The sequence below is a fragment of the Mustelus asterias genome, chromosome 3, assembly GCF_964213995.1.
Source record: "Mustelus asterias chromosome 3, sMusAst1.hap1.1, whole genome shotgun sequence".
In the NCBI taxonomy this organism is placed as follows: domain Eukaryota; kingdom Metazoa; phylum Chordata; class Chondrichthyes; order Carcharhiniformes; family Triakidae; genus Mustelus; species Mustelus asterias.
In genome coordinates this window covers 72,372,141-72,474,460 of record NC_135803.1, presented here as the reverse complement: position 1 = coordinate 72,474,460, position 102,320 = coordinate 72,372,141, and the positions used below count along the sequence as shown (strand labels likewise).

Here is a 102,320-nt window from a genome sequence, read left to right as displayed (position 1 = left end):
TTCATTGGCCAGATTGCCTGGTTTTCCTGGCTGCTTATAGCCTTTATGCCATATTTTAAACTTTCCACGCTCTATTCCCAGTTGAGCTGGTAATTGATCTAATTCCCTTTTAAGTAATTAAATAGCATTTGTATTTCGTGCAGCAACCCTTTCCTGATATTGTTGGAAGAGAGTTTAAATATCTTGCTCCATTCAAATTATATATAATTTTGTATTTGCACCCTGATCAACAACACAATAACAAGTTTCAATGGCAATTGCTCGATTATAGCCAATTGCAGAGATCTGCCGGCAAGTGAAGGCTCTAACTCAGCAAAGAAACGCAGAAACACCCAGGATTTTGCTGCACACAGATGCAGCACAGGGTATCGGCAAATTGCGAGTAGACGTGGAGGATCTTGGTGTGGATTATCTCACGATCGTAGGACACAAGGTAAAATACCCCTCTTGGCTTAGCTGTTTTTACTAGGCTGGTGAATTAGATTTGTGAACAAGAGCATTGGACCAGGAGTAGGCTTTTCCATCCCATGAGCTTATACTGCCACTCAGCCACTTCATGTATCTTAACTCTGTTTGCGCTGTAGACATGAGGAACTCTTGTTCCTCTGTCCCTTACACTGTTACTATCCTAGTCTATATTCGGCTAATTAAAGCTCCCCCCATGATGATTATTCCATAGTTCTTGCTTCTCTTTGTAATTTTCTTGTAACTCTGTTCCTCTACATCTTTCCCACTAGTTGGTGGCCTATAGTGAGCAATATAATCACACCTTCTTTGTTTCTTTGCTCTAGCCAAATAGATTCTTTCCTTGTCCCCTCTGGCCCAGCACTGCAACGTTCTCCTGAATCAATATCACCACCTCTCCTCCCTTCCTTATTTTTCTGGAACACCTTGTATCCAGGAATATTTATTACCCAGTCCTGCCCTTCTTTGTCCACACCTCCGTTATAGCCACAATCTCATATTTCTATGTGGCTATCTGATTTTGCAACTCAATCTTATTTCCTACACTCTGTGTATTCACATGAGGCAGCACGGTAGCACAGTGGTTAGCACTGCTGCTTCATAGCTCCAGGGACCTGGGTTCGATTCCTGGCTTGGGTCACTGTCTGTGTGGAGTTTGCACATTCTCCTCGTGTCTGTGTGGGTTTCCTCTGGGTGTTCCGGTTTCCTCCCACAGTCCAAAGATGTGCGGGTTAGGTTGATTGGCCGTGCTAAAATTGCCCCTTAGTTTCCTGAGATGCATAGGTTGGAGGGATTAGTGGGTAAATATGTAGGGATGTGGGGGTAGGGCCTGGGTGGAATTGTGGTTGGTACAGACTCGATGGGCCAAATGGCCTCTTTCTGCGCTGTAGGGTTTCTATGATTCTATGCGTGTAATGTAACCCCAATTTAGACTTCATTAATTTCCCTCTTATGCTGAAAACATCTAATGCCTTACTATTTTCTCTTGTAGTACTGTCTGCCTTTCCCAATATTCTTGGCAGTTTGAAATTCTTCTTGAGTATTATCTCCTGGTTCCCACACCAATGCCTAGTTACTTTAAACCCTCTCCAAAAACACTAGCAAATCACCCTGCATGGAAATTGGTTCCAGCTCTGTTTAGGTACAGCCTGTCCTGGTCATATCTCTGACAGAATTGATCCCAATTTCCCAAAAATTAAACGCCCTCCTTCCTACACCATCTGTCCAGCCATGCATTAATCTGCTCTATCTTCCTATTTCTATATTCACTTGGGGGCAGGACCAGGAATAATCTGGAGATTACTACTTTTGAGATTCTTCTTGCTTGTTTCTTACCTAGCTCCCAATTTTGACTGCAGGGCCACATGCCATGGATTGAGGCTGCAGTCATAGGTTGACCGTCACTTCCATCAGTATACTGGTCGGAGAGTAAGATGCACCCAAGGGACTCCAGCACTACCTGCCTATTTCTACGTCACTAATTGGTGATCACCCATTCTATCTCTCCCTGTGTATTTGCAGGGTGACCACATTCTATAAATGTGCCATCCACAAAGCTCTCAGCCTCACAGATGCATTGCAGTGATGTCAGCCGCTGCTCAAGGCATGAAACCCAGAGCTCAACCTGCTGCAGCTAATCACACTTTCATATGGTTATCCAAGACACAGGAAATGTCCTGGAGTTCCCTCATCGACTAGGATGTGCACTTCAGGGGTTGGAGCTAAATTACCATTCCTCTATCTATTAGGTAATAGAACTTGGGGGGGCGGGGGGGATTCACTAGCTACTCCCTTTCTCCTGTTGTCACTTAATTACAGGAAGGTTAATTGAAACGTTTTACTTAACCCTTTTATAAAAAAATAAATTTTAATTTCCCAGCTCCTCAGACAAACTTCCTAACTTTGGAGAAGGAGAAACAAAGCTACAATACTATCAGCCAGTCAACTTACAGCTTTCCTCTGGTGTTGCAATTCCATTTTCTTTTTATCACCAAGGCTCCTTAGGCAGCACCTTCCAAATTCATGATCACTATCATCTAGAAGGGCAGCAAACATAAGGGAACACCACCTGCAAGTTCCCCTCCAAGCCATTCAACTTTCCTAACTTGGAAATGTATTACTGTTTCTTCAATGCTAGGTCAAACTCCTGCAACTCCCTCCCTGACAGTACCGTGGGTGTACCTACCAAGTGGACTGCAGTGGTTTAACAAGACGGCTCATCACCATGTTCTCGAGGGCGATTAGGAATAGGCAGTAAATGCTGGCCTAGCCAGTGATAGTCACATCCTGTGAAAGTATTTTAAAAACTCCAGTGATCCCGGTCTGATTCACAACGATTCTGGTTCTCTTGATGTCCTTACCCAACAAAATTCTTATTAATCTTCATCTTGTAAACTTCATTTGTCCTCCAACTTACACAGCCTCTGGGAGAGAAAATTCAGATTTCCAATATCCTTTGTATGAAAACGTGATTCCTGGTTTCAATCCCAAATGGCCAAGCATTGATTTACAGATTAGCTCCATTGTTCTGGATTCCCCTACCAGATCAAATAATTCTCTCTAACATATACAATCCCTTTATAGATTTAAACATCTCCTTTAGAGCACCTTTCAACCTTTTTAAATTCAGGGAACACAAACCAAAAATTTTGTAACGTGTCCCGTACTGTCTCCAAGGCCAACATCATTCCTGAGGTTTGGTGTTCAATACAGAACACATTAGCCCAGATGAAGTCTGACCAAGACTGTTGATGCAACAGGGGTGCAGTGATACTGAGGGAAAGACAAAAAAAGTTCAGAGCGTGTATGTCAAGAGAGGGAAGACCGGAGTTCTAAATTCTCTGAAAAGAAATTCTGCAAGGCTGCTGGGGGATAGAGTTTGGGGAACTCGTATATTTGCTCTACTGTTGAAATAATAGTGTAGAGTACAGCTTTTGGTATCGCAGGGAGAAATACCAGCTGGGGGGAAAAAAGCATCAAGTGAATGTGCTGGAAGTAAACTTTTTGCATTTGGGCCAGCCCAAGGAAGAAGTCTTGATAAGATGGTGCTAATTCTTCGTTGGGTTTTTGTGTCTGTAACTGTAAGTGCTGGGATGAAAGGAATGGTGGGAATTTTACTTGTGTTTGTACTGAAATCTTTCCATCTTTTTGTCTGGTGTAAAGCAGTTCATTTTCCTTTTTCAATGAATGCTTATTCTTTATGTTAAAAGTTCATCAGGAAACTCCTGTGAACTTGTTCAGTAACTTGCCTCCACAGTTTTTAGAAAGTTAGGATCAGTCCAGTTCTGTTTCACCCTGGGATTGACTTGTCCAGTATTAACATCAGCTGGGGTGGTAACACTGTGCGAATGAAGTTTGCACCCTCCCTCACAATGAAGGCCAACATACCATTATCTTTTGTACCTGTCCAGTAACCTTTAGTAAATTGTGTACATGAGATTTCAACTCTCTTTGCTCTTACACAGCTCCAGGTCTCTCTATGAATACCCTAATATGTTGCTTCTCTGATGAATAAATTGAATCTACTCAGTAAATAGCCTACAAGCAATTCACACTATAATTTGTATACACAGATCCAGAACTTCAGTAATTCAATTATTCCTCAATAATCTTAGATATTTTGTTACAACTGATAGACCACTGGTTTGAGTACAATACACCAATGATGCAGAGCATGGTGGTGGTTAGACACTGGCTATGTGCAGCAGATGTTTATGATGGTGTAATCTTGCATTTAAAACACTGGTGCAATTTAGTCATTTCAAGTTTATTGAAATTTGGAAAGAACACAATATGTAATGACCATGAAAATGAAGAGCTAGTGCTACCTGATTTCAGAACCTTTGTTTTGGTTGGCATTAATTTGATTGTATTTCTGTCGCCCACACAGTTTTACGGCCCACGGATTGGAGCTCTGTATGCAAGAGGGCCAGGCACGAACACGCCTATATACCCAATGTTCTTTGGTGGAGGCCAAGAAAGTAAATACAGGCCAGGGTAGGTTAACTGGAAAATGCAGAGGAATTAGCTCTTTTAACCCTGGATTATCCTTGAATGATGGGTGCCACTGAGTTTAACATTGTATTTTTGATAAAATAAGATTTATAGCTTCAATCTCAAGCTTGTTGGGGGTTATGGAGTGAAAGCAAAGAATAAGATTGATCGTGTTCCATTGACCTGGCTATCCACCGCTATCTGCTTGAACGAGCTAAAGCTGCATTCAAAGTTCGTTCTATTTAATCAAAACTACTTCTGACTCCTGGTTGCTGTGAACTTCAAACTTCTCTTGTTTAATCATAAACCAGCAACGCAATCCTTTTCCAAACATTCTCATCCTTACACTGATCTCTTGGAGTTCTTTTCCTTTTCTGTGTCTGAAATTAAGGCCTTGCACATAGTTACCTCTACTCCTGTGACTATCATTCAACTGACCCACACCCTTAACTTCCAGCTCTTCAGCCAGTCTGGCCCTCGTGTCCTTGTCATCCCATTTTTCCCAGCAGCCCTGACCACTCATATCACTTCTCCAGCATCTGACCAAGTGCTCCTGGGTTATATACCGCCCCTTTTCCTCTCAACTGCCCTCTCCTACTCTTTATTCGGGAACCTCCAACCTGACTTCCATTTCACCTGCAACACCTGATCAACAGCTTCCATTTATATAGCTCCTTCAGCATAGTGGCCCAAGACACTCTGTGGAGGCAAGATTGAGCAATTGTTGGACCAGAAGGAGGTATTGGGAATGCTGACCTAAGATTTGGTCAAAGAGGGTTCTTTCCCCTACAGATATGCGGACACGCAATACTGCCTTGCCCCAGACAGTAGGCGGCTTGTTTCCTTGGCATGCATTGTGTGTAGCTGACTGTCCCAAAAGCCATCATAAACTTCCATCTCTATAGCATTCTTGCGTAAGAAGGAATTTCAAATGCTCCTTTCTCGATTTACTATCACCTGTTTTTGCCTTATGATTTTAAAAAGTTATTGCCTTCGCCCAGTTCCAGTTTTTTCCCCTTTTTAGTCTGTGTTGCTTGACACCTAGTGTTTTTTCTCTCTTCAACTTAAAGCAGCTGAAATGTTTTCCAATTTTTTTGCTGCTCCAGGAGAGACCATTTAATATCTCCTTTCTTCCACTGGTCGAATACGAGGAGGGGCCACAAGTATCTGAAACAGTAGCATTTTGTTATTGTGATGCAGTGTACCCATACTCTTTCCGAAAACTGACATATTTTACGACCATAATGTCACAGTAATGATGTCCGCCCTGCACTTACTCTGAGCTATGTAATTACTGTGACTCTGTCTGTATGGATGGCATGGCCCCAGTGATTGATTTGGTTCTAATTCTACCTTCACTTCTGGATGTAAAATATACGTTTGCCTTGGAGACAGTACAGCACAAATTTGTCGGAATGAGACAATGGCTAAAATAGGGTGGTGTGGATGTTAGCACTGCTGCCTCACAGCACCAGGTGCTCTGATTTCCTTCCACAGTCCAAAGATGTGCAGGTTACGTTGATTGTCCATGCTAAATTGCCCCTCTGGGATTAGCAGGCTAATTACATTGGGTAATGAATGCCCGTTCATTCCCGGGCCTGGGCATTCAGCCTTGGATCTTCAGGTAAGTGTTCTCCAAGGCGGCCTTCACGACACACGACAGCGCAGAGTCGCTGAGCAGAAACTGATAGCCAAGTTCCGCACACATGAGGACGGCCTAAACCGGGATGTTGGATTTATGTCACATTATCAGTAACCCCCACAGCTTGCCTCCTGATCTTGCAGAATCTTACTAGCTGTTCTGTCTGGAGACAATACACATCTCTTTAACCTGTGTTTAATGTTCCCTCCACCCACTTTATCTGTACCTTTAAGACCTGGCTGGCTGTAGAGATTTGCATTCTAATTAGTATTCTGTAACTTGATGTTGTGTCTCTGTGCACTGTTGGAGAACAGATTTTCACTCCATCTGACGAAGGGGCAGCGCTCCGAAAGCTTATGGTATTTGCTACCAAATAAACCTGTTGGACTTTAACCTGGTGTTGTGAGACTTCTTACTGTAAACATTAGAACCAGAGCTAGGCAATTCGTGGGTGAAGTCCAGACACATTTTTCATAAAAGGGTCATGGAATTCTGGAACTCCCCTTTTAAAAAGCTGAGACCAGGACTCAACTGAAAATTTCAAAACAGATTGATTTTGCTAGGCAAGGGTATCAATGTATATGGAACCAAGCAAGGTAAATGGAATTAAGGTACTAATCATTGTCTGCTTGAACTGGGCAACAGGTTTGAGGAGCTGAATGGACAGCTTATGTACCAAGAATCCAAAGGGACACATTTCAGTTTTTAACTGCGTGGGAAGAACATAATTTTTTTATTGCCAGACCAAAAACAGAATCAAATGCTCTGTTTGATACCTTGCGTGGTTTTCTTCTCTGGTTAAGCTAATTACATTGTCACATGAGGTCTAAATCGGACAGCTAATTCACTGTTGCCCATTTCTCACCCAACGATTTAACTGGAATAAGATCAGTCTGATCTCCGCTGGGTAGATTTTCATCGAAGTTAGGGTCTAATAGGGGTATTGGAACTGATTTAGAACTAACTGTACATGTTTTAGTGAATATATAAATTATAAATCCAATATTTAATCTCCCTGTTTGTACTGCCATCTCTTTACAGCACAGAAAACACACCGATGATCGCAGGACTTGGAAAGGTAAATAGCACTTGTTAAATCTCGTCCTGACTGTATGGTATGGATGATGTGGAGATGCCGGTGTTGGACTGGGGTAAGCACAGTAAGAAGTATCTCAACACCAGGTTAAAGTCCAACAGGTTTATTTGGTAGCACAAGCTTTCGGATTGTTGCTGCTCCTTCAAGGAGCAACACTCCAAAAGCTTGTGCTACCAAATAAACCTGCTGGACTTTAACCTGGTGTTGTGAGACTTCTTACATATGATATGGAACAGGCATCAATAGTGTTAGCTCAGCAAGATTTTTCTGAAACAGCCCCTCTGCAGCTCCCATTCTGCAGGCTAAATCTTGCTTATGTCGAGATGAGCTAATCCCTTGCAGTCATGGTAAAACTGGCAGCAATTATCTTTTATAGTTGTGTGTCTATATTCACCTCACCAATACTTCAGTGACACGGCAAGTTTCTCGCTCTCCTCTTCGAAATGCAATCATATATTTGAACCACTAACTGGGTTATAACAAAGAAAATTACAGCACCGGAACAGGCCCTTCGGCCCTCCAAGCCTGCGCCGACCATGCTGCCTGACTGAACTAAAAACCCCTACCCTTCTGGGGACCATATCCCTCTATTCCCATCCTATTCATGTATTTGTCCAGACACCCCTTAAAAGTCACTAGCGTATCTGCTTCCACTACCTCCGTGGCAGCGAGTTCCAGGCACCCACCACTCTCTGTGTAAAAAAAAAAAACTTGCCTCGTACGTCTCCTTTAACCTTACCCCTTGCACCACAAACTTATGCCCCCTAGACTCTTCCACACTGGGGAAAAAGCTTCTGACTATCCACTCTGTCCATGCCCTTCATAATCTTGTAGACTTCTATCAGGTCATCCCTCAACCTCCATCATTCCAGTGAGAACAAACCAAGTTTCTCCAACCTCTCCTCATAGCTAATGCCCTCCATAACAGGCAACATCCTAAAAAATCTTTTCTGTACCCTCTCCAAAGCCTTCACATCCTTCTGGTAGTGTGGCGACCAGAATTGAACACTATATTCCAAGTGCGGCCTAACTAAGGTTCAGTAAAGCTGCAACATGACTTGCCAATTTTTAAACTCAATGCCCCAGCCAATGAACAGAGCAATAAATCCAAGTATTGCTAGTCCTTTGGGAAGTATGGGTGAGCTGTGTGTGGTATTATGTTAAGTCCTGGTGATTTTACCAACAAGCAATGTAAAGGATTGAGAGAGGGTTAAAGAATTTTGCATCATGAGCACTGAAGAAACAAAATGAGTAATTCTAAGGTTTAGATTCATGAAAGGAATTGATTTGCTGCAGGGATATTTTGTGCAAAAACAGAATAGGGGGAGATAGTGATTACTAAAGGAGCTGTGAGTTAAATCAAACTTGCATTTACTTGTTTGTGAATGAACTGATGCCCATGGGCTGGGAATTGGAAACACAATTAAAGGGAATCAGGTCAACTTCTGAATCAACAGAGAAAAAAGGATACAAGTTTAGAATAAGAAAACAGATCATCATCTGACACGATCTGAGTGACAGTGAGTTGGATGGATTGAAGCACTTTCCTCAGTGAGTCATAGAATTATGCAACACAGAAGGGCACTATTCAGTCTATTGTGCTTTTGTCAACTTTTAAAAGTGCCATCGGATTAGCCCCACTTTCCTGTTCTTTCTCTGTAGCTCCATAATTTCTTCAATTATTTTTTCATTTCCCTTTTGAAAGTTAGTATTGAGTCTACTTCCACTACCCTTTCAGGCAGTGCCTTCCAGGTCCTAAACTTGTTGAATAATTATCTTATCCTTGCATCAGCTCGGGTTCTTATGCCAATCAGCTTAAAATGGTATCCTCTGCTTGCTTTTCCTTCTGCCACTGGAACTAGTTCCTCATTTATTCTCAAAACCCTTCAAGATTTTGAAGACTTACCCTCATCCAGCCCCTCCATTACTTCATCAAAGAATATTATCTTAAATATACCAAATTCTGAACATTAAGTATCCCTTCTCCTGCTGAATAAGTTGGTACTCTTCATTACATACTGAGTAAGTTCAAACTGTTTATATGGTGAATAATCCTTACTCTAACCAGCTGCTGTTTATATACAAAGTAAAATAACGGTTAATGGCTGATAGACTTCAAACACATTTTACTGACTTCTTCCTTCAGGCTGCTGAACTGGTGGTCAGGGAGCTGGAGGTATATGCCAAACACATGAAAGAAGTGAGGGATTACCTGGAAAAGAAGCTGTTGGTATGTGTGAATGTTTAGTAGTCATGAAATAATATTTTAGGGTACAATGTAGGAGTAATTTGAGACCGGGCATGTGGTATGCGTAGCGTGTTGTGAGGACCAGGTGACTTTGGACCAGTGGTTCCCAATAATGGTGGTTTTCTTCACCCGATCTTTGGATCTGTTATACTCCTAATTGATAAAAGGATTGATTACAATGATTAGTCAACAGCTCCATTATCACTTTATGCGACTACTAGGGCAGTGAAAGATGAACTAAACGACCCCTGGTCTCTTCTCATCTAGTGATTCCCATGTTTCTATGAAATGCAGACAACCCACAAAACATCCATGGTGATATTTTGCATGAGTTCTACTGCCATGAAGTGACTGCACAATAATTTAATGACTGCAATTGTAAAAAATTAGCTCAGGTATCCAGATATTTGTGTGTAGAGTACCACTCAATGCAGCACTAAACCATTATAGACCAGTAGGACCTGCTTTGAATCCTCTACTGAATGAACTGGTCACAGTTGAGGTGCTACAACTAGGTTAGGGAGGGGAATTGGGAGTAATATTACCCAAGGTGCCCTTCTTAATTGTTATACAATGATTGCAAATGGAAAATTGCACTTAGGTGGACTTCAGTAGAGGATAAAGCCAGGATATGATTGATTACGTAATCTGATGGCATTCACTGACTGGACTTGCAATCCACTTGGGTGTAATTCCAAGCGCTGCTATCACCCCTGGAATGTCAGCCCAGCTAGAATAGGTACCATTGGAAAAGAAGAGGTGAAAACATACAAAATGATCCGAGTAGGTGAAATTACCTTAATGTGTTAGGTTGCCCAATGTCATGCTCCAGAACCGCGTGTTAATGTTTAGAGGGATTTCTACACTCCCCGCTGCTTCGGAAAAGCAGCCAGTATAATTAAGGACCCCACGCACCCCGGACATTCTCTCCTCCACCTTCCGTCAGGAAAAAGATACAAAAGTCTGAGGGCATGTACTATCCGACTCAAGAACCGACTTACTTCCTGCTGCAATCAGACTTTTGAATGGACCTACCTCGCATTAAGTTGATCATTCTCTACATCCTAGCTATGACTGTAACTCTCTCCTTTCCTTCTCTATGAATGGCATGCTTTGTGCGCAAGGAACAATACTTTTCACTATATACCAATACATGTGACGCATCAAATCAAAAGGTACAGCAAGCAAGTCGGGCCATTTACTTTTATTATAAGATGACTGCAGTACAAGAACAAAGAAGCCTTGCTACAGTTGTACAGATTTTGGTAAGACCACACCTGGAGTCCTGTGTGCAGCTTTCATCTCCATGCTTAAGGAGGGATCTACCTGCATTGGAGGCGGTACAGAAAAAGTTCGCGAGCTTGGGATAAGAGGGTTGATTTGTGATTAGAAGCTGAGTAAATTTGAGTTTGGAAGAATGAGAGGTGATCTCATTGAAACATTCCAGATTCTGAAGGGGTTTGACAGTTAGACTTGGAGAGATAATTTCCCCTAACTGGGGAAATGTAGAACACGAGGCAAAGCCTGAGAGTAAGGAGGTCAAACATTTAAGATTGAGATGAGGAGAAATTTCTTCACTCAGAGGGTTGTGAATCTTTGGATTTGCCTATACCAGAGGGCTGTGGAAGCTTCATTGTTGAAAATGTTTAAGGATGAGATAGACAGATTTTGATCTCTCAGGGAATGAAATGGTATGGGGTGGACAGGAAAGTGCAGTATAGGTAGAAGATCAACTGTAATCATGTTGAATGGTAGAGGGGCCATATGATCTCCTATTTCTTACGTTTTCACATGGTAGCATTACTGTTGTTATAGCTGCTTCATAACTTTCAGAGCTGCCAGGATATGCATACCACAGTAGGATACAGGTTACAACAGGAAGAATTTAGTTCACTAGACCTGTACATTTGTGGGGTTTTTTGTAATTAATTTGTGGGACATGGGCATCGCCGGCTGGCCAGCGTTTATTGCCCATCCCTAGTCGCCCTTGAGAAGGTGGTGGTGAGCTGATTTCTTGAATCACCGCAGTCCACGTGCTGTGGGTTGACCCACAATGTGGTTAGGGAGGGAATTCTAGGATTTTGATCCAGCAACTGTGAAGGAACAACAATATATTTAAGTCAGGATGGTGAGTGGCTTGGAGGGGAACTTGCAGGTGGTGATGTTCCTATTTGTCCGCTGCCTTTGTCCTCCGAGATGGAAGTGGTCGTGGGTTTGGAAAGTGCTGTCCAAGGATCTTTGGTGAATTGCTGCAGTGCATCTTGTAGATAGTACACACTGCTGCTACTGAACATCCGTGCTAGAAGGAGCGAATGTTTCATCAGAGAAAGTTGACGCAGCATTATTACTGAATCTATTATTTATGTGGTTGCTGTGTATTATATGATTAATCAGTAAATTTTATACCCCCAAGAAACTAATTTGATTTTTTTCTATTCTTATTGCAGATTGCGTTTGGGCAGGACAGAGTCCATTTCAACAGCCACTTTGCGGGTTCAGATAGGTTGCCAAACACCTGCAACATGTCTATTCTAGGGCCTAACCTGCAAGGTACTGACAAAACTATTGTCTTACACTCATTGAATCAGGCATATAGTATTATTAATAAACACCCAAAAGTACAGGGTTAGGAATGTTTAAATCACCATTAAGAGTGTGCTACACCACAATAACTGTTTGATTGTGTGCAGGTTACAAGGTGCTGCAGCACTGTCGAAAGTTGCTGGCCAGTGTGGGATCTGCCTGCCATTCGGGCAAAAGCAATAGGTAAGAGGTCTCAAGATGACTCCTGTGATTCTGGAATAGGTTTCAGAATAATGTTCAGAGTCATTATGCTGACCCACTCTCCTAGCAGCCCGTGCTTTTAATTATCTGGGGTGAAATTGAACGTTTAAGAAGGAGAACAAAGAACAATACAGCACAGGAACAGGCCCTTCGGCCCTCCAAGCCCGCGCTGCTCCCTGGTCCAAACTAGACCATTCTTTTGTATCCCTCCATTCCCACTCCGTTCATATGGCTATCTAGATAAGTCTTAAACGTTCCCAGTGTGTCCGCCTCCACCACCTTGCCTGGCAGCGCATTCCAGGCCCCCACCACCCTCTGTGTAAAATACGTCCTTCTGATATCTGTGTTAAACCTCTCCGCCGACCTGGGAAAAAGCTTCCACCGTTCACCCTATCTATGCCTTTCATAATTTTATACACCTCTATTAGGTCACCCCTCATCCTCCGTCTTTCCAGTGAGAACAACCCCAGTTCACCCAATCGCTCCTCATAATTAAACCCTTCCATACCAGGCAACATCCTGGTAAACCTTCTCTGCACTCTCTCTAAAGCCTCCACGTCCTTCCGGTAGTGTGGCGACCAGAACTGGGCGCAGTATTCCAAATGCGGCCAAACCAACGTTCTATACAACTGCAACATCAGACCCCAACTTTTATATTCTATGCCCCATCCTATAAAGGCAAGCATGCCATATGCCTTATTCATTACCTTCTCCACCTGTGACATCACCTATCTCTACAGAGAGCAGGTCCCTCTGCGTATCTACACCCTTTATGGTTCTGCCATTTATCGTATAGCTCCCCTCTACGTTCTACCAAAATGCATCACTTCGCATTTATCAGGATTGAACTCCATCTGCCATTTCTTTGCCCAAATTTCCAGCCTATCTATATCCTTCTGTAGCCTCTGACAATGTTCCTCACTATCTGCAAATCCAGCCATTTTCGTGTCGTCTGCAAACTTACTGATCACCCCAGTTACACCTTCTTCCAGATCATTTATATAACGATACAATTGTGGGATTTTGTATATTTTCTAAATAGGAATGCTGCCAGTTAAAACTGCCAACAGACTAGAAAGATCAGTGGTTTCTGATTCCGTAATCTGTTTCATATTTTGCATTTTATGTACTGGCTGCTTGATTTGAAGTAAATATTAATGGTGAATAATTTAATAACTATGGCAATGTTGCTGTTTAGTTAGAGGCCGCTTTATACTATTTAGTACTATGACCCATTGGCATTTGAATTGTTAGCATACAGTGTCTGGATACAGCCGTGTAACTGAGCACTGCTGCCCATTGTCCCTTCTGTGAACAGAGCTTGAGCAGACCACTGAGCCGGAAGTCAAAAGGGCCCTGTACCAAGTTATTCTGGTGCACTGGCTGCAACCAGTGTTGTACAAAGAATAGATTTGAGTCTTTGAAAGTAGGCCAGGTCACTGCTGGTCAATTAATTATTTGAAATGAAAAAGAAACGTCCATTTAATAATCTTTATCCTCCCGTATTTGTCTGTATTCCCCACATCGCTCAGTGCAGTATCTGTGAAACATGTAAGTGACTTAAGTATCCTCAGAACACAGTACAGTGGTAGCAGAACCCAAGTAGCGAATGAAATACAGTACCAGAAACTGATGTTGAGCCACGTTCCAGAGAAGTGGTAAATTAGTGATGTGTGTAATATTTTTTTTTGATGGGGTAAGTTTGGTTCAGGCCGAAATGCTCAAATATTTTAAAGGTATCTGGATCTGCACCTGAAGTGCTGTAACCTGCAAGCTACAGAGTAGATGCTGGAAAGTGGGATTTAAAATGAGCGACTGGTTTGTTTTTTTTGCAGACACAATGGGCTGAATGGCCTCTTTCTGTACTGTAACTTTTCTAAGTGGGGCCAAAGTTGGTTCCTTTGGTGTTCCTAATTGCAGCAAATCTGGTCATACAAGAACTGAATGAAGGAACTTCAGGAAAGTCTGGAGATAGCAGAATGAATTTGCTCCAGAGAAATGGAAGATAGCTGTCAGACAAACAACGAATACCATGTTGGTGAAGCCTCTACAGAGAGCAGCTGGAATAATATTTGGTCAGGAATTGGGATTGGAGATTGCAGGGTTAAATACAGACAGAATTAAATTCTTCCAGCAGCTACCATGCTGCTTGGATACTTTTGGAAATCAAGCAGTCTAGGCTGAGTAATGAAGACATGAACATAGGTAGACATTATAGTTTTGACTTCAGTTTGGACAAGAATAGGCCAGACTGAGCAGAGGTGACAGGTTACCTTTGTAAGGTATTAGTAAACTGGTTGGCTTTTTTGGACAACCCAGCAGCAATTTTCCCTTGAATTGAGGTTCACAGAATTCAGTTCCACAACTTGTCAAAGCAGGAATTGAGTTTTATCTCTGGGCCCTAACAGTATAACTACTTGCCGCCATATCTGCAGTTTGTATTCAACTATGCAAGTGTTCCTGGCAGGAATTATTTGTATAAAACATCATGCTGGTATTCAATGAGTAGTGATGAATCCAAGCTCTGTGACAGGAGTAGAATTGATGGATTGAATGCAATTTATTTTCTCTCCTCATCTTGCGTCCTCCTATAACAATTAATCTTGCTTTTCCAGGCCCTCGCCTATTTTACTGAATAGTGGCATTCAACCTGATGTGGCAATAAATGCACTGCGCTTGAGTGTGGGACGTACAACATCAAAAGAGGATGTAGATGTCATTATTGAAGACCTGAAGCAAGCAGTTAATGAAATTGAAGGCTGTGCTTTGGTTGAGCAGTAGCACGGGACCAGGATCTGATTACTGCAGCAGAAACCCAGAGCTACAAAGTGAGAAAAATCAGGCCTTTCTCACCAAAAGATAGGGCTTGGAGTTTCCACTAAGGTGGGCTAGCTTTTTTTTTTCAAAGCAATTATACTAATACAAAAGATCGAGGAATTGCATTAAGCTTAAGGAAATTTCCACAATCTTTTTTACTGGTTTTAAAAAAACCAGGGCTATAAACCTGCCCTGTCCACAAAACTGGTCATCCCTCTGGATCAAGCTTTTAACCGTTGCAAGTTTATTTGAGGAGTGTGGTGCTAGTGTGCCTTTATGAAATGTTGGGGGTGATTCTCCTAACCTGCTGTGCTGCTCAGTGGGCCAGGAGACATCAGCGGGGACCGTTTCACGGGCTTCCTACTAGGCGTCACTGTTTCCGCAGCTCAGATTTCCAGAGTAATCAGCTCCGTGCTGGAAATCGGCGTGGAGCTGATTACCATATGGAAATCGGGATTTGCATTTAATTAGCGGGTCCGCCACTCTCCAATAGGATTGCTGGCAGAGGGAGGGAGGATGGTGGGGAGGGAGGGTGTTGGGACTAGTCATTGAGAGGGTGGGGAGAAGAGATTAGAACTGTCGGAGGGGGATCGGGAAATCTGTGTGGGGTGCGGTGCATTGGGGCTTGTCTGTGAAGCCAGTGATTGGTTGGGGGGGGGGGGGAGGTGGAGCGCTCTGCAAGGCCAGCAATGGGGAATGGGGGGGGGGGGGGTTGCAAGGTAGTGATCTGGAGGTCAACATGCGTTGATCTCCACACTGACAGTTTGGTGTATGTGCAGTGGCCTGCCCAGCGCTATGCTGGCAGCCTGTCAGGCAGGAATAGGCCCCACCCCATTCTTGGCCTGGGGCCTTCCATCCAGGAGACTCTGGATGTGCCTAGCCATCTGACTTCCCTCTTCTTGTGACCAAGACAGCCCCAGCCTCTCAAGCCAAAGGGGTGGTGCCATCACACAGCAGCATCCCAAAAGTAGGCCGGGGCTACCACAGATAATGTGGCCTGGAGATAGCAGACTGCCTCCACCTCTGTTGTGGATCCTGGGGATACACCAAGATGTAGCAGCAGGGATAGAAAGGTTAAGTTAGTGTAGTTGCACAGCTGGGGCACTGATATTAGGCAGTTGTAAATAATGAATATGTATGCAAGTCATCCTCCACTTCTGGCAATGTAATAAATCTCATTTTTTGCAACCTCTGTGGCTTTGTGCTTTCATAAAATCTCTCCATGAAGTTCCGCTGAGACAACTACATTCATCTTCCACTGAAAGGCTGAATGCTCACTCCAGAGCTCCTCCATCTCCTCTCTGCAACACTGCTAGCTCATTGATGACATTCCCAGTGACAGAACACAGTCATGTCAATGCTCCCCTGGCAATGAGGAGCTCCCCTACCCCATCCCCGGTGATGCACTTTCCCCTCTCCATCCTGTACAGCCAAGGTGCCCACCCCTCCCCTCCCTGGGTGCAAGCTCTGTAGGAAGCATAAACCCCGTAGTTGGCTTCTGCCCCCCTGGACCCAGTTCCTGTGGTGAACTACATGCTCACCTCAGAATTTCCCTTGGCAGTGAGCTTTCAACTTTTCTTAAAAACCTGTCCGGGAACGTGCCAACATGACATCACGTTGCCAGGGGTGGACTTTTCAATGATGATGGAGAGTTTGTTGTGGGGAGGCCTGTTCATGATATGCTGATTAATGCAAAATGGCAGGAAGCCCATTATGTCACTGTTTGGGGTTTTGGGGGGGGGGAGGTGCAGGGGCAATTGCTCTGGGAAATCTTGCCAGTGCAAATTGTGTTTTTTGGCTCTCGTAATTTGTGTTCCAAAAGCCCGGCCAATATCTTCTTTATTAGTTTAACATCCTTTGTTCAAATTTTGTCTGAATCTCCTTAGGACACTATTAACCATGAAAATTGGTGACCACATTTGAAGATTAGAAACCAGCCCCTACACCTGTGTTTAATGTAGGCAGCACTGTAACTGCCCATCTTTAGGATTAAACATTTAATGTCATCCACTGAACTGTAGGCTGGAAAGCTTTACACAGCAAAAATTCCTTGTTATTTTTAAATGCATGAACATTAGAGATCAGATAAAACTGCGAAGCGTGTTAGGATTGTTGATGTGATTTTTCATCACAATTGGAACATAGAACATAGAAAAGCTACAGCACAAACAGGCCCTTCGACCCACAAGTTGCGCCAAACATGTCCCTACCTACTAGGCTTACTTATAACCCTCTATCTTACTAACTTCCATGAACTTATCCAAAAGTCTCTTAAAAGACCCTATCGAATCCGCCTCCACCACCACTACCGGCAGCCGATTCCACGCACCCACCACCCTCTGAGTGGAAAAACATACCCCTAACATCTCCTCTGTACCTACTCCCCAGCACCCTAAACCTGTGACCTCTTGTGGCAACCAGTTCAGCCCTGGGTAAAAGCCTCTGAGAATCCACTCTATCAATACCTCTCAACATCTTATACACCTCTATCAGGTCACCCCTCATCCTTCGCCTCTCCAAGGAGAAAAGACCTAGCTCTCTCAACCTATCCTCATAAGGCATGCCACCTAATCCAGGCAACATCCTTGTAAATCTCCCCTTTCTATGGCTTCCACATTCTTTCTGTAATGAGGCGACCAGAACTGGGCACAGTACTCCAGGTGGGGTCTGACTAGGGTCCTATACAGCTGCAGCATTATCTCCCGATTTCTAAACTCAATTCCTCTATTGATGAAGGCCAGTATTCCATACGCCTTCTTAACCACAGTCTCCTCCTGCGACGCTGCTTTGAGTGTCCTATGAACCCGGACCCCAAGATCCTTCTGATCTTCCACACTGCCAAGTGTCTTACCCTTAATATTATATTCTTTCATCCTATTCGACCTGCCAAAATGAACCACCACGCACTTATCTGGGTTGAAGTCCATCTGCCACTTCTCCACCCAGTCTTGCATCTTATCTATGTCTCGTTGCAACTGCTGACATCCCTCTACACTATCCACAACCCCACCAACCTTTCTGTCATCAGCAAACTTGCCAACCCGTCCACTTCCTCATCCAGGTCATTTGTAAAAATCACAAAGAGCAAGGGTCCCTGAACAGATCCTTGAGGCACTCCACTGGTGACCGACCTCCATGCTGAAAAAGACCCATCTGCAACCACTCTTTGCCTTCTGTGGGTAAGCCAGTTCTGAATCCACAAAGCAATGTCTCCTTGTATCCCATGCCCCTTCACTTTCTCAATGAGCCTTGCATGGGGCACCTTATCAAACACTTTGCTAAAATCCATATAAACTACATCTACCCCTCGTCTATGTGTCTATTTGGTTCCAAGAGAAGTAGGATATATTTATTTTAAATTTATTTTTTAGGGGGAAGAATATAGATTTATTTTAAATTATAGATTAATTTGATTGGGTTGCTATTAAAATGTACAGTTAACAGTGATTATTGGACTTGCCTTTTGCGGAGAGGATTACTGATGTCTTTTTTTTTTCAGAATTATTAGCCACTTTTCCACTTAACTGTCCCACCTGTTAGCTGCTCACTGTAGGTCAAATGTGGTCATCTAGTCAAGCAACTTCTTGACTTGTCGCCTGGGCAGTACAGTGGCACAGTGGTTAGCACTGCTGCCTCACAGTGCCAGGGACCTGGGTTTGATTCCTGGCTTGGGTCACTGTCTGTGCACATTCTCTCCGTGGCTGCGTGGTTTTCCTCCAGTTTCCTCCCACAGTCCGAAAGACGTGCTGGTTAAGTTCATTGACCATGCTAAATTCTCCCTCAGTGTACCCGAACAGATCAGCGGGACGAAGTAGAAAGAGTCGAGAGCTTCAAATTTTTAGGTGTCCAGATCAACAACCTGTCCTGGTCCCCCCATGCCTGCACTACAGTTAAGAAAGCCCACCAACGCCTTTACTTTCTCAGAAGACTGAGGAAATTTGGCATGTCAGCTCCGACTCTCACCAATGTTTACAGATGCCCCATAGAAAGCATTCTTTCTGGTTGTATCACAGTTTGGTATGGCTTCTGCTCTGCCCAAGACCGCAAGGAACTACAAAAGGTCGTGAATGTAGCCCAATCCATCACCCAAACCAGCCTCCCATCCATTGACTCAGTCTACACTTCCCACTGCCTCGGCAAAGCAGCCAGTGTAATTAAGGACCCCATGCACCCTGGGCATTCTCTCTTCCACCTCCTTCCGTCGGGAAAAAGATACAAAAGTCTGAGGTCATGTACCAACCGACTCGAGAACAATTTCTTCCCTGCTGCTGTCAGACATTTGAATGGACTTACCTTGCATTAAGTTGATCTTTCTCTATACCCTAGCTATGACTGTAACACTACATTTTGCACTCTCTTGTTTCCTTCTTTATGAATGGTATGCTTTTTCTGTATAGCGTGCAAGAAACAATACTTGTTAATACATGTGACAAATCAAATCAGATGGCAAGGTGTGACGACTAGGGGATTTTCACAGTAACTTCACTGCAGTGTTAATGTAAACATACTTGTGACACTAATAAATAAACTGAACTGCAGACCAACATCACAGCTATCTTGTTTCAGCAGAATTATTGGTTTGGCACTCTTGACACCAAAGATAATCAGCCTGCTGCCCAATTCATACAAACATTCAGGATAGTGTAAACCAGCAGAAGTCTGCACCTGTTTGTTATTCTCAAAGGTGAGTTCTGAAGTATACGATTGGCCTAACTTGTCATGTGCAGAATCAGTATGATTATTATCCTAAGGTAACTTTGTAAGTTTGGAGGCTTCAAATCCTGCAGCTAACAGGGCTACACTACACAGGGGGCTAGAGAATAGCTGACAACTGAAGTAATCCCGTAGTCCAACAGATTATGGGATCGCAATCTGATATTTTCCAGGCCTCAGCAAGAACAGGAGCCAAAAAAACAAATTTTGTTCATGCAAAAGGCAGACTGTTGGTAACCATCATAACTCAAGGCCTTGGGAGTCAAACTGTGTTTGTACATAACATTTAATCAAAATTTGTGGGGAAAAAAGGGTTCAGTACATTTTTTTTTTAACCTCATGTTTTAATATAAAATAGAACGTGAGTCCTTGACGAGGTTCTTGGAAACATCCCAAAGTGCTGTAAATACATCGAAGTGAAGTCGCTCCTGTTGCGCGTATGTTGTAATGCTGCAGTAAGATAAATGATGATATAGGCTGTGAGAGAAGCGATGGCCAGGGCACTTGGTAAACTCCTATTTCCATACAAATTGTACCTTGGGATCTTTCACATACACTTTAACTGACTGTGTTTAATGTCATTTCAGAAGAGCGTGACATTTGGCACTGCAGCACTTGCTCACTACTGCCCTGAGGTATCAACCTAGCTTATAAATTTCAAATATTGGAGGATGGAAGGGGAAACAAGGGGGCAGTTTATAATACAATTGATTGTATAATTGATGTTGTGTCATTAGTTATTACCAACCCTCCAGGATTAGCCTGGAGTCTCCAAGAATTGAAGGTCAAACACCAGGTCACAGCTCTGTGCAACCCTGGGGAGAATTCCTGAGGATATCAAAAAATAATTGGGGATTTTTTGGTCATCTTCTTTGTACATTTCTTTTTACAGAATTAAAAAATACAGGGAAAAAGGCTGGCTGACAACCAAGCATCATCCAATTAGGTCTTTTTGCTTTCCAATTCTTGTAGGAAGACAGTGTGTCACAAGGATGGATGTGTTGGTCGGTTACTGACTGGAACATGAGGGAAAGTCATGTGATAAAACCTCCAGGATGCAGTTTGCAACCCTGTCATTCGTGCGGTGATTGTGAAGTTTTGCATACCAATTTTAAAAAATTCAAGAAATAATAGTATTGTAATTAGTGTTTATTCAGTAAATACCTGAAAATGGTTTATTTAATTTCACTTAGTAATATATTGAATTGATACAATGCAAAACAGTTAATACATTGAAGACTTCCATCTTCCCAATACCTCAATGTACCAGAGTCCCTATCATCAGGTTCCCCTTGTGTTTCAGTCACATACCCACAGTAACCTCATTGGTCTGTGTGGAAGGACAAGGATTTGGATGCACTTCCCTTCCTTAGTTAGTGTCACTGTGTAATAATCCATGACCCACACCCAGATTTGTTCTCATCCCCTCTTCCTCTGACACCCAAACCTACTAGGGGACTGTATTAAATCCGAGGTAAAGAAAAAAAAGTGAAGAAGTTCTTCAGTGTGCTTAAGTTCCCTAAGCCAAAAAGAGAATCAAGTTTAATGACTGATATTAACAGTAAGCAAATATAAGCCTCCCAAAACCTCTTGTCTTAAATTTGGAAAAGATTGAATTTAATGGTTCTCTTCACAATTAGCTGATAGAATCCTTTGGGAATCTACATGGTGATAGAAGCTGGGGGCTAAACCAAATGGCTAGCTTTTTGGGTTGTGTTTGGTACAGTTTTGTATGTTCTGTTTTATCATAGCAAATGCTAAAGTAACACAATGCGTGTCATTCAAAGATTAGTTTCATGTTCTGTCATCTGATTGTTAGATCTTGGAGCCATTCTATGCCTTCCAGCCTTCACTCAGTGCTTGCTCTTCTTGCAGTGCTTAAGGGCATCCTTCAAAGCTCCGAGCACAAGATCTGCATTGGCTTTTGTGCAGTTGATGCCCATCAATCCAATCCGCAAAACCTAAACACCAGGAAATAGATAGTCATAGATAGCTTAGAAATATTAGCATAAATCCATCAATCTCATTTTCCAGATGGAGATGCAAGGGTTGCAATTGGAGGGAGTGTAGCCTTTATGAAAGAATGCTCCATCTTCAACCTGTCATTGGACATCCTGAAGAGTATATTGGACATCTTCAGGAGTTAGGGGTTAATAGTTTAACTTTCTAGTATCTTGGAGCAATAGACTTCCCAAACAGAATGGTTTTGAAGAGTCTTGACAGGAAAGCATTGCTGGTCTTCCGCTTTGAGTCTGAATATTATCAAGAAATGTGTGTACAAACAATTAAGTGACAATAATGACATCAACCATGGCTGAGTGAAGTATAACTTTGGTGGCTAGTTTGTGAAATACTGATAGAGGGATCCGTTGACTACAGAAAGATAGTGATTATTAAAGCCTACTCATCAAATGATTTGAGAACAGTTAAGTTGGGAAATCTTGCTTGAATGAAGTAGCTTTCAAGCAAACTACAGCTGTTTACATGAATGGACTGTTTCAAGAGATTCAGGAATTAACCTCATGAGATCTTATCCGTGACGTGTACTGTTGATGTAGGCAAAATATGGTGTATGAAAGAACATAGTTTTCAACAGTTCTTTGGAGGTTTCAAGAAATAGAACTAGAAACCATAAGCCACTCTTTTTGTACAGTATAGATGAGCCACCTAAACTGGATATCAATGTACTCCTCCAAAATGTCTTGGGCTTAATTGAAACACATAATTGCGAACCATAAAAGGAAGGAGGACTAATTGTTGAATATTAACACCTTCATCACTAGAAACACACGAGAAAATAATTTGCCCTTTTATTAATCATGCACCGGCCCCACAACAGTTCAGTATGCTACTCATTCCTACAACTACTTGGCCTAAAAAATAAAGCTAAATTATCACTTTCTGTGGAAGCTTAACATATTTGAAGCATTTTTCTCCCCGCAGCGAGATTCTGGCAGTTGTCTGCTAATGTTGCATATAACTAATGGCTGGCTGGACTGACCTCCATGTAAGATCATTTCTCAACAGCTACGCAGCCAAGGTTAGGGACTTGCCATGTGAGAAATCCCAGGTGAAGGGAATCATATAAGCAGTATGTTGGCAATAGATAATTATCTTCAGTTTGGGCAGAATAAATGTAAGTGATTGCAGGTGTTTGGAAACAAATATAAAAGATCCACTAAAGGATAATATCCTTTGAAGATGTCTTCAGGTACTATGCCCTAAGTGTGTATTAGCAACCAAATTGATTGTTACATGGTTACATTCGGCAAAGTACTCCAATGGTTTCCTGTTGCCTGCCAGCAAGTGTAATGGAATTTATAGGCTGATAATCAACCTGTTTGACCACACTATAAACATACCTTCCATGGTCATGGAGTCCTGGAGTGGAACTTGAACCAAGAGCTTCTGGCTCAAAAGTAGGGACACTAATACTGTGCCACAAGACTCCTTCCCCTCTTAAGACTTTATATCAAAAACCATATCTTTCCCCAGAACCTTAGCTATGCTTTGTGCCTTCAGGTAATTAAGATCTGACTACCCTTTCATAATTTTCTTCAGCTGCATATGTAGACAATCCGTCCCTTCATAATGTACAGGTAAAATAATAACACTAACATTATTACACACCATCTTCCCTGTGGGTTCACCCCCCCAATCCCAATCCTACCTTTCCAATTGTGGGCCCCAGTCCCCCAGTGATTTCAATCTGATAGTTCTTCATGATGAAATCAACAATCTCTTTCCACTCATAACCATCTGGTACCGCAATTGTTGTAACTGTGGGGAGTCTTATGGCCTGAAGAGTGAAAGATAAAATATTTTAATATTTTTCCTCCTTGGTTGTACCATCCCATTTATCTAAATGCATGGTTTTCCTTCACGATTGGACCTTCAGGTCTAGAAGTTCATCTGTGCTGTAGGTGGGATTCAGTTTATCAGTATTGTTTTTCATCTCTATTCCCATAAATGATTCATAATCTTAGCATTTTGTCTTATATCAATGACTTGGATAAAGACTTGAAGTTGTATATTCAAGTTTATAAGTGACACAAAGTTAGTTGACACAGTAAGTTGTGTAGGTGGGAGCAAAGAAATTACAAAGGAACATGGGTTACGTGAGTGGACACTTGGGACAAGTATGTGATCATTCACTTTGAAATGAAAGTTAAATTGGAAACTTAATATTGAGAGACAAGGAACTGTGGAGGAACAAAGGTATTTGGGTCTCCAGGTACATACATTTCTAGAAGTTAGTATTCATGTAGAAAAACTAATCAAAAAGGTTAAATCACTGGAAAGGAAATGGTTGAAGTGATTGCACACTTGTATTTGAATGGAATAAGGGTGACACAGTGGTTAGCAATGCTGCTTCACTGCGCCAGGAACCTGGGATCAATTCCAGCCTCTGGCTGTGTGGAGTTTGCACACTCTCCCCATGTCTGTGTGGGTTTCCTCCGGGTGCTCCAGTTTCCTCCCACAGTCCAAAGATGTGTGGGTTAGGTTGGTTGACCATGCTAAATTGCCCCTTAATGTTAGGGGGACTAAATATGTGTGAGTTACAGGGATAGGGCCTGGGTGGGATTGTTGTCAGTGCAGGTTCAATGGGCCGAATGGCCCCCTTCTGCACTGTAGGGATTCTATTCTTTGATTCTATGATTCTAAGTACATGAGGAAGAAAGAAATATAAATATGTTAATCTGTCCAATCATCATTAGCCGTAGTCCTCAAGGGGCTGGAGATATCTCTCTGCTCACAGCAAGTCTGTGTGTCGCTGTCATCCCTCCTTCCATCCAGTTTTTAATCTTGTCCACCCATCCAGTTCTTCTCCAACCTAAGCTGTTCTTTTCTGTTATTTCCATATTGGTTGTCTCCAATTCTCACCCTGTCTTTTCTAGTGACGGTACTTTCTCTATTTCCACTTCTTCACTTTGGTCAAAAATCAAGTTAAATGCTGAGACTCTGACTTCCCTGCAGAGAATTTTATTGGTTCTTTGCACTGCCCATCAGATTCTAAGGACCTTTTGCTAGAATCACATTTCAAACGTTGCAATTCTCTTCTCATTAGCCTTGTTGAAGGTGCAGCTCTCGCACTCGTACTGCGTAGAGCTCCACACCAGGGATTTTGCAAGTTTCTTTTCAACTGCTCCCAATTCAAAAGTCTTATCAGAGTTTAAGTACTTCAACGAATGCTGTTTGTCCAGTGCTACTCAGACATTCCTTCTCTCTCACTCAATCACTCCTTGGGTATATTTAAGGCTGAGATAGATACTTTGATCCGTAGGGGAATCAAGGGTTATGGAGAAAGGGCAGGAGAGTGAATGTAAGGAATGTCGGATCAGCCAGGATCCTATTGAATGCTGGAGCAGGCTTGAGGGCCAAATAGCCTACTCCTGTTCCTGTTTCTTATGGTCTTATCCATCTCCCACCCCTTTACCCTTCTCTCTTCCATCTCACCGTTCCTTCCCTCTCCCACTAACACTGCCTTCCTTCTCCCACCCGACCACTGGACAACTGCATTATCTCTTGAGAATATTTACTCTCCTCAATTTATAGCATGTTCACACTGAAGCACCCGTGAATATTACCATGTACGCTCTGTAGTTTGAAATCCCACCAATACTGAGGGGACTAGTGCTTGCATGCTCAGTCCCTTAGTTTTCAGACTGCTGTGCCATTGCTTACCTTATCCTTTACAAAGAGTTTTAATCCCAGCTCCTGTATCCCTTTGTGTAGATACTCAGCATTCTCCTGGTGAAGCTTCCAGTTTTTCTCAAGGCCCTGTTTATAAATAGCAATAGTTACAAAACATCAAGTTGTAAAAACAAGAATAATTCCCCCACCATTTTTTTAGAACACTGTACCATCTACAGGCAAGACTCAGAAAAACACCCAGGATGTGGTGTAACAGGCAACAGTTGACAATCAAGCCTGGTGTTCTGTTAAAAATTAAGCAGGGATCCTGTGGCTGTTGAAGTCTGTAAGGTGAGCTTTGAATGAGGACAGTGGTAGTCGTTAAATAAATGCTGCCAGACCTGCTGAGATTTTCCAGCATTTTCTCTTTTGGTTTCAGATTCTAGTATCTGCAGTAATTTGCTTTTATATAGTAGCAGTCATGACTGGGATGTCCATGCAGTTCAACACTGACATTACGGTCAGCTACGAAGAATGACCAGCTGGACCAGGGAGTTTCTGATATTCGTGCCTGTATTCCAGAATAAGTCAACATTCTCGCAAAATGAGAGACTGTTACTGGATGATAGATATTGTTCTGAAGAAAAGGTGCAGTTAGTTAGATATTATACTGAGATTGAAGAGGTGGCGTTGGTGGCTGCTAGGATTGAACTCTGATACTGTCCTCAGACTGGAAAGCAGTGAGTTAGAAACTGTCCTGAGGGGGTGGGGGGCAGTGAGTTAGACTGACCTGAGGGGGTGGGGGGCAGTGAGTTAGAGACTGTCCTGAGGGGTGGCGTAGTGAGTTGAACACTGTCTGAGGGTGTGGGACAGTGAGTCAGAGACTGTCCTGAGGGGGTGGGGCAGTGAGTAAGAGTTTGTCCTGAGGGGGTGGGGCAGTGTGTTAGACACTGTCCTGAGGGGTGGCGTAGTGGGTTAAACACTGCCCTGAGGGGGGGTGGGGGACAGTGAGTTAGACACTGTCCTGAACTCGTGGGGCAGTGAGTTAGAGACTGTCCCAAGGAGGTGGGGGATAGTGAGTTAGAGACTGTCCTGAGGGGGTGGGGCAGTGAGTAGAGACTGTCCTGAGGGGGTGGGGCAGTGAGTTAGAGACTGTCCTGAGGGAGTGGTGATGTGGAGATGCCGGCGTTGGACTGGGGTAAACACAGTAAGAAGTTTAACAACACCAGGTTAAAGTCCAACAGATTTATTTGGTAGCAAAAGCCACACAAGCTTTCGGAACATTAAGCTCCTTCTTCAGGTGAGTGGGAATTCTGTTCACAAACAGGGCATATAAAGACACAAACTCAATTTACAGAATAATGGTTGGAATGCGAATACTTACAGCTAATCAAGTCTTAAAGGTACAAACAATGTGAGTGGAGAGAGCGTTAAGACAGGTTAAAGAGATGTGTATTGTCTCCAAACAGGACAGCCAGTGAGACTCTGCAGGCCCAGGCAAGTTGTGGGGGTTACAGATAGTGTGACATGAACCCAAGATCCCGGTTGAGGCTGTCCTCATGTGTGCGGAACTTGGCTATCAGTTTCTGCTCAGCGACTCTGCGCTGTCGTGTGTCGTGAAGGCCGCCTTGGAGAACGCTTACCCGAATATCAGAGGCCGAATGTCCGTGACTGCTGAAGTGCTCCCCCACAAGAAGAGAACAGTCTTGCCTGGTGATTGTCGAGCGGAGCAGTGAGTTAGACACTCTCCTGAGGGGCTGGGTGAGTGAGTTAAATTATGTCCTGAGGGGGGTAGGGGACAGTGAGTTAGACACTGTCCTATGGGGCTGGGTGAGTGAGTTAAATTATGTCCTGAGGGGGGGGGCGGGGATGCAATAAGTTGCTTTATGGATTATTATTATGAATCTAAGTTGTGCTGATTGGGTCTATCTATTGCTTTCACTGCATGAAACCTTTGGAAAAACTATCCATTGAATTAACATAATGTTCATAAACTAACCAATACTCACTTCTTCTGCAAGTATTGCAAGCGCCTCTCTCAATGCAAAAAGGCCAGTAATGGGGGTTGTGTGGTGGTATCTGTAAAAACAGCAATGTTATTCATATTCTTTTCAGCTGGGTTAATGATTCTCATTGGCCACTTGGGCCATGAAAACTGTTTTTTTCCATCAAAATCCCAATTGTTTTGCTAAGATTTCTACATCAGTTAAATTCTATCTGAAGGAAGATGAATAGATCCAAACTTTCACAGCACAGTAAGTGTTGGAAAAATGACTCTGTTACACACTCTCTGGACTGAGGAAATGTTTAGAATGGATTTCTCATACTTTAAGGTGTCTTTGAGCCATTGATCGTTGAAGAACAATTTTAAAATTAATTTGAAACGAATAGCATAAATATATACTAAGTTTGGATTGTTTGATGACATCACATTACAACTGTACTGTTCAAAAAACAAACCAGAGCCTAATCGAGGCCCCTAAGTGAGTGAGTGACACTCAGGCACTCCCTCCCTCTCGCTTGTTTCTTGGTCCCTGACCCCTTCCTTCCCACCACCCCCTACTTCCTCCAATCCCTCTCCCACCTCCTTCTAACCCTCCACCCAGCCTCTATTTCCCTTCCTCAGCCATCCCATCCTTCCTCCCAGCCACCAATCTGCTCCTTCCTTCACTCACCCACCACTTGTTTTCCCCAAGCCACACTCCCCTTCTGACTGCCCCTTATTCCTTAAAAACTGCTTTAAAAACATTCCTCAAAACTGCTCCTTCCCCACCCACCTAGGCATGGGTGGCATGGTGGCACAGTGGTTAGCACTGCTACCTCACAGTGCCAGGGACCCGGGTTCGATTCCCGACCTGAGTCACTGTCTGTGTGGAGTCTGCACATTCTCCCTGTGTCTGCATGGGTTTCCCCCGGGTGCTCCAGTTTCCTCCCACAGTCCGAAAGACGTGCTGGCTAGGGACATTGGCCATGCTAAATTCTCCCTCAGTATACCCGAACAGGTGCTGGAGTGTGGGGACTAGGGGATTTTCACAGTAACTTCATTGCAATGTTAATATAAACCTATTTGTGACACGAATAAAATAGACTATTAAAAACTATTCCTTGATTTCTAGAATATTTTCAGCAATGAATGAATGGAACTCTATCCTACTTTCTTGGGTTCCCGTCACAACCCCAGAGGTTTGAGAGCCAACTCATGTCAAGGTACAGCGAAGTTGGCTTCTTCTTTCGATTAAACATTTTCTGGCTGTAAAAAAAAAACACACACACCCCACATTTGAAAGTGGATTTTTAGAAACTGATGTAAAATATTTGTAATTATGTTCTATGAGTTTTATGAACATCTTGATGATTGGAATCACTTGCAGGCTGCTGGATATTCTTCCACCTTTACAGGTGCCAAGCCATTGAGATATTTTTGATACAGATAGGCTGAGGAAGAGAGATTGACTGATTCTAGGAGAAAGTGAAAAGATAAATGTTGCGTGGAAACAAACTGGAATGTGCATTCTTCCTGCTGTCTTTCTCAAACTCTGACTGAGGATTCAGTAAACTGTTGGATTCGTTGTTATTTATTGGGAATATTGATTTTTTTTAATGGGAGATTATTAAACTATGATGTGAACTCAACTATTTTACTGGAATACAAACAGGGACTCGAAACACCCAGAAAGAGCCTGCACAAAGTGATTGAATGGCGGAGCAGACTCGATGGGCTGAATGGCCTAATGTTGCTTCGATATCTTATGGGTAAGGATATGGCTGGGTATTCAGCAATAGCACTCTAAATTGTCACTGATCCCCCTGATTTCTGCCACTTTAAACCATCTGTTCAACCTTTAAGAAATAAACATGGCCTGAGGGAGGGATTTTCCAGCCTCCCTGCAGTATATTTTCCAGCAACAGAGGGGGCTCACCATTGTCGCTGGTGGGATCACCGTGGCTCACCTATACCACCGCAAGGGAACCCGCCTGGGGAGCGAAGTCGCCTGCGACAGAGCCAGAAGATCCCATTGGCGGGAAAGGCTGAAAAATTCTGCCCTGAGTTTAAAAAATATAAGATTGTGCAGGAGGGATGAAACAGAAACCCAAAGTGATGGAAATTGGATCATTTCACGGTTTATGTAACAACTTCTGGATCTCATTCAAATCTGTTTGGACAAAGTAAACCTTTCTGCCATGTGAATAAAGAAAGTACTTGTGTTTATATAGCACCTTTTAGAATGTCAGGAGGTCCCAACATGCTTTACAATACTTTGAAATGTAGTCACTGGTGTAATGTAGGAAACACAACACAATTTACAGATAGCAACAGTATGACCAGAAAATCTACTTCTTGCTGTTGGTTGAGGGATAACTGTCATTAGAACAGTGGGTAGGATTCTCATGCTCTTCTCCATGACAATGCATAGGATTTAACCCGAGAGAACAAAGAGGATCTCCATGGACATTTCATCAGAAAATTTGTACTTACAACACCACAGCACTCCTTCAGTACTGCACTAAAATGCCGGCCTGGATTATGTACTCCAGTCACTAGAGTAGGACTGGAACCCAGAATCTCTGACTCATGAGAAAGTTGCCAATTGAGCCACACCCAACATAGAATCACCTTTAACTGATCACCTGGAAAACCAAAACCAAAAACTCTATATCCCTGCACCAGATTGCATTTCCATTGTCAGCCTCTTTCAAACTTTGTGTCCGATTCAATCCCAAGTATAGCTTTAAGCCACCACATGCCGTTCATCATCAAGGTTATTTACTACTTTCTCTGCAACTTTATCCACCTCTCTTCTTACCTCCTGCACCACAACTCAGACCAAATTCCACACACTCATTACCTGTAGGCTCTACACCCCCGACTCCCTCCTCACTTCTGACTTACAAAAGTTGAAACTAGTCTAACATTTTGCACAAAGTACTGTTTATCCATCACCTTTGCTGACTTTCTTTGGCTCCCTATTCCTCAATTTAAAATCTCAATCCTCATTAATTCATCTCTTCAAGGCCTCACCCTGGCATATTCCTGCAGCTTTCCCCAGTCCCACCTTCCAGTTTGCACCTTTTGGTTCTTGGACTTCAATTTTAATGAGTACTTTGCATCAGTATTCACAAAGGAGAAGGATGTGGTGGATGATGAGTGAAGAAAGGAGGATGTTGAGATTCTAGGACATGTTGAGATAAAAAGGGAGGAGGTATTGGAGGTTTTGAAAAACATTAAGGTGGACAAGTCCCCAGGGCCAGATAGGGTCCATCCCAGAATACTGAGAGAGGCGAGGAAAGAAATTACTGAAGCCTTGGCCAAAATCCTTGTATCCTCTTTAGCAATGGGTGAGGTACTGGAGGATTGGAGAGTAGCTAACATTGTTCCTCTGTTCAAGAAGGGCAGAAGAGACAATCCAGGAAATTACAGGCGTGAGGGGGGGAAATTATTGGAGAAGGTTCTTATGGATAGGATGTATTCACATCTGGAAGAGAATAGGCTTATTAGTGATAGGCAGCATGGTTTTGTGAAGGGGAGGTATTGTCTCACAAACTTGGTTGAGTTCTTTGAGGAAGTGACAAGAAAGATTGACCAGGCAGAGCAGTTGTATACATGAACTTTAGTAAAGTCTTCAATAAGGTTCCTCATGGCAGGCTGATACAGAGGGTGAAGTCATATGGGATTCGAGGTGAACTGGTAGATGGATACAAAACTGGCTTGGGCATAGAAAGCAGAGAGTAGCAGTGGAAGGGTACTTTTCTAACTGGAGATCTTCCACGAGGATCAATGCTGGGGCCTCAGTTGTTTGTAATATATATAAATGATTTGGAGGAAAATGTAGATGGTCTGATTAGTAAATTTGCAGATGATACAAAAATTGGGGACTGGCGGATAGTGAGGAAGATTGTCAGAGGATACAGCAGATATAAATCATCTGGAGACCTGAGCCGAAAGATGACAGATGAAATTTAACCTGGACAAATGTGAGGAGACGCAATTTGGAAGGTCTACTGCAAAAGGAAAGTATACAGCAAATGGTAGAGCCCTTTGAAATATTAGCATACAGAGGGATTTAGGCATACAGATCCACAGTTCCCTGAAGGTGGCAACTCAGGTGGACAAGGTGGCCTTCATCGGTCGGGGTGTTGAGTAAAGGAATTGGAAAATCATGTTGCAGACACTGGGAGAACGTGCAAATTCCACACAGTCACTCAAGACCAAAATTGAACCCAGACGCTGGAGCTGTGGGGCAGCAGTACTAACCGTGCTGCCCTGTCCTTTTTTAAGACTTTGGTTAGGCTGCATTTGGAGTATTGTGTACAATTATGATCGCCACACTACAAGAAGGATGTTGATGCATTGGAAAGGGTGCAGAAGAGATTTACCAGACAGGATGTTGTCTGGTTTGGAGGATATTGACTATGAAGAAAGGTTGAACAAACTTGGATTGTTTCACTGAAGCATTGGAGGATGAGGGGGGACCTGATAGAGGTTTTTACAAGATTATGACAGGCTTGGATAGAGTGGATAGTCAGTCTTTTTCCCAGGGTCAAAGGGTCAATTACTCGGGGGCATAGGTTGAAAGTGAGAGAGGGAAATTTTAAAAGAGATTTAGGGGGCAAGTTTTTCCACACAGTGGGTGGTGAATGCCTGGAACACGCTGCTGGAGGTGGTGGTGGAAGTGGATCCTATAACAACGTTCAAGAGGCATCTGGATAGTTACATGAATAGGCAGGGAATAGAGGGATATCGACCACGTAGAGGCAAGAAAATATTAGATTAGAGAGGCATCTGTGGCAGCACAGACCTGGTGGGCTGAAGGGTCTGTTCTTTGCTCTTTGTTCTCTTTGTTTTCTTTTCCACCTTCATCTCTTCCACCACGAGTAACTTTCAGCAACCTTGGCCCATCTTTCTGGAACTTTGTCCCTCAGCCAATTGGTTACTCTTCCCACTCTGCCTTCAGTTAAAAGCCTTCTCAAATCTTTGCGGCCATCCATTCATCCAACCTCGCCTCTTTTAGTGCTCCATGTTCATTCATAAAATCCCTACAGTGTCGAAGGAGGCCAATTGCCCCATTGGGTCTGCATTGACTCTCTGACAAGAACATCCCATTGAGACCCCTATAACCCCACGTATTTACCCCGCTAATCTCCCTAAACTACACATCTTGAGACAATTTTTTCATGGCCAATCCACCTATCCTGTACATCTTTGGACTGTGGGAGGAAACCGGAGCACCCGGAGGAAACCCACCCAGACACTGGGGAACGTGCAAATTCTACACAGTCACCCAAGGCCAGAATTGAACCCGGACCCTGGAGCTGTGAGGCAGCAGCACTAACTGTGCTACCCTGTTCCTTTTTTAAGAAGTATTGTGGGACATTTGGTTAAGTGAAAGGTATTTCCTAAATACTGCTCTTGTAGTTTCAAACATGAAGATGTAAGGGAGGGAAATGAGAAGCCAATGGAACTGAACATGGGAGGAGTGCTTGCTTTATCCTGGAATAAACAGGGAAAGAGAGAAGAAAGTTAATTGTAGGAATCCCCAAGCATCATTTCTTGGCAGTGACTTGTGGTCTAGCAAGAGTCAGAAAGGGATGACAAATCTATAAATGACCTGCAGTTGTGTATGCAATATGTTCAATGGTCGTCCTGGTGGTAGCAAGACAGCTTCTTGTGTATATTTAGGATCACTAAAGTAGCAGAGTGGGTATGCGAAGGAACAAGCAATAGCATACCAGGCTTTGTCATTGAAGGAGAGCGGTGCTGTTCCAGGAGGGCAGTTGAGGACTTTCTGGCATCCCGAGTACAGAATGTCAATACCTAAATGGAGATAAAAGGCTGCATCAGTTTGGCACAGAGAACTAGATACTCAGCCATGCATTGAAATTGGCCTTTGATGCGTGAAATAACTCACGAGGCTAGAGATGCTCGAGGAAATAAAGGCTTTTATTAACTACTACAATAGAGCTACCATATATAATACACGATCCCAGACTGAGGGGTCCCAGACAGAGCAGTGACCTTTATACCTCTCCCCAGGAGGCGGAGCCCGACTGGGATGTACCATAATAACTATAATACAGGTAGAACAGCCCAACCCTAACCCCAACAGTAACATGTAGAACAACCCAACCCTAACCCCAACAGCAACATATATACAGACTCATAGTACTGGCCAGACCCTGGCTCAGTACTACCTGGTGGGAACCAACGATGGTTCACCACAGCCTTGGATGTTGCAAATAATTTATCTGGGGTTGGGGAGTGGGGAACATTGGATTTCATATACTTGAGTAAGTTTGCTGACCCAGTTATTGTTGGCATCATGCAGTGGTAGTTGCAAATGCACATAAAATGGTGGGTGTACAAGTGGACGTGTGGAACTTATATCTAATGAAAACATATCCAGTGGTGAAAATGAGACACTGCTTTTAAGTTCTTAAGCAAAAAGTGATGCTGTAATGCACAGTGGAAATCAAGTTTGTGGCCTTGTTTCCACCCAACATGCCCTTTGAGCACAGCTGACTTGGAAGCAGGGATTCCCCGTATAGGCCACTGACCTGACTTCCTTGAAACACTGGAGCACTTTTCGGCAATGTTCCGATTGCTGGTGACCCCGGCCACACTTGTGGTCATCAAATTCAAGAAACATTTCTGAGGCAGTGGAAGGAATATGGGGAAGGCAAACAATGTGACACCCAAGTTAAAACAAGGTGGGAGGTTGGTGGGGGGCGGGGCGGAGGTGGGGGAGGTGGAATGAGCTAAATTCTGCTCAACTCGGACTCCTGCCTGCTTGTCTGCCTGCAACCATCAATATAGGCCCTGCTCTAAATCGTGGGAATAAATAGTACTGTGGACACTTGTACGGAAACAACAAACGGTGTCCAACCCAAAAGCCAGCAGGAAAATCCGAGCAGCACTCACACCATAACACTCTGATGAGGTCTGAGAAAGAGTGCAAACATGTTTAAATATTTCTAAGAGAGGAAACAGCCACTTTTTTGAAAAGGTAATCAATTTCCTCTGGAATGGATTTATGCACAACAAGGTCCAATTTCTACACCAGACTCACAGAACAAGAATTAACGAATCAAGGGAGGCAGATGGGTTAGATGGCCTCTTCGTGTTAAAAATTTTAGGCATAATACATACCCTGCTTATCCATGTAGAGAGGGGCCCCTCCCAGAGAGGCAACAGAATCAACCAGCAGCAAACAGTTATGCCTAGAAACAAGTGGACCAATATTAGAGATGCATAGAAAGCACCATCAGATCAGTTAATCAATACATTATAGGAAAGGGGATAGGAAGTGGTGGAATTCCTGAAGATACTGAAAAATCAGAGAGGGTTGAATGATATTTTTATGTTGTGGCATTCTTCTATTCTCCATCTCTGAGCATGGTGAATTATTTACTGTAGCATCACTTAGCATTATTTTCCATACAAACTGAGCATGGTGTTGAGTGGTCATGATACTGGACTAACAGCTCAGAGATTGAGTTTAAATCCCACCATAATAAATTCAACCATTCCAGTTATTTATAGGCTGATATTGGGCATAGAAGCAACTGCATTCTTGTCCCAGATAGTTCACTAGGTCCCTACCCAGCCTGGTCTCCAAGTTACTTCAATTCCACAGCATGACCAGAATTTACATGGTGTGATGGGGGTCCCAATGATGGGCCCCGAAAGCTGTGGGCAACCTTTGAAGGATAGATGCTGCCACCCAAGAGCTGCCAGCCAATCAGACAATCAGAGGGCCTGCAGCTCAGCAGTGCCACTGGGAGTGGCGGGGACTCCGAGGACTGTATATGGAACAAGAGGATGCCATGGGACAAGACCATCCTCAGAGTCAGGTAAGTTGGGGTCTGAGTGGGTGGATCAATGAGGGCAGAGAGGTAAGATTGTTGCAACACTGTAAACCTAAGAAAAGTGGATAATAATAGGGCATAGAATTTCAGGAGTTAAAGCAAAAATGGTAAAGTTCAGAAGTGAAGATGAGGGTGAATTTTGCATTTACTTTCTAAAAGGGTAAACCTATGTAGGAAATGTCATTAAGAAGATCCCCTAAAACAGGTAATTCAGATAAGAAAAGATCAAAAGGAAAAAGCAGTACATCAGTGGCAGAGTTCATCCTGTACAGAGATCTGGTTCAAGATCACAGCCACACAGCAGGAAGCTGTGTTCACTCCCAAACCAGCAAGTGCCTGGAGAAACAGTGTTTGAACAGCCATTTTGTCTCTATTCTAAACCAGAAGCAATCCAACAAGAGATACAGGTACCGACTGTGGTAAATATTGCTGGATTTTGCTTAAAGTTTAAATAATTATGGGATGTTGTTTGGGGAGGTTTATCACTGACGTGAGGAACATATACAGATTTGGAACTGGGTCAATTTAAATGTATTGTGTATAGCTTTTAATGTAGTTAAGTGTATATTTATAGTTACCTTTCTTGTATGTTTTACTGTTTAATAAACATTTATTTGTTTGATTATTACAACAAGACTGGAACATTCTTCCTTGGTCTTCACATGTTTCCTTACGCTATACCAAATAGCAAAAAATACAGTTTGGAACCAGCATTCCAAGTGTCCCTTCTGGAATGTGGATTACCCTAGCTGGGTTCTGAACAAGAGGGATTAAGAGCAAATGTGTAGCTGGTGGTGGGTGACGCCAAGAACAGACCCTTGATCAACAGAAGCAATGGAGTGGAAGAAAGACAGCAAATCCTTTGGAGCCTCTGAATTAACAACAAATGAAAGATGAGCCATCAACCAAAGCATAAATTTGAGGGTAAATTAGATAACCTTGAACAATATAAAGGCAACAAATCCCAAAGCAATGCCAAACTTGCTCTTGAGGTATAAATGTCAGTGCTATGTTGAAAATCTATACGTTCTATAGGTAAGGCTGGAATATCCAAGGTGGGGAGCTAACAGCAGCTTTGATAACTTTAAATAGTGTTGGTGGATAATATTGAGGGGGAATCATTAGAAAGTAAAAGATATTGGGTGAAGAGAAGCAAATTTCTATTGAGATTGGAAAATAGAAAAGAAGTAGCAGATTCTGAAGAGAAGGCACAAGATGGGGTTAGGTTTTGAAGCACATGAATTAGGACCAGAGGTTTTATCGGAACTCAGGCGGTGAAGAATTGAAATGTCTTAGTAAGAATAAAAAGTCGGTGTCATAATACAAAAGATAATGAAATAATGGAGTGAGGATCTTTATCAACATTACTAAGGTAGAAGCTAATAAAGAGAAAGGCGATCTAACAGCTCTGGGTTTCGAGATAGAAGAGGAATGGAGATGAGGACTTGCATTGACATTGGGAGGAAGCTTTGGAGAGGGGGGTAAATGGAGCAGTTACTGCCGGGACAAGAAGACAACAAGTGGGATTTATTTTCAGAAAATGCCGGCAGTCTTGTAGCATTTTTAATCAATAGCAGGGAAACTGGGGGCAACAAAAATTGAAGATTGTAGAACTCCGGTGGCAGAGTTGAGCCAACATTGGGTAATTGCACATACTCACTTGTGACAGAGAGGTCCTATCCCGTCCATCTCCTGAACCACACCCGAAGAGGATTCCCCATGTGTGATGAAAAACAGAATAGGCTTGTGCTGCACCAGAGCCTGTGAAGCAAAGCAAATCCTTTATGTGGCATCTGCCATGGGAGGTTACATTAACCTCACATTAACCGTGAGGTAATAGGATCCTTCCTTCTCAGTCTCACTTCTACCCATTCATCGCTTATCCTGCTAACATCACAAATCATTTCTCTGTACTCTTAAGTAGTTACTATATTAATTTCCCTGTCATTGGAACTCGAGTCATTCCCTAACCATGTGAGCAATGGCAACAAAACATCAGTGATGTTTGGGGCTTAAGAGGGGAAAGATTCAGAGTGTTTTCCCAATATCAGATGTGAACTTTGAGCCACAAATCTTGTTACCACCCTGCAAGAGAATCTTAAAGGATAAAGTTTACAAATGGTTCCATGAGAACCCTGTCACCTCTCTGTTTCTATCATGTTCTACATATGATAGAGTGCTAAAAGCTCTCTACTTATGGATCAATGTTTGAGGGTGGCGGAATGGGTTACCTCAGCCCTGATGAGTGCGAAAGATCATCCAAGTTTCAGTACGAATTGAGCAGTGATGAGCTCAGTGTTATACAGTTGATTTCAGGTAAACTCAACTGCTGCGCTTGCCCATCATTTGAGCAGCCAATTCTCAGTTGCAAACCTTCATGTCAGCATTGTTGAATCTTTAGGAAAGGGGCTGATAGCTGACTAATCACATCAGAATACAAATATTTTGATGATCCAGAAATTTCAAGTTAAGGCCACAATGTAAGGTGAGGGAGCCAGTTCTTTCAGCCTGGGCGTGCTCATGTATTGACCAGTGGGTGGCACTGTAGCATCCCTCTCCAACCCCACTGAACCGGCTTTTCAGTCAGTCAGTAAACTGATGGAGATCCACTCAAGGTTGCAAACCTTAAAAGACGACATTCTCAATGATTTCGGAGACTCAACAATCAATCTGCACCACTGTGTCTGCACAACTGTCACTAAATTTCCACTTACACTTTCAAAGGAGGGAGAAGAGGCGCAAACTCAGACAAACACACACACAAGCACATGCATTCAGACAGAAACACACACAAATACACGTGTGTACTGCACACAGGCAGGCACACAGGTACAAACCTGCTCGATTTCTTGCAAGGTGAATTTTTCCCCGGGTGGTTTTACAAATCTCCTGACATCGCCGCCTTAAATGCAAAGTGAAAGGGTAAAGTGTCAGTGTAGCATATGTAGAGCCTTGTGCCAGAGTGATCTATGGTGACATAATGTTCTGGCTGCCGTCAAGCAAATAAAAATCACAAGATTTTGAAAGCTGAATGTCCTACTTATTTACCGTCTGATTTCAATTATACTTGCATGCACACGTCCACTTTGGCTATGCGCAGTACTAAACTGTGGGTTTGTTCAGTCAATAACATGGCCAACAAGGTTGTGATGAGTGGGATCTATGCATTGGCACAGTTACAATAATCGGTAATAAGAGCAGAAAGTGCTAGAAGCACTCAGCAGGCCAGGCAGCATCTACGGAGAGAAACAGAGGGCCGGATTCTCCAATCCTGCTGATGTCTACGGTGTATTGTGTGGCTTGTCCGTCCTGCTGCCAGGAAACCCACTGCGGAGGATCACCTTCGGCGGGACAGAAGATCCCGCCAGCGGGAAGGGCTGGAAAATCTGGCCCAGGTTGATAACCTTTCATCAAAGAAAGGTTGAAATGTAAGAGTTTTTAAGCCAGTGCTGGAAGAGGGAAAGGAGCAGGAAGAACAAGAGAGAATGTCTGTGTATTTATATAGCACCTTAGCAAAGCAAAGTGTACCAGAGTGCTTAACAGGCATGTTATCAAACCAAGTCTAACACCGAGTTTCATAAGAAGATATTAGGGCAGGTGATCAGGATCAAGGCCTTAAGGAGCAACTTAAGGCATCAGAGATGGAGAGAGGCAAGCTCGGTTTGCCAACTGTGGTGAAATATATTCCTGGAGGTTTCATCACATGACTTTCTCCCATGCTACAGCCATTCATTGGACGACACATCCATCCTTGTGATGCACTACCTTCCTATGGCAATTGGAAAGCAAAACAACTCATGGTGCTAGGATGATGCTTGCCTGTCAGTCAAACAGGCTTTATTGTCTCATTTTCATTATTTTTATACCTCATAAAGAGAAATGTTTAAAGAAAATTGTTTTTAAACTATTTTTTAACATTTCAATGATTTTTCTCTGGGGTTGCACACAGCAATGTGCTGGAGATTGATCTTCAATTCCTGGCAAAGTGGTCTAAATTCTAGAGCTTAGGGCCTAGCCAGTTGTCAACAAATTCATAATGCAAGATCTTCTAACCTGGAAGTACTTTTGAGGGATGTGTCAGAGCCTAAGGCCTGATTCTACCGGCACGGCCGCCCGAGGCTCATAAGATCGCACCCGAGGCCAAGGGAGAATGCCGTTCTGTGAGCCTCACCCGCCCCGATTTCGGGGCGGCCGTGCCAGTAAAATCAAGGCCTAAGAGTGACTTAGCAACGATTGCTAATCAGAGAGCAGGAAATCTGGGCTAAGCCAGCTTACTTCTAAGGTATGAACACCCAATGAAAAAAGTAGGCAAAAAGTGAGTGTTTAGATGCTGTCACCATTATGTTATTTCTGTTTCAGTGACTGTAATGTGAATAATTCCAAGTTTCAAATGAAGTCATCCCCGTTTGCCCCAGGACTGAAGCTGTAACCACCTCCTTGTTTCTCACACCCCTTGCCAGCAGCAGTCCCAGGCCACTCATCCACTCAGTCCACACCCCAATTTACAACCTCCTCATTTCTCTCCCATCCCTAGTCTTCTAACACTAGACTATCTGTGTCTGCTACCTCCCAGGCCACTTCCAGGACTCTCGCTGTTGTTCAATCCAACACTATAGAAATATTTTTACAAAATTTGAAAGTCTTTATGGACAGAATACCTCAGGCATTTTGTTTTGCCTACTTCCTCCTAACGCAAGCCCACCCTCTTGCTCTTGCGCCACGGTGGCATAGTGGCTAGCACTGCTCCTCACAGCACCTGGGACTCGGGTTCAATTCTGGCCTTGCTGACTGGCTGGGTGGAGTTTGTATGTTCTTCCCGTGTCTGCATGGGTTTCCTCTGGGTGCTCCAGTTTCCTCCCACAGTCCAAAGATGTGCAGGTTAGGTGGACTGGCCATGCTAAATTGCCCCTTAGTGTCTCAAGGTGGGTGATTAAAGGGAGTCACAGGGATAGGGCTGGGTAAGGTACTCCGTTGGAGAGTCAGTGCAGAATCGAAGGGCTGAAAGGCCTTCTTCTGCATTGTAGGGATTCTGTCTTCTACGTCACTCGGCTTGCCGCAACATTACACTGACGCCAAATCCATAAACATTCCCATCCTTGGCCTCAGTTTCTTTCTCACCTGTACAGATCACAGAAGCTGCCAAGCTGGGACTCCTTGTCGAATCTTACAGCGACATTGAGCCTAGCAGAAGTGGAGAGTCATCTCTTCACTGTAGAAATGTGCGATGTACAGAAAGGGAGAAACTATCAGCTAGTATGTGAGCTAAACAGAGAGGTAGGGAGACACGAGACAGAGATGATACTGAAGGAAAGACATTCTTACAGAAAGAGGAAGAGAGAAACACATGGGGTCGTAATCTCCAAGCTCCAGCGCAATGTAAATGGGGAGCTATCCCCAAAAATGTGCAAGAGGACCCACACACTCCCGCCACAGTTGTTCCCTGATAATGTTTGCACAGCAATCGTCCTAAGTGCAAACCCCCCCTGGGCAATTGCCCTGTACTGGAAACCATCCGGAAATGTGATTTAAATTCCAAACTTTGAATGGCTCCGACTGTGACACACCAATAGTTACCCAGAAAAGGTTAGAAGAATTAAAACCACTTCTAAATTCTGGGTAACTATTACACTGATCACCCCCTGACCACCAATCTGATTGGTTGGCAGCTCCAGAGGGCGGACTTCCACCAGTCCTGCTTGGCCCTCACATGTCCACCCCATAGCACTCTGTTGCACTGGTACAGCAATGGGAGTACTTATTTCTTAAAATAGGGAGAAAAGTTGAAATTCTGATGCCCACATTACACATCATTTAACAAAGAAGGAAGACATAAAACTCATACCAATCCTCTCAGCGATGTCCGCTGCTCTTTCACCCCACACACCATGAATTCCGATTAGTACCACTTCTCCTGGCTCCACCACATTAACTAAGGCTGCTTCCATAGCGGCGTGCCCTGAGCCACTGATTGCCAGAGTCAAGTTGTTCGTGGTTTGAAAGGCATACTGTATCCCAGCCTTTATCTCGTTCATAATCTGCACCAAAAGAAAATAGTGACACATTCAACAGGAGCTTCAGAAATAGTTCAGAAACCAGTTAAACTATACTTCAGAGCTGGTAGCACTGGAAATCCCGTGACCAGAGACGCACGATTGCTGTGGCGTCCAGCGGGAAGCCTGCTACATGGCCTACGCTTGAGTCTCCCGGCCCGCTGTGGGCTCGGAAAATTTCCCCCAATATATTTGCACTGGAGGCAATACAACAAAGGTTCACAAGATTGGTCCCTCAATAAGATGGTCGTCTATGATGAAATGCTGGGTAAATTGGGCCTATACTCTCAGGAGTTTGGAACATATTGAAACACAAAAGGTTCTGAAGGAGCTTGAGAGCATAGACATTAAGAGACTCGGGAATCTAAAACATAGGGCCATAGATTCAGGATTAAGACTGAGATGAGGACAAATTTCTTCACTCAAAGGGTTGTGAATCATTCAAATTCGCTATCCAAGAGGATTGTGTATGTTCTGTCGTTGACTATGTTTAAGGCAGGGTTAAAGAAACTTTTGATCTCTCAGGAAATCAAGGAATACCTGAGTTAAATCCCAAGATCAATCATGATCATACTAGATGGCACTGCAGGCTGGAGGGGGCTAAATGGTCTACTCCTGGTCTTACCTCATATGTTCTTGGGCTGAGGAGGAGGAAGGTCTTCTTGACCTGCCTGAGGGCTGGCACCTGTTTCTTCAGATGCTATTTCTATGTTTGGTGGGTCTATGCTTCTACCTCTGGGGTGCAGTGAATCAGTGTGCAGACGTTACTCTCTGAAGATCACAAACATCAAGCACCTTTGCTGGTCAGTAGTGTCTATTAGACATCAAACAGCATTCATCCCATGAATTTCTGTCCACCAAAACCTTGTGGACTGTGCATGCAATTTATTGGTGTGATCTCACCATAAGTCCAAAGGTGAACAGGCTAGGTTAATTGGCCATGTTAAATTGACCCTAGTGTCAGGGGATTAGCAGGGTAAATGCGTGCGGTTGTGGGAATAGGCCCTGGGTGGGATTGTGGTCGGTGCAGACTCAATGGGCTGAATGGCCTCCTTCTGCACTGTAGGGATTCTATAATTGTACGAAGACTAAACTGAGCCCTAATGCATGGGATAGGAACCAATGTTTAATGCATTTTGCACAGGGCCACACAGAAACTATAAACTCATTAAAAAAACAAACCTGCCAAGTTAAATTTGTTTCTGTAATCAAAGGAAAATACTTGAATTGTTACTCTGCAGTCTATTAATTATTCTCGCAGATGTTGCAACAGCAGAAATGTTCAGGCAATGAATACCCACAAAGATATTCCAACTTCAAAGTATTCTTATTCATGGGATAGTCATATTTGCTTTGCTGTTTGTTTTGTTGAACACAAGTTCTTATGACAAGGCAGCTTAAACTACTATGCAATCAGGTTGTGTGAAGTAGAAAGTAACACTCCCGAAACATCTCTGTACAAACTACTGTAGCGACCATTTCACTGCTGTACCAGTCTCACAGCCTTATTGTAATGTTGAATCTATATCGAACTTAGTCTTAAACGTGGTGATTGCATTGATGGTTTGGCTATAAACTAAACTGACTTTTTAAAAAGTTTATTTATTAGTGTCACAAGTAGGTTTACATTAACATTGCAATGAAGTTACTGTGAAAATCCCCGAGACAGTGAGTGGGGCAAAATTGACTGTGAAACCTGTGGAGTGGGAGCACTAAATTAATCTTTGCATTGTTTGGCAGTCTTTTTTTCCCCCAAAATATGCTTTATTCGTAAATCGGTGAGAACATTCCAATCAGTCCAAACTGACCATCACACAAAAAGCAATAATATTCAGGTTCTTTACATACAACAAGTAACATTCTGAGATGCTTCAATACAGTAAAGGAAACATTTCAGACATTTGACTTACAAATGTTGCAGTTATTTTAAAGGCTGTCTGCACAGAAAAACCCAACTCCGAGGTGCTTCAGTACAACTGAGACACCTGTAATATTCACTGTATATGTGGTTGAAAGGTCTTAGACGGGGTGTTGAACAAAGCAATACAGCCAAATTAGTGCACTGTTTTGACATGCCGTATAATTCTAAATGGAATCCAGTCACAAGGTCAATGTCTTGCACGTTATCGTCTACCTGAGAGCTTATGAGGCAAAAGGCATGGCCATGAACCTAAAATTTCCAAACAAGGTAACAAAGCTCCATGTAAGGTGTAGTGCTATTGTCACTAGACTAATAATCCAGAGATCCAGGATATTACTCTGGGGAGGGTGTTTGAATCCCACCACGGCAGGTGGTGAAATTTGAATTCAATAAATAAAATCTGGAATTAAAAGTCTAATGATGACCATGAAGCCACTGTCGATTGTTATGAAAACACATTTGGTTCACTAATGTTCTTTAGGGAAAGAAATCTGCTATCCTTACCCAGCCTGTGACTCTAGACCAACAACAATGTGGTTGACTCTTAGCTGCCTTCTGAAATGACCGAGCATTTTTTTATTAAATAGTAATATGCAACTGAAAGGTAGGTTACTCGGGTGTATGTCTGTTGGCTTATAAAGGCAGGATTTTCAACTGAGTGGTATTTCAACATCAACAAAGTAGCATCATGCAAAGTCAAAAGCTCATTCAAGATTGTGAAGAGCAAGTTTTGACAGATGTCAGGAACTATCTCTTTACACGAACAGTGATCACCAACAGAATGGATGGCGGGCAGTTGATACAATGTGGCAATGGCATTGGACTCATTCGAGAAATAGCCAAAATGTTGTGGGTATTCAGGATCAGTTCATAAGGGACTGAAGGAATGAAGGGTTTGTCATATAACGGGCGGTTGAGAAGTCTGGGTCTATACTCGATGGAGTTTAGAAGGATGTGGGGGGATCTAATTGAAACTAACAGAATACTGAGAGACCTAGATAGAGTGGACGTGGAGAGGATGTTTCCACTAGTGGGAGAGACTAGAACTCAAGGGCACAACCTCAGAGTGAACGCCCCTTTAAAACTTGAGATGAGGAGGAATTTCTTCAGCTAGTGCGTGGTGAATCTGTGGAACTCATTGCCACAAAGGGCTGTGGAGGCCAGGTCATTGAGTGTCTTTAAAACAGAGATAAATAGGTTTTTGATCAATAAGGGAATCAAGGATTATGGTGAGAAGTCAGAAGAATGGGGATGAGAAAAATATCAGCCATGATTGAATGGCAGAACAGATTCGATGGGCCGAATGGCCTAATACCTCGACTCAGCTGATGAGGGAGCAGTGTTCCGAAAACTCGTGCTACCAAATAAACCTGTTGGAGAGACTTCTTACTGTGTCTACCCCAGTCCAATGCCGGCATCTCCACATCGAAGAGAAAAGACAGATTTTCATGTCTGGGCAGGACCCTTCAACTGAACCACAGAAAAAATGTCTTCCTTCAGATGAAATAAGGGGACCAGCGGTGGAGGAGTGTGGGGAACGGGATGCTACCATTTTAACCTAATTCCCTGGGGAGGAAACCCACAGGATTGGGTAGAATGCTAGTTTTACACCCCATCTAAAATTCGTCTCCATTGATTCGAGTGAAGAGTAAAACGAGCAAAACACACAATCTGTAATTTTACTGACAGTGGTGGGAGGTGGAGATTATTAACAAAATTACCCCCTTCTCTCCACACCTTCTCCCCCACATACCCCCCCCCCCCACTCTCTCTTTCAACACCCCCTCACCTACCTTCGTTAAATGGCAAGAAGTAAATGTGTGATCCGCTGAAATGATGGCGAGGGAGAGATAGGTGAATGAGAATTGAAACAATTAAAGAGTAAAAAAATGGTCTTGGACACCTCAAAAGAGGGTTATTTGTTATTTCTCTGACTGCTACCTAAGCCATCAATGACAATGGATTAAAATATGGGCAGAGTATACAGCAGGCGACCCAACCATTGCTGCCTCTTTTGTACCTACTCCATAAGATAAATTCCTTTGAGGAACTGATAGACAATTTTAACATCTTTCAATGCCTTTTTTCAAAAAGGTTCCATTGAAAATCTCTCTGATCCTTTTCTGCACAAACTTTAGCTCAATGTATTTATATGTATTTTTTAAAATAACCCCAACTTGTTGGCCTTTGCAATTTCCTGCATGTTAACTCCCCACTTATCTTGCTATTTGCAAAGATTTACTTATCTTTAGCACTTTATCACATTCTCAGAAAGACCCTAAACTTTACATTGCTTTCAAGAGCAAATGCCCCTCAGAAAGAAAGGTGGAGAAGTAGAGAAAAATAGAAATAAAGGGGCTTACCTCAAACATTTCAGCATGCATGTGTCCAATCACCTGCCTGCCCCCTGCCTCTTGGACTCGGGAGGAGATATTAGAGGGGCCTGGTCCCAGCAGTAGTTTTTTGGGGATAACAAGAGGTTTCAGAAGCGCCTGGGGTGGAGGAACCGTCAGCTCGGCGTGAGCTGACATGCTGCGGCTAAAAGCCTTGCACTGGGAGCCCAACTGCACCAGGGAAGCAGAGCCTCGTTCGCCCTGAGCCAGGAGGTTACAGCTCGTCAGATGGGCTAGGAGAGATCTTCGAAGTACAACCCCTGACATTGCTAAAAATCTTCCACTGCCACACACTCAGCAATCACCCATACAATTGGGCCTTTGATGATTTCTGGAGGCTATTTTTTGTTTGCAATGGAAGGGAAAGGTCTACGGCCTCACGGACACTGATGAGCACACCCTGACCTTCCAGTTCCAACACACAGGAAAAGTTTTTAAAATGTTCAAATCTGCTCCACGAGCCCCACAACCTCTGCTCACTTGAACAGAAATCCAAGGAGGAAGTGGAGCTGGTCAGTTCTCCAAGAAAAAGAATCATCTGGGGTCCTTGTCAATAAATAACCGGAATTGAAAAAAACATTTGTATTAATGGTTAATTACTTGTCAACAAATCCAGTTATACATTGTTAACCAGTAAATTAGACCAGCCTCTTTGAGAGTCCCAATCTGTGATCCCACTCTGAAGATTACGGTTGCAATGTCAGAAATGGGTTAATTTGTCAAAGCCATTTGTATTTTTATGGAATAAATTCAAAGATATTTGGCATGTTTTTCTGCAAGTCAAGTGGTCAGGTGTTTGCTTGTCATGTCGGTCACCAACTGGCAGAAAGAGGCGGTGAGCTGGAGATTGAAACTGACTGGCTGCTGATTGCAGGGGGGGAGAAGGGTCAATGGACTGGAGCCTGGTTCAGTGCGGATAGCACAGCTCAGTAGTGCCCTAGCAAGTTAATGCTGAAGCCAGACAATGAATTGGGTGTATCTTTGGTTTCGCAACCTTGCAAGTGCTCATTCTGAAAGCCTGACTGGAGACACCATATCCGTTTGAAACAAAGGGGACAAGGTTTCTCCTTAAGCTATGTGATAAGAGCTTATCATCTGTTTCACAGTGCTGTCACATCACTTGTCTGTGTGATCATCACTCACCACACCAAATCAAGTCAGTCAAATATTAAAGGCTATTAAAAGGAAAAATGGGGTCCTGGGTTATATGTATCGGAGCACTGATTAGAAAATAATATTGAATATAAATGGTATCTTGCATTTCAGCTATAATTAACAGGGCCTACCTGCCCTTGGGACTGCAAAATGCAGCAAGCCGTTTGAAACTCCATTGACTTCAGCTGGAATGGAAGATCATGCTGGTAAAATTTCACCTAATTGGAGCAGACATGGGTAGGCAGTGGGATCCCCACCTGGCTTCCTCCCACCCGATTAAATGCCCTCCCCTGCCTCCAAACTTGCCTCAGGGGAGGGCGTTAAATTCCGCCCAATGTGAATATAAATATTTGTCTTTTTAAAAGTTACCCAGTTACTTCAGTGGTCCATGTTTGTGTCTAAGACTTCAGTCAGATAGTTAGAAAGCAGAGATAAATAACAATACTGATGAAATCTGTAATCACACACTGTACCAGTAAACACATTTTAGCTCAAGGTTGGGGACAGGATTGCAACAACACATGAGTGTGCTGCAGTAAGTACTTGGTATCTAATCTATAAGGCAATTGCCACACACTTTCAAAACAATCTAACATTGACTCCTTATTACACCACACGCATTAGATATCCACCCAAAAAGGTAGCATATGAATGTTCAAAATTATATCAACCTATTTCCATTTATCCAATCATGGCCAATCATCCGCAATGACCTCTCTTCTCGTTTCCACATCATTATCGCTGGAAATCACAGAATTATAGAATCCCTACAGTGCAGAAGGAGGCCATTTGGCCCATCGAGTCTGCACCAGCTCTCCAACAGAGGATCTTACTCAGGCCCTATCCCCATAACCTTGTATTTACTTCACTAATCCCCCTCACCTATGTAACTTTGGACACTAAGGGGTAATTTAGCATGTCCTGCCAGTGAGATTCTGCAAGTCCAGGAGGCACACGTGAGGACGGCCTAAACCGGGATGTTGGGTTTATGTCACACTATCAGTAACCCCCACAGCTTGCCCCCTGGATTTGCAGAATCTCACTGGCTGTCCTGTCTGGAGACAATACACATCTCTTTAACCTGTGCTTAATGCTCCCTCCACTCACATTGTCTGTGTCTTTAAGACCTGGTTGGTTGTAGAGATTCGCATTCTAATCAGTATTCTGTAACTTGATTTTGTGTCTCTGTGCCCTGTTTGAGAGCAGATGTCCACTCCATCTGACGAAGGAGCAGCGCTCCGAAAGCTAATGGCATTTGCTACCAAATAAACCTGTTGGACTTTAACCTGGTGTTGTTAAAACTCTTACTGTGTTTACCCCAGTCCAACGCCGGCATCTCCACATCATGACTCCCCGAATAAGCCAGAGTTGTATATAAGCTGCAGGAATGGACACACAGCCAGTCACACAACAAAGATGTCTGCGCGGAAATTTGCTCCCAATTTTCAGAGGCTGACCAGGAGCACCTGCTAGATGCCGTGGAGGAGAGGCGTCGTCGTCTGTTCCCTGGTCAGGGCCCCAACTCAAGGGGTGCATCTGCCACGACATTGTGGGAGGAGGTGGCAGAAGTGGTGAATGCCAGGAACCTGACACCAAGCTCTGGCAGGCAGTGCCGCAAAAAAATGTACAACCTTCTGCGAGCAGCAAGGTTGAGTGAGCATCCCTCTTGGAACCCCACACATGCTTGGCACAGAACTCCAACCCTGCTTAGACATCTGAGGGGAATGCAACAAGTGACCCTTCCCCCAGGAACAGAATCTAACTCCTTCCCCCTCACCTCTCAACGAGCACCCTTCAGTGGTAACCGCTTTCCCTCAAACTGTCAGCACAATGCCCGAGACACAGGCACGCATTGTGCACCATGCGCTGCAATATGTTCATGCTTGCTATCCACCTTATGTTCCCACAGGAAAAGAACATCTACAACGCACGGGAAACGACACAGACTGGTGGTGGTATGCCTGACCTGCGGCAGCTGAGTAGAATGGAGGAGCGTGCCATGGAGCTGGCAGGGGGTGGTGGGCCATCCCGAGTGGTCACCGACAGCCAGGTCGGCGTCCAGCATGCAAATAAGCAGAAGCGCACCCTCAACCTAGGTCCTCCGCTAAGTAAGTGCGATGCTGCATGGAATGTTTTGCCTCCCTCCCCCTAATGTGTGTTCTCTTTTAAAGCTTTGGACCTAGAGGAACCCAGCCCTTCGGGTGTTGCTGCCGCCCCTGCTGCTCTGGAGCAAACTGCCCATGACCCCCTGGATGACACCTCGGAGGGAGGCACTGAGGAATCCTCCGAGGCCAGCACCACTAAAGCGTCACCGGCATGTACCACACAACATATGAACACAGAGACTGTCACCATGATGGGTACTTTTGTTGAGGCTTCTGGGTCATGAACTGGTGAGCACATCACAGCCGCTGATGCACATTGGATGGAGGCGGGCACATCCGAGGGCTGGGACACACGGAGGTCTACCGGAGGCCAGGATTCAGCTGTCCCCAAGCCAACTGCTCGGCCTTTCGGTTTGTTCCTCCCATGGCTGGTGGAGATGCATCAGGAAATCCGGGGAATTGTGGAAGGGCTGTCAGCAACTATGCTGTGACTGCAAGGCTGTTTAGGGGAGTCAAACAGAATGCTGTTGCAGGAGGTGGTGCCGACACAGCGTGAGACCCAGGCCAACACTGCAAGGGTGGCGACCACAGTGGAAAGTCTGGCTCAGGGGTCTGTCCTCATGGCTGACAGGATCCAGGCCATCCTGGAGATACCACAGGCTACGGGCGAGTGTGTTTCCAGCATCCAAGAGGCACAGCGTTCGATGGCCATGGGTGTTGGGGGCATGTGGGAGACACTGCTGGCCGTGGCTGGGTCTCTCACTGGCAGCCTGGAGACACAGCAGGCTGTGGCTGTGAGCCTCGGTAACTTAGCCCAGGCTCAGAGGGCTACTGCTGAGGGGATCCAGAGCCTGACTCGCTCACAGAATGCTGTAGCGGAGGGGCTCCGGAACTTGGCCGAGTCTCAGAGGGCCAGGGCTGAGGGATCACAGATCATGGGGCAGACGCATCTAGGCCTCCAGGACTGGCAGAACCAGCTGACGCCGGAGCTTCTGGAGCTCCGTCCAGCTACCTGGCATCCCATGGAGTGTCCCCGGGGCCTCTGGGCACCCCAAGGGAGGAGGAAGGGCTTGAGCCCATGCCGAGGCCTTCCACCCAGGAGATACCGAATGTCCCGAGAACTTCCGATTCCCCCCTACCTCACACTGGAGCATCTCGGTCAGCAAGATGAACAGGGTGGCACTGAAACAGTGCCATCCACAAGTCAGCCAGGATCCTCCAGGTTCCGGCCGCCCAGGGCATGTCCGCCATGGGCATCACAGGCAACAGGGCGAGCATCACAGCTGGACAACTCCACCTCCGATGTGCATCCTGGGGTAGCACCAAGATGAAGCAGTAGACAGCACAAAGTTAGAAAGTTGTAGTTCACTCAGAGGGCATGGGTGAAGGTCAGCATTTGTCAGGGTTTGGTAATCATTTACATTAAGAACACAATAAATGGTTAATTGCACATCACGCTGTGACTAATGTGTCTCTGATTCTCTTCCCCCCACAGCTCAGTGTTCCCGACTCCCAAACAAAGAGGTGCTGTCTGTTGAGCCTTGCAGACTCAGCCACATGTTTCAGAGTGTCTGCCCTACCTTCACCAACATCCACCAGACCCTTGGTGTAAGTGTGACGTAAGTGCCCCCCCACCCCCTCCTCCCTCCCTCTCTTGGCCAAAAAATATGTGTCCCCAACCCTTACAGCTGTGTGGGCCAGGGTGGCAGCGTGCACTCTGAGTACAGGAAGGAGTCAGACTTGAGTTGCACCAGGGGCAGGATCCCAGTGAGCACAACAGCGAGTCGTCATCATCCTCCAGCCTTCAACCAAGACCCGCAACCATTGCCAGCCCAGGCACATTAATAGGATCGGATATTTCTGGGGGATATGGTGGTGGGATGACAGAAGCAAGGGAAGGGTGATGTGGTGGTTTGAGGTGCAGGTCGGTTTGGAGGGGGAATTGTGGCTGCACTTGCTCCTGGGGTGTGGTGGATGTGTGTTGGTTGCAGCCTCCTCACTGCACGGCACCAGCTAGGTGAAGTGGGCTGCAATCAAGGCATCCCTTGATGCCCTTCCCTGCCAGACACCTGCAATCGCCACCCGCCCTCTTTCCTCTGGCTCCTCATATGGTGGGGCGTCCACCTCACCCCCTCGCTGCTCCTCCTCCTCCTTCTCCTGCTGCAGCTGGTCTTCCCGCTGCTGGGCGATGTTGTGAAGAGCGCAGCACACAATTATGATGCGTGAAGCACGCACAGGGTCATACTGGAGGGCCCCCCCAGAGTGGTCCAAGCAGCGGAACTGCATCTTCAGCAGGCTGATACACCGCTCAACGACAGACCGGATGGTTGCATGGGCCTCGTTGTAGCGGGTCTCCGCCTCAGTCTGGGGCCTCCACACAGGCATCATCGGGCATGACCTTAGCGGGTAACCCTTGTCACCCAGTAGCCATCCCAGGAGCCTGGGCTGGTCTTCAAAGAGCCCAGGAATGACCAACTGCCAGATCACAAAGCTGTCATGGACACTCCCTGGGTGGCGTGAATTGACCTGCAAGATTTTCATTTGATGGTCGCAGACAATTTGGACGTTCAGGGAGTGTTCAAAAATTGCTGCGGCCCTGTATGGGGAGCCCACAAGGTGATGTGCGTGTCATCCACTGCAACCCGTACGTTCGGGATCCCAGCGATGGAAGCGAAGCCGAGAGCCCTGGCCTCTTGCTGTGCACGGCCCACATCGGAATTAATGAACTGCCCCGTCCGGGCATACAGGGCATCTGTGACCTGCCGCACACATCTGTGCACGGAGGCCTGGGAGATCCCAGCTAGGTTGCCACTGGGAACCTGGAATGATCCGGAGGCATAGAAATTGAGGGCTGCCGTCACCTTCACATCCACAGGGAGCAGGTGGCCGCCCCTCCCCTCAGGTGCCAGGTGTGTGAGCACTTCACAAATGTGTCGCACTGTGGTCTTGGAGGCAGCCGGCGACGGCACATCTCCTCCAAGAGGGCCTCGAAGGAATTGCGGGGCCTGTACCACCTTGCCCTCGGTACCCTCCGCCTTCTGTGCACCCTCTCGGGAGGCTGCCCATCCACCTCCTAGCCCTCAGCGGCAGCCCCCTACCCTGCTTCCTGAGGGACTGATGGTGGCTGCTCCTGCGGTGGTGTCTCCACGCCCGCCGCCTCCTCCTCCTCCTTCACCCCTGCTGCCACCAACATGGCCAGCTCTAGATCACGCAACCCGAGATCCATCTGCACAGTGGGGTTTGGAAAGAACATAGAATGACAGATTATTCTCATTGGCTCATTAGACCCAACACCACACCAATCCCTCACTTGGGCCAGAACCCCCACTTGTGGGAACTGGCAACCCCACACAATCCATGGTGCCATGCGTGGCCCGATTAGGGTTGTGTGAGATTCCCATCATGACAAATGCTGGCACAGATTATGCAGGTCGGTGAGCAGACGTGGGCAATGTGCACCCTTGAGCCATTGCTATGTGTGCAACTGTAGCATCTGTTACAGGCATGTGTTGCTGCTCCGTGTCACAGGGCAGGGACAGATTGCAAATCAGCACCAGATGTGTGTCCAGTGACAGCTGATTCCACGCAGCCCATGTCTGAACCTCTTCTCCCCAGCCTGGAGCAGCAGCTGCTTCATCTGGTTAGGCCTCAGTCAGTACATGGTACATTCCTCCCCCACCCCGGAACACCAACACTTAGTCGAGTCCCTGACCACACCCCACGGCAAGACAATGCCACTGCACAGTGCTGTGGAGGGGGCGGGTGAGCGGGAGCCCTCGAGGCTGCCTCCCACACTGTGCTACAGCACTGCCTAGTTGGGGGGGGCGGGGCAGGGAGCGGGGGGTGAGGGTGGAGGGGTGAGGGTGGGGGGGGGGGGGTGTGGGGGAAGTGGGACTCGCTGACGAAGCCTCACCCAGAGAACTGTGAGGAAATAGAAGCCTCCCATCCCCACCACCCCCACCCCCCCACCCCAGATATCACTGGATCAGCACCTGAAGGCAGCAGGAGGAAGGCCACCAGGCATCTCCAGGGCCTGCCTGCAACATCCCTCATGCTCTCCTAGCGGAACGTAGCTCCTCACGCCAGTTCAAGGCTGCCGCGCCTTGTTGAGACTTATAAATACCTACTCTGATTCGCACCAAAGTTACATCACGCCAAAGAGGTGGGAGAAGCAGACGAGGGTGGAGAGCCCGATAATGGCATGTAAAGGTATGTAAACTCATACAAATCAGCGGCCTGCCGGTTCTCTGCAAGTTTCCGACGGCGCCATTTTTCTCCGGTTAGGAGATGCGTGCAGGTCGTAAAATCTGGTGGGGAACCCGCAAAATGGCCGACACGCGCATCTCCCGGCCTGACCTGCTAGAAAAGTTGCCGGTCACGATGCAAGATCGCGGCCATAATTTCCAAGGGAGATCTTGTGGCACAGTAGATAACATTCTTGCCTCTGAGCCAGAAATTCTGGGTTCAAGTCCCACTTCAGACATGGTGGGTGGTATGGTGGTTAGCACTGCAGTCTTACAGTGCCTGGGTTCATTTCCCAGTTTGGGTCACTGTCTGTGCGGAATTGCATGTTCTCCCCATATCTGCATGGGTTTCCTCCGGGTGCTCCGGTTTCCTCCCACAGTCCGAAAGACATGCTGGTTAGGTGCATTGGCCATGCTAAATTCTCCCTCAGTGTACCTGGACAGGCGCCGGAGTGTGGTGACTAGGGGATTTTCACAGTAACTTCATTGCAGTGTTAATGTAAGCCTACTTATGATACTAATAAATGAAACAAGGAATGTGCTTTCATAATATGGCCAAAAACATTTATTATCAACCTGTAGATGCTTCCAATATGCCTATGGCAGCCGGTAAAAGCAGGCGTCTCCTGGTCAGCCATGTTTGATATAGAATGGCAACCCTCAATCTATAACTTCTGGTGATTGGCTACCAAGAAACTATCATTGGTTCTTCTATTTTTCATCCACTTGCTGATCTTCAACAACATCATCCAAAAATACCTTATCAGATTCCACTTCTACGCTTGATGGAACCTAGCTCTGTCTCACCACCACATCTTTCAAACCCTCCACTGTTCCTGATTTGTTACAATGCTTGTCTGATATCTGGTATAGGATAAGTCCTAGGAATTTCCTCCAACTAAATATTGGGAAGTTCAAAGCCATCATCTTCAGTATTTGCCACAAATTCTGTTGCCCAGCCACCCCAATGTCATGTTGTATTTGACCCTGATATGTCCGACCGCATAACTGTTCTAACAGCAAGACCACCTACTCTGCAACACTGCCCATCTCTGCCCCTGCCTCAGCTCATCTGCTGCTGAAACTCTCGTCCATGCCTTTCTTATCTGTAGACCTGACTATTCCAATGCTTTGCTGGCTGGCCACCCAAGTTAACCTTCCATAACTGTGAGCCCATCCAAACTTCTGCTGCTCGTATCATACCAAAACCACAATGGCACAGTGGTTAGCACTGCTGCCTCACAGCGCCAGGGACCCAGATTCAATTCTGGCCTTGGGTGATTGTTTGTTTGTCTGTCTGTTTGCATGTCCCCTCCCCTGTCAGCATGGATTTCCTCTGTGTGCTCCAGTTTCCTCTCGCAGTCCAAAGGTGTGCAAGTTAGGTTATTTGGCCAAGCTAAAAATGCCCCTTTGTGTCCCAGATGTGCGGGTTAAAGGATTAGTGGGGTAAATACGTGAGGTTACAGGGATAGGGCCTGAGTAGGAGTTGGTGCAGCCTCAATGGACCAAAAGATCTCCTGCCCTGCATGGATTCTATGGTCCTTCTTTTCTATGATTCCATGAGATATTGGGCGAGATTCACCGACCTCCCAGCCGCTTGTTTCCCAGTGGAGGAAGGCAGTGTGCTGTTCACTCGCGGCGGGATTCTCTGGTCCCACCACTGTCAATGGGATTTGTCATTGATGTCACTGCCACGAAACCCGTGGGTGGGGGTGCACTGCTGGCAGGACCGGAGAATCCCACTGGCGTGAACGGCTGGAGAATTTCAACCATTAAGTTGCAATCGCCCATCATCACTGTGCTCATTTCCATTGGCCCCGGTTCGGCAATGCCTCAGTTTTAAAACATCCATCCTTGTTTTCAAATCCTTCTGCGGCCTTGCCCTTTGCTATTTCTGAGACATTCGCCAGCCTTTCAACCCTCCAAGATCTCTGCACTCTTCCAGTTTAGTTACTTTGTGCATCCCCGATTTTAGTTGCTTTGTTAGCTCTATGCTTTACAACTTCCTCCTTAAAACCTTTCTGCCCCCTTCTCCATCTTTATGCAGCTTCTTAAAACCTAACTCATTGACAAAGCTTTTTGGTTATCTGCCCTAATATCTCATGTTGGTCAGTGTCAAACTTTGCTGAAACTGTTTCCAAAATCATTCCAGGCTGTGCAGTCCAGGCCACTCCCTGCAATAATAAATGTAATTTTCCTCTTAGACATTTTGCCAATTAACTGAAATCCTTGGTCTCTGATTACCAAGTCTCCTGCTAGTGGAAACAGTTTCTCCCTATCGATGAGGAACATAAGTATTAGGCCAGGAGTAGGCCATTCGGCCCCTCGAGCCTGCTCTGCCATTCAACTAGATCTCCGAGGAGATCTTCTACCCCAATGCCATTTTCCTGGACTATCCCTGTCTCCCTTGGTGTTTTTAATGTGTAGAAATCTATCAATTTCTGTCTTCAACACAATCAAAGACTGAGCCTCTTCGGCCCACGTGGGTGGAGAACTGCAAAGATTCATCATCCTCTGAGTGAAGTAATTCTTCCTCATCTCAGTCCCAAATTCTACGACTGTGTCTGTGGCTCTTGACCGCCCCCCCCCCCCCCCCCCCCCACCCCGGCCAGAAGAAACATCCTGTCTGCCTCTACCTTGTTAAGCCCTGTGAGAATTTTGTATGCTTCAATGGGATCACCTCTCTATTTCTCTAAACTCTACAGAATAAAGGCCCAATCTCCTCAATCTTTCCTCAGAGGGCAACCCTGCAACTCTATTCTATTAGAATCCCTCATAATTTTGAACATATCTATTAAATCTCCCCTTAACCTCTGCGGTAAGGATAAAAATCCTAAATTCTCTTGTTTCTCCACATAAAATTATTCTTCATCCCACATTTCATCCTTGTAAATCTGCTCTGCACCCTACCAAGGCTTTGCTGTCTTCTCTAAAGTTTGGTGTCCAGAAATGCTCAAAATATTCCATCTGGTGGCTAACCAGTGGCGTATAAAGATTTACCATAACCTGCTGCCTGTGTACTTTATGCCTCTTTTCCTAAAGCTTTTTCTAAAGCCTAACGCAATTAAAAAGTTCCAGTTCTCAGGCAATCACGTCCAGTAAAAAAAACCTCTGGCGGACTGGGTTTCATCTGGGATGGGTGGCATCAGGCTAAGGCTCAGTCTGTCAACTTAGCCCCTGCCCTACAATTTCAATCATTTAAATGTTTATCCAACCCTGATAATATGCTAACTCCTGTATTTCATGTTTTTGATCCATTTTTTGAATCCTAATTGTTGTTCGAGCTACACAGAAGACTGTTTACCAGCTATCTGGTTTATGCACTCGCAGTGCAAGCTGTGCAAACAAGGAAGATAAGAGTTCATGTGATGAGTAACTGGGATCTTACACACTGTACTACAATGCAGACTGAAATGTTTAAACATGAAGGGTCATTTGTTGACATAGCCCAAGCTACCAATCTCCCTATGTTAAAAATCTTAAGTTGCGGGGTAGCTTTAACCTCACTCCACCGAGGCAGCTAATGGATGTGCAAGGTGTTAAAATTAGGTTGACTGTACTTACCAACTCAATGCTGCTCCAGCCTAACACTATTTTAACTTTGCAGACTTTCCAGTCAGTTGCAGAGCCCACTATGTGCAGGTGGGAGTCTCGTGAATCTCATGTAAATCAGATGTCACAGAAGCTTTAGAATATGTTTCCCCAAATTGGTCGCCTGCGAACAATGCACTTGTATCTGTTTAGGTGCATAATTTCTTACCTGTGGAGTGAGAAATTCAGTTTAAAATAACCCAGCAGCAAAGGCTTTTTTTACTTAAAAAGGACAAGGTTAGTCTGTCTCCCTCTAGCTCTGGAAGTTACCTAAGAAAAGACAAAGGGTGGAATTTTCCATTCTGGAGATCAAACAGGAAAGCTGTGAGATTCCCACTGTGCAGTGGGCAGGTGAACACGCGCAATCTTCTGCTGTTCAATTAATTAATTATGCATCAGTGAGGAGCTTGGCCAATCTCATGGGGGGTGGGCAGGAAGTTGCCCGCCGTTACCTCGTGGGGTCAAAGGTCATGGCATCACATTAAAAGGTCACCCAGACAGGCGTTCACTCATTGCAGGCCAGGAGCTCTGCACTGGGCTGCACGGTGGCACAGTGGTTAACACTACTGCCTCTCAGTGCCAGGGAGCCGGGTTCAATTCTGGCCTCGGGTCACTGTCTGTGCAGAGTCTCCCGTGTCTGCGTGGGTTTCCTCCGGGTGCTCCGGTTTCCTCCACAGTCCAAAGATTTGCGGGTTAGGTTATTTGGCCATGCTAAATTGACCCTTATGTCAGGGGGATTAGCAGGGTAAATATGTGAGGTTACGGGAATAGGGCCTGGGTGGGATTGTGGTCGCTACAGGCTTGATGGGCCAAATGGCCTCCTTCTGCACTGTAGGGATTCTATGAGTACTCCTCTAGAGTCCTTGCAGCCATAGCTCATACTGGAAACGCTGGCAGATGTGAGCAAACACATCCCAGGACATACTATGGCACATCCGGCATTACTTTTCCCTCATTTCTGGATAAGAGCACCGCCGGTGATACACCTATGATTGAGCCAATGCTTGCTGTTGCAGTGGTCCATGTTCACCAGCATCTTCACCTTACAGAGGCCCCACTGCCTCATGCTGCTCAGCCCTTGCACCTCCTGGCCCTCTGCCAACCTGTGAAGGGCTTTCCTTCTTCTCATCTGAATATGAGCAATTACCAAAGCGGAGTTGTCTCCAGCCTTCTTCATCATGCCTCAGTGGGTGTGTGAACAAATTGAAATCATAAATTTAGTGAGCGAGTGCTTTATAGGTTTTGCTCTATCACAAAGCCAGCAGGCAAGTGCTAAGCCCTTCACCTGGCCTCTGTCTGGGCAAAGCATTCTCACCCCACCCCTTCCAGATAAGGACATTCTGGAGGACCAGAGATAAGTGCTCCTCCAGTTCTTATATGAATGCATATGGAGACATTGCTCTTTGACCAGGGTAATGAGAGCCATGCGCAATAAGCCTCACGTAGACACTTCTCTGTTTGTCTGCACCTATCGTTGAGACTTTATAGAGAGATCATTGTCTCGGCAGTATAAAAAGCTTAACTGCATGTCAGCCAAGAGCATTCACCTGGAGAAGGAGGTTTGGAGTCGTGAGTTAACTGCCCTCCATCAGTCGTGCGTCCTAGAAGTATTCAATCTCCCTCTCTCCTTCACTCCGCCTCTGACTGTAGCCAATGGCAAATGGCACAGAATGAACGGCAGCTCCACACCACACAGGGATCTCGATGTTGTGAGACCCGTGAGTCAGGGACAATCCTGCTGCAATGTGGGCTTCACCACAAAGGAGAACACAAATGGGTATCTTTGAATCCAGTTGCCTCCTAATTATTAAGGTGTCCCTTTAGTCGGTCATGGTAACTTTAACTTTAAAACTTGTGCTGACCTTGAACTTCAACCACCTGAAAAGACCCTCCTCTCACCTGGAGTGATCTCACTTACTGACCAATTGTGTGGTCAAGGTCAGTTTGGAATAATGATGGGCATCACCATTCAAATTCTCCACCACATTCTTTCCTCCCTTTGTCACCCACCAACTTGCCCCATCACCATAGACCCAATATCGTCATTCCTCACCCCTCTGTCACTCTTGAACACTCTCCAGTTAACCAGTACCCTCTTACGATCCACCTTCATATGTCCTCCCTCCCCTCAGAGCCGACAACACATGTTATCAGCCTTATGCCCACAGATTTTGTCCCCCACTTATGAGACCATCGCATACTAGCCACTCATCCTGTATCTGCCACTACTACATCCCCTCTCCCTCTGACTAATCCCTTCTTTCACCAGTACCCGGTGTTGCCCCCCCAACCCCCTGACTACCAATGGCCCCACCATCGACACTGCCAACACTGCCCTCTAAGATTCTCCATTCATCCCTTCCTTGGACATTCCCCCTTTCCTTCCCAATATTTTAGCATAGAGGTGTGAATTATATTATCTCTCCACTTTGAACTCACCTCTTCTACAGTTCTAACACCTATCTTTATACCCAATTGTTCACCCCCTAGTCACTTAGGTAAACACTTGTTTTCCCGGTGCTAAGCTAATTCACATATCAAAAACACCTTCAAACAGATGCATCTGTATCATTTCTCCTTTTATCCAATTCTTTACTTTATCTCAATTTTATTTTTCTTCAATTCTTGGATCTTTCTTTTACTCAAGTATCTTGGCAGTTCCCAAGAAAGAGAAAGCAACATCTATGGAACTCAAAGTCATAGAAGAGGTGAAGCTCGCCAGCTAAAAGCTACTTATGTACCGTCGTCAAATCAAATGTTCTAAATTCTCGCTAGCAGAGAAATTAAGTTGGAGGGAGAGCTTCATTCCAGTGAAATGTAATTCAAGATTAGCCCACACTTGACACAGGCCTGATATATTTTAAATTTGAGGTGTTGTGTTGTCTGAATTGAAGGTTTTGAGGTTATGCAGTTTTTGCTGCAGATGCGATGGCTTCCCCTGCTGAATTGCTGGGGGTTGCTTTAACAGTTGGACTTAGCATGTGGAATCAGGGACGGGAAGCAATCCTATATTCTGGTTTTGCAGGCATGGCACTTTCAAGCTGTCCAGTAATTTACGGCGCAAGCCCTGGCTGTTTCCAGATGTCTCTTTTTGGGCTGAATCTTCTTCAAGCTGGTTCTGTGAATCTGCCAGTTTCCTGCCCTTTTCAATGCTTTTTGCAGGCAAGCTATGATGGTTGCTGTTAACAAATGACCCGTACACAATGCCAAGTCATCTTTCCATATAAGGCGAGTGTTAGTCTTCTGAAGTTTCCTTACCCCTTGTCAGAATTCAAAAGATCAAGTTTTTGCATGCCTGAGAGTGGCTTATCAGTTAGTGTCTTTGTGTTTGGAGGAAAAGCAATCAAGACAAGGCGCTTCTGTTTACTCTTTTGGAACACTCATCTCTTTTTTTTTACCAAAAATATAATTCCTTCATAAGAAAACTGCAAAAGCATTACAAACATTCCAAAATGGCCGTCACACAAAAAGCAATGGCATTCAGATTCTTTACATGTATCAAGTAACACTCTGAGATGACTCAGTACAGTAAAGGAAATGTTTCAGACATTTTACAACAGTCTTACAAATGTTGCAAAGTTATTTTAAAGGTTGTCTACCTGGAACAAGTTTCACTCTGAGGTGCTTCAGTACAACTGAGATACATACAATATTTAGTGCATCCATTCAGTGAGTCATTTGGCCCAAGGAGGTTCTGTTCTCCTCAGTTCAATGTGGTTGAAAGGTCTTAAAGACAGCGACCTTCCCCATTGTACCTCTGCAGCAGCTGCCCCAAGCTTTGGTGCACATAGTCCTGGGCTTTGGAATGTGCCAGTCTGCGACACTCAGTCAGGGACAACTCCTTGTACTGGAAGAACAACAGGTTTCAGGCTCCCTTCTTTGAGTGCCTGAAGGGGTTCTAGCTGAATCCACAAAGAGAAAATCAAGTGACTCTCAGGACCATATTTTACCATTTTGATTCTAAGTGCTGGGCGGACTTGAAACTGGGAGTGTTTCAGATCCGACTTTTAGACCCGTTCTCAGGCACCCCCATATGCACTCTGCCTGAAAAAATATCAGTGATTCTGAATCACGCTGTAGAAGCCTGTGGTCGGGGCTTAACCCGCCCGAAATCCTGCAGCTCCGATCGGCGCCTCCAACTGCGCATGCGGAAAAAAAAAGATAGAATAACGCTCCCTGCCACATCCCTCCCGGGCTGAATAATGCCTCCCCCTTGCCCCCACAGACATTGCCCCACCCCCCACAACATTACTGACCCCGTTATCCCCCCAACCCCTCCGCCACCCAGACCAATCGCGGGCCACTCCCCCTTCCCCCACCGATCTCAGGCACAGAGTGGCAGCGGAATCCCCCCCCCCCCCCCACTGATCTCAGGCAGAGTGCAGCGAACCCCCCCTTCCCCACCCACCCCTGATCTGAGGCAGAGTGGCAGTGGACCTCCCTTCCCCCCACTGATCTCAGGCAGAGAGATCCATCCTCCCCCCTCCACCCTACAGATATCAGGCAGGGTGATCCCCTCACCCCCACCCCGGACCCCTCCCGCACAAGGCCCCCAGCTCCTCCGGACTCCAATGGCTGTGTGACACCTCCCTCTCTTTCCCCTGTCCCCAATCATTGAGGCACTCATCCACCGCCGCCACATGCCCCCCACTCCCTCCCCCACCGCCCCCCCCTCACCCCAGCAGCACACCTGCAAGTGTTCACTTGCCTTTCCCTCAATGCTAACAGGCAAACTACATGGAATTTGCTGGAATGTTCTGCCAAACTGTCTGCAGCTGATCCGCCCTAACGAGGGGCAGCTGCATAAAAAACTCAAGAATGGACAGGCAGGCAGGCATTCCTGCACAAAATGTGCGCACGACCAGCCCCCCGATTTACTGAGGGCGACCTGGGGAGGCTGCTGGATGCAGCAGATGCCAGGCGGGACACTCTCTTCCCCCCCACCCCCCAGGAGGACACACACCCAGGGGAGCTGATGGAAATGCAGCCTGGGAGAAAGCCACCACCCCGGTCAGTACCACGGCACTGGCCCCCGAACCGGGAAGCAGTGCCGGAAAAATGTCAATGACCTCATCCATGCAGCAAGGGTGAGTGCTGAACCCCATCTTGCATCTTCCCCCAAATCTCCCCCAGATCCTCCCATCCCCAGCATCCTGCAGTTTCCAATCCCTGACCCCCAAGCAGCTCCTTCCTATCCCCCCAAGAGCCCCACTGTGCTTGCTCTCTAAGGGCCATCATCTGCAGGAGTCATGCCACCATTTCTTTCATGGCTCCTTCTGTCTCCACAGGAAAAGACCGACCATAACATCCGCGAGAGGGCGAAGACAGGGGGTGGTGAGCCAGACCTCCCAGTCCTCGCCCCCTTTGAGGAGCAGGCGCTGGAGCTCTCAAGAGAAGGGGAGTTGCAGGCAGTCAGTGACAGCATGGTGGGGCTGCCGTCAAGATGTGAGCACCTGTCATTCCTCCACTCACTTTGATGCAACTTCTCGGGGCATGAGATTTGGGTGCGAAGGGCAAGGTTTAAAGGCGATGTATGAGGCATGTTTATTTGCACAGAGAGGTTTAGTGGGTGCCTAGAACTCGCTGCCGGGGGAGGTCGTGGATGCAGATACGTTAGTGACCTTTAAGGGCCATCTTTACAGCTATGTGAATGGGATGTGATTAGAGGCATATGGTCCACGGAAGGGTAGGGGGTTACAAATGAGATGGGCAGCCTGGTAGCTACAGGCGTGGAGGGCCGAAGGGCCTATTCCTGTGATGTAAGTTTCTTGGTGCTTTGTTCTATGTTCAAGATAGAAATGTGAATCACTTGTTTTGCATCCTGGATTCCTCTCCTTCCCTTGCACTTAATCTTGTGTCCTGTGTTGCAGGAACTCAGCCGGACGCCCCGGGGCCTTCTGGACTACAGGCCCGTACTGCAGCTCCCACCCATCCTGGTCAAGACAGCTCAGACGAGTCCTCGGTGGATATGGGTGAAGGGACCTCTGAGGGTGGCATCGTTTTGGCGTCAGCTTCCACGTCACAACTCACCATCCCAGATAGACATGTCGGTGGGTCCAGTTAGTGGTGAGGCTTCTGGGTCACTCTCTGATGAGCACGACACATCTGATAATGTACATGGGATGGAGGAGGGAATGTCCGAGGCCTCTGGCATAAGGGGGCCTGCCAGAGGCGAGGACTCAGCTGGCCCCAGGCTACGTGCTGGGCCTCTGAGATCACTTCTCTCTCAGCTGCTGGAGATGCAGCAACAGAGCCAGGGAATGCAGGAGGGGCTGACGGCCACACTGGACCAATTGCGAGGCTTTTGGGAGAAGTCCTAAAGCTTTCAGATGGACCAGCTATTGCCTGTTTTGCGTGCTTCCCAGGCCAACACTGCAAGGGTGGCGTCTGTAGTGGGAAGCCTGGGGCAGGAGTTCCTCACCATAAGTGGTAGGCTCCAAGCGATGGCCGAGTCACAGCGGGCCACAGCGGAGTCCCAGAGGGCCACGGCTAAGTCACAGTGGGCCGCAGCTGCGGGACTGAACAGGATTCTTGAGGTTCTGTGGCCCATGGTTGAGAGGCTTGAGAGCTTGCAGGAGACCCAGCAGGACAGTACTGACACACAGCGGGCTATGGCAGCAGCCCTTGAGAATGTGGCCCAGTTGCAGAGGGGCTGAGGGGTTGCAGGGCATGGCCCAGTCTTGGAGGGCCACACCTGAGGGGTTGCAAAGTGTGGCCCAGTCTCAGAGGGCACTTGTTGCAGCCATCGAGAGGTGGCCCCTGACTCAAGTGGCCATCGCAGAGGGCTCAACCACCATGGATAGGATGCAGGTGGTCCTCCAGGACTGGCAGTGCCAGGTGATGCCGGAGCTTCTTGCGCTCACTTCAGAAACATCGCTGTCCCATGGAGTGACTCAGGGGTCCACAAGAACCCCAAGGAAGGAGGAAAGGCTTGGGCCCATGCCGTGGCCTTTGAGCCAGGAGACTGTGGCTGTGGCTACACTTTCTGACTCCTCCTTCCTGACACCAGGACATCTCAGGGGCAGCAGAATGAAGAGAGTGTCAAGGAAACATCCCAGACACCTGGAAGCAGGCCAGGGCCCTCAAGGTCCAGGGCCTCCAGAGGAACACCCACCACGCGCATCACAGGCAATAGGACAAGGTAGGCAGCTGGCCTCCTCCACCTCCGATGTACATTCTGGGGAGTCACTGAGACGTAGTGGTAGGCCACGTAAGGTTAGGAAGTTGTAGTTGCACTGAGATGGCTGTGAAGGGCTGCACTAGTTGGAAAGATATTTAAGCACCTTAATATTTTCTGTTCACAAGTTTTTATGTTAGAACATCTTATTTAAACGCCTTTATTGCAATTAAATGTTTTTTCACCACCCACCTGTGATTGATTTGTCTCAAACAGCAATCCTCTTCCATTGATGATCGCCGGAGGGATGCTTCATGTTGATGTCAGTTGGGGAGGCCCCTCAATGCTGTGTCACTGAGAAAAGAAAGCCATTAGTTCCCCAGACCCCACAAGCGATTCTCTCCCGTCCCCCACTCCAACCGCCTCAGGGCCCTGTATGGGGGTTTCAGATCCCTTACCCAATACACAGACATGGGCCCAGGTGCCAGCGTGCATGCAGAGCTCAGGTAGGAGTCAGACTAGTTTGCACCAGGGCATCATCATAATGGTGCTTAGCGAGTCATCATCACTCTCCTGCCTGCCAAAAAACTCGCTAACACAGAGTACCCAGACCCATCACTCTGGTGTGACAATGTTGCAGGAGATAAAAGGAATTTTGTGGGGGAGAGGAGGGATGGAACCGACAGACACAAACCCCTAGCGACTAAACCGCCTGGTGATCAGGGCCTCCCTTGCCCCCCTCGCATGCCTCATTTGAGCTGCCAGCGCCTGGGTGGTGTTCCTCTTCTTCCTCCTCCTCCTCTTCCTGCTGGTCATCCTTCCCAGTGACGCCCGGCTGGTCAGCCTCCATGTCCTCCTCCTCCTCCTCCTCCTCCAATATGTCACCTTTCTGTAGAGCCAGATTGTGCAAGGCACAGCACATGACCACTATGCGGGAAGGGATCACAGGGCTGTATTGGAGGGCCCTGTCAGATCGATCCAGGCACCGGAATCACATTTTGAGAAGCCCAATGCACGTCTCCACTATCGCGCAGGTAGCTACATGGGCATCATTGCAGCGGGTCTCTGCCTCAGACACAGGCCTCCGCACAGGCGTCATCAGCCATGTCCATAGTGGATAACCCATATCACCCGCGAGCCACCCCCGCAGCCTGGGCTTCTCCTCAAATGCCTCCAGGATATCTGAGCTCCAGACAATGAAGGTGCCGTGCACACTCCCTGGGTGTCTTGTGCAGACATGCATCATGATCATATTATGGTCACACGCTAGTTGAACATTCAGGGAGTGGAACCCCTTCCTGTTGATGAATCTTCACGGATTCTGTAGGAGGTGCCTTGAGGGCGAAGTGGGTGCAGTCGATGGCCCCCTGAACGTTAGGCATCCCCCGTGTTGTAGGGGAATTAAAGCGATGGACACAAAATGGTTGCCTGGCACACAAAATGGTTACCTGGGAAGGGACATTAACTGACACTGGCTTTTAGCACAGACAGTTACTTAAAAGTTAAAACATGCAGGAACCGAAATGTTGCAGGAAGCTGGTTAGAGCTTGAGGCACTTTAAGATAAGGCCAGACCCAGAACAATGAGTCTGATAATAAGGTCAGCCACAAATGGGGACATAAATACATAAATGCAACAAAATCAGCCACTGAATGTATAGATCGAAACCCGTCATTGATAGAGGAAATGTATCCATTCTATGAACAATGATATGTTAACTGTCCATGTCTGTACCTGTCTGCTTGTAACGATGTGTTAACTATTAATGTCCGTATCTGTCTACTCAACCTGTAACGATGTGTTAACGGCTAATGTCCGTACTGCCTATTGTCTAAAAAGTATAAAAATGATCAACTACCATTGTGTAGTTGAGAAGGTAGCTGCCAAGTACTGCAGAGTACCAGTGCTTTCTCCCAAAGCTTCGTGTCCGAAATTGTATTGTTGAAACCTCTAAGTCTGACTCCGGTGGTAAATTTCCCACAACACCCCGCAATGGCTGCGAACCCTGCAGCCTGGGCTTCCTGATGGGCCTGGTCCAGGTTAAATTTAATGTACTGCCCAGCCCGAGCATACAGGGCTTCTGTGACCTGCTTGACACAAGTGTGCACAGCTGACTGGGAGATGCCACAGACATCTCCGCTTGGGGTCTGGAAGGAGTCAGTCGCATAAAAGTTCAGAGCAGCCACCGAGAGTGGGTGCCCGCCCCCCCCCCCCCCCCCCGCCTCCCACCACCTCCACCCTACCCGCCTCTAGATGCCAAGTCCTGCAACAGGGTGCACAGGTGTTGCACTGTCTCCTTTCAGGGGCGGAGGCGGAGACGTCGGTGGCACGCAGTGTCTGACACCTGTTCAAATGACACTCGTGCACAGAACTGCCGGGGTCTCTGCTCCTTCTCCTGCATGCCCCCTCCTCCTCTGGGTGAATGGCAGCCACCTCCTGTCTCTGGTTGTTGTCTCCCTCTACTATTGCAAGTGGTAAGGTCCGGGCCTCCTGTGCCCGCAATTCCTCCTCCAGCTCCTCCTCCTCAGCTCCAGCAGCAACCAAAAGAACAGCAAGATCAATGGGTTGCATTGCAAAAGCCATCTTGTCACTCTGAAAGGGGAGGGGGAGATGGAGGGGAACACGGGTGGAGGTTAAGGAATGCACATCAACAGTCACTATCCATACCCTCCAATTCCCCAGCCACATGCTCCCCACAATCACAGCCCCCCAAATTCCCCCAGCCACATGCTCCCCACAATCATAGCCCCCCATTCCCCCAGCCACATGCTCCCCACAATCATAGCCCCCCATTCCCCCAGCCACATGCTCCCCACAATCACAGCCCCCCAAATTCCCCCAGCCACATGCTCCCCACAATCACAGCCCCCCCATTCCCCCAGCCACATGCTCCCCACAATCACAGCTCCTTGAAAAGTTGAGAGGCTGCAGCAGTGCTTTTTGCAAAGACTTTGTGCACATCCTTCAGCTGTAAGTGAGCTGAGTGCACTAGGACCCAGCAGCATTGCAAGACCCGAGGTCAGTGCTGAGACCCGGGTCTGTGCTGCAAATTGGACATTGGAGACCCTGCTGAGCAATAGCCCCCCACCCCCCACACACTCACAGAGCCGCCACCAACCCGAGAAAGAAAATGGCCGCAACGAAAGGACACCCGTAAGCAGCAGAGAGCTGTTGGACGCTACACAGTTACCTCCTCACTAACCCTCACGGAAGGAGTGCCTGAATCGGACTTTTATTGAGCATGTCTCTTTTATGCCGATTCCGGATTGGCAAACGCGATGGTAAAGGGGGAAATGCCGGTGAAGTAGAGCGTGCAGCCTATTAATTCAATTTAAATGCATTCCAATACCCATTTCCGGTGCCGTCCCGACACGTCCATTTTCAGGCCTTGGTAAAGGGGGAACCGGCGCGGAGTGGGGTGCGGATCGCGCTACTCGCCTCACACCCGACTTTAGCAAGTTTACGCACCCGAAAACAGCTACAACTTGATGGTAAATTCGGGCCCTCAGAGTCCATTTTGGATGCAGTCTTTAAACTCAACCCAAGGTTTATATAAATGTGACCATCAAAACATTTTTTCTAAAAATGTGCAATATAACTGCGTAATGCAGATCTTATTATCTAATTAGGATCTGATTTTAACCATGGGAAATGGGAATACCAGGCTGCTGAGTGAACCCTGTGGGATTAATTGGTTCAGAGTCAACCCACAGTGGGATGTGAAGAGCTCAGAGGCTGCAGGCACACAGACCTTTGGCATTTATGTGTTACATAAGCAAGTTCCAAAGTCAAAGTAAACTGTGACTTTGGAACTTGCGTATTTGTGATATTTCAGTCCGTAATGTCTGAACTCTGGGGAAGTCTATCTGGGGGCAGGGACTGCCCCAAAGATGCGGTGGGGAACATCTCCCTTACCCCTACTCCCGGAGGTCCCCAGGTAGGAATTGCCTGGGAAGTTCTAAACTTTTGATGGGTGATTGTTCTGCACTGGGAACCATCTGATCAGGAAATCTAAATCACAAAGTTCATGTGGTTTCGTCTGGCTCAGTAATAGTTACCCAGAAAACTTCAGAAGAATTAAAATCACTTATAGCCTCTGCGTAACTATGGGTACTTCTGGGTAAATGACCCCAACTCCCCCATCTCTTCCCGGCCAGTGGGCTCCTCCTACTAACCACCACCACACATTCCCAGAGGGCCCCTTACCCTGCCAAACCCTCCCCCTTAAATTTTCCAGAGCCAAATAAAGGACAGGGCAGTGATCACTTTTACAACTGGTGGCACAGCATGGCATAGGCATCTGGCATGGCAGGTCTTCAAGCAATTTCTTAACCATTTCATTTTGGTCAGTTGCCTTGAATGAAGAGGTGAAACTTACAATAGGTAATGGAGTACTATTGCATCTTGCTGCATCATACTCAGTGGAGAAGGAAGAACAGCAACGACAATAATGGAGAGGCAGTGGCATAGTGGGTTTGGCACTGGACTAGTAATCCAGAGACCCAGAATAATGCTCTGGGGATCAGGTTTCAAATCCCACCACAGTAGATGGTGGAATTAAAAGTCTAGTGATGACCATGAAACCTTTGCCGATTGTCGTAAAAACCTATCTGGTTCGCTAATGTCCTTTAGGGAAGGAAATCTGCCAGCCTTAGCTGGTCTGGCCTACATGTGACTCCAGATCCACAGAGCAATTAGGGATGGGCAAAAAAGGCTGGGCCAGCCAGTGATGCCCACATCCCATGAAAGAATGAAAAATAGCCGAACTGGATCTGTCATCTGCAAACTTACTCATCATACCCCCTCCACATTCACATCAAGATCATCCATCAATATAAGATAGTCACCAAGAAATCCAAAGGGAATTCAGAAGAAACTTGGTTATTCAAATAATGGTGAGAATGTGGAACTCACCACCACAGGGAGTGGATGAAGTGAATAATATAGATGCAGTAAGGGGAAGCTGGACAAACATTTGAGGGAACAGAGAATAGAGTGTTCTGATGCTTAGATGCAGTGAGGAGGACTCAATTGGAGCATAAACAACAACATGAACTGGTTGGATCTAATGGCCTGATTCTATGCTGCATATACTAGAACCTGCCACTCTCATATCCCATTCATCTCTATATCAAAAGCTGATAAGGATACTGGCCTGCATTTACAGGACTATTCAATATAAAACAAACTTATAGTTCTGTTCCTCTACAAGATCACTGCTAGGGTTCATTTTGAATACCATGTCCAATGTTGTTATCTTCACATGTTGGCATCTGGTGAGGCAGTGGCAGAGCGGTATTGTCACTGGACTAGTAATCCAGAAACTCAAGATGATGCTCTGGGGACCTGGATTTGAATCACACCAAGGCAGATGGTGAAATTTGAATTCATAAAAATCTGGAATTAAAAGTCTAATGATGACCATGAAACCATTGGTAACTATTGTAAAAACCCACCTGGTTCACTAATGTCATTTAGGGAAGGAAATCTGCCATCCTTACCTGGTGTGGCCTACATGTAACTCCAGATCCACAGCAAAGCGGTTGATCCTTAAATACCCGGCCAGCGACGCCCACACTCCATGAACGAAAAAAGAAACTTGCTGGATGATATTTACTTTAAGCATGGGGAAAAAGTTTGGTCACAAAATTGATGCCTTGTTTAAGATATCCCGGCTACCCAGGTGGGCTTAAAAAACAATTTCTATTTAGATCTGCATAGACTGAAGACGTGATTGAAGCTTATGAAAAATGAAGTGACACACAAACAATTTATTTAAATTTAGATAGTTTGTGAAGTACCGGGGGTTATACTTAGAAATTATTCAAGGGTAGAAGTTAGATGTCAGGAAAGTTCTTCTTTTCCCATAGAAGAGTGGAGCTTTGGAACAAGTTACTGACTAATGGAATGAGTGTTGATTTGCTCAAAAATGAACTAGACCAGTCCCTGAGCAATGAAGGGATCAAGTGATATAAGTGCCAATATCATATGGTTCATGAACGTACAATCTTTTAGATTAGATTTGAAACCCTTTGGGGGTTGAAGGGGAATGCTATTTCTGTAATTGGTCAGGGGTTTTTATATGATTTTTTTCACTTTTCATTGGCGATTACAAGGCTCTGAGCAGGGAGGGAGCGTCTCATTTTAATGCGTAACACATTAGACAGTGTAGGACAGGCGTGGTAGAACAACTGGTTTCTTCCTGACCACAGATGTGTTTTGTAATCCAAGTAAATTTCTGATTAGATTAACAGCTTTCACCTTTAAATGAATTATTGTCAGATTGGGTAGCCTTTATAACGGTCCAATTCCTGGGACTGTGGGACAAAGTGTACTCCTAAATTAGTACTTGGGAGTACTAATTTTTGTTAGTATGATTTTTATTAACATTATATTTTCATGTTAGAAATGACTGTTGATGACATTAGCAAACTAATACTTAATGTGTTATGGAATGCTACTGTCAGTTTGTATAAGATGTCAACTTGCCTTGGTAGAACTTTGTTGAATCAGGTTACATTCATAGGGTGAAATTTTCCGGAGTGTCAGGGTTCTCGTCGCTACCACCATTTCAGGCAGTGAGTTCCAGATTCTCACCACCCTCCATGTGAAAAGGTTTTTCCTCAAATCCCCTCTACATCTCATGCCCCTAACCTTAAATCTGTGCCCCCTAGCTATTGACCCCTCTACTAAGGGGAAACGTTTCTTCCTATCTACCCAATCTACGTACCTCAAACTTTTGTAAACTTCAATCAAGTTCTCCCTCAGCTTTCGCTGTTTTAAGGAAAACAACCACAGCCTAATCAGCTGAAATGCTTCAGCCCAGGGAACATCCTGGTGAATCTCCTCTGCACCATTTCGAGTGCAATCACATTCTTCCTATAGTGAGGCGACCAGAATTGCACACCATACACTAGCTGAAGGCTAACTAGTATTTTATACAGCTCCATCATAACCTCCCTGCTTTTATATTCTATGTCTAGGCTAATAAAGGCAAGCATGCCTTATCTACCTGTTCAGTTGCCTTCAGGGATCTTTGGGCATATACCCCAAGGTCTCGCTGTACGTCCTAGTATCCTTCTGTTCATTGTGTATTCCCTTGCTTTGTTTGTCCTCCCGAAATGCATCATCTCACAGTTTTCAGAGTTAAATTCCATTTGCCACTGTTCTGCCCATCTGACCAGACCATCTATGTCATCCTGTAATCTAAGACTTTTCTCCTAACTGTTTACCATACCACCAATTTTTATGTCATCTGCAAACTTACTCATCAATCCCACCCACCCTCCCCACATTCACATCAAGATCATTCCTGTACACTACAATCAGCAAGCGACCCAGCGCTGATCCCTATAGTACACCACTGGACACAGGCTTCCAATAACAAACTCACCTTTTTTTTTGAGACTTGCAAATTTCCATTAACACATTCCATTCTCTGGTGGGGGTGGAGGGGGGGGAGGAGAGAGGTGGGTCAGATGGCTTTCTGGTGGGGGGGAGGGAGGCGGGTCAGGTGGCTCTCTGATGGGGTGAGGAGGGAGGCGGGTCAGATGGCTCTCTGGTGGGGGGGGGAGGAGGCGGGTCAGGTGGCTCTCTGGTGGGGGGGAGGAGGCGGGTCAGGTGGCTCTCTGGTGGGGGGGAGAGAGGTGGGTCAGATGGCTCTCTAGTGGGGGGGAGGGAGGTGGGTCAGGTGGCTCTCTGATGGGATGAGGAGGGAGGCGGGTCAGGCGGCTCTCTGATGGGGTGAGGAGGGAGGTGGGTCAGATGGCTCTCTGGTGTGGGGGAGAGAGGCGGGTCAGATGGCTCTCTGGTGGAGGGGGAGGGAGGCGGGTCAGGTTGCTCTCTGATGGGGTGAGGAGGGAGGCAGGTCAGATGGCTCTCTGGTGGGGGGGAGGGAGGCGGGTCAGGTGGCTCTCTGATGGGGTGAGGAGGGAGGCGGGTCAGATGGCTCTCTGGTGGGGGGGAGGGAGGCAGGTCAGGTGGCTCTCTGTTGGGGAGGCGGGAGGTGGGTCAGGTGGCTCTTGGATGGGGGGAGGAGGGAGGCAAGTCAGATGGCTCTGTGTTGGGGGCAGGGGGGGTCTGCTGCCATTCTGCGTGAGATTGGTGGGGGGAAGGGGGGTCCGCTGCCACTTTGCGTGCGATTGGTGGGGGGGGGGGAAGGGTGGCAGAGGGCCGCGATCAGTCTAGGTAGCAGGGGGGTGGGGGGATAAGGAGGAGAGTTATGTTATGGGGTGAGGCAATGTCTGTAGGGGCTGGGGGGAGGCATAATCGAGGCCAGGAGCGATGTGGCAGGGGAGTATTTTTCTATTTTGTTTACTGCGCATGTGCAGATGAAGGCGCCGATTGGAGCTGCCAGATTTTGGGTGTGATAAGCCCCGCCCACAGGCTTGTGCAGTGCAATTCAGAATTGCTGATTTCTTTTCAGGCAGTGTATGGGGGCGCCCGAAAACGGGTCTAAAAGTCGGATCTGAAACACTCCCAGTTTCAAGTCCGCCCAGCACTTGGAATCAAAATGGTAAAATAAGGCCCTGAGTCTCACTGGGGTCACATTGTATCATTCTGGGGACACACTGGATCACACAGGATCACCATGGGTGTCACACTGGATCACTCTGGGGTCACATTGGATCACTTTGGGGATCACACTAGGATCACTTTAGGGTCACAGTGAGATCACTTTTTTAAAAATCCAATTCAATCAAATCAAGTCCAATTCAGAGTCTCAACAAGTTGACACATTCCCCATCTAAGCTGACAAGACAGCGCTCTCACCTCCTGTCTTGGGCTTGATCTACATGATCCAAGCTGATTGGAGTAGGCATTGCACCTCCTCCAAGGCTTGATCTCATTTGCATCTTAGCCAAAAGGCCGAGTTGCTGCTTTTAAAAATTGCTTCATATGAAGCTAAAGTGTAACCTAATGACCTCAACCAAGCACAGCATGTCGATACTACACTTGATCTTAGCTAAAAGGATCACTTTGGGGTCACACTATGTCACTCAGGGTTGCACTGGGATCACTCTGGGGTCACATTAGATCACTTTAGGGTCACACTGGGATCGCTGAGGTCATGCTGGATCACTCAGGGGTCACAGTAGGATCACTCTGGGGTCACACTAGGATCACTCAGGGGTCACACTAGGATCACTCTGGGGTCACATTGCATCACTCTGGGGTCACACTAAGATCACTTTGGGGTCACACTAAGATCACTCTGGGGTCACATTAGATCACTTTAGGGTCACACTGGGATCGCTGAGGTCATGCTGGATCACTCAGGGGTCACACTTGGATCACTCAGGGGTCACACTAGGATCACTCGGGGTCACACTAAGATCACTCTGGGGTCACACTAAGATCACTTTGGGGTCACACTAAGATCACTTTGGGGTCACTTTGGATCACACTGGGATCACTGAGGTCACGCTGGATCACTCAGGCGTCACACTACGATCACTCTGGGGTCACATTGGATCACTCTGGGGTCACATTGGATCACTCTGGGGTCACATTGAATCACTCTGAGGTCACATTGGATCACTCTGGGGTCACATTGAATCACTCTGAGGTCACATTGGATCACTCTGGGGTCAGACCCCATTCCCGACGAAAAAGCGATGATGTGATGACGCCGGTACGTGCCGGTGATGTCAGCACGTTTAGCGCGCAGGGGGAGGGGGCAGAAACCCCGGAGCCGGGTGGAGGTGAGTGTCCGGGATGCTGTTTGCTGACCCGGGCAGTGAGTGGACTACTTTACACTGGGCCCAGGGTCAGCCGGTGAGGGTAACCCGGCTGCAGAGCGGAGTCCCGACTCTTTAAACCTGGTAGGCGGGGGGAGGATTCGGCAAACCGGGGGAGCGGGTTTGACTGCCTGTGATAGTGAAGGAGGAGCCCCCTGGGGGGGAGGAGAGGCTCGTCCCAGGACTGGAAAGGGGGCTGTGGGACCTGTGTTCAGGAGAGATGATATTTCAGGGGGATGTGTGGGAACCGTGAGGCTAGGCTAGGGTGGGGTTGATGTAGCTTGTGGAGGACTGGTTTCGTTTCTGACATCACCATCAGTGATCAGTAGAATTACATTGGATCTTCCCGATGAACCTCATCATAGAATCCCTACAGTGCACAGAGAGGCCATTTGGCCCATCGAGCCTGCACTGACAACAATCCCACCAGGCCCTATCCCTGTAACCCCATGTATTTACCCTGCTAATTCCCCTGAAACTAAGGGGTAATTTAGCATAGCCAATCAACCTAACCCACACACCTTTGGACTTTGGGAAGAAACTGGAGAAAACCCACACACACATGGGGAGAACATGCAAACTCCACACAGTTACCCAAGGCTGGAATCGAACCAGGGACCCTACTGCTGTGAGGCAGCAGTGCTAACCACTGTGCCATCGTGCTGCCAGTGGGTTCTGCAATTCCAGGCCAATAATTCAAAGGGTCACTTTCTCTCTATGAGTTAAGTATTCCAGTTTAGGGACCTTTAACATTTCCTTGTCTGCCCTTTCAGTTATGGACTTTTTTCCTTTATTTTTGTTAGGGTGGCACAGTGGTTACCACTGCTGTCTCACAGCGCTAGGGACCTGGGTTCAATTCCTGGCCTCAGGTCACGTCTGTGTGGAGTTTGCACATTCTCCCCGTGTTTGCGTGGGTTTCCTCCGGGTGCTTTGGTTTCCTCCTGCAGTCCAAAGATGTGCAGGTTAGGTGGATTAGCCATGCTAAATTGCCCCTTACTGTCAGGAGACTAGCTAGGGTAAATGCCTGGGGTTATGGGGATAGGGCTTGGATGGGATTGTTGTTGGTGCAGACTCGATGGGCCAATCCTGTAGGATTCTATGATTCTAGGAGCCCTGGCATTACAGTATAATTACCCACCAGGACAAATCAATGGACGTGGAAATATGAGTAAGTTTGTCAGCCTCTTGAATTTGTTGTACTGCTCAGTTTAGGTTATGGATGTTCTACCTCAGTTCCACTTGGCTGACCTTTGCATCAAACTCAGTTATGAAAATTTCAATTAATCCACTATCCGCAGTCGTTTGGAATAATGAGTTTCAGAACCTTTTGGATGAAACTGAGCTTCTTGATTTCACTCCTAAAATGGCCTAGCCCTAATTTTCAGATTCTGCTCCTCTTGTTCTGGCTGATATTTATTACAGTAAGAAGTTTAACAACACCAGGTTAAAGTCCAACAGGTTCATTTGGTAGCAAAAGCCACAAGCTTTCGGAGCGCTGCTCCTTTGTCAGGTGAGTGGGAATTCTGTTCACAAACAGGGCATATAAAGACACACACTCAATTTACAGAATAATGGTTGGAATGCGAATACTTACAGCTAATCAAGTCTTAAAGGTACAAACAATGTGAGTGGAGAGAGCACCAAGACAGGTCAAAGAGATGTGTATTGTCTCCAGACAGGACAGCCAGTGAAATTCTGCAAGTCCAGGCAAGCTGTGGGGATTACAGATAGTGTGACATGAACCCAATATCCCGGTTGAGGCCGTCCTCATGTGTGCAGAACTTGGCTATCAGTTTCTGCTCAGCGACACTGCGCCGACGTGCAGGCTGCCTTGGAGAACGCTTACCCGAATATCAGAGGCTGAATGCCCGTGACCGCTGAAGTGCTCCCTAACAGGAAGAGAACAGTCTTGCCTGGTGATTGTCAAGCGGTGTTCATTCATCCGTTGTCGCAGCGTCTGCATGGTTTCCCCAATGTACCATGCCTCGGGACATCCTTTCCATCCCCACATCCCCACTTCTTGCCTTCAAACAACCGCACAACCTCAAACAGACCATTGTCCGCAGCAAACTACCCAGCCTTCAGGAGAACAGTGACCACGACACCACACAACCCTGCCACAGCAACCTCTGCAAGACGTGCCGGATCATCGACACGGATGCCATCATCTCACGTGAGAACACCATCCACCAGGCCAACGTTGTCTACCTGATACGCTGCAGGAAAGGATGTCCCGAGGCATGGTACATTGGGGAAACCATGCAGACGCTGCGACAACGGATGAATGAACACCGCTTGACAATCACCAGGCAAGACTGTTCTCTTCCTGTTGGGGAGCACTTCAGCGGTCACGGGCATTCGGCCTCTGATATTCGGGTAAGCGTTCTCCAAGGCGGCCTTCACGACACACGACAGCACAGAGTCGCTGAGCAGAAACTGATAGCCAAGTTCCGCACACATGAGGACGGCCTCAACCGGGATATTGGGTTCATGTCACACTATCTGTAATCCCCACAGCTTGCCTGGACTTGCAGAATTTCACTGGCTGTCCTGTCTGGAGACAATACACATCTCTTTAACCTGTCTTGATGCTCTCTCCACTCACATTGTTTGTACCTTTAAGACTTGATTAGCTGTAAGTATTCGCATTCCAGCCATTATTCTGTAAATTGAGTTTGTGTCTTTGTATGCCCTGTTTGTGAACAGAATTCCCACTCACCTGACGAAGGAGCAGCACTCCGAAAGCTTGTGGCTTTTGCTACTAAATAAATCTGTTGGACTTTAACCTGGTGTTGTTAAACTTCTTACTGTGTTTACCCCAGTCCAACGCCGGCATCTCCACATCATATTTATTAACCATGCATGGGATTGTTATCCATATTATTGGAAGGTAGCCTTGGAAGTTGCAACTAGGAACATGAGAATGTCCAAATGATGTAAGACCAAGATCCATTTAGTTTGCCTTCTGCCATCTTAATAGTCATCCTATGCAACGATATCTAATCATATGAATTAGAAGCAGCAGTAGGCCACTTGGACCTTCAAGGCTGCCCCACTATTCAATAAGATCATGCCTGAATTGCCTGTAACCTCAACTCCACATTCCCACCTACCACTAGTAACCTTTCGCCCCCTTGCTGACCAAGAATCTATCTAGCTCTGCCTGAAAAATATTCAAAGAATCTCCTTCCACTGCCTGTTGAGGAAGAGGATTCCGAAGTATCATGATCCTCTTGAGAGGAAAAACTTTTCATTTGTCTTAATTAGGTTACCCTTTGTTTTTGGACAGTGACCCCTCATTCTAGATTCTCCCACTGGAGGAAACATCCTTTCCCATCCACCCCATCTTTTTCTCAGGATCATATATGAAATCAAGTTGCCTCTTGCTCTTCTGAGCTGAAGTGGACAGTAGCCTAGCCAATAAATCATGGCTGTCAATCTCAATCAATTAATCTATAAGAGACCCAAACATGATGCAGGGAAAACCCTCCAGAGGTGGAGAGCTTTAGGTCCATGTGACCTATTCTCCTCAAGCATGAGACACCTCATCAGCATAGAATTCAGGAGAAACCTCTTTAGCCAGAGAGTGAGTAGAATGTGGAATTTGCTAGCATAGAAAGTAGCTAAGGTAAATAACATGAATTCATTTAAGGGGAAACTCAATAAATACACGAGGAAGAAAGGGATGGAAGAATAGTTGATGGGGTAAGATGAGTGTCTGACTGAGGGATCTCCCCTGGAAGCCCATTAAGAAGTCAGGTTGTGTTTACCCCCATGAAGTTCCCCCACCTGCTGCTGGGTGAATACCAGCAGTGGTGGGATGTGGCCCTTTAGTGGGCATTAATTTCCTATTTAAGAGCCTCAATTGACTTAGTGGGAGGGTATCCACAGACCTTCCTGCGTTGGACTTAATTAGGGCACAGGTGGAAGGCAGTGGGGTGCCCACCTGCCACCCTTCCATCCATTAAATGCGACCCACTGCTAAACAGAAGAGGGCATTAAAATTTGCTCACAGTCTTCCCATAAAATTAAACTAGGTACAGCGTTTGTGATATAGAGCTTTCCATAGAATTAATTGTGGGATATCAGTTTGGACATAAAGTTCCCTCTTTCAGAATAATGATGGGATCTAAATTTGAATTTTCAATTCTTGACATGTCAAATGATGTTGGGATGGTAGTTTAAAAATGCACCTCTTCACATCAGGAATAATTGTTCCTGTCCAAGCCATTGAGTGTAAGATTGAAGTGTAAGTCACTCTGCTAATGAATGTTGTGCTCATCTCTTTTCTCGTTCAGCCTTTCCAGATTTCTCAAAATGATGTGCTGCCAGGCATTGAAACTGAAGACTTTGTCACGTGTTGGAATGTTGAAGCGATGCTTATTGGAGAGAACTCAAAGATTATCCTGTTCAGTTGCTCCTGGAATCATCCAACAAGGCCGATGTAATAGGCTGTTGCCCTCATTGTTTGCTATGACTGTGGGTAATGAAGTGTTTCAAAGCCCCACAGTTTGTCACAGAAGGACGATGTCATTGGCTTCATGCTTGTCTGCTCCAGCAGTTTCAACTGCTCACCCTGGCTGGTATGAGAGTTTTGCAGACTCGGTGCCTGTTCATCTAACACAGGACCTTCTGACAAGCGTGCAGCAGGCCACGGGATTGCCATGGTGGGTTAGCATAACTTGCACCACTATGACCTTACGAGCGACTGTGACACTCCCGTTAGCTATTTACCAGATGTACATTATTGCCAAGGTGAGTGGGGCGCTGCATGTCATCGTTCAATCAGGCATCATTGGTAACTTCAAAAAGAGGTATTGGCCTGAGCATACCCAGTGGTCATTATGCTTAGCACTGGATCACTGGCAGAGACCCAGTGGACCAGTAAATGCCTGCTACTAGGTTTAATAACTTCCAATTAGTGATCAAATGGTTAAGATTGGTGAAGACTTTGTTCTTGTGCACCAGAATGGTTCAATTTAAAAAAAAAAAACATTTTTCCCCTAGTTTTCATTCCTTACAATCTATCTTCTAAAGTGACCGGCTATTGTTGGGCTATGAACATACAAAATAGGAGCAGAAGTCAGCCATTCGGTTCCTCAAGCCTGCTCCGCCATTCAATAACACCATGGCTGAACTGTTTGTGTTTAAAATTCCAAATTCTCATCTACCCCAATAACCTTAGATTCTTGTTAGGCAAGGGAATCTATCTACCTCTGCCTCAAAAATATTCAGAGACCCTGCCTCCACTGCCTTTTGAGACAGAGATGTCCAAAGTTGCATAACGCTGAGAGAAAAAAAAATCTCCTATTCTCTCGACGAGGACAACCCCAAATTTTAAACAGTGCCCCCGTTGTTCTCGATTCACCCACAGGAGGAAACATCCTTTCCATGTCCACCTTGTAAATATCGTTCAGGGTCTTGTATTTTAATTTAGTGAGATGTTGCTGTTCGCCAAAATAAACATTCTTCGTAGTGATAAAGTTCCAACATCCAATTGCTGCCAGTAGCATTTGCAGGTGTTCAGGCACATGGTTTTCTGATCATTTGACAGGGATGAGAAATTCCTGTCCTTTGGCGGAATTCCAAGTTCTGAATAATGGAATTCCGCCTTTAATTTGTTTTAACCTTTACCTCCCCTAGGCCGTCACTGCCTCCAGTGCTGCCAAAGCCAGGAGGACAGAGTCTCGAAGCCCGGAAAATCTCTGTCAACAACGAGGCCAGGAGCAGGCTTGTGGGGGGCCTCCACTCATCCAACTCTGCTGCTGGCCATTCTGTGAAGCTGTGGGGTCAGGCTGGTAGAGTAGCAGAGCTGAGATTTGGAATGTATGGGTGGGGAAGGGAAGCAGTGGAGCCTAGTCTCCGACCCATTCAGCAAGTCCAGGATGGGGTAGGAAGGGAGTGGGAGCAGTGGAGCCCAAGCCTGATGCAGGAGACTTTTTTTTTATTCGCAAGACTTGGAAGCAGTGCTTGTCGAGGATTTAAATGAAGATGTGTTGAAGTTAGAAATTCTCAAAAGTTAGGTAGATTCAGTACTGTATTATTTAGTTAGGGATTCAAGTCAGAAGAGAGTGAGATACTGAAAACTTGTGCATTAAAAGAGGAAATATGAAGGTTGATGACTTCCCAACTCCAGCAAAGAAAGGAATGACAGGATTCTTTGTTGCATTAAAAAAGCTCACAGGACACGCACTTTTTTATTTAGTGAGATTTTATACTGTTATTAGCTTAAAAATGTTAAATGTTGCAATACCTGCCCCTGGGGAAAAACTCAAGATTAAGAATCTTAAATCACAAAACCATAAGATAGAGGAGCAGAATTAGGCCATTCGGCCCATTGTGTCTGCCCTGCCAATCAATCATGGCTGATAAGTTTCTCAACCCCATTCTCCTGCTTTTCCCCCATAACCTTTGACTCCCTTACCAATCACGAACCTATCAATCTATGTCTTAAATACACTCAATAACCTGGCCTCCACAGCCCTCTGTGGCAATGAATTCCACAGATTCACCACCCTCTGGCTGAAGAAATTCCTCCTCATCTCAGTTCTAAAGGATTGCCCCATTACTCTGAAGCTGTGCCCTTGGATCCTAGTCTTTCCCACTAATGGAAAAATCTTCCCCACGTCCACTCTATCTTGTCCTTTCATTATTCTGTAAGTTTCAGTGAGATCCTCCCTCATTCTTCTAAACTCCATCGTGTACAGACCCAGAGTCCTTGGATGCTCCTCATATGTCAAGCTTTTCATTCCCTGAATCATTCTTGTGAACCTTCTCTGGACACTCTGCAAGGCCAGCACATCCTTCCATAGATACCGAGCCCAAAATTGCTCGCAATGTTCTAAATGTGGCCTCACCAGAGCCTTATAAAGCCTCAGCAGTACATCCCTGCTTTTGTATTCTAGTCCTCTCGAAATGAATGCTAACATTGCAATTGCTTTCCTAATTACCAAGTTAACCTGCGAGTTAACCTTAAGAGAATCCTGAACTAGGACTCAAGTCCCTTTGCGCTTCCGATTTCTGAATTCTCTCCTCATGTAGAAAATAGTCAACGCCTCTTCTTCCTACCAATGTGCATAACCTCACACTTTCCCACATTGTATTCCATCTGGCACTCCTTTGCCCACTCTAATATACTGTCCAAGTCCTTCTGCAGCCTCTTCAATACTACCTCCCTCCACCTATCTTTGTATCATAAAAACACGCAGTTATTGTGCACAGTGTTATTCATTAACCAAAATCCTTTTCGGAATAGACTAAGGATAACCTTGTTTAGATCGATTCGCACCCAAATTAATTTGCTGCTAATTCAGACTGATTTTTGTTTATAATGAGTTCTTCATTGAACTAAGTCTGAACGAGGGTTCATAGGATGAAACTGACATTGACATGCTTTGACAGTACAACTCGCTACCCAGTGGAGTGCAGCAAAGCCTCTCTCTCGGCTGATTATAGTGAATCAGCACCAGTTTTCATTCACGGTGGCCTGGCCATGAAGAGGCTGGTGGTGCCTGAGAGTGGGTTTGTTTGCTGTAAGATTGTTGGAAAGACCAGGTTGCCGAGTGAGCCATTTGAGGGGGTCGTGTGTGAGTTTGTAGTCATGAAAGGAGGGCTGATTGTTGTGTATGGGAGGGGGTGTGTCTGGGGAGTTGGTAGAGAGGATAAGGGTTTTACTCCCTAACTTGGGAATATGGAAGGCTTTGTTGAAACCTACATGAGTAACACAAGTCCTCGTTTAACGTTGGCTCATTTAATGTTTTGCTTTAAAATTGGTAAGTTAATGGGGTCTGTAATCTTGCTGGCTTTGCAAAATTATTATATGACATTTCCCATGTGACTCAACTGCCACCATTTTGGAGCAGTTTGTCCCCTAGCTATAGCATCTCCCCATCCCATCTCCAGTTGGCACCCCACCCCGACACACCCTCTCGCTGCTTGCCCCTTCTCTATCCCAAACCGAATCTGGAGCTCTGATGTTGTGGAAGTACAAGTCCCCCAGGTACAGACATGCTGGGGCTGCTACAATCCATGTCTATTTTTAAATACTTGCTACTCTTCTCCTGAACCCTTGCTCTCAGCATCTTTACCTGGTGTGTGTGTAGTGTGACTGTTACTTGCTACTTGAAGAGGCATTCATGTCACTAATGGCTTACTGCATATGAAATAATATTTTTATAAAGTACTTGAAAACACATTTTTATGTTTATATATTTTCTGTTGTGAGCTTTAATTATATGCTGAATGTTATTCTGCTTTGTTTTTGCTGGCTTCTGTGCTCATGTTCAAGAGTTGTATATATTTGTTTGTGGGATGTGGCCATCGCTGGCAAGGCCAGCACTTGTTGCCCATCCCTAATTGCCCTTTGAAAGTCAGTGGTGAGTTAAAATGGGGGCATATTGGAAAATAGTTTCCAAAGCACTGCCTTAGTCCTTTGCTTTGCTTCACATGTACATAATCCAGCAAGGTCATGCTCTGTGGCTGTTTTAGATTTCATCCTGTATTACATGCACTAACTGCATTAAATGCTTAAGTGCAGAAGACATTTTGCTGATTTGATATGAGTGCATTGGTTCATGGCCTTGACAAAGGGAAAACTAATGTTTCCACCCACTTGAAAACTATGAAGTTATGTAGAAGAATTTGCATTCACTATAAATTGTAAAAAAGTGCTATAATTACATGTTTCCTTGTCACAAAATGTTTTCAGATTTTTTGTGTTCTGGCACTAATTTTCAGACTTTTTTATCTTCTGCTCTTGTTCCTACATTTAAGTAATGTGTGCAGTGCAGGCCTACATTTTCAATATGCGTTCCTTCAAGGCGAGACAACACATCTGCAGTGTGAAGTCGAAAAACTATCTTTAAATCTAGCGAGTGACTATCAACAGACTATTGAACTGTACATCACCCGAATCTCTCCTAACCTGAACTGCACTTTCTAACAGGGGTAGGTTGATGGCAACTAGCAATAGAAGCTCCTTGACAGGTTTCTTTTTCCCTAGCCCAGAGGTACGGAAGCCAACTTTAGGAGTCCTACCATTCCAGCATTATTAATTAATTTCTCCTGGTGTTAATACACTTTGTGGGCTAAGTAATCACAACCAGCCAGCACCTAGCGTTAACCGACTCTACCTTTACTGGCTTTTAATTGGTTCATGGGGCAGGGTCAGCATTTATTGCTCATCCCAACAGCTGTTGAGATGGTGGTGGTGGGTCACCTTTCTTGAGCAGTCTATGTGGTGTAGGTACACCCACAGTATTATTAGGAAGGGAGTTCCAGAATTTGAACAAATGATGAAGGAATGGTGATGTATTTCCAAGTCAGGAGGTTGTGTGACGAGGAGGAGACCTTCAGGTGATGATGGCCCCAAAGCCTATTGCCTTGTACTCTGGGTGGTGGAAGTCATGGGTTTGGAAGATACTTTTGAAGAATCATTGACAAGTTGCTGCAGTGCATTTTACACATTACAAGCACTGCATCGGTGGTGGAGGGATTGACTGTTTAAGTCGACTGCTTTGCCCTGGATAATGTTGAGCTTGTACCCATTTAGGCAAAAGGGGAGTATTCCATCATGCACTTGATTTATGTCTTGTTGCGATGGAAAGGTTTTGGTGAGTCGGGAGGTGACCCACTTGCTGTAAAATACCCAACCTCTTTTTTTTTCAAACCACAGCAAGTTGAGTAAGATAAATGGTGATCTCCAGGATATTGGTGCGAAATTCAGTGATGTTGAATGTCAAAAAGGGGTAGCTGGATTCTATCTCATTGGAGATGGCCATTAATTGGCACTGATATGGTGCAAGTGCTACTTGCCACTTAACCGAAGCCTGAATATTGTCCAGGTCTTTGCTGCATGCGGCCAGAGACTGGTTTAGAATCTGAGGAGTTGCTCACTTTTATTCCATTTGAGTTAGGAAATGTCTTGTGTTGGAATGACATGTTATCAATGCTTGTGCTTTTTAACAAAGCATTGCCTAAACGTAAATTAGCCTGCCTAAATATGAAATAATATAAATCAGCCCACCTTATGTAAGAATGCACATGAGGAAAAAAAAGGTCATTTGGGGTCCAATTGACTGATCCCAAAGTTGAAGAAATATAATACCAATATCATGTCTTTCCTCGAGTTAAAGTTTGTGAAGATTTGACAGTCTTCATGGTGGGGGAAAATTCCATACCCATGCCAGATTTCCCCCGTCTACTCCTCCCCAGCCATCAGACTGTTTGTAGACTGTGTACCATTTGATCTTGTTCTGAGCTACAGATCCAATAGCCTTTTCATCACAGACTATGTACTTCCATCTCAGGAACATCCCTCATCTCAAGATCTGACTGTTCCAATACTCCCCAGTTCTGTGAGCTTCATCCCAGTTAAAATTCTGCTGCCTAAATCCTAACCTGCACTTCAGCTTGCTGCTCTGTCTACATCCCTCCCCATCCACACTCTTACAATGATCCCCAGTCTCCCAAGTACCTCCAGTTTAAAATTCTCATTCTCCTTCTGTTCAAATTCTTTTAAGGCCTTGCCCCTTCCAATCTTAGTAACCTGTAACTCTGCATTCTGCACCAAACTCTCTCCTCTGACTCCTCATTTAATGAATCCTGCCTCCCTTCAACACCAAAACAGAAAATACTGGAAAATCTCAGTAGGTCTGACAGCATCTCTGGGGAGAGATGTGGAGTTGCCAGTGTTGGACTCTGGTAGGCACAGTAAGTAGTCTCACAACACCAGGTTAAAGTCACCAGATGAAGGGGCAATGCTCCAAAAGCTCGTGCGACCAAATAAACCTGGTGTTGTGGGAGAGAATAGAGCCAACATTTCGAGTCTAGATGACCCTTTGTCAGAGCTAAGAGCAAAGAGAATCAGCAGAGATTTATAATATGAGGGAGGGGGGGGGGAAGGGTGGGTGGTGGTGGAATGGGACAAAGGGAACGTAAATGAGGATACAGAAGGCTGAGAAGGTGCTAAAAGTGCTGCATTCCTCCTCCTGCATTGGTCCTAGTTAACCAAGGAGTGCCATTAAGTGATCAGAATGCATGAATGGCAGAACAGAGGTACGGATGGTTAAGGGACTGCCTGGGGATTATGGCAGATGCCTCCCTTCATCCCACTATCGGCAGCGATGTTTTCAGCTACCTAGGCCCCCATTCCCTATTAAGAACAAATAATTTAATAAGCATGCTAAACCCCTCCAAGTCACTCCCTCTCCTGCATTTGACGCTGGACATCAGACAAATGATCCCACAACCAGGGTAGAAGATGAGTCTAGAGAGATGGTGAACTGAGAGCTGGGTGTCATCAGTATATGTACGGTAGATGACTGTATGTCTGCGAATGTTGTTACAAGGGGAGAGGAAGAGGACACCGGGCTAGTCATGGGTAAATCACTGGGGGATTCTGGAGGAGACGTTTGGGAAGTAGGAAGAGAAATCATTGCTGGAGATGCTCTGACTTTGATCTAATTAACACAATTTGCCTCCTATTCATTCTTTAGATAAGAGTTGGCAGTTGTCTATGTATTAAAAATAAAAAATGCTGGAATTGCTGCAGCTGGCTAGAGAAACTGTGAGAATTAATCTTTCAGCTTGTGACCTTTCATCAGAACTGGGAAATGTTAGAAATGCAGTAGGTTTATATGTTGATGAAATGGGAGAGGGTGAATAAAGAACAAAAGGGAAGGTCTTGTGATAGGGCAGAAAACCGGAGACGTTAAATACCAAAAGAGTTGGAGAGGCAGAGCCAGTGAAAGTAGTCATGGAACAAGTAAAGAAACAAAGGATGGGCCAAGAGCTGAAACATTAACTGTTTCTCTTTCCACAGGTGCTGCCTGACCTGCTGAATGTTTCCAACATTTTCTGTTTTTATTTCAGATTAACAGCTTATGCAGTATTTGGCTTTTGGATTAGTGAACCTATATAGATGATGTACGATGTGACCGTTAATACTTGACCCTGTTCTCAGCGCACATCCCAGTAGAAGTGGGAGTGATCAAAAGCTGCAGTTTATGTCCCAGTCTCCCAAGCTTGGGGACATGAAAACCACTTGCCATATCACCGAGTGTGACCCTGCTGAGAGCTGCTATTTGAACAGAAGCTTCCTGAGCTATATCTTTACAATGGGAAAGCACGTGTGTATATTGAAGATGTGAAGTAGAACAAATAATTGGAAGTGCACTTCCTTTTGCTGTGTGTTTTCTAAACCGAGTTTCATTCTCATTAGCTAGGTTGAAAATTTACAGCCGGAGATAGCAGAATTAGCCAAGCGACTGCGTCATGAAGTATCTGTCTGTGCGAAGCAGGTTGGATGGTCTGAAAAGGTGGCACGGTATGTGTACCTGTATTTTCTTTCAAAAGCATGAAAAGGTATGTAGTTAATCAGATGATTGCCTTGGAACAAACCATGATTGCCAAGGGGAGCAGTGAGAGTGAGACGAGTCTGATATTTTTGTTATTGTGAAACCAAGATGAAGGGGCAAGACTCATAGTATAGAGCACCACAAAGATTGAAAGAGTGGGAGGGGAGACGGAATAAATTAAGGAGTAGTGATCAGGACATGACAAGTAAAGGTTTAAAATAGTGTGGATTTTCGCAAGAAAGCAGGACTGGAGAAATCATGTACCATATTCGGTATTGGCAGGGAACTCAACGCAATTTTACAATAGGGATGCATAAGAGCATATGGTAAGAGCTTAAGAGCATATGGTTTGGTCTATTCGCTGCTTAGGAAAAATGTGTTGGATTGGAGTTGGGTTGAGGAAGGGACTCTGGGCTGTGTTTAAGTGAGGTGCAGAATTTTCTGTTGTGATGGGTTTTCTATGCCGTAGTGAACTCCTGTGAAAGGGTAATCTGGGCTAAACTTGTTTGAGAAACAAATGTCTTGTGCAGATGCTGGAAACTTGTCTGGATTACTACCAGCCAGGAAAGGTTGCATGCTCTGTTATGTTGTAAACAGTGACTTCTGCTTTTTGCAGCCTTAAAATCAGGACTGCAGTTGATTTGAAATTCAACTTGTATTTATTTATACAATACCTTTTGTTGTAATGAACATTCCAAGATTAGATAGACTAGATGGCATGGATGCTAAGCTAGGGAAAGAGATAAATAGCAGTAGTGATAAAAACATTTAATTGAAGATACGGGGGGGGTTGATTCTCCCAAAGGAATTCTGTGTCGAATTTGCATAAACACTCGAGTAAATCCCCCTGTTTTTTTCAGTGGGAGTTTCAAAATGAATCTCCCACTCTGTGCATTGCAGAGTTCACCAGCATGATTCACGTGAAAAATCTGTGGACGGGACCTGTTCCTGCTGGAGAGGCCGGCAGCATAGCATTGAGCAGGCCATTAGGCATGTGCCGAGATCGACGCACGTGCAGTGGCCCTGCGCTGCCAGCCTTCCAATCAGTGGCCAGCCCCGTGACCCTACACTGCTGGCCCTCCAATCCCTCCACGGCCCGATCATCGGTCTCCCAGACATCACTGGGCCAGCCCTGACACCTCTCTCCCCTTCCTGCAGTCCTGACCCGGAGGCACCCCTTCCTTACCCCTGACCTTCTGGGGAGCCTCGATTGCCCCCCCCCCCCCCCCCCCCCCCCATTCACTCCAGCAGTGTCCAGCTGCCAGTGGGGAGCTGTTGCACACCCCATTGGAGTGAAACATTCATGGCAGGGTGGGGGGAGCTGATGGCGTAGGAAATCTGGCACCCGGAGACTCGCGGAGACCGTTGCGCACAGTGGGAAGTCCACAAACAGTCTCCGCTTGAATCTCCTGGAGAATTGCCCCCATGGATCCTGAAGTGATTTCTAAAGGAGAAGAAAGAAGTTTAGGGAGGGACATTCTTAACCTCCTGGGTTCCATTAATGATGGATGGGAGCAGGAGGATGCACAGGAGACCAGTGTCAGAGAAACTAAGTACTAGAGTAGGGGAAGTGGAGTTGCGGGATATAAGGGTGGAGACAGATTTAGAGCAAGAGTGTGGAGGAATTTGAGGAAGTATTTTAAATTTAAGGCATCGGATTGGGGACCCAGTGTTGGAAAGCTTGTTTGATGGTATGAAGACCGTGGAAGTTTTGAGCGAGGGGATGGGGAGAAGAGCTGGATGTTGGTTGTGTCCGTGTGGAAGCTGACTCTTGTTTCTTTAGGTGATGTTGCCAAGGAGCAACATTTAAATGAAGAAGAGTAGGAAGTCAAGATTAGACTCTTGGAACTCCTGAGATCATGCTGTTGGAGGAGGATGACTAGCCATTTCTACAGATGTTATGGACTGTAATTGGGTAGGAGTGGAGTCTTGCATTGCAAGGGCAGTCTTTTGGAATTGGATAACAGAAGAGAAGAGGATGGTGTGGTCAGCCACACTGAACGCCTTAGAGAGGTTAAGGAATGATTTAGCAGCATGGTCGCAATCCGTTACTTGTAACTGAATAAAGCAGGGTTTAGGTTCTGAAAGATGTGGAAACCACAAATGATGGATTTGAATAGAAGAACCTGTAAAGTTACCAGTATAAATGCAGAAGTTCATTGAATAAATGGTCTCGCCCATATGCTGAAAGAAAATTAGTTTACATGCTTGTGTTGTCATGAGCTTTGATTTTCCCTAATCCAGTTTGAGTCATTAATTCTGTGCATTACACGACTGTGATGTACACTGCTAAACAATTATAATTCTAAAATGTTACAACTGATCACAACCAATTGTACTAGCTTTGATCTGATCAGCATAATAAGGTAAAATAAACTCTTAAATGATGTCCTCCTGTATGACACTCAAGTTAAACCTCTGTGCATGGGTGTTTACCAGATTTTTTTAACTTATGATGTTTAAATCCATTATTTTGTCTTGGGGTCAGTTTTCACTTCAGGAAGAATCTGAAAAGGATTGTCTCTGAGCTGTACGTACGTGACAACTGTCATCCTTTCAAAGCCAGTCTGCTTATCTGGGTCCAACTGCCATTATGGATTTTTATCTCTATTGCCTTGCGGAATCTGAGCCTAGCAGCATCTGATGCTGCAGCAGGTACTTTGCGTTACCAGCATGCACGGGTCTCACAGTATTTATTTTACCTGGTGTACAGTTGTGTACAGTTTTGGTCACCTAGTTACAGGAAGGATGTAAATAAGATTGAAAGAGTGCAGAGAAGGTTCACAAGGATGTTGCCGGGACTTGAGAAGCTGAGTTACAGAGAGAGATTGAATAGGTTGGGACTTTATTCCCTGGAGCGCAGAAGATTGAGGGAGATTTGATAGAGGTGTATAAGATTTTGATGGGTAAAGATAGAGTGAATGCAAGCAGGCTTTTTTTGCTGAGGCTAGGGGAGAAAAAAAACAGAGGGCATGGGTTAAGGGTGAAAGGAGAAAAGTTTAAAGGGAATATTAGGGGGGGCTTCTTCACGCAGAGAGTGGTGGGAGTGTGGAATGAGCTGCCGGATAAAGTGGTAAAGTGGTAACTTTTAACATTTAAGAAAAACTTGGACGGGTTCATGGATGAGAGGGGTGTGGAGGGATATGGTCCAAGTGCAGGTCAGTGGGACTAGGCATAAAATGGTTCGGCACAGACAAGAAGGGCCAAAAGGCCTGTTTCTGAGCTGTAATTTTCTATGGTTCTATGGTTCTGTGGTGCCAAATTGCCTTGGAAAAGTGCAGGAAGATGTCATTAGGTAATGGTTACTTAAAATGAAAGATGATGAAAATAAAAACTGGGAGAATCTTAGAGAAAAATGGCAGACAATTAAAGTCTGAAATAGCTGAATTAGGATTGAACTCTTCCAATTTTCACAGATCTGCATTGGGTATTTTCTTGGCTTCAATCACATCAGTCATATCCACCCATTGATCTTAAATTCCTTTTAATATTTGGTTGTTATGCTGTGACCACAGGCCCATAACAGAACTCTTTTAGCCTATACCTGGAATATTGTGTGCAGTTTTGGTGTCCTTATCTGAGGAAAATGTTCTTTCTTTGCAGGGAGTGCAGTGAAGGTTTACCAGGCTGATTCCTGGGATGGCAGGATTGTCATATGATGAGATACTAAGTCGGTTAGGATTATTTATATTCATTGGAGTTTAGAAGAGTGAGGGGGGTCTGTCATAGAAACTTATAAAATTCTAACAGGATTAGACAAGGTATATTCAGAAAGAATGTTTCCGATGGTGGGGGTGCCCAGAACCAGGGGTCATAGTTTGAGAATAAAGGGTAGACCTATTAGGACTGAGCTGAAGAGAAATTTCTTCAACCAGAGAATGGTGAATCTGTGGAATTCTCTGCCACAGAAAATAGTTGAAGCCAAAAGAAGGAACCAGATATACCTCTTGGGGCCAAAGGAATCAAGGGATATGGGGGGGAAGGTGGGATCAGGGTATTGAATTTGATGATCAATTATGATCATGAATATTGAAACAGGCTTGAAGGGCTGAATGGCCTCGTGCTTCTCTTTTCGATATTTCTATATTGACTACTACAATCTTGCAAGTGTCTTCACATCTGCACCCCTGACTTTTCAGGAAGGTGAACTGAAATGAATATTTTTTTATTCTTTCATGGGATGTGAGCGAGGCCAGGATTTATTGCCCATCCCTAATTGCCCTTGAAAAGATGGCTGTGAACCACGACCTTAAACTGCTGCTGTCCATTTGGTGCCGGTGCATTCACAGTGCTATTAGGGAGGGAGAAAGGTGAGGTTATTCACTTTGGTGGGAGGAACAGATGTGCAGAGTTTTTTAAATGGTGAGATATTCGAAAGTGTAGATGTACAAAGGGACCTGGGGTGCCCTCGTCGATAAGTCACTGAAGGCTAATGTGCAGATGCAGCAGGTAATTAGGAAGGCTAATGGTATGTTGGCTTTTATCGCAAGAGGATTTGAGTACAAGAGTAGTAAAGTCTTGCTTCAATAATATCGAACTTTGGGTTAGACCACACCTGGACTAGTATGTGCAGTTTTGGTCCCCTTACTTTAGGAAGGATATTATTGTTATAGAGGGAGTGCAACAAAAGTTCACCAAATTAATTCCTGGGATGGCGGGACTGTTCTGTGAAGAGACACTGAGGAAACCAGGCCTGTATTCTCTCGGGTTTCAAAGATTGAGAGGTGATCTCATTGAAACCTACAAAATACTTAAAGAAATAGACAGGATAGATGCAGGTAAGATGTTTCTCCGAGTTGGGAAGTCTCAAACCAGGGGACACAATTTCAAAGTAAGTAGGAGGTCATTTAGGACTGAGATGAGACAAATTTTCTTCACTCAGAGGTTTGTGAATCTTTGGAATTCTCTACCCTAGAGGGCTGTGGAAACTCAGTCATTGAGTAATTTAGAGTAGAGATGGGCAAATTTCTAAATGCCACTGCTGGAAAGAGATAAGAGGAATTGTGGGGAAAAAGGCATTCAGATGTATGATCAATCATGATCTTATTGAATGGCAGAACAGGCTTGATGGGCTGAACAGCCTACTCCTGTTCCTATGGTTGCCTTTTGTTTGGTTCCTCAGTGCATTTATCCCTTATCTTTATCCTTCATTACCATTATGCTTGTGTCTCTCATCCTCGAGGAAATGAGAGATGGATGAGCATGTGTGGTAAACATTGCTGAGGGTGGTGACTGAGGTATTGTGACTGGGTGGGTTAACAATGGGGGACATTGCATGAATGTGATAAGGGAGGGTTGTAGTGGATAATGGGTTGTTTACAAGTTTGTGGAGGTGCTTTCTGAATAGAGGATTATTGCAGTGGATAGTTGATAGTTGGAGGGTTTTGTATTTGGTGGTGTGTTGATGAGCCAATGGGAGGCACAAAAACTAATGATCCTATTTTTTGCTGTAGCACCTGCCGTTCAGGACCTAACAATGGGAGGAGTACTCTGGTTTCCTGACCTGACTTTACCTGATTCCACCTGGATTCTGCCCATCTCATTAGGACTTGTAAACCTTTTAATAGTTGAGGTAAGGAGATTATTTTGAGGACTCATGCTCGCTATGAAAGAGAATGTTTCCATTTAAGCGACTGCCCATTTAAGTAAGTGATTTTTGTTTCTGTACATTAAAGAACAGTAGATTTTGACTCATTATTTTGTAATATTCACATCAATATTATGATTCCAACTAGTGCTGTCTTCTGGCATACAGTATTATGGAATGATGGGACATGGATCCATGGCAATGATTCCTTCAAGTATTAATCAAGATAGTTGACGATTGCCAGTGGATGTCGAACACTTTCTCAAAGGAATAAGAAACTGAAATAATAGTAGTGGTTTAGTAAGTCTTCCAAATAGTACTTTCCCTGGGAGAAAAAGAGAAGGAATTGTGCACCATCTCATCTCTGTCAACATCCTGTAGCCAAAAGGGCTGTGCCTTAAAAGAGGCCAACATCCCTTAAAAGAGGCCAAAAGGGCTGTGAATTAAGCTCCAGACCAGTTGGTCTTCGGGGATATAGGTAAATTGCAAATGATCTGTAGCTCACACTATAAATGGTGCTGGATTACGTAATCTGTTACTGGCGTCAGCATTAACTCAGCTGGTAGAGAAGCACACATTGCAGTTGTAACACATGCAAAAGATGTTAATGTAGCCTTTTGCATTCTTGAAGATTCCGTGTGACATACAGCCATTTTAAGAAAAATATCAGTCTTCAAACTGGCTGGTGAGCTGGTTGTGTAGGGGAAGTGAGCCATGTTTGAATTTTTATTTTTATTTTAACAAGTGTTGTGTCTGCAGTGATATACCTGTAAGAAAGCAATTTTATACTTATACTTATTTAATAAACCAACCTGAAGACCTTATTTTGTGCATCATATGTGGATTTATTTATTTGTATTTGAGCTCAGACTGTGTCTTCTAATCAAGTAATCAAAAATGACAATTGTGAGAGATCTTATAGAGTAAATAAGAAATTGTTTTCCCTGCAAGGAGGGAACAAGATGACACAGATGCAAGATAATTGACAAAAGAACGAGGGGGGAGATAAGAATTGTTATTTTTCACACAGTGAATTATCATATGAACATAGGAAATGGGAGCAGAGTTAGGCTACTCGGCCTCTCGAACCTGCTCCACCATTTGGTAAGACCATGGCTGATGTGTTGTGTTTCAAGTTCTACATTTCTATCTACCCCCAATAACCTGATCTGCAATACATTGCTTGAAAAGGTGGCTGATGTAGTGCCACGATTATTCCCAGCCTAAATAGATGTGATTGGGTACTTTCTCTGCCAATCACGCATGAAGACTATAATGCTAGAAGCGACTAACTTTATTCACACGTACTGCATTTTGCTGGATTAATAATCCTGCTTTTATTGGAAGATAGTGCTGTTGTTTCAGTCATGAGTGCTTTTGAAGTAGATTAAGGACTTTTTTCTGTAGTAAATAGACTTAGTTTGCTATGAATTCGACCATAAGTACACCACCAACTCATTAGTTGATGTGGTGCTGTCATAGAAAAACATAGAACGTAGAACAGTACCGCACAGAACAGGCCCTTCAGCCCTCAATGTTGTGCCGAGCTTTGCCCGAAACCAAGATCAAGCTATCCCACTCCCTATCATTCAGCTGTACTCCATGTGTCTATCCAATAACCGCTTGAAAGTTCCTAAAGTGTCCGACTCCATTATCACAGCAGGCAGTCCATTCCACACCCCAACCACTCTCTGAGTAAAGAACCTACCTCGGACATCCCTCCTATATCTCCCACCATGAACCTTATAGTTATGCCCCCTAGTAACAGCTACATTCACCCGAGGAAATAGTCTCTGAACGTTCACTCTATCTATCCCCCTTATCATCTTATAAACCTCTATTAAGTCGCCCCTCAGCCTCCTCCGCTCCAAAGAGAAAAGCCCCTGCTCCCTCAACCTTTCCTCATAGGACCTCCCCTCCAAACCAGGCAGCATCCCGGTAAATCTCCTCTGCACTCTCTCCAATGCTTCCACATCCTTCTTATAGTGAGGTGACCAGAACTGCACACAATATTCCACATGTGGTCTCACCAAGGTCCTGTACAGTCGCAGCATAATCCCACGGCTCTTAAACTCAAACTCCTTGTTAATAAACACTAACACACTATAGGCCTTCTTCACGGCTCTATCCACTTGAGTGGCAACCTTCAGAGATCTGTGGATATGAACTCCAAGATCTCTCTGTTCCTCCACATTCCTCAGAACCCTGCCGTTGACCCTGTAATCCGCATTCAAATTTGTCCTACCAAAATGAATCACCTCGCACTTATCAGGGTTAAACTCCATCTGCCATTTTTCGGCCCAGCTCTGCATCCTATCAATGTCTCTTTGCAGCCTACAACAGCCCTCCACCTCATCCACTATTCCACCAATCTTGGTGTCATCAGCAAATTTACTGACCCACCCTTCAGCCCCCTCCTCCAAGTCATTGATAAAAATCATAAATAGCAGAGGACCCAGCACTGATCCCTGTGGTACACCGCTGGTAACTGATCTCCAGTCTGAAAATTTTCCATCCACCAGCACCCTCTGTCTTCTATGAGATAGCCAGTTATTTATCTAATCAGCCAAATTTCCCTCTATCCCACAACTCCTTACTTTCTTCATGAGCCTACCATGGGGAACCTTATCAAACTAAAATCCATGTATAGGACATCAACTGCTCTACGTCAATAAACACTGAAGAAGATGGAAGCAAATTAAGTAGGGAATGTATTTTATGCTGAAAAGGAAACATTTGCAGGACTATGGGGAAAGAGCAGGAGATTTGACCTCCTGTGCCATATGATTCAATGAGCTTGTTTCCTTTATTTGAAAGTACAGCGGTGATCAAATTGATTTTCTGGTTTATATTGCTGATGGTAATACCAATATGAATAATAGAGGCTTCCTGTCATTGGGAACATTATGGATATGTACTTGCAGGATGCATTTGCTGGCAAATTTGTAAATTGAATGAATTCTAAGGTGGCCTCAAGACTCGTTTATATTAGTTTGGCAATATAACCAGACAATCTGCTTGCATTGTTAACTATAGCAGTCCACAGGCTGGACATGATAACTGTGGACTCGTATCACTCACTGCACTGTTTTGAAGAAAAATACTGGCGTTATCCCAGGTGCCATGGAAGACATTTATCCCTCAATCAACTGCTGCCTCACAAGTGCCAGGGACCCAGGTTTGATTCCAGCCTTGGGTGACAGTCTGTATGGAGTTCTCCCCGTGTCTGCGTGGGTTTCCTCCGGGTGCTCTGGTTTCCTCCCACAGTCCAAAGATGTGCAGGTTAGGTGGATTGGCCATGCTAAATTGCCCCTTAGTGTAGGTTAGGGGGATTAGGGGTAAATACGTGGGGTTATGAGGTGGGCCTGGGTAAAATGCTCTTTCGGAGAGTCGGTGCAGACTCGATGGGCCGAATGACCTCCTTCTGTACAGTAGGGATTCTATGATTCAGAGACGCTACAGAACATCCAGGGAGTTACCAATGACCAGGAACTTAACTGGAGCAACGGTCCGAATACTGTGGCTACCAGGACTCGACACTGTCAAGGACAAAGCAATTTGTTTGATCTGCACCCATCTATCATTTTAAACAGACCACTCCTTCCACCACTGGTGCCACAGTGGCAACAGTGAATGCCATCTACACTTCAGCAACTGATCAAGGCTCCTTTAACAGCACCTTCCAAACCCATGAGCTCTACTGCCTTGAAGGACATGGGCAGCAGATGCATGGGAGCACCACCACCTGCAAGTTCCCCTCCAAACCACACAACATTCCGACTTGGAAGTTATTACCGTTCCTTCATTTTTGCTAGTTCATAGTCCTGAGACTGCCTTCTTAACAATACTTTGGGTATACCTATGCCACATAGTTTGCGGTGGTTCATGAAGGCTGCTCAAGGGCAATTAGGGATGGGCGACAAATTCTGGCCTTGTCAGTGGCACTCGTATCCCATGAATGAATAAAGATAATAGATTTCATTAGTGGAATTCAGTTACAAGAGTTCCCAATAATGTCTGTTCTTAAGTCTATTGCAGATTTGTTCTCCCAAAAGATACTAGATGGCATAGAGTGTCCTCTTAGTCTGGAGTTTGCGAAAGGACTGTAATGAAGCTGTTAAATTTTCAATATTTGTCATTAGATACTATAAAATATTCTTCAGTGAACACATCATCTGCCTAGGCCTTGATAAACTGAGAGGCTGATATTTTGCTGTAATCTGAAATGGTTTCAAAGTTGGAATGTCTGTCTAAGTAACTGGGTAGGTAAATAAAATCTCACTTTTCCTGATTGCCATACTTGACTCCTCTGCTTCAAATGTTATTTTTGTTCCTGTTGTTCAAATATAGATTTTTGCTCTCCGGAGAGTCGAATTGTCAAAATTTCAGAAATACGTCACTTATGTGATCCGTGGAATTTCAGTGCTCATGGTTCCGATTGCTGCAACAGTGCCCTCAGTAAGTCTTTTGCTGACATGCTTGCCCTGTGATAATGGGGAATAGGCCTGGCCACTCATTTGAACTGTGCAGAATCTGTCAGGCTGTCATCTTTCTCTTGCTGCTGCTATAAAGCATCTTCATTTAAAATGATTCCTGTAGCTGCATTACCATTCTCAAACACTGCTACTTGCATTGTATTGCTCTGAGTTGCAAACCAAGGAAATGGCATGCCCAGCAGCAAGTTGCCTTATTCTTTGCTTTTCTCCATGTGAACCATCTCATCTAACCCACTCCCAATTGCTTCTCTTTACTTTTGAATACATCTCTCAGTTTGAAGCAAAATTTATTGACTCCTCTAACAATGATTTGTGTCAGTTTAAACATCCTTTTGTGCACATTGTTTCTATCCTTAGTAGTTTTAGTGATTGTGCTTTCTCATTACTGTTTCTTATGCAAAGAAACAGTAATCTATTTTTGTTTGCTTTATCTGAACTCATCATATTTGGTCATCTCTTTAGCATCTTATCTCTACCAAAGCCGCCTTTACTCTATTACTGTAAACTCTCCCCACCTACTGCCTAGTGACACCCTATAGGCATTGCAACGTTTCAGTTTTCATGGGTCTGCTACTTTAACCACTGAGTTAAACACACAAACACATTCCTTTATTATTATTATTTTTAGTGTCACAAGTTGGCTTACATTAACACTGCAATGAAGTTACTGTGAAAATCCTCTAGTCGCCACACTCTGGTGCCTGTTCAGGTACACCGAGGGAGGATTTAGCATGGCCAGTACACCTAACCAGCATGTCTTTCAAACTGTCGGAAGAAACTGGAGCACTCGGAGGAAACCCACGCAGACACGGGGAGAACGTGCAGACTCCACACAGACAGTGACCCAAGTTGGGAATCAAACTTTGGTTCCTGATGCTGTGAGGCAGCAGTGCTAACCACTGTGCCACCGTGCTGCCCAGCAGAAGTCACGGGACATCGATTGCCAGGAAGCCAGTTAACTTCATCCCGACTAAGAATTGAATTATTGTGTTCCTACCACTACCAGCCAGCTGAACCAGTCTGGGATCCTCTAGACTGTGTGCCACTGCATGGACAAATCAATGGAGCCCCACAATAAGTACATTTATATATTATCGAGGCTGATCTATTAAGAGCTTCCATCTCTGTATCCCTTTCGTCTCATGTGGCATTTAAATCCTTGGACCCAATGTGTGCTCCACCCTTCCCTCCCAGAACTCCCGATTAACAGAATAATACCTTTTGCATGAATCTTTGAGGATTAGATTCTTGTACCACCTTATCTTGAAGTACCTTCCTCATTTTGTGTGGGGGCGAGATTCTGTGTGTGTAGTGTGGTGAGTGTATATACAGCAATGTGGGTTGGATAAGCTTGATCAGTACGTATTTTGTTTCTATTCCAGTCTATGGCTCTCTATTGGCTGACCTCCAGCTGTGTGGGTCTTGGACAGAATTTGCTGCTGCGATCCCCTAGCCTTCGTACTCTCTGCCGCATTCCCAAGATGAAGTCAGATTCAGAGACTCCTTTCAGAGACTTGTCCGTGGGATTAATTGCAAAATATTTTCCTAGGAAATGATCAACTATGCATTGTGCTTGTGAAATGTATGCTGTAACTAAATGGGCTACACCAGTGTCGCAGTTCATTTTTATCAACTGAAATGAATCAAACATGCCCAGCAGGCACAAGCACACAACCTCTATTAAAGAGACCATAGTCTGCTGGTCATTGTGAGGGACTTTAATGGTTATGGATGTTTTAGTTTTCTCTCTCAACCAAATTATTGCTGATTAAAGGAGATTACTCTCGGTAAACGCACACTATTGCAATTGGGAGACAACGGCACTCAACTAATAATCCAGAGGCCTAGGCTAAGGCGGTGGGGATATGAGTTCAAATCCCTCTAACACAGCATTAATAAACCTGGAATTGAAAACTCATCCCTATAATGGGGATCATGAAACCATTGTTATTAAAAACTCACCTGGTTCACCAAGGTCCTTTAGGCAAATAAATCTATCATCCTTACCTAGTCTGGCCTACATATGACTGCAGATCCACAGCAATGTGGTGGATTCTTAATTGCCTGTGCAATGTCTTTGATTTGATTTATTATTGTCACATGTATTAACATACAGTGAAAAGTATTGTTTCTTGTGCACTATACAGACAAAACATACCATTCATAGAGAAGGAAACGAGAGAGTGCAGAATGTAGTGTTACAGCCATAGCTAGGGTGTAGAGAAAGATCAACCTAATGCAAGGTAAGTCCATTCCAAAAGTCTGACAGCAGAAGGGAAGAAGCTGTTCTTGAGTTGGTTGGTACGTGACCTCAGACTTTTGTGTCTTTTTCCCGACGGAAGAAGGTGGGAGAGAGAATGTCCAGGCTGCGTGGGGTCCTTAATTATGCTGGCTGCTTTGCTGAGGCAGCGGGAGGTGTAGACGGAGTCAATGGATGGGAGGCTGGTTTGCGTGATGGATTGGGCTACATTCACGACTTTTTATAGTTCCTTGCGGTCTTGGGCAGAGCAGGAGCCATACCAAGCTGTGATACAACCAGAAAGAATGCTTTCTCTGGTGCATCTGTAAAACTTGGTGAGAGTCATAGCTGACATGCCAAATTTCCTTAGTTTTCTGAGAAAGTAGAGGTGTTGGTGGGCTTTCTTAACTATAGTGTCAGCATGGGGGGACCAGGACAGGTTGTTGGTGATCTGGACTCCTAAAAGCTTGAAGCTCTCGACCCTTTCTACTTCTTCCCCTTTGATATAGATAGGGGCATGTTCTCCTTTATGCTTCCTGAAGTCGATGACAATATCCTTCGTTTTGTTGACATTGAGGGACAGATTATTGTTGCCTCACCAAATTCTCTCTCACATTCCTGTACTCGGTCTCGTCATTTTTGAGATCTGACCCACTATGGTGGTGTCATCAGCAAACTTAAAAATTGAGTTGGAGGGGAAATTTGGCCACACAGTCATAGGTGTATAAGGAGTATAGTAGGGGGCTGAGAACACAGCCTTGTGGGGCACCAGAGTTGAGGATGATCATGGATGATGTGTCCTAGCAAGTCCCTCGGTTCAAGGGCAATTAGGGATGGGCAACAAAAGGTGGCCTTGTTTCCAAGCATTTACATTTGTTGATGATTTCCTGGAAAAGTAAGAGCTTGATTTGTTTCCTTTTTTTTTCCTGGCTTTGAAATAGAACCTCGTTGTTTGCAGCCTCCAAGTGGCTTGCCTGAGATTGGATCAATGGTGGTGTGATTTGCTATTTCATGTAGTTTAACCAACTCCTCCTCTTTGTTATGTTCATCATTGCGTTATTCTACTGGATAGGTGAATTTAAATTTTAACCCTATCAGAATTGGTACCATGTTTTGGTATTAAAATTTAAAGTACAAGATTTTTAAAAAGTACAACCTATACAATTGTTTGATTATTTGAACATTATGTCAGAAATGTTCAGAATTGGTAGAGAATGATCTCTTCAATTTGTACATCAAAGTGTTTGATATCAAAGGTTTTGAAGCAGAGCTACCTGAGACTGCAACATTTTCAGTGCACTATACCCTTTTCTACTGCAGGTTTGATTCAAAGGTTCCCAGACTTGAGGTGAAAGGCTCCTCCATTTGACATGCTTTATGTTTGTTCATATAATTTGGAATTTGGAAAACCAAGTCCTGATGGAGGGGTGCTTTCACCACCAAACTGCTCGGTTCAACATTTATGCATCTCCGACTAAACTTGTGGAAAATCCTGGAGCCTCCGTTATTGGGGCCAGTGTTTAGAAACATGCTTGAGGCTGTAGCCCTAAATGGGAGGTGTGCTTAGGAATAATGCAAGTCCAGGTTTGTGTTTTAACACAAGAATTTTAACACCTTACTGTTGGACCATTTCATTCAGTCTTGTGCCTTTGTTCTCCTGTCATCTTCCATTGGTGATGCTCTTAAAATCCAAAGCTGCATGCAGACTGCAGCAACACAAGTCAATTTCTTGTGAAAGCAATGAGAGCTTCTAGGTTACTGGTACTTGACTTTCATAACAGTTCATTATTCTAGTCAATCCTTTATTGTCCTCTCCCTAAAGTTGATGCATTTCACACTGCAATCTCTCCATGGTCTGCAGATTTTAAAATGTATCAGATGGATATATCTGCAAAACCGGTTTGTAAACTGGACAATGGATAAGGGAGAGCACTTCTACTCTTTGCTTCAGACTGTCTTCTCTTACTGAAAGTCAGATTCAGGATTCAATAGTAAGGAGCTCTGCAGACAAACAGCCATTAATATGCTCAGATTACCAATTGACAAGTGTCTGAGCCCGAAACCGGCAGTTATTATTTTTAAATAACTGTGGTAAAATAATATCGTCAAGTTTGGATTCCTGACTTGCTTGTTGGCCAAGTCTGGAACTGATCCCAGCCAGTTTGGAAGGCTGAAATTATAGGTTAAATTCATCAATCGTTCTCGTCTGATCAGGTCTCACTCAAAGGGCTCCAGAGAAGTCTATGAGTGGAGTTCTTATTCACTGATCTGGGCTCCACTGGAAACACAAGTGAATTTGCCTTTTGGTCTGCTTTGGGTGGCACTGTGGTTAGCACTGCTGTCTCACAGTGCCAGGGGTCCAGGTTCAATTCTGGCCTCGAGTCACTATCTGTGGAGTTTGCACTTTCTCCCCATGTCTGTGTGGGTTTCCCTCAGGTACTCCGGCTTCCTCCCACAGTCCCAAGATGTGCAGGTTAGGTTGAATGGCTATGTTAAATTGACCCTAGTGTCAGGATTAGCAGGGTAAATGTGTGGGGTTACAGGAATAGGGCCTGAGTGGGTTTGTGGTTGGTGCAGACTCAATGGGCCAAATGGCCTCCTGCACTGTAGGGATTCTATGATGGGAGGTCAGGTGGGTTAGTGTCTCTATCTTTGGACCAGAAGCTCCAGGTTCCAGTCCCACTCCTGGACTTGATGGCCATAGAATGTGCATTCATACCTTGGCCAAACAGGATGATTATCAAACTGTAAACTCTTCCACATACCTGATAGCAGGGTGTAAGAGGGGCAGAGATTCCTGGTCAACCATACTGCAGGAAGCAACAGCAAACTACTGCAGTATTTTGCCAAGCATAATCATGGACCAATTGAATGGAAGTTCATGGTTGTCAACGTGTTCTTAGGGCATAGTATGTGAGGATGAAGAGGTGTACTTGAAGATGATGCCCAGTATCATCTACAAGGGTAACTTGCTTTTTTTTGTAATTGGGTGTGGGGTGAATACTTAAAAGTACATTTCCTGTACAAACACTGGCAGGGAAGATAATAAGGAATTGCAGTTTCTGCTTCCTTGCCCTTGCCCCTGCCCAGGGAACAGTATTTTAAATTTCTTATGAATGTTGCATGCTCCTTATGTGGGCATCATCATTCTGTGACATGCAGTCACTGCTTGCAACTGTGCACTGGTGCCATTAGATGGAGCTTCCTAAAATCTGGAGCTGCTGAAAAAAATTACAATGCAGGAATCTGTTCAGGCCCTCGTATCTATGCTGGCGGGTGAAGAGCCATCCAACCTAATCCTACCTTCTGCACAAGATCCTTGGCCTTGCAGATCATAGCTCTTCAGGTAGATTTCTGAGTACTTTTTAAATGTGAAGAGTTTCTTATGCCAGGTCCCTGCCAGCCTTTGGGTAAAAAAATGTTTCCTCATTTCCCTTCTCATCTTTCTACCAATTTTTTAATGCCCCTTGATTTCTGATCCCTCTGAGGTAAATATTTACCTACAGTATTGCCAATGGCCTACGAACAAAATCCACTTTATCCTAATTTCAATGTTTGTATGACACAAGCCACAGGTGGGTACTTCAGTAGATCTTTTGGGCGGGAAGCTAAAATCTGTTGGGACGATCTTACCAAAATAATTCTAATTGCCGAACAAGCGTGAAAACGGGAGAGTTTCCGGCAAGGGTAAAATCAAATCTTATGACACTTGGTTCAAAAAATGAGCCGCACTCTAATTCTGCCAAGCAGGGAGAGAGAATGGGGCCCAAACTCACTGGCAAGCTGGCTGCAGACTGCTAGAGGGTGCTATTGTGTTTGAGCCTTGATCTCCCAATGCACTGTCAAGAGTACGCAGTGCACTGGGAGATGCCCGCCCCCCCCCATTGCCTTAATTGATTCCTGATGCAGAATGTGCAGCCCCCATGCCTTGCCGTGGTGCCTGGTGGGCAGTGCCAGCCTGACACCCTGGCACTGCCAGGGCCCAGGCTGGAATTGCCCGTCCCTGTCCTTGAGCACTGGGTGGCCTCAATGGTCTCTGGTCCCGCTGGCAAGGCCATCACATCAGGTCC

General features: G+C 45.3%; 3 protein-coding genes across 11 annotated transcripts in view; 2 read left to right on the top strand and 1 right to left on the bottom strand.

The window, feature by feature from the left end:
* The window catches only part of scly (selenocysteine lyase), a 26,642-nt gene extending 10,405 nt beyond the window's left edge, over positions 1 to 16,237 (top strand). Inside the window, exons 7-13 of one of the 2 annotated variants that reach the window (XM_078209187.1) lie at positions 272 to 433; positions 4,355 to 4,461; positions 7,142 to 7,178; positions 9,343 to 9,426; positions 11,892 to 11,994; positions 12,135 to 12,210; positions 14,844 to 16,237. In XM_078209187.1, the coding sequence (XP_078065313.1) occupies positions 272 to 433; positions 4,355 to 4,461; positions 7,142 to 7,178; positions 9,343 to 9,426; positions 11,892 to 11,994; positions 12,135 to 12,210; positions 14,844 to 15,009 (735 nt within the window). In that variant the 3' untranslated portion in view covers positions 15,010 to 16,237. The remainder of the gene's footprint in view (positions 1 to 271; positions 434 to 4,354; positions 4,462 to 7,141; positions 7,179 to 9,342; positions 9,427 to 11,891; positions 11,995 to 12,134; positions 12,211 to 14,843) is intronic. The other variant, XM_078209188.1, reaches the window with a different exon arrangement.
* Positions 16,238 to 20,895: 4,658 nt separating this feature from the next.
* Positions 20,896 to 46,256, bottom strand: LOC144491402 (alanine--glyoxylate aminotransferase-like). The gene is made up of 11 exons (XM_078209185.1): positions 45,591 to 46,256; positions 41,099 to 41,291; positions 38,094 to 38,158; positions 36,917 to 37,017; positions 34,538 to 34,608; positions 33,121 to 33,205; positions 28,547 to 28,642; positions 27,402 to 27,471; positions 25,444 to 25,539; positions 23,429 to 23,557; positions 20,896 to 21,719 (listed from the first exon to the last, which is right to left on the bottom strand). Exons 1-11 carry the CDS (start codon positions 45,885 to 45,887, stop codon positions 21,612 to 21,614), a joined length of 1,311 nt encoding a protein of 436 aa, XP_078065311.1. The 5' UTR covers positions 45,888 to 46,256; the 3' UTR covers positions 20,896 to 21,611.
* A 21,437-nt stretch (positions 46,257 to 67,693) lies between these two features.
* On the top strand, positions 67,694 to 99,404 carry cox18 (cytochrome c oxidase assembly factor COX18). 8 transcript variants are annotated; one of them, XM_078209181.1, is made up of 9 exons: positions 73,509 to 73,656; positions 77,871 to 78,327; positions 82,345 to 82,518; positions 85,444 to 85,700; positions 85,797 to 85,897; positions 88,417 to 88,583; positions 91,382 to 91,500; positions 95,866 to 95,973; positions 97,394 to 99,404. In XM_078209181.1, exons 4-9 carry the CDS (start codon positions 85,578 to 85,580, stop codon positions 97,565 to 97,567), a joined length of 792 nt encoding a protein of 263 aa, XP_078065307.1. In that variant the 5' UTR covers positions 73,509 to 73,656; positions 77,871 to 78,327; positions 82,345 to 82,518; positions 85,444 to 85,577; the 3' UTR covers positions 97,568 to 99,404. The 8 variants fall into 8 exon arrangements, with proteins under 8 accessions (XP_078065303.1, XP_078065308.1, XP_078065310.1 ...); XM_078209183.1 differs by lacking the exon at positions 82,345 to 82,518 and adding an exon at positions 74,376 to 74,740 and having other exon boundaries at positions 73,624 to 73,656; XM_078209182.1 differs by lacking the exon at positions 82,345 to 82,518 and having other exon boundaries at positions 73,499 to 73,536.
* The last annotated feature ends 2,916 nt before the right edge of the window (positions 99,405 to 102,320 follow it).

Bases quoted from the DNA above. Each gene is read 5' to 3' on its own strand.
- LOC144491402 (XM_078209185.1), bottom strand. From the start codon at position 45,887: ATGTCAGGGGTTGTACTTCGAAGATCTCTCCTAGCCCATCTGACGAGC. The intron at 38,159-41,098 runs GTATGAGTTTTA...TTTGCATTTAAG, and splicing joins GGACATCGCTGAGAGGATTG to GCGGCGATGTCAGGAGATTT. The intron at 23,558-25,443 runs GTAAGCAATGGC...TTCACTCTTCAG, and splicing joins AACTCTTTGTAAAGGATAAG to GCCATAAGACTCCCCACAGT.
- cox18 (XM_078209177.1), top strand. From the start codon at position 67,723: ATGCGGTGGGGAACATCTCCCTTACCCCTACTCCCGGAGGTCCCCAG. The intron at 67,770-77,870 runs GTAGGAATTGCC...TTTCTCGTTCAG, and splicing joins CTACTCCCGGAGGTCCCCAG to CCTTTCCAGATTTCTCAAAA. The intron at 91,501-95,865 runs GTAAGGAGATTA...GTTCAAATATAG, and splicing joins TAAACCTTTTAATAGTTGAG to ATTTTTGCTCTCCGGAGAGT.